We start from the raw sequence: 144,179 nt of genomic DNA on the forward strand, positions 1-144,179 counted from the left end.
CACAGAATCCTGGAACTCATATAAGGTCAACTCCCAGTATAGCAAAACGTGTAAACTGGTGTGGGTTGTGTGATGGATTGCCCAGACTCACTTTCAGAAATAAAATACTTATTTTCATCCCCCTTCAGTTCTTTGGAGCACTCCCAACAGATGTTCTTAGTTCTCAGATCTCTCCTGCATTTGCCTCACCTAAAGAAAATACCTTTGTTTAAGGTTATATTGCCTTCCTGAGGCAGCCCACAAACAATGACTATCTTAGATGAGTGTTCAAAGTGCCAGCCCCCTCACCCCAGTTCAGGACTGCTATGACTGGGCCATTCCAGTTTCAGCAATTCCTTGACACTGCCTAAGGTTTTTGTTAAGACTACATCACAACCTGACATCCCCCCACTACCCAATCCTGCTTCTTTTCCTTCTCTTTCAGAGATTTTTGCCTCAAGAATATTCCCTAATACATTTCTGTATGCTATTCAGACTTTGCTACCTGGGAAATCCAATCTGCAACAATAGGTAAAGGAATTTTTTAGTATCTTGAAATCCTTAGCAAAGTGAGGTTATTACGTGTCTTTTTATAATTAATAGCATTACCACATATTGGAAATGACAATGCAGTTCTTAACAGATCCCTTCCCATACAACATTTAGTTCAGCATGAATTTTCAACACTATCTTGTTTGAAACACTCTGATGATAATGTACTAACCAGCCAAGTGAGCATGTACTATAATTCTGTGTAACTGGTCATCATAACCAACAATGTGTCAAGCCCAAGATATTTAACAAGACAGTTCAGTAAAATTATTCATTGTTTTGTTAGCAACACAATTCTTTTGTTTCACTTCATATTATTTGAGTTTTATGGCCTTTAAAAACAAAAATAACAGTAAACATTCTATTAAAATTGTCTATTTGATAGGACTTGATATAAAATTGATGTTTTTTTAAAAAAATAATAACTATTGTCATAAAATTTTTTGTCAGTTGAAGAAAGAAAGCTTGGCATTCCCCCCTGAGGCATTTTCTTAGTTCTGAAAAAAGTAAAGAAAAATAAACCAGTGGATATTTAACACAATGTACAGGGTCAAATGTATATCAATAAATTACAAATAAGTTCCATAAATTTAACCTTATTACTCATAGAAGTGTATTTTATATTTTAGAGAAAAGTGCTTTTCTATTAGTGCTATGAATGAGACCATAATGATTTTAAGTAAAAATAACATTTCTCACCCTGAATAATTTTACATTAATATAATATTTACAAAACATATTTTTATAGAACACAAAATTAGAATGATCATTTTAAAACTTTCATATATATTTGGTTGGACTTAATTTTGAATTTACATTTACCTTTATACAATGGCACAATGTTTCCAGACAGATAAGTTCAATGAAGTAAAATCTAAATTATTTTCTTTATATTTTGATTATGAGAGATAATTATGTTCAGGTTGTATGTGTGAACAAATTGAATGAATTATTTGATTTTTTTTTAGACCACAGAATCTAGATTGTAAATATTAGTCTTTGATAATTAATTGCATTTGAACCTAATGTTGTTTTAGAGCCTCACAGAAATATGGTTAAAAACCTGAATATTTTGCTCTAGGGATCTTTTTCAAAACAGACAATAAGATATATTTCTTTATTATCTCTAGGTAAGCAGAAATTATCTCTCTTTACTCCAAAACACCCAGTAATATAAAATTAAAAGAATCAAAAAGGAATTAACCCAGAAAGCCAGAGAGCAGGAGTGGAGATAACAGAAGAATAGTAAGGTAAGAAAAAACCCCAAAATACAAACAAAACCTTGGAATATTAAAAGCAAGTTGCAGCAGACGCTCTTGATGACCCATAGTACAGCCTTCCAGCACACATCTAATTTCAGTTTCGGTTGTGGTGGTCAGTGTTTTGAGGGATCAGATTCACTTCATAGTATTAACTTCCCAACTCGAGTCTGCACCATGACTTCTACTTATGGATTTAGAGCCAACTCTAGTGCAGCATGAGTCTAACCCATTGCCAAGGACAGCCAGAAAATGCAAGGAGGAGAGAAATCCTCAAACAAAGGAATGAAAGTCATAAATGCTCTAGAATTTTCTGTTTTAGGTCAACAATCCTGGGTTGCATTTAATAGACATCTTATGGGTAATGACAAGTCAGCAGTAGTAATAGTAACATCACCTACAGCAGTGCCCTCAATAATGGAACTTTAGCTGCAAAGGAGACTGAAGTGCACCCATGATGGTCTCCTATGATAAATTCAAAATCCTTATGGAGAAGGAGAAATGCTAAAACTGTCCTTTCATAATATTTGTTTTGTATTTGGATTTTGCTTATTATATGTCTAGGTGTGGTTTTCTTTGAATTTGTAATTGAGAGGTTTGATGAGCTTCTTGAACCTGTAAATTTGTTTCATTAAATTGATCAAATTTGGAATTTTTTTTCAGCCATCATTTCTTCAAATATTTTTTCTAGCCCAATCTTTTTGTTATCACTTTCTGGAAAAATGAGATACAGTTTGCTATTAGACCTTTTGATAGTGTCCCACCTGTCACTGAGTTGTTCATTATTTTCATCCAAACAACTATAAAAATGGACAAAATATATGACATGATTATTTTCAGATGTTGGTAAACAGACAGTGAAGAGCATTGATGTTTGACAGGAGAGTACATAGACAGAACCTGATAACACTCTGATTTTCTGAGGGTACTTTTTAGACTGTAGTGCAAGGAGGTAAAGTTCAAGCAGATCGTAACACTCAGGATCAACCACTCAAAACACACCTTGGAATTTCAAGTTTCATAATAACACAGCCAAAAATTTTGAGGAATGGTACCAGAGAAGGTGAAACTGCTAAGAAGAGGATATCACAAGTCTGTGTATGGGTTCATCACAGATCCTTCGCTTCATGCTGGGCTAGGCACTCAAAGGGAAACTCCATGGGGCCACATCAAAAATCACTATTGTGTGGCTGGAAGCTGAACAGAGCTCTCAGAATTCAACAGGTCTGGGAAGTGTTGGTGTTCTGGCTCAAATAGAATACAGAGACTTCCCTGAGCACTTCAGATATTCAAATGAGACCTGATAAAAACCACACTTTAGGTGAAAGAAGCATGATTAGGAAAAACTCCAAAATAGACCTTATAAATAATAAACCAAGAAAAAGTGTCAAAGCAATCTGCCAGTAATTTAGCTGCTTGCCAAAACAAAGGTTAACATAATTTAAAAAAAGATAACATAATCCAGACTCCCTATGAGCTATCATCTACAATGTCTAGCATATTTTTAAAAAGCATTAGACTTACAGAGAAGCAAGAAGTGTGGACTATAATAAAGAGAAAAATCTGTCATAGAGACCACTAAACTACGCTGATCTTGAGTTAGTAGGAAAAGACTAAAAATAGCTATTCAAAATATAATCAAGGACTTAACTGAAAAGATAGACATAATCAGTGAACAAAAGGGAGAGAGTAAAAAAAAGTATATAAAATATGTGGAATAATAAAATTCATTTGATAAATGTATCAGCATAGTTAGTACTACAGAAAAGTCTTAGTATATTTAAAGACAAAATATAGATATCAACTAATCTGAAGAAAAAAGATGGAAAGAATGAAAAGTAAGAATATAGCCTCATCAACCTCTAAGACGATTTCAAGTAGTTAAACAGACATACGATTTGAGCCTCAGAGGGAGAGGGGAGAGAATGAGACAGAAATAATATATTTGAAGAAATAATGGCTGACAATTATCTCAGTTCATTGAACAACTGAAATCTACAAATCAAGCATTTAAGCAAACCCCAGGCAGGATAGATGAATGAAAACTACAACTCCACACATGTGGTCAAGGTAATGAAATGAGTCAATCAAGAAAAAAAAATGCATCACATACAAGCTAGTAGTAATGTGACTTGTTTCTCATCAGAAAAAATAGGGGATGAAAATTAACCTGAGAAAGTGGAATGGCTCTATTAATATCAGGTAATGTAGCCTTCAATTCAGTAAATACCATTATAAATGAAGAGGGGCATATCATAAAGATAAACAGGCAAATTCATTCAAAGATAGTAAATTCCCAAATGTATATATGTGCACATGTATTAGATGATTCAATATGCTTAATATGTCAGTTCTTCCCAAAATTAATCTTTAAATTGATGGCAAGTCAAATTGAATCTTCAGAAGGGTTTTTTTTTCCTGTATTTTTTCTTCAACCATCTTCTAACACTTATATGGAAATGAAACAAATTTCATATATATGTATATGTATATATATCTCTAAAGTTTTTGTTGAGAAGAAACATAGGATTTTTGAACATGGTTGTTTGCATGAGACTGCCCATTTTACTACATAACCATGTTAACAGTAAAAATTCTAACTATATATATATTACACAGGGCCCTGCCCTCAGAAGGGACCCTTGCTTGGTTTCATGCTCTTTGTCTTGAAATTCTTAATAATTTTTGAAAAAGAAGCTCTACAAATTATGTAGCTGATCTTGTGGATATGAAAGTCCTCCAACTCAGAGAACTGGTTTTTACTGTTAATACGGTTATGTAGCAAAATGGGAAGCCTCATGCAGACAACCATGTTCAAATATCCCGTTTCTTCCCAACAAAAATTTGATTATAATTGAATGTTACATACCTAATTTTTACCTAAGAAAATATGATGACATAGTTCAATGTTAGTTGATAGTCTTATACTAAATAATTTTAGATAAGTACTTGTTATTTTATTATATAGATGTAGTAGTATCTATTTTAATTAGTATTCTATCATGCAACATATACATTACAATGTTTTGCAATTAGAAACAACTCTGGAGGCCGAGACTCTCTTTTTCCTATAAATTGAATTGTTAGGTTAAATAGTAAAGAAAATTCATATAGTATCAATATAACCTCCTTTTCCTGTGACTTTAATATTGTTAAAATTTCTTTCAGTGATGAATGTTCAAAATATATGTGAAAGAGTTGTGTTGAAAAGGCATTTAACTGATATTTTTTTCTTAAAAATAAGTATTTAGGTCATACAAAATTTGCAAAGTAAAACAAAAGTGTGTGATTGTATGCATTTTGTTTCAGAACATGAAATAAATTTAATTAGTCTAATTAATCTTGGACTTAGCACCTTGAATTAACTGCTCCCAAAGGATCTGTTTTCCATTATGCTCGTTTTTTTTTTCCTATGCTTCATCTATAGGTAAACATTCACATCTCTTATTTGTAAGCACAGCTAGAAAAATTATGCTACTCTTTTATTCTTGAAAATTTAATTTTACCTATGGTTTATCTCTTATTGTTTCACTTTATAAAGACTGATAAGTGACTATCTTGAACATTTCCTAGGAATATATTATTGAGAGTAAGAAGTAGAGTTCATTGGATTAAAAGTTCTGAATTTTTATGACTCTCCAAATTTGTTGCTGCACAAAAGTTTAAGTAAATTGAAACATTTGATGCACCAATGTTGTCTAAGTTTATCAACATCACTACAAGATATTTTCACTTTATTCTTTTCTAAATAACCATATGCAAAGCAACTACTCAAAGGTATTTTAATTTGCTAAACAGTTAAATTGAACTCTTTGCCAAAATGTTGTGATGCATTCTATCACTTTTATGAAATAGTTATCATCTTCTATTTACTCACATTTTGATAATTTTTGTAGTGATTTTCTTTAATGAGAAACAAAGAGATCCTGATCTAAGGCATTAAAAATTAACTTGGAGGGGATCGATGACTATTAAAGAGGACTTTGGGGGGTTAAATCAATGCAATTTATTGACATATTGAACGTGAGGTGGAGAAGAAGGAGAAGTCTTGTGTGTTGTATGTTTATATGACTGGATGAATGACCACACATAAAAGAGCAATGACAATAAATACTTGTTTTGAGCATGTTAAATTGAACAAGCCTGGTGGATATTCATGTTATAAATACCCTAGAATATAAAGGACTACCACTCAATGAAAATGTCAAGAAAAAGAAATTTATATTTTTTTGTGAGCCATCAGAATAACCATGGAATATGGTTGTAACTAGGGAAAAGCATGTAGTATGAAAATATTTTAAAAAATGAAATAAACTACCCTAAAATGCACATAGATTGAACAGGAATTCCTTAGCTTTTAATTTCACCATAGTTATAAATTCTTTTTTCAAAACTCTTTTTCAAAGATTAGAAAATATTAAGCATAAGTTTAAAAATTCACCATGTTGGTCTTCCTAAAACTATATTTATCTATGACTTGGATTTTTAAAAAAATGTTGGCAACTATAACGTTGAATGTCTTCAAGTTGAAATTTCTCTTCTTTGAAAAAGACCCTATTGGCAATTTGTACCTTCAAATTTTCTGCTTCATGTTATGCCATATAAATTTACCAAAATTTAAAACACCAGGCATATGAACTGTTCTTCAGAGTCATGCCAGGATGAATAGGTACACAGGGCAGTATTTGTCAAATGTTTTTGTTATGAGGCTCATTTGGCACCTCTGGTTGGTTAAGCTACTCTTCCTTTTCTCATTGCTGCCATGTTTTCCCCTAATTATCTATGTGTTGAAATAGACTTCACCTAGATCAAGATCACACAGATAAGAGTTGTTACCTTTCTGGATTCTCAAGTCATCCTTTAAGTAGCTATTTCCATTCCAAATAATTTGTCTTCTTGTATTTACAGTTCATAAAATAAATGTTCTTATGTAACAGTGTTAATTCTAACACTTTCAAAGAGACAGTTAAATGACTTGTGTAAACTAGGTTGTAAAACTGACTGGTGTCAGGATGAAATGTCTTGTCCATGTGCAAGAGAAAACTTAAGACCTCCAAATTCAGGTTTCCCTTCTTTCACTTCTCGTTTCACAACATTTTGGAATCAATATTTGGTTTTAAAATATTTTAATAACAAAATAATTATAAGATATCTAGGGCCATTATAGTTACAAGAGATGTCATGATTTCTAAACCATTCACTTGTTCCATTTTAATACAGTAGAATGACAAGCTCATGATAAAAGTAAATATTTTTTGACAGGAGAAGAAATATAACCTGAGGGTGTCCTTGGTGGAATAAATATCATAAAGGACTTCCATCACGGCCGTTAAATGTGAAATGGCATTTTTAGCTACAGTGCTCAATAAAGGTTTTGTAAACCCTATAGTTTAAAAGCAAACCAAGTATCACCTAGTTCCATTTTTTTTCATATGTTTGAAGCTGACGTTTTATTACTAAAACAGAAACTTGACAATCTTTTTTTAAGTTATAATCCCTAACGATAGGGAAAATTTTTTATTAAAATAGTATTATCATTGAACATTTTCTCAATAGAAATTATAGTACCTTCGGTTAAATTCAATTTTATGGTAATATGATCAAAGTTTTAGTGAGTGAAAATTATATTACTATCTCTCATTTTGTGTTTAATTTCAACACTTGACTTTTGGTTAAATTCTAAACATGCTTATATTTCTTTATATATTAATTAATTTGATAAATATTTTGAGCAATTATTATTTATAGATTACTTTATAACCACCAATTATTTGTGAATTAGACATAACTATAGCACCATAATATTTGTGTTGTAGCATATGTACTTGTAATGAAAATATTTTCTTACTTTTTTGGGAAAGTAATAAGTAAAATTTTTAATATCTGTAACAGCCTTGAAATTGAACTTAATAAAAAGATGGTGTCATTCTTGTAAACTGACTTCTGACTAAAATATAGACTTTGTAAGTTGCAATTTAAAAACAAATAAAATATATATGTAATTTAAGCTTCGTGCTTGTCTAAGATTCTCAGGAAAATATGTGGTTTTTTTAATTTAAACACCTCTATCCACATTTTTATTTTTGTTTTAAGTTTTGTTTTTTCCATACTCAAGGTTGAGTTTCCCCTACAGAATTGTTCTCTCTCTTTTCTTTGCTGCTTTGCACTTTTCCCCTTGACTGTGTTATTCAACTTCAAATCTATCTATGCGTGCATGAATCCTATATCCATAACTACAACTCTAGCTTCTTATCCTCAAAAGGGTCATTTTACAGAGGCACCGTAGTCTCCCCTTATTTCATTCCAAATACCCCAGTGATGCCTGAAACCTTGGATAGTACCACATCCCATTTATACTATGGTTTTTCTTATACATACATACCTATGATAAAGATTAATTTATAAATTGGGGAGGGTAAAAGAGTATCCAAATTGCTAGCATCACTACTCTTGTGTTTTTGGGCCATTAATAAGAAAATAAAGATTACTTTAACACAAGCACTGTGATAGGGCAACTGTTGGTCTGATAACCCAGATGGCTACTAAGTGACTAATGGGCAGAATACAAAGGACAAAGGGATGAGTCACATCTGGGGGGGACAGAGTGGGGCGGCATGAGATTTCATCATGCTACTTAGAATGATATGCAATTTAAAACTTAGGAATTGTTTATTTCTGGAATTTTCCATTTAATATTTTCAGACCATAGTTGACCGCAGGTAACTGAAACAGTGGAAATTGAAACTGCAGAAAAGAGGGGACTACTGTATACTCAAAGTTTCCACTTGGAGGCCTCAAATTCATACAAAATTGAACTCATTTTCTTCTTTTCTGAAACTGCTCTTTCTGCTCATATGTTTCTTTTTTGATGGTGTTAATATCCTCCCAATCATCCAAGATTGAAGTTTTTAAAATAACTCCATTTCTTTTGTTCCCCATGCCTATATGTAGTCTACCTCTCCAGTGGGATTCAACCTATTCCTTCTTCTTGATTCTATATCTATTCAAATATAACAAGCATCCTCAGACTGTTGTGATATCACTTCACTGTTTTCTCAGCCTTCAAACTTTCCCAGTGACTCTAACACCCAGATGCAAAATAATCTCTATACAACACAGCTTGAATTCTGTTTTCTTTCCAATACTCATTTGATGACTTTTATTTCAGATAATGTGAAAACTCTATCTAGGTGTTTCACACTCTCAACCAAATATCTTTCTAGCTTTATTCCTTATTTCATCCAATCAAAATAAACTTGTGTCCCTCACATATGACTCAAGATTATGTGTGTGCTCTCACAGTAACCTTCAAAACCTTCCCAAATCCTCTGCATGCTTCAAAGCATGGGTCAAATACTGACTCACCTAAAAAGCCTACCCTAAAAATAGGAAAGTAACACTATTCTCTCCTGAGCCTTCATAACTCTTCTTCTGTTAACCCCTTATGACACATTACTTTTTCAACTCATAGTTACCCTATGAATTTCCCTTCAAAATGGTCTACTTGTTTTCATATGCTCTTCCTACCACAACTAATAAAACACACATTCAATACGCTTACAATAAATCTTTTTTGAATAAATTATAAATATTTACATCAAAAACTTAAATGATTAAATTACTTTATCAAAATTTACAAAGAACACTGTGCTTATTTAAAAAATAAAAATTAAAAAGGAAAATAGTATAATTACCAAGGGTTATATTTTGGTTGTGCATTGACAAGTTGTAAATTCCATTTTTACAGATTAGAAAAAGTCAAGGGTAGGGGATATTTTTCAAAAGAGACCAATGCATCTATCCTCAAAAGAAGAGGAAAAAAAGGAAATAATCACTCAATTTTTACTCACACTGAAGAAAAAAGTGAGCTTAGCCAAAAAAATATCTAATATTTGAAACAAATCTGTATTATTGATAGGAGCTTAGCATTCTTTTTTTAACAAGAGCTTTATTTCCCTCTCTCTCTCTCTCTCTCTTTTTTTTTTTTTATCTGCACAGGAAATGTTAGATCTTCCTCCACAGGATCACTGTTTAATTCTATACATACATGAAAACACTTTTTAAGAGCCCTGAATGTGATTAAAGCATGCTGCTTCTGGGACTCCTTGGAGCATTGTCTAACAGTCAGTGTTCAGAAGTTAGTTGGACCATTTGGAAGTCACCTGTGGAAATTCTATCATTTTGCAGTTTTTAAGTAGAGAGGTCTCAATCACACATGGATCCACTTCCAAAGAGTCAGGTTTCATGGGAACTTACCAATCTGATCTGTGAAAGTCACACAAACTACAGTTACACATCATGCAAGATATTAGCCCATTAATTAGATTTGGCTAATATCAATTGCTGTAATCAGCAGTGGCATGTAATCAATGATAATTTTATTTTTTAGATACTCTAATTATATCAAAGATAAATGGTAGTGAGTAAATGTTAAAGGGCAATTTTATTAGTGAACGCTGGTTCACAAAGATGAAATAGTTATGTCACATGGTTCAGCAACCATATTGATTGATCTCATTTATGATTATAAAATGCAAAGTGATCCTTAATCCTGTCCAGGAATTATATTGTATTTCTCCAGTTAAACTACTCTCTTTTTATCTGTGTAACAACTCAACAACTTGTCACCCTTCTTAACTCTTAGCTGAGTCCTTTTTTCCTCATTTCAAGGAGAAAATAGAAACTTCTACAAGCTCTCACAACCACACTCACCCATCTTTCAGCATACGAATCCATCTACTCTGCTTTCCTGCCTCTTACAAGACAAACAGTGCAGAGACGGTCTACCCTTCTGCTAAGGCCAACCTTTTTCTCAAATTTAATATATCTCCTCTTCTATTTTTCTATGCAAGATAATACTCAGGTCAGCTTCTTTTCTCTTTTCCACATCATATTTCTAGTGGATATTTGCCATTAGTATACAAAGGTGTCTTTGTCCTCTGTTCCTCTGACCAGAATAATCCTGCCACTCTGTCCCTAAATCCAGTGTATTTTTCTCTTACAGTTTAGTACTAGGTCCAGGAGTGCCTAATTTTCTGTGTTTTTTTTTAAAGATTCTGTAACTTCTTAGTTATTGGGATACTGACAACTAATTCAAAAGTATTTATTTTGAAATAGGCTTTGAGATTATTCTCACATGTAAACATTATTGCTACATATATTGCAAGTGGGAGATTGCCTGGATTTTGAGTAAAAAAAAAAAAAACCCATTTAAGAAAACTATTAACTACAAATGTCAAGGATACATTCACTTGCTTCAAGTATTTGTGGAGATGGATGTCCATAGATAGTGACTGACACAGAGCACAGTCAGTATTGGTTAAAAAGATAAAGGATTAGTGGGGCAGAGAAGGACAGCATCTCTACATAAAGGGGTACCATGCCATAATTGCCATGCATTTTGCTTTTCCGGTCTTGCCAGTTTGGAAAGAGCCAATAACCAATCTGGCTCTTATCTGTACTCTGATTGAAGAATTGAATTTGTTGCATACTGTTTAAATATTTTAAAGAGCAACACTACCATATCTGGGGAAACCTAGTTCCTAAATCAATAGTTGTCAGGAAATGCAATGACGGTTCAAATATGTCCCTATATGACAGAACCCCCATATTTCTAAAAACAAATGCACTTTTAAAGTAAATACTGGGCTTCCCTGGTGGCGCAGTGGTTGAGAGTCTGCCTGCCGATGCAGGGGACACGGGTTCGTGCCCCGGTCCGGGAAGATCCCACATGCTGCAGAGTGGCTGGGCCCGTGAGCCATGGCCGCTGGGCCTGCGCGTCTGGAGCCTGTGCTCCACAACGGGAGAGGCCACAACAGTGAGAGGCCCGCGTACTGCAAAAAAAAAAATAATAAATAAATAATAAAATAAATAAATAAAAATAAAGTAAATACTGCTTAAATATATTTAATACTAAGAACACAAGTGGCAAAGGAATAGTATCTAGTAAGGAGAGCATGTCAACTCGCATGTTAGCCATTGGAAAATTTGACTAATGCTAGTTATTTATGTTTCTTCTTCTTTCCCCTCCAGATGAATTATAACACAAAAGAGAGTTAACATGAACTTTTTGGCAAATGCCTTAAAATAGAAATCAGATACAAAAGTATATTGTGAGAAAGACCATTTTGCAAAAAGTAAATGGCCAAGGATCAGTTTTACACATTTAAATGCCTCACTCACATCAAGTATCTAAAACAATGGGGAGTACAGATTGAGAAGAGAAAACATTGAGTAGATTTCTTTGAAGAAAGCTGCTGTTGTGCTGTGACTCCGTGTAAAAATTTGAAGGGATCATGCATCAAAGTTCTATCAAAAAATGAATAACAAGCTGACAGTAGAAAAGCAGGCTGAAAAAATGACCACATTCCCCTTCAAGTATTTCAGACATTTCTCTGGAACTCGTGGTAGCAGGGGAGAAGAAGATATATGTAACTTTGAAAGAAATTAGAAGCTTGGACATTACAAAACTTAGATATTCTAAGTGTAGATTAGTAATCATGTTTGCAATTTAAGAGACCATAAGATTATGGATTATTAGTTAACAGAGGATCGTGGGGTTGATAGTTTCCATTCATTCAGAGGAAGAACAGTGGGAGACAAAATAGTTTACTTTTATTACTATTATCTATGATTCCTGATTTTCAACTGTGAGATTACAAAATCTCTATAAAGCTATCTGTCTTTTGACGATAGCCACATTTTTATCCAATTAACTAGGCAAAAGAGAAATTAAAGTTAATATATTTTTCCTAATAAGACTTGTTTGTTTTGTTTTATTTTTAGATTAGAATAGTATTTTACCTACAAACCTAAAATTTAATTTATCCCTCTTTCCACTGTTGCTGATTGATTATTTCATTTCTCAAGATATCAAACTATACTATAAAAACTAAGTTATTTTTAATCTCTAAAGAACTTAATTTTAAAATTCTTTTTAAAAGTTTATATTTCACTATAGTAATAATGGCCTTTCTTTTAAAAGAAACAAAATCCTAAACTCTCACTGTATAATTTTGTTTTCTGTATTGCATTTTAATCAAACAGGTATGGCATAAGGCTTACTATATCTGGCCTGGAACAAAGTAACAGATAACATAGTTGTGTCTACTTTATTTTACATGATTTTAAAGTGGCTAACAATGCTAAAGAAAAATAACAAATCAAAGGAAATGTTGGTATTTTCAATAAAGCCACGGATTCTGGTGTTGTATTCTTTTATATAGCAGGCATTTTCATGCAGTTCTTAATCTCATCTGAGGTCTTCTAAATACTAATATTGAGAAAATAAAGATGTATTGTAATAATCAGTATGGTGATTAAGAGGCCAGATGTTCTATCCTAGGTATTGTCTATGATCCATCATTTACCTGCTGTGTGACCTTGAACATGTTATATAACCTCTCTGTACCTCAATTACTCATTATTAACAGAAGAATAAGAAGAGAATCTGCCTCTTAACATCTTTTGTGATGATTAAATGAGCTCTCACCCATAACGTATTTAAAACAGAATGTTTGGCGTATTGTGAGCATTCAAAATCAGTTGTTGTTGCTAAGTTTTATATGTTTTTCCTCATTTAATTTGTATACAAACAGTATAAAGTTGGAGGAATTTTATCTCCCTTTTACTGATGAGAAAAAGGAGCTGCAAAAAAATCCGAATATCCTAACTAAAATCCTATTTAGTTGCAGGACTCAAAACAGACAATCTGACTCCAATGCCCTCATACACTATAGCACATAACATTCTACATAGTAACCAACACAGGAATTTAAACAAAAAAGTTAATGAAGAATTAAATTCCTACTTTTTTCATTGAATTAGACACATTTCTTTTAATAACATCACTAATTGACCATCTCCAGTTGTGCCTAATGTGTATGCTTTGTATACTTTTATTTCTACAGATTTTATTCTCCTAGTTTTCCATTTTCATTCTCTTCAAATATTGGTATCAAATGCTGCTTCCATATATAAAACACTGTTGTCATCAGGGCAAGGCTTGGCTTACAGCAAAAGTCCACTGAAGGCAAATGATTTTCTTCTTAAATAAGAGCTATGCTGCCACATATTTTAATTGTTGCATCTTTTTGCTCTAACTAGATTATGTTTAGATAATTCTCCCCAATTTGATGTGACAGATTTCTAAATTGGTCTCCACTCAAACCTGAAACTCTGCCAAGAAATTGTGAAGTGCAAAGAATAACTGACAACACATAGAGCCAAATACTACTGGTTTCAATAAAATAGTATTTGCAAATACATTGTAAGCAATTATCAGATATGTTTGTACTGCCGTTCTGTGATCCCCATTAATAATTTCCCTTAAACAGTACATACACTCAATTTACAAAAAAACGTTTCCTCCAAGGTGTCCTGTGGAAATGTGTTCCAAATGACATTCAGTCACAGGTGTCAAGAATGAATCCACACTGAGCTGTATGTGCAGACAGTAAATCATCTGCTAATGAGCTATCACATTTTTACTACCTAAATATTTCAGCAAATAGTACTTAACTGCAAAAAATATGAAAGAAAAAGCTAGTTTACTGCAAGATCAAAGGTCAAATATATGTATCATCACAGAAATTAACAGAGAATTAATGTTTTCACTTTTGGAATCCACTTTATATTTTTGTGTTGTTTCTAGCCAAGAAGAAGGAGCTTTTTTCTTTCATATATTGTTTTAAATGTATATCTATAATCACATGATCTTATTTATTCAAAGATGTCCATCTGGAAGGCACCAAACTGAGGAATCAAATACATATACTTATGCATGTGACTGGGTGCGTATTTATATACACGTGCATGTAAACAAACTTATGTTTATAAAGAGGGATATATAATAGATTTATAGGATATATATGTGTATTTATATATGATGTTTGGCTAAATTTACATATAAATATCGAAAGACATTTATGTATATACATATAGGTATATCTGTGAGTATATGCGTCTGTGTGTGTCTCTATGTGTATTGTTTTAGTATTTGGATATTTTGAAATTGTTGGATAATTTTTAGATAATTGTTAAGTTAGATATGCCCCTAATCCACATTCCATTAAGAGAATGAAAGGAACAAACTGATGTGCTATTTCAAATTTTATAGCACAGGGAGGAAGGGGTTATTTCTATTACTCCAAAAACAAGATACTATCTTTCAAGTTGCCACATTCAACAGATGAACTGCAGAATTCTTGAGGATTTAAATCTGTAAGTATCTTGCTGATTTTTCTTTCTCTATTAATAGTATTAAGATTAAATTAAATGTAGACTAAAATATAGTATAATTAAGGTAAAATATTTAGCTTCTTTTTCTTTCATGCTATTCATCTTTAATCTTTACCATTTAACTGGAGGATAATTATTTTTAGAGAGGATCTGAATTGTAAAAAATGATGTAGTTCTAAGAAATCTGTGGAACAATTTCCAAAAAGTTTGTCAGTATTGGAACAATGGTTTGTTACTATATGAAATGAATTGACAACATTTTCTTTCTCCTTGTAAGACAGAGTGAATTTAAATATAATTTTAAAGGGAAAGAAACACAATGAAGAAATCATGAAGAAATATTTACAAATGACAATGAAATTTAATGGCCTATCAGACTACTAGCTGATAGGATTGTTTTCTTTTTCTGAGAAACATGTAAAAATATTAATCAAAATACTTTGAATTTGGGGGAGTTCCAGTTCAAAACAGAGTTTGTGATGTCTTCTGATATAACTTAGAGTTTTGTATCTCCTTAATAAGGAATTGCATGATTGAGAGACCTTCAAGATGAAGGAGCAGTAATCTTGATGGACCAACTTCCACCCCACAAATACATCAGAAATACATCTACATGTGGAACAACTCTTACAGAACACCTACTGAACACTGGGAGAAGACCTCAGACCTCCCAAAAGGCAAGAAACCCCCCAAGTACCTGGGTAGGGCAAAAGAAAAAAGGAAAAACACAGACAAAAGAATAGGGACGGGACCTGAACCTCTGGGAGGGAGCTGTGAAGGAGGAAAAGTCTCCACACACTAGGAAGGCCCTTCACTTGTGGAGATGGGGGGTGGGGGGAAGCTTCAGAGTCACAGAGGAGAGCACAGCTACAGGGGTGCAGAGGGCAAAGCAGGGAGATTCCCGTACAGAGGATCAGTGCCAACCAGCACTCACCAGCCCAAAAGGCCTGTCTGTTCACCTGCCAGGGTGGCTGGAGGCTGGGAGCTTAGGCTTAGGCTTCGGATGTCAGATTCTAGGGAGAGGACGGAGATTGGCGGCGTGAACATAGCCTGAAGGGGTTAGTGTGCCACAGTAGCCGGGAAGGAGTCTGGGAAAAATTCTGGGCCCGCCTAAGAGGCAAGAGACCATTGTTTGGGGGTGCACAAGGAGAGGGAATCAGAGCACCACCTAAACTAGCTCTAGAGACGGGTGCGAGCCATGGCTATCGGAGCGGACCCTAGAGACGGGCATGAGACACTAAGGCTGCTGCTGCCTCCACCAAGAAGCCTGTGTGCAGGCACAGGTCACTCTCCACACCTCTCCTCCCGGGAGCCTGTGCAGCCCACCACTGCCAGGGTCCCGTGATCCAGGGACAACTTCCCGGGAGAACACACGGTGCACCTCAGGCTGTTGCAATGTCACGTTGGCCTCTGCCGTTGCAGGCTTGACCCACATTCCATACCCCTCCCTCCTCCAGCCTGAGTGAGTCAGAGCCCCCAAATCAGCTGCTACTTTAACCCCGTCCTTTCTGAGCCAAGAACAGATGCCCTCAGGCGACCTACATGAAGAGGCATGGCCTAATCCAAAGCTGAACCCCAGGAGCTGTGCGAGCAAAGAAGAGAAAGGAAATCCCTCCCAGCAGCCTCAGGAGCAGTGGATTAAATCCCCACAATCAACTGGATGTACCCTGCATCTGTGGAATACCTGAATAGACAGCAAATCATCCCAAAACTCAGGGGGTGGACATTGGGAACAACTGTAGACTTGGGGTTTGCTTTCTGCATCTAATTTGTTCCTGGTTTTATGTTAATCTTAGTTTAGTATTTAGAGCTTATTATTATTGGTAGATTTGCTTATTTGATTGCTCTCTTCCTTTAAAAAATATATATATTTTTTTCCTTTTTCTCTTTTTGTGAGTCTGTATGTGTATGGTTCTTTGTGTGATTTTGTCTGTATGGCTTTGCTTTTACCATTTGTTCTAGGGTTCTGTCTACCCATTTTTTTTTTTTTTTTAGTGCTTGTTATCATTGGTAGATTTGATTTTTGGTTTGGTTGCTCTCTTCTTTCTTTCTCTTTTCTTTCATTACTTTTTAATTTTTTAATTTTTAATTTTAATAACTTTATTTAATTTTATTTTTTTCTTTGTTTCTTTCTTTTTTTTTCTCACTTTTCCTCTGAGCCACATGGCTGACAGGGTACTGGTGCTCTGGCTGGGTGTCAGGTGTGAGCCACTAAGGTGGGAGAGCCAAGTTCAGGACACTGGTCCACAAGATACCTCCTGGTTCCAAATAATAGCAAACATCAATAGCTCTTTCAGAGATATCCATTTCAGTGCTAAGACCCAGCTCCACTCAATGACCAGCAAGCTAGAGTGCTAGACACCCTATGCCAAACAACCAGCAAGACAGGAACACCACCCCACCCATTAGCAGAGAGGCTGCCTAAAATCATAATTAGGTCACAGACACACCAAAACACACTACCAGACATGGTCCTGCCCACCAGAAAGACAAGATCCAGCCTCATCCACCAGAACACAGGCACAAGTCCCCTCCACCAGGAAGCCTACACAACCCACTGAACAAACCTTACCCACTGAGGGCAGACAACAAGAACAATGGGAAACACGAACCTGCAGCCTGCAAAAAGGAGACACCAAACACAGTAAGTTAAACAAAATGAAAGGACAAAGGAATACACAGCAGATGAAAGAGCAAGGTAAAAACCCACCAGACCAAACAAATGAAGAGTAAGTAGGCAGTCTACCTGAAAAAGAATTCAGAGTAATGATAGTAAAGATGATCCAAAATCTTGGAAATAGAATGGAGAAAATACAAGGAATGTTTAAAAAGGACCTAGAAGAACTAAAGGGAGAAGAAACAATGATGAACAACACAATAAATGAAATTAAAAATTCTCTAGATGGAATCAATAGCAGAATAACTGAGGCAGAAGAACGGATAAGTGATCTGGAGGATAATATATTGAAAATAGCTACTGCAGAACATAATGAAGAAAAAAGAATGAAAAGAATTGAAGACACTCTCAGAGAGCTCTGGGACAACATTAAACACACCAACATTCAAATTATAGGGGTCCCAGAAGAAGAAGAGAAAAAGAAAGGGACTGAGAAAATATTTGAAGAGATTATAGTGTAAAAATTTCCCTAATATGGGAAAGGATATAAGTCCAGCAAGCAAAGAGAGTCCCATACAGGTTAAATCCAAAAAGAAACATTCCAAGGCACATTTTAATCAAACTATGAAAAATTAAATACAAAGAAAAAATGGTAAAAGCAGCAAGGGAAAAACAACAAACAACATACAAGGGAATCCCCTTAAGGTTAATAGCTGATCTTTCAGCAGAAACTCTGCAAGCCAGAAGGGAGTGGCAAGACATATTTAAAGTGATGAAAGGGAAAAACCTACAACCAACCAAGGTTACTCTATCCAGCAAGGATCTCATTCAGATTAGATGGAGAAATTAAAACCTTTACAGACAAGCAAAAGCTGAGAGAATTCAGCACCACCAAAGGAGCTTTACATCAAATGGCAAAAGAACTTCTCTAGGCAGGAAACAGAAGAGAAGGAAAATACCTACAATAACAAACCCAAAACAATTAAGAAAATGGGAATAGGAACATATATATCAATAACTACGTTAAATGTAAATGGATTAAATGCTCCAACCAAAAGACATAGACTGACTGGATGGATGCAAAAACAAGCCCCATATATATGCTGTCTACAAGAGACCAACTTCAGACCTAGGGATACATAGAGACTGAAAGTGAGGGGATGGAAAAAGATATTCCATGCAAATGGAAATCAAGAGAAAGCTGGAGTATCAATTCTCATATGAATCAAAATAGACTTTAAAATAAAGACTATTGCAAGAGACAATGAAGGACACTACATAATGATCAAGAGATCAATCCAAGAAGAAGATATAACAATTGTAAATATTTATGCACCCAACATAGGAGCACTTCAATACATAAGGCAAATGCTAATAGCCATAAAAGGGGAAATCAACAGTAACACAATCATAGTAGAAGATTTTTTTTTTTTTGCAGTACGTGGGCGTCTCACTTATAAAGCTGTTTAATTTTTAAGGTATTAATAAATCTATGTAAGAAGAAGAATAATTATTATTCAATCATTTAGTAACTCAGCTACTTGTATGAAAAAATAATGGAAGTTGTAAATATCAGCTATTAAATATTACCTAGCACTTCTAAATATTTAGCTGTTCCATATAGAATCATTAAGCAGTTTAACTGCAAATACAACTCAAGCAACCATACCTGCTCTATTATAGTAACTGATTTAAAATAAGAAGGATTTTTAAAAATAGGAATTAAGTCACCTTTAGGTGACTGTATTTTGCTTCATTTTTGCTTGGTTAGTTGGTTGATTGTCTCTGAGATGGTAAGAGAGTGTTACTGAACATATATATACACAATATATTATATACATGTATTATTATATGTATATATTACATATCATATTTAATGTTAATGAAATGTTCTTGGTTATGAGAAGCATACTTCTTAACAAATTCCTCAATTAATTAGAAAATTTATGGAGAATTACTATATACTTTGGTATTTAAAATATATTACTAAAGCCTTCTAAATACCTGTAACATCATGAATAAGATATAACTTCTTGTTAAACTAAGAATAAAATGAAGCTTTTTATATTGACTTTTTAAAAGTGGTTTAAAATATGCCTAGGAAAGTAATCAGGGAATTTCATAGTAACACATCTTCTAGGATAAAAAAAAAGCAACAGAAGTTTAAAATAATTTGGTATGAGATGCAGTGGTTCAGATAGTAAGATCAGAAATGTAAAATCTTAAACTTTTCCAACAGGCTAAAATAAAGTACCATTGCAAATATGTCAACACTTTATTCAAGGACCTTTATATTCTTTTGAACAATTTAATCTTTTCATGTTTTTTGCAATCTACCCAAGGTCATGTAACAAAGTGTAGAGAATATAATAAAAAACAACACACTTCCTCTGAAGTTTGGGTTTAGCCAAATGGAGTAATCAGAAAAGGGTGAAATGGGACAATAATTGTCCACTATTACTCTTTTTAAACCAATCTGCCTTTGGAAAGTCTGCATGTAATGAGAAAAATTATGTTGAAGTAGGTGGAATTAACTGGTAGTGAAAATTTAAGAGTGCTATAATTAATTTTGAGAATTAATTTTGAGAATTTGAAACATCCAATTTTTGAAATTTTGTGAAATGCAAAAACTATTTTAAAATATAATCTTAAAGTAAATATATATTTATGGTAGAAAATTATAAAATAAAGAATAAAACCTACTATCCAAAATCCAACCTCTTATGCATACTGATTATTAAGATTTTGTGTAATTATATACTCTCAAAATATTTCTATACATCATCATGTACATTTCTTAATTAATTCATTAATTTTTGCTTTGTTAAGTCTTCGTTTCTGTGTGAGGGGTTTCTCTAGTTGTGGCGAGCAGGGGCCACTCTTCATCGCGGTGCGCGGGCCTCTCACTGTTGCGGCCTCTCTTGTTGTGGAGCACAGGCTCCAGATGCGCAGGCTCAGTAGTTGTGGCTCACGGGCCTAGTTGCTCCGTGGCATGTGGGATCCTCCCAGGCCAGGGCTCGAACCCATGTCCCCTGCATTAGCAGGCAGATTCTCAACCACTGCACCACCAGGGAAGCCCCTCATCATGCACATTTCTAAATATTTCTAAATATTCTATTTTTTACCAAAACAAAATAATGTATGTTATTTAGTAATGTTATTGAATGGATATATAATAATGTGTTTGAAAGAGTTACATGTTGCCATTGCCATACCTGTTTATATGCCATACAAATATGAATTTAAATAGCTTTTGGTAATGAGGGTAGATTAAATTTTTTCAAAGTTTCTCCAATTTTTTAATTTTTAGATTTAATTTTAGACCTCACTACTGATATTTTGTGGTAAGGGTTTTGTGAAGAGACTTTAGTAGCTGATAGATGGAAATACTAGTTAAGACTTCAGCAAATTTTATACAAGTATAATTATAAAATATCAGCTAAAAATAGATGAGAAGGAAATAAAATTATATGGACACTTATCCATTAAAACAGGCTCTTTATAGGTTCTAAAATAGAGAGAAATTAATGCAAAACACATGGTTATTTGGTTATACTTGATACATGATTATTTGTTTACATTTTTAACAGAGGGTTCCCAAAATTGGATATTTATTATAATCATGTTTGAAGCTTTAATAATTACTGGTGCCTGAGTGTCAACCTAGAAATTCTAATTTAATTCATCTGGAATATAGCCTGGATATCTGGATTTCTTAAATGTTTCCTAGTGTTTTTAATGTAAAGCCAGAGTTAAGAACCACTGATTTGCATCTCTAGGAGCATGAAGAAAATGAATTTTTAAGTCTTACATAAGTGTAAGGAAATATCCCTCATGTGTCAGGCATTAGAATAAAAGTATAGTTTCCATATAAATTCTTCCTTGTTTTCACTAGAATTTTTCAATTGTTAGACATTTAACATCTTATTTCTACTCTTCAGGTGAAATGTTTATTACAGGCTCTTTTTGGAACTCTCATATGTAATGGAGTGCAAGTGTCTAAATTCCAGTTTAATTTAAAATAATTCTGGCTTTAAACAGCCATTAGGATTTTAAATCCTAAATTTGGTTTCTCTTCAAAGATGCAAAAGATCAGTGGGGAAGTTAAAGATGCTTTCATGTTAGAAGAAGAAGCATCTGGAAACAGAATTTTCTCCATGTTAACATACACAAGTTGATCTATTGGATCTCTTTGACAGAGATGATTTCAGATTTTGATTTAGTAAATTTGGAACATTGTAACACCATCTAGCATATAGAAAATCTGGTATACATACACAGACACACATGTATACATACTCACTCACATACAGGCATATGTGTGTAAAAGACATTAGCAGAAAATACACCTTCACATTAACTAGGCAAATGTATGTCTAGAATTATTTTATTTATATCAGCAAGATATTTTTTATTCAAATAATACATTAACATAAACCTGATACTTTTGTGCAGAATTTTTTTCAATTATGGAAGGAATGATTTTCTCATAAACACTGAATGAAATAATCATATTCAAGAGGACTGAATTTAAAATTATTGCACCATATGTATAACTACCTCTAAAAAAGGTAATTTAAGTATCCAGTATTCAGATAAGCTAAAAATGATAGCTCAGTTGATAGCTCAGCTATCAAATTACTCTGTTTTAGTATTTCTATTAAAAATAAAATACACGTTTTCTGTGCATAAAAGTATAGTAAATCCCAAAGGATTTTATTCTCACTCTAAAATATACACTACAAGAGGGCCTTAAATATCATAAATAATAATAAGTTCTGTTTGTTGGCATATGTTTGGCAAAGAACGGTAGTAAAAGACTTTGAAGTTAGAATGTACGTTTTCAGAGAGCCTCTTTCACAGGTGTTGAAGCTGTATGGGCCTCAGATGTTCTTAAAGATCTGAGACAACAGAATTTCTCTCCAAACCATTAAAGTTTGAAGAGGAACTGAACAGATGTTCATTCTTTCATTTAATATTTCAGACATCTGCATAATGGCACTGCGTTGTTTTTTCACTTCTTTTTTAAAAATAATATTTAAAAACTAAACTTGGTTTAAGGTCACTTCTGATGACAGTTTGAACTGGTCTGACAGCTGTTTAAATGTTTCTGACATCTGCTAGGGAGGATGGAATTTCTCTCTTTCTTCTGCCTGAATTGATGTTACATTAAAAAAAACAAAAAACAAAAAAACAAAAAAAACCTTTGTTCTTTAACAAAATCAGTAAAAATGAAATAATTTATTGAAAGGTGGTATATCTGGGGTGTGCATACCTGTGTATATTCCTTGCCTCTATAATTTGTCACCCCTAAGCAAGAGACACATAATTCTCCCAGAACTGGTATAGTATAAATGTCTCATGTGTGATTAAAATTAAAAGGGCTTATTTCATTCGTACTTTATGAGCCTAAAACATTATTGCTTATAAAACTGAATTCCCAAATGTTCAATGTCACTTCCCCAAGAGATATAGCAGATGGTGAGCACAGGTATATTAAATGTAATCTGTGCAATAACCTTAAATACACGTGCAATTATTAGAGATTAGTCTGAATACCTGAATGGAAGACCTATGGGATGCCCAAGTCTGGTCTGGCTGGACTCTGCTTTTCCTCATGGCTTATGGGTTTTATTTAGGGAACTGATAGATCTCTGGAAATGCTTTCAAGTCCTCTGCATACCTGAGTTGGGAAATTGCCTCTGGGACACATTTTACAGACAGGAAAGAAAACCTCTGAATGTTCGAGGTTTTAACCTGATCTCAGGGAGTACTGGCATTGTGTTTTGTCTCAGAGTAATCAAAAATGAACTGTGGAAAAGCTAAATATGACAAAATGTGGTGTAGCTAAGAAATGCTTCTAGGTGTTTCTCTGGAGAACTTGGAGCTACTTTCTGAAAGTTCTGTGCATTGTTTAAATACAGAGCTTGAAAGGAGGACTACCATAAACAACCTAGTATTCACACTGGTGAGGCTAAAAGTAAATCACCTGGCTCCTAGGAGGCCAAGAACTCTATGGATAAATCTTAAGAGAAACTGGGCATCATTAGATACTATCACTGGGAAACTATCATAGTTGGAAAGCATGGGCTTATGTCACATTAAAATAGTTACTGGGATCTATTCTCATGCACAATAAAATAATTGCACAAATTAGCAGGTAAGGATAATGTAGGAAAGCTAACACTGTTTTATTATAACTATAGGCAAAACAGTTTATGTCTCATTGTCTCCATAATGGAGTATATAAATTTTCAAATTTCTTAATAAACTTATCTAAGATCTCATAGCTAGTAAGAAGCAAACAGGGGATTCAAGATCATATTTAGTTAATTCCAAATATTATTTTCTTTCTACTGTATCATATTAATTTCATCAATAACAATAACTCATTATTCAGCAGTCATTGCACTAATTGTTTTAATATTTTGGTCTTATAATAGGTTATTCATTGAATGAAATCTACTTGCCAGGTACTGTAAATAAAAAGTATCAAACCTTTTACGTGCTTAGAATTGTAAAGAACCGTAAAAATAATTTAGGCCAAATCACCCATTTTGTGGATGAACAAACTGAGGCTAAAGTCACCTATATAATTTGTTATAACTGGAGGGAAAATGTTAGTGTTTAGGGCTAATGACCTTTTCTTCAAAATGACAAACTGGTGGAATGTTCAAGAGCATAATAAAACTCCATAATAAGTCACTCAGATAGCGACTTTGGAACATATGTATATGTATAACTGATTGACTTTGTTATAAAGCAGAAATTAACACACTATTGTAAAGCAATTATACTCCAATAAAGATGTAAAAAATAAAACCCCAAAGCTTAATGATATCTATGATCCTGCAGATCTACTTTCTAATTCTGACACTAATACAAGAGATATAAAGAAATAAATTGTATAAAGCAAAAAAAAAAAAAAATACTATGTTGAAACTCTCAGTGTTTAGCAGGTTAGTGTTATTCCAGCAACCTCCTATTGAGAGGTGGTCACAGTGGTGACTGTCTTAAGTTCTCTAGTTCTTATTTTAAAGAGAATTTCTTTTAAATAACAGTGCCTTTTTGGTTTTATTTTTAAGAAAAATACACCATGATAGGATAATTAAAAATTTTTAAAGCTTTATTTTATTTATTCAACAATCATTTATTTAAGCACCTAAAATATGCCAGTTCCCAAGCTTAGAGTCAGGGGTAAAAAAAGAAAAGGAAGAAAAATAAATAAAAATAAAAATAAAAGAAAAGGAAGAAAGAAAAAGACGAAAGTCCTATTCTTAAGGTACATTCATGAATGTCACATGGGACAAAATTTTAAGGAAACAAAATTAAGTGAGATTGTTAACATTGGGTCAAATCAAAATTGATCTTTTCAAAACTCTGGTAATTTTTAGGTTATTTTAACAAGCATCATCAAGTTTAAATAAAAGGATAGATAATGAGGCTGGGCATGTGTGTGTTAAATATTGAGTCCAAACATACTTCATATTTTTTTTCCTGCTACGATTTTTAAATTTGACTTTTATATATGCATTATGAATCTCCAAGAAAGGGATAGTCCCTATAGCACTTATATGCAAGTTAGAAAGAAGTGCCCTGGCAGCTTGGTCTTGCAGGAGGTACATTTCTGACCCCTGGTTGCAGAGGCTGTGACTCTGCAAATGCTTGAACCCGAGCTCTAACCACTCCCACACGTCAGAAATTTGGTCTATCAGTTATGCCATTAGTAGTAGAAACAATCCAAATCTTTCCCACCTTAAATTGACGGAAAATTATTGGATTTGATGTTAGCCAAGGATAAGAATCAAGAAGTAGATTGGAAAAGAAAATGACCTTGGGACATAGTACACCTGATGCATGGTCAGGATAGATGTATTTGTCTGTTCCATTGAAAAAGTGCTTTTATGTATTATTAGGTGAGTTCATGGCCTTGTGAGAACGTGTGCGTTTATGTGAAGGGTGAGTCTCTCCTCTGCTGTGCTAAGATCTCTCCAAGGGATCTCTCACCTGCCCCTGCCCTTTAATGTATCATTATGTATCTATGACGTGAATTGTTTCTTTTTTTTTAACATCTTTATTGGAGTATAATGGCTTTACAATGGTGTGTTAGTTTCTGCTGTATAACAAAGTGAATCAGCTATACATCTACACATACACATATCACCATATCTCCTCCCTCCTGCGTCTCCCTCCCACCCTCCCTATTCCACCCCTCTAGGCGGTCACAAAGCACCGAGCTGATCTCCCTGTGCCATGCATCTGCTTCCCACTATCTATCTATTTTACATTTAATAGTGTATATATGAATTGTCTCTTTTAAATGGGACAATTTTGCATTGGACAACCTGTCCTGTATACCTGTACTATGCTGTTCTGAATATAGCAGAGTATTTCATAAATTTATTTGATGATAAAATTGTCCAATACATACGGAGGACAGATTGGTCATTGTCAGAGGAAGAGAATAAGGGGTGGGTGAAATGGGTAAAGATGGTCAAAAAGTACAAACTTCCAGTTATGAAATAAATGTCGTAGGGATGTAACATCCAACAAGGTGACTATAGTTAATAATACTGTATTGTATATTTGAATGATGCTAGGTCTTAATAATACTTTTGTATATTTGAATGTTGCTAGGAGAGTAGGTCTTAAAAATTGTCATACAGAGAAAAAAGTTGTAGTTATGTATGGTGATGGATGTTAGCTAATCTTATTGCTGTGATCATTTTGCAATACATATAAATATCAAATCATTTTGCTGTACACCTGAAACTAATATAACATTCCATGTCAATTATATCTCAATTAAAAAATATTGTCCTCCTTCCAGAAGTATTTTGGAAGACTTTTCTGTAAAGATCAGCAAATATTGGTAATATTAAATTATATTAAACAAGTATAATATTAAATTCAGTGAATTTTAAAATCACTTGACTTAATCTTAAAATGCTAATTAAATTAGCACAAATTATATCTCTAAAAGCCCACTAAAAGATACAAACATAAGAAATAAACAAAATCGTTACATAATACTCTGTAGACAACTAGATTACTATTAATATAATGTACAACTTACTATTGCAGAATTTAGTAGATATTTAGGTTAGAGAGAGAAGTGACAGTAGAATGATTTATTTTCAATTAGAACACAGTACACTTTTATATTACTTGGAGTACAAGAGAATTCTATATACACCAATAAAACTGACAACTTTCATATATCAGCAATGTATCTCTACATATTTCATGTTTCAATATTGACATATCTCATTTTGTTGGTAATTTTTGGAGTATTAATGTCATAAGAGATACTTTTAATTTTAGGAAAGAAAATTGTAACAAATATCATGGTATAAATGGATATAGTTCCTTTATTTCTTAATGAAAATGTTTTTTTAAAAAAAGAAGGCATAAATTACCAACATCAGGAAAAAAGAGGACATATCACCACTGCCTCCACAGATATTAAAGGGTGAGGAAGTACTACAAACTGTTGTATGCACATAATAGAAAAAACAGATAAAAGGGACTCATTTCTCAAAGATAGAAATTACCAAGCTCATACAGGAATAATATTTAACCTGAAGAGCCATATATGTATTTTAAAATATTACATTTACAGTTAAAGAACTTCCAAAAAGAAAACACCACTTCTACATGGCTGCACTGTTGAAATCTACCAAACACTTAAGGGAAAAGTAACACTCACTCTTCAAATATTCTTGCAGAAAATAGAAGAGCAAAACTTCTTTTAAGAAGCAAACTCATGTATTAGAATAAATATATTAGGATAACAAAAGTATTGAACAATATTTATCCTGAATATAGACACAAAGTTCTTCAAAAAAAATTAGCAACCCGGGCTTCCCTGGTGGTGCAGTGGTTGAGAGTCCACCTGCCGATGCAGGGGACACGGGTTCGTGCCCCGGTCCAGGAGGATCCCACATGCTGCAGAGCGGCTGGGCCTGTGAGCCATGGCCGCTGAGCCTGCGCGTCCGGAGCCTGTGCTCTGCAACGGGAGAGGCCACAGCAGTGAGAGTCCCGCGTACCACACACACAAAAAAAAAAATTAGCAAACTGAATCCAGCAACCTATACCTGGATCTACATCTATATCTGTCTCTGTATCTGTGTCTATATTTATATCTATATATATCATAAGCAAGCAATTTCTTTTTAAGTCAACATCCATTAATGATAAAAAATAACCTAGGAAAACAAAAGAGCTTCCTTTATTTGATAAAGATTATGTCTAAAAGGCAAAGAGCTAACATCATACTTAATGAGAATGATTCAATATTCTCTCTCTAAAATGGGAAATTAGCCAATAAATCTGTATCTATAGAGAGTATTATGTGTTTAGTCTTGTTATATCTGTTAGCATGGTGAAGTACATTAGTTTATTTTTTTATGTTGTTCAAATATTGCATTCTTGGAAAAACCTACTTGGTCATGGTGTGTGTGTGTGTGTGTGTGTGTGTGTTTGTGTGTGATGGATCTGATTTGCTAATACTTTATTGAGGATTTGTGCCTGTGTTCAGGAGGGGTATTGGTTTTGTTTGTATTTTTATTCTCTCACCACTCCTGTTGAATATTTTCTTGGAAGTCTTAACAATTTCACTAAGACAAGAAAATGAGATAAAATGTATTCAGATTAGAGAGGGAGAAATTAATATATCTTCATTCACAGATGACATAATTGTATACATAGAAATTCCCAAGGAATCTACAAAATAGCTCAAAGAAATAATGTGACATTAGCAAGTTTAGAAGATATAAGATCAAATATATAAAACTTAAATTTCTAATATAATAAGAATAAACATCAGTTAAAATTTTAAGAAGCAATATCATCTACAATAGCTCCCACAAATGTGAAATGCTTAGGTATAAATCTTATACAAGATGTGTGCAATCTGTATGCTGAAAACTAAGAAATGTCTATGAAAGAGATCAAAGAAGACATGAGTAAATAGGACGACATGTTGTGTTCATATTTAGGAGACTCAGTATAGTTAAGGAATTTACTTTTCTTCAAATAAATTTATAATTTAATGTAATCCTCATGAAAAATCCCAAAAGGATATTTTGTAAATATTGACAATTTGATTCTAAAACTTTTATGGAAAGTTAAAGGAACTTGAATATCCGAACAATTCTGAAAAAAAAAAAAAGTTGGTGAACTCACTTTTTCAGGCTTTAAGAAATAATATAATTCTATAACAGTCCAGACAGTATGATATTGATGAAAGGTAAAGCTGAACAAATAGAACAGAATAGAAGATCCAGAAATAAATAAACACATACATTTTTAATTGATTTATTGACCAATGTATGATGGTGATTCAATGGACAAAGAATACTCTTGTCAACAAATGAACCTGTAAGAACTGGGCAGCCATAGGCAAGAAAAAAACAAAACAAAACAAACCTACAACTTACAACTTGTATAAAAATAGCTCAAAATACTTTATTGGCCTTAAGATAAAACATACAGTTACAAATCTCTTAGAAGAAAGCATTGGAAAATATCTTTATAACTGTTGATTAGGCAGATTTCATGGATTTGACATCCAAAGCACAATCTATAAAAGAAAAGTCAGTAAACAAGACTTCATCAAAATGAAAAACTCTCTCTGTGAAGGCCACTGTTAAGAGGATAAAAAGGCAGGCTATATAGACTGGGGTGAAATATTTGCAAAATAAATATCAGTCAAAGAACTCTCAAAACACAATAACAAGAAAACCAGCAACCCAGTGTAAAAATGGGCAAAAGATTTGAATAGGCACTTCACCAAAGAAGATAAATAAGATGTAAATGAGCAAATGAAAAAAAATGCTCATCATTATTAGCCATTTAGTCATTAAGGAAATGCAAATTAATAAGCACAAAATAATATACCACTATACACCTATTAGAATGACTAAATTTTTTTTTAAAACAAAGATGCAGAACAAGAGAAGCACTCAGACATTGATGGTGACAGTGCAAAATGATATGGTTTCCCTGAAACAGGGTGTTGTAGTTTCTTTTAAACTTAAAAATACTTACTGAATCACCTGGGATTTGCATTTATTCTAGCTGTTTATGCTAAGGAAACGAAAACTATGTTCATATAAAAACCTAAACATAAATGTTTTAAAGCGGCATTATTGATAGTTACTAAAACCTGGAAATAATCTCAATGTCCATTAATAAATAAATGGATAAACAAACTGTGTTACAGCACTCAGTGTAGTATTCCCTAACCACAACATGAAAAATTCTCAAAGGCAATATGCTAAGTGGAAGAATCCAGACTCAAAAGGTGACATCCTCTATGATTCTATTTATTTGACATTCTAGAAAAGGCAAAAATGTGGGAACAGCATACAGAATTCTTTGGGGTGTTTGAAATATGTGTTAATTGCCTGTGGTTGTGGTTATTAGAAACCTTGCATGTATAAAATATAAATAACTGTACATCAAAAGGGTGATTTTCCTAGTATATAAGTTAATAATAATAGTAACCAGTAATATTTTATAATACACTGAGATGAAGCTAAAATAATATCAGTAGAGATTATTTTTAATAATTACATATACATCTTTGTTAAATACCTTTTATAAAACAAATTTTTCTGTATAGTTTATACAGTAATTATTCTGCTATGAGAGGATGTCAACCTAGATAAGTACTTGGTCTTTTTAAAATGTAGCTACAAACTAAGAATACGTTTCTCACCCTATCATGTTCTGAAATTCTGTCAAGTTTTATGATTCTTCAGAGAAAAAAATATTTGCGTCTGATATTGTAGAAAATATTTTGAAAACTGATGGTAATGGGTGAGACAGCAGATAATAGAAATCTTCTTCATCTAATGGTGGCCAAATCAATACCAAGTTGAGGTCACCACAGTCAGTAATAAAAGCTGATTCAGAAAGACAGCTACTTACCACCATAGATAGAATTCAGACAGTTGTGTTATGATTCTAGAGATGGCTGAGCCATTTATAGCAGTTATATTCACGCCTTTAAATGAGAAAAGTGAACTCCACAACCTGAGATTTAGAGCATTATGTGTGTGTGTGGGGGGGGGGTGAATTGCAGCACAGCAACTCTTGATTTAAAACTAAAAGGAAAACAGGGAAAACAACAGCATATATTTTAAATACATCTTTCCAACTTACCTAAACCTGTTATAGGTAAGAAGAACAAATTTACGTTCAAATTAGTATGTTTATTCTTTATATATTCACAGAAAGCTGCTTTAAATTAATTTACTACTACATTGAAAAGACATAATTAAACAATTGTTTCTTTTTTTTTTATTTTTTTTATTTTTATTTATTTTTTTTTTTTGCTGTACGCGGGCCTCTCACTGCTGTGGCCTCTCCCGTTGCGGAGCACAGGCTCCGGACACACAGGCTCCGCGGCCATGGCTCGCGGGCCCAGCCGCTGCGCGGCATGTGGGATCTTCCGGGATAGGGGCACGAACCCGTGTCCCCTGCATCGGCAGGCGGACTCTCAACCACTGCACCACCAGGGAAGCCCACAATTGTTTCTTTTATATTCATACATTCAAGTTCCATGAATTTAAATAATGGAAACATTTTAAATAATGTAAATTGTTTAATTAAAAAATAGCACAATTTCCCAAACTGCTAAATTACCCTAGATGAGGAGTTTGGTTTTAACATACACGCACTACTATATATAAAATAGGTAACTAATAATGACCTAGTGTATAGCACAGGGAACTATACTCAGATTCTTATAATAACGTATAATGGAAAAGAATCTGAAAAAGAATATACATATATATATATATATATATATATATATATATATATATATATATATACACACACACACACATGCACACACACAACCGAATCACTTTGCTGTACAATTGAAACTAACAGAACATTCTAAATTAACTACAGCTCAATTAAACCCTCCCCCCAAAAAACCTGAGACTAAAAAAATAGGAAGAATTTTTCTAATTTCGTCCTTGAAAAGCTTTGGTTACAAGTAATTTATTTAATTTGCAATTAGCAATGATTTTTCAATAATTATCATTTATATTGGGAACATTTGTGACATGAGGAGAATCTAATCTACTTATTGTTTCCATATGTAATGACTTATTAATGAATACTAAGTTTGACAACATTAAACTTGGTAGTGATTTAAAAAAAAAATGGCACAACTTTATTTTCTTCCCTTCCAGCTTGACAGTCTTCTGTAGTTTTGGTTACTTTTAGGGCACTAGTGTTATCTCATCATCTTCTCCATTTGGATGATATCCTTTTTCATCAAATTGTGACAGAATACTTTTTAAGAATTACTCCTCTCCATCCCCATCAAATTTGTATCAGATATGTAGTAATTGGATGTGAAAGTATTCTTCTGTATTTTATGAAATTCAAAATGCATAGGAGGATTGCTTAGGGGTTTTGTGTATCTAAATAATTTCCAAAGAAAGGTTATTAAGATGCATTATTTATCATTTTGCACTCTGAGTCCAAAACCACTCACTAAAATCAGAAATGAAAATAATTGGTTCTTAAACTCCTGAACATCTTTTATCAAAAATTTAGTTTATGCCTATAGAATACTGCTGTCACCAAAATATCACAAGAGAAATGACATCCTGTTCATCATGAGAGAATTAAAAAAATATCTTAAACAAGAATAACAGGGCTTCCCTGGTGGTGCAGTGGTTGAGAGTCTGGCTGCTGATGCAGGGGACAGGGGTTCGTGCCCCGGTCCAGGACGATCGCACATGCCATGGAGTGGCTGGGCCCGTGAGCCATGGCCTCTGAGCCTTCGCGTCTGGAGCCTGTGCTCCGCAATGGGAGAGGCCACAACAGTGAGAGGCCCACATACTGCAAAAAAAAAAGAAAAAAAAGAATAACAGTTCAAGTTAATAAATTTTTTAACCACTATGACACAAGATTTATGACTGATACTAGTATTTCCTTCAATATGCTAACCAAAGTTCCAAAGATGAAACAAAATTAGTTCATAAATTTAATGCATTTTCCCATAAGATTTGATATTTCTTTATAAGCATTCATTTCATCTTATATATTAGTTTATAAATATATTTAGAATATAAACCAGAATCTTATAAAATCACATAATTCCATTAGCTCTGAGAAGATGATCCAAATGAGAGACATAAGTGTGTATGTGTGTGTATCCTGTAATTCTGAATATTTATGTTTACCATATTTCAAATCCCATCCACCTAAAGTTTAGCCCTTATTCATAATTAAATGAGAGTTTAGCCCTTGTTCATAATTAAATGTAAATAATTTTTAGTTATCTTAGAGAATATTTAACCAGCATGTTGTGTTTGCTGTTTTTAATGTACTAGCCCTGACAAATTCTACCTTGTTTTCAATATGGACTAGTAATTGCTTATACATTAATATGAAACCAGCCACAAACTACAAGAAAAGATTTGCAAAAGACATATGTGATCAAGGACTGTTACCCAAAACATAAAAAGAAATCTCAACCATAAGAAATCAGCCAACCCCTTTTAAAAGCGGGCCAAATACTTTAAGAGACACCTCACCAAAATAGATATACAGATAGCAACAAGCATATGAAAAGATGTTCCACATCATCTGTCGTCAGGGAAATGCAAATGAAAACAACGCGATACCACCATACTCCTATGAGAATGACCAAAATCCGGAATACTGACAACACCGAAGGCTGAAGAGGATGTGGAACAACAGGAGCTCTCATCCATTGTTGGTGAGAATGCAAAAGGGCATGGCCACTTTAGAAGACAGTTTGATGGATCCTTATAAAACTAAACACTCTTACCTACAGTCCAGTAACTGCACTCCTTGGCACTTTCCCAAATTTACATGTACCACTCTGATGGAGTATATTCACAACAAAGAAGCTGTGCATGTGTGGGTACGTGGGCATATGAGAAACTTCTGTACCTTCCTCAATTTTGCTGTGAACCTAAAACTGCTCTAAATACTAAAGTATTAAAGAAAAAAAACCTGCTTATCTACAGAAGAGTAGAATCAAATTGAACAGCAGAGTATTCAAAAGAGGTATGGATCATGAACTGATCATATATTCCCTTTAGGACACCCAAAATATATTAATTGAAAACAAATAAAGGTTAGAATAGAATATTATCACCATATACATATATACTCATCTCTAAAGGATTTATTGTTTGAATATAATCCCATCTGTAATTTATCATAATATATTTATTAAATACATACTTTATTTTTAAATTAGCCATACATAAATTTTCCATTTTTTTAATTAGATTATTATGATAAATAGTATCTCACACATATATTCTTTCATCCTCCTTTTGTCCTTAGAAAAGTTTCCTATGAATAGATGAAACATATGGTCTACATATTTTTTAATTATCTGCACTTTTAAAGTTAATAATTGATTTTATTTATTGATGTACAGTATTATACAAGTTACAGGTGTACAACATAGTGATTCACAATTTTCAAAGGTTATAATCCATTTATATTTTTTATAAAATATTGGTTATATTCCTGTGTTGTACAATAGTTTGTACCTCTTAATCCCCTACCCCTATATGGCTTCTTCCCCCCTTACCTCTCCCCTCTAGTAACCACTAGTTGTTCTTTATATCTGTGAGTCTTCTTTTTTTGTTATGTTCACTAGTTTGTTGTATTTTTTAGATTCCACATACAAGTGATATCATACAGTATTTGTCTTTTTCCTCTGACTTATTTTATTAAGCGTAAGACCTTTGAAGTCCATCCATGTTGTTGCAAATGGCAAAATTTTATTCTTTTTATAGCTGAGTAGTATTCCATTTTACTTATATGTACCACACAACATTCATCTCTTTTTTTTTTTTTTTTTTTTTTGTGGTACGCGGGCCTCTCGCTGTTGTGGCCTCTCCCGTCGCGGAGCACAGGCTCCGGACGCGCAGGCTCAGCGGCCATGGTTCACAGGCCCAGCCACTCCGCGGCATGTGGGATCCTCCCGGACCGGGGCATGAACTCGTGTCCCCTGCATCGGCAGGCGGACTCTCAACCACTGCGCCACCAGGGAAGCCCAACATTCATCTCTTGATGGACATTTAGGTTGTTTCCATATCTTGGTTATTGTAAATAATGCTGCTATGAACACTGGGGTGCATATATTTTTGAAACCTACCTTCACTGACCAAGGTCAAGCTTGATTTAATTGTTCTTGCAAACTGCATACCATCCAAGCTTCATGTAGCTTAGACAATATATCACAAGATTCCTTCAATTGTCCCCCTATAAATATAACACTTCTGAGGTATGGGTTGCTGTAGTAATGGTTGCCTAAGTTGTTTTCAGGAACTTGGAGCTAGTTATTGCCCAACTGAAACTGGTCAAGACCACCAAACATTGCACTGGGCTTGCCTGAGTGCCAGATGGATGGATGACATTTTGATATCAGAGAGCCAAAAACTCCACCCTCCATCAACACAAATATTTGTGTTCCCCTCTCCCAACTCCCAAACATGGGCCCAAGCACTGTAGATTGTGTAGGCATTGCAGAGACCTTGCATTCTCCCTCTTCTACACTGAAAGGAACTCAGAGTAGAAAATAAGGTATTTCCATTTCTCCTAAAGCTGTAGAGAAACGAGTGTCATGATATGAGGACATGCCTCCCTCTTGTTTGCTTTTGGAGCAACTGTTAGAAGTTTGCATAAATATCTATAGCTAATTCAGTTTTATTTAATGAAGTATGTAAATAGTTTAATACTTCTTTATTTAACGAGAACATATATATCAAAACCAAGAAATAATCTTTATTGGTTGTTACTGATCCAAAATTGGAAAAGGAAAACTTCAATAGGCTGCTACAGATAACTTTAGAAATTACTGAAAGTAGTAAAAATACAATTGTACAAAAAGTTCAATTTCACAAAATTATGTTAATATGTGTCACCAGTTGCAAAAGTGGCCTCAATTTCTTTTTTTAAATGTTAAAAATTACTTAATTAGTAAAGCAAATATCTGAATTTAGAATTAAATAAGGAGGTGCCGATGGTGAAATTCATGAATTGAAATGATAATCAACACTTTGGGTGAAAATGGTTATTTTTTTGTTCTAATCTGTAAAATCATTATACTTCTACATGATAGTGACTTTTTCAATATTCATAATCATTTTTCCCTGGAAGATAGTACTAAAATATTAAACAAGTGAATTGTTTCTGTAAGCTTTTTGAATATCGATAGATGAAGAAATAGGAAATTCAAGTTGTCAAACTTCTAGATCTGAATAAGAGATTCCATAAGAAGCAAACTAGTTTTACAGTGATTTTTTTAAATAAAATAAAATTGTGCTCTGGCTGGCATCTGCTTTTTAAATGTTTAATAGTACTTATTCACTTTAAAAATAAATAATAATACAAATTAATATTAAAATGACCTATTATGCCTGATAATCACTCTGAATATTAAAAATAAGCATAAATTTAATGCATGCAAAAGGTAAGAGTAATCAACCAATCCATTAAGGTATGAAGTAGAAATGAATGTCACCCCATAGCTTTTTAACCTCACTAATATTGAATACTTCTCCCCAAATATATTATTGAAAGCATTTTCTTGCTTATCCTTCCAGAAAAATATTTTTAGCTACTGATATTATTCTTATAATATAGTTCCCATGCCTGCACTAAATATGTACAACCTCATTATTTTAAACATTTCCAGAGTAGTTTGTTGTATGAATGCAACAAAATTTAATAATTAGTCCTCTATTAATTAACAGTTGTTGGTTTTAGCCCACACCCCTACCTCAATACACATAGTATAAACAATAAAGATTCTCTTACATATTTATTGATGTACTTTTTCAAATATACTTGTGGCTTAGTGTTTAGCAGTGAAATTGTTGGGTAGAGGCTGTGTGTATTTTCCCTAAAAATCTGAACAATTTGGATTTCCATTTCCAGTGGGAGTTCTTATTTTCTCAGAATATGATTGAAAATTCATGTTAACAGATTTCTATACATCTGCTTTTTATATTATTAGAACTTATTTAGCCTATTGATCAGTCTATTAATACAATGAGAAGACTAACAAATATAAAAGATTTTTAAAATACATAACATTAACTAACTGGTGTTAGAAATTAAAGCAACCTGAATATTTTGTGGAATCTATGTGATCAACTTCTTGGTAGCTAGAGCTTTTCACAGGAATAAAAAATATATACTGTTTGGTGTGATCTAGGTCCTGTAAAAGATGACATTGTTGATGAAATCCTATGTTAGAATACATGGAAATTTAATCCAAAATATGGAAAATATATTAACAGCACTGTATTGTATAATTATTTTGTAATATAGCATTCTGAGTTTGCTGACTCACGTCTCCTTTTGAATTTTACTGATAGCTACTTATTCTATCCTTATTTTTAGCCAAATGACTTAAATGCTTAGAGACAATATGTTATATCCCTGAAATGTGGAATTTCATAAAAACATATTTTACTTACATTAAAGAGTAAATTTTAAATGTATATATACTACTGTTACAAAGCTATATTTGTCTTGTATTTTTCTGTTCTTTTCGATGTATTACATTGCCATTATTATATGCATACTACTTACCCTGCATAGAAACAACCTTCTCTTTTTAAGTATAAATGTACCAACACGATGGCATCTTAAAATCAACCACACTGGCCCTAGGTACTACATAATATATTATCCCAGTCATATATCATCAAAAGTTTCACAATTCTATTGCTTCAAAAGATAAAACAGTATTTGCTTTCAGAGCACTATTCTGATTTTTATAAACTCTGAGTATTTGTAATATTATAACAGGAATTTTAAAAATCAAAATAGCATCCTAAATATTTAAATACGCATATGGACTTTATTGGATATTCTCTTTAAATGTGGGGTACCAGAAGGGCTGCTGTAATAGAGAGTTAGACACAAGAGCTTACTGATGGATCTGACTGTGCCGATTCTGCGTAAGACTGGGCCCGCTGAGCAGCTCTTATGCCTCACACACACAGCCCAGCCGAGCTTCTAAATGATCACATCACCGTGCATGTGGTGAGCTCTGTGGATGCTTGGATATATCTGAACACTGTTACTCTGAGCTTGAAGAAGTAATTTTAAATGGATATTTTTGCTAAATTCCCATCCCATGAAACATTAAATAAGTGTTTGAAACAGGCTGCACTTACTTCAAATGTATGTATAATAAAGTATTTAAATCTACTTTAAAATTCCCAATTGATAAGCAAATAAAAATTATTTTTTAAAAGATGGATAACATGACTATATGAAATGGAATTTAAAATTATGTGAGGCAGAAATGAATACCTTTGAAACATATTTATCAATGAAGATGTAATTAAATATATGAGCTATTTTGTTTGGGAATACGTATGTGTTTGTGTGTACACATGTATACAGAGGCATATCCATATCCATTTATAAGCTGTTTTTAAAAATTATTTAATCTCTAAATTTTTAATCCCCGTCTTTAGCTAACCTTGTCTTAGTCATCATTAGTTTCCCGCCATTGCCCATAACAACAGGCAAAAAGACTCAGAGATTATAAACACTAGAAAGTCATGTCATAAACATCAATTCCCCTAATGAGCAGTTGAATCAAAAAATGAAATATAAGTGATATTGCTTTTAGGACTACAAACTAGGCAGCTTCTAGTTTTTCTTTCACAGTAGCATAGTTTTAAGACTTTTTAAAAACAAGATCAACAGAGCTAACAGATTTGAATTACAGCGTTCCAGTACTCTGATCTTCTCTTCATAGGCCGCAAGCATTCACTTGGTTCATCACACAAACACGATCATTTTAGATGTTCAGTCATGTGGTATGGTGAGCATAAACTTGAACAACTTCCTAAGAAGTCAAAAGCTATTTATGAATATATATTAAGTCATATTTTACATTTTATAAACAGCACAGAGCATTTTCTTTCACTGATTTTTTACAATAATTGTACTAAGTAAGCAAGGATTTTAGTGTATAGAAATTGAGACTAGGCAGAAGGGAACTAAAATTTACCGACAACTTTTTCTAAGTTGTTTTACTTACACTTTTCTAAGCGAACCTAATTTTGCTTATACCTTTTTTCACCTTTTTAGAATTGGTTAAATGGTTTGCTCATAGACTTAGAGTTACAAAAAAAAAAAAAAATAGAAAGATACTATTTCTAAATAAAAGGTAAAATCACATGAAAACCAAACCCACCATCACCTTAATACTGGTGAGAAATTAGTCTCTTTACATAATTTAAAAACTAGAACTAATATTAGAGATTTGGTATAACAATAATAATTATAACAATAACAACATTTAAAAGCTTGAATTTATTGAGTCTTTTCTATATTCCAAACATTTACCTTCCAGTCTTTTGTTTCAGAAAACATAAACATCTTAGAAGATTGTCCGAAGGTTAGTGAAAAGTGGGGTATTTGGGGGTGTGGGATAGGAAGGTAGGGGCTGAGTTTTCAATACAGATATGTTAGAAAGGGAAAGAAGGGAAAGTTTCCCTTACATGAGGAAGGAGACTGTTGGTTCTGTTTTGTGTACTAGACTTCCTTCAATCATTCAGGAGAGGTGAGAAATGACTTTGTGGTACACTCTGGAAGTTTGGACTCCATACCTGAACACTACTCTTTTCAAAAGGGTGCCTGGCTCTTCCATGATAATTCTTAACATAGAAACAATAGAACTGCAGTAACCACTATGGGTGGAAGATCAAAGGGGCTTTCTCTAACTGTGCTATGAAGACCTTTATACTAACCAGTGGGGTGGGAAAATCCAAGCAGCTCCCCAAATAGCAGATTAACTTCCTGTTAAATAAATAGTATGGAAGATTGGGGACAGATTTATTCCGATATTTTACAAGATCAATTAACATAGCAGTGCTTCTCATTTTTTCAGAGTAATATTAATTACTGATACATATGTATAGAGCAATTTAAAAATAAGAAAGCTATATATTGTGTATTTTATCTCCTTCAATATCACAAAAATCAATATCTTTTGATGAAGGGAGGATATGCCTTCCACTCCTCTGTTTACAACTAAATACACTGATACTTGGTGATGTGAAATGATACAAAGTCATCTTCTGCCTTTCTCTGATTCTATGGTGTGAAAAAGTGACAGAACCTCACTGATCCTTTGTACTGAAAGAATAAGAGTATTTTTGTTTGTGCATGTGGTTTATTTTTAATGATTTTTAGTACTGATATCAGTGTCTTGCATCTCTTATGTACTGTTCTATTTCTATACAATAAACACTGAGCACTTTTATATGATCTAAGCTAAACATTACAGACACAAAGATGAATAATTCATGATCTTATCTTCACTGTATATACTTTCAAAATTGACCTTTGTATTTCATTAAATTTCAGTTAGATTTGTAATTATAAGTAAGTTTGCTCACATCAAAGTGGAAAGCACATATATTAACAGAAACATAGGGTAAGTAAAACACTAATTGATAGAGTCATGTAAAGGTGGTAATAAGGATTAGAAGAACACTAGTTTCACCTCAAAGGAAATAATATGAATATAATAAAAGTCTTGATGCTAGGCATAAGAACTTAGTATATAACTTCAAAACTGCATCGTCTTTCAGAAAAAACAAGTTTTTAAAGGAATATAAAGCAAAGGAAGATAATATTGGGAATGTCTTTTTAATTGAATGAGGGGCATTTGATCCAAGAGTTTGAAAAATCCAAAATTTAAGTTAAATAAATAAAACCCGGGTTTCCCTGGTGGCCCAGTGGTTGGGAGTCCGCCTGCTGATGAAGGGGACACGGGTTCATGCCCCGGTCCGGGAAGATCCCACATGCCACGGAGTGGCTGGGTCCGTGAGCCATGGTCACTGAGCCTGCGCATCCAGAGCCTGTACACTGCAACCGGAGAGGCCACAACAGTGAGAGTCCCGCGTAATGCAAAAAAAGAAAAGAAAAAAAAATAATATTGGAGATTTGCAATAACAATGATAATAAGAATAACAACAATTTTAAAAAGCTTTTATTTATTGATCTTTTCTATATTCCAAACACTTACCTTCCTCTCTTTAGTTTCAGAAAAAAAAACTTAAACACCTTAGAATACTGTCCTAAGGGTAGTGAGAAGTTGGGTATTTCGTGTTGTGGAACATGAAGGTGTGGGCTGACTTTTCAATGCAGTGTGTTATAAAAATGAGCCTGGCTAAACTAAAAGCACACTAAGAAAAATACAGGCTTGTCCTCCATATTTTCGATCCAAGTGTGAATACCAAAATAACATGCTTTACACAAGAGCCTGTTGAATTTACACTTCCAAACTCTCAAGTCTGACTTACTCAAAGCTGCAGTTGGGATTCTGATCTCTCGGTAGGTGGACCATATATTTATGCCAATTTCTCTGACTCCTTCCTCTTTCTTAACCTGCTTTGAGTTTAACCAGGCTCATTTTTCACACAAGTGCCAAGCCGTCTCATATCTCATTAATCAAAACTATTTTCCGGTATATAGATTACACATCTTATTTTTGCTGTTATTTAATCTCTTACTTCTCTTAGTAACAAGAAACTTTTTACCAACTATCACCTTTGTCCTAAGATTGGTTTTCAGTACACACTGACAGCCTTAGCTGTTTAAGACATTCATTAGCAACTCTGGCTGCAGTTGACAGACAGGGGCAACTAGAGCTCAAGATTGTGATCCACTAGCCATGTGCGGATGTTTGGGAATCTGCATTTCTTTTTTAATCTTCATTGCGATTCCAGTACACAGTTAGGTTAAGGAAGTACTAGTTATTAATATTCCACAAGTAGCAACTTGGCAGCAATGTTCATTTGCAATTCAGTGGGATTTAACATGTTCATTACTTTGTCACTTTCACAAGAGACAATGCTATACCAAAGTGAAGTTAATTAACTTATTAGAGGTTATAAAATGCTATACTAGGTTTTATCATTGGCCAATCTAGTCCAGGCCTCTGACAGTGCAGTGGGCAATACAAATCATCACTGGGGAATTTTTGTTTAACTTAAAGCAGTTAATGATTCTTTCCTTTTCCCCTCTGGCCCAGTAGTTTGTGATTTTTCACAAAGACTGTGGGAAAGAGGGAGGACCTGCTGGGTCTATGATCACCGTTCTGGTGCTTCTCCTGGGTAGGGGTGGGGTCTTTCCCTGGGGAGGCCCTGCAGGGTCCTGCTTGGTTTCATTTCTAAACATAGGGTAGTGGTTACCTAATGGATGTTTCCTCTGAAAAAGATATAGTCAGATCAAAATATACCAAAAGGCAGTTGCAAGATATGTGTTACAGAGAATTCAGAGCCAGAACAAATAAACTGTAATATATGAGCATGTGTACATTTTTAAGTGAAGTTCAAAATGTCTAACAAATATATAAAACTTGTCTCTGTATGTAATTTCATTAATAAATTTTTACTTTTTAAAAATCATATTTAAAACTGTAAGCTCTATTTGTCTTTTTTTTTTCTTTTTTTGCTAATACCACACTCTTGATTACTTTAGCTTTACACTATGTCTTGAAGTCAGGTATTGTCAGTGTTCCAACTTTGTTTTCATTCAATATTGTGTTACTATTCTGAGTCTTTTTTCTCTCCATATAAACTTTAGAATCAGTTTGTCAATATAGATTAAATAAGTCACTGGGATTTTGATTAGGATTGCACTGAATCTATAGATGAACTTGGGAAGAACTGATATCTTGATAATATCGATTGCTTCTATCCAAGGACTGGAATATCTCTCCATTTATTTAGTTCTTCTTTGATTTCTTTCATTAGAGTTTTGTAATTTCACCCATATAGATCTTGTACATATTTGGTTAGATTTATAACTAAGTATTTAATTCTGTGAGGTGCTAAAATTAATGGCATTGTGTTTTTGTATGTGAAATTCTACTTGTTCATTGCTGGTAGATAGGGAAACGATTGACTCTTGAATATTAATGGTGCATTTTGCAAAAGTGTTATGGTCACTTATAAGTTCCCAGAGTTTTTTTGATTCTTTTGGATTTTCTACATAGATGATTGTGTAATCTGTGAACAAAAACAGTTTTATTTCTTCCTTTCTACTCAGTAAATTTTTAATTAGTTTTCTTGTTTTATACATTAGTTAAGCTTTCCAGTACAGAATTGAAAAGGAGTGGTGAGATAGATCATCCTTGCCTTGTTCCTGATCTTAGTAAGAAAGCTTTTCATTTTTCCCCATTAAATATGATGTTAGCTATAGGTATTTTTCTTTATCAAATTGAGGAAATTTCACTCTATTCCTATTTTATTGACAGTTTTTATCGTGAATGGGTATTGAATTTTTTCAAATGCTATTTCAGCATCTATTGATATTATTTCATTGATATTATCCTTCTTTAGTTTGTTGATGTGATGGATTACATTTATTTATTTTTAAGGTTGAATCAGTCTTGTAGTTTAAAATTTTTTATACATTGCTGGATATGATTTGTTAATATTTTAATGAGAACTTTGTGAATGTATATTGTTGAGAGATATTGGTCTCTAGTTGTCTTTCTTATAATATCTTTGTCTGGTCTTCACATTATCGTAATGCTGATCCTATAGAATGAGTTAGGAAGTATTTACACTGTCTAGTTTTATATTGGAAGTCACATTAATACTATGGAACATGCATTTTTGTTTACTCTATTTTGAACATTTAATGGAAGCAACGTGATTGTGGACATATTTTATAATTTAGTACCAACAAAGACTTTACAATGTTGATGTATTATTAACACTTCAGATAATTGGAAAGAAAGTGGTGAGAGTAAAAATATATTTTTGTTATTAAAATCTTAAGTATGGAGGCAAAAATATATAATGGAACAAGACACCTCTAAGCCAATATAACCTGTGAAAAGGTCATGAACAATGCTATGTAACATTTCTTTTTTCCTTGAATAGCAAAAATCACTAAAGACCAGGGATAAAAAGCAAAAAAAAAAAAAAAAAAAAAACAATGGAGAAAAGACAGTTTCTTTAAAAAGTGATACTGGGAAAATTGGACACCTTCATGTAAAAGAATGAAATTATAACATTTTCTTACACTATATACAAAAATAAACTCAAAGTGGAGTAAAGACCTAAGTGTAAGACCAAAATCCATGAAGCTCCTGGAGGAAAACATAAACAGAACACTCTTTGACATAAATTCTAACAATTTTTTTGGATCTGTCTCAAGGCAAAGGAAACAAAAGCAAAAATAAACAAATGAGACCTAATGAACCTTAAAAGTTTTTGCACAGCAAATGCAAGCATGGACAAAATGAAAAGACAACCTACTGAATGGGAGAAAATATTTTAAATGATATAAACTACAAGGGTTAGTATGCAAAATGTATAAACAGCTCATACAAGTCAATTTATTTTTTAAAAACCTGATTAAAAAATGGGCAGAAGACCTGAATATATATTTATCCAAAGAAGGCATACAGAGAGCCAACAGACACATGAAAAGATGCTCAACATTGCTAATCATCAGAAAAATGCATATCAAAACCATAATGAGATATCACCTCATTCTTATCAGAATGGCTATCAACAAAAAGACCACAATTAACAAATGTTGGTGAAGATGTGAAGCAAAGGGAACCTTAGTGTAGTGTCAGTGAGAATACAAATTGATGAACCCTCTATGGAAAACAGTATGGAATTTCCTCAGAAAAGGAAAAAATAGAACTAACTACAATATGATCCAACAATTCCATTCCTGAGTATATATCTGAAGAAAACAAAAATACTAATTCGAAAAGACACATACACCCCAATGTTCATAGCAGCATTATTTACAATAGCCAAAATGTGGAAATGAACTGTGTCCATCAACAGATGAATTAATTAAAGAAGATGTGACACACACACACACACACACACACACACATACACAATGGAATATTACTCAGCCATAAAATAATGAAATTCTGCTGTTTGCAGTAACATGGTTGGACCTAGACAGTATTATACCTAGTGAAATAAGTCAGACAGAGAAAGACTAATAGTGTATGTTATCACTTATATGTGGAATATAAAAAAATAAAACAAATAAATAAATATAAGAAAACAGAAGCAGAATCATAGGTATAGAGAAGAAACTAATGGTTACCAGGCTAGAGAGTGAAGGGGAGGAAGGAACAAGATAGGGGTAGGGGATTGAAAGGTTCAAACAATTATGTATAAAATAGATGAGCTACAAGGATATATCGTACAGCATAGGGAAATATAGCCATTACTTTAATATAACTTTAAATGAAATATAATCTATAAAAATATTGAATAACTCTGTTGTTCACCTGAAGCTAGTGTAATATTGTAAATCAACTATATGTCAATATAAATAAATAAAAAAATCATAATTGTTTCATTTGAAAGTCTTTATTAAATAATATCATTTAATCATTAATGCTGATAAAATTACATATTTTTCTTTATTCACTTAAGATATATATAACATATTTTAAATTGTAGCCTATACATATATGATATTGTATTTTTGAGGGCTTAATTCATTTATAAATTAGACAAGATTTCAAATATGTTAAAATTAGTAATCTTTGATATTCTTTATCAGTAAGATCATATATAAAATCTGATTATATTATGTGCCCCCTCAAATTTCCCTATACGTGCATATACTATATAATGTTTATGATAACTGTACTATATATGTGATACTAAGGGTTTATTTGCATTTGAATCAAAATGGAACTTTTATAAAGGAATTATTAGGTGTAAGAATTAATTATACTAGAATGAGATTAAATCATACATTGATGTAAACACTAAAAAGAATAAATAAAATTTATGCAGATGTTTCTAAACTCCTGTCTTTTGTGATTATACAAAATAATGAGTACTGTTTAAAATTAATGTAATTCCATACACAAGACTTAGACTGTTTTGAGCATATTGCCATCATTTTTCATGGTGTATAATTTGCAGATACACTTCAATAAAAATGATTTAATCGTTATTAAATGCACATTATGCAATGTTCATTTAAAGACAAGCTTTTACTAAACTTGTCTTGATTTTCAAACAAAATTTTATTCACAGTACATTAATTTCTATTATGTATTTTTGCACTTTGTCATTAACATACTTTCATTATTTAATAAACAAAACTAAATATGGTATTAGTTGTTTGGCTCTGTGCTTCAGTAACTTCACCAAATAGCTAGGAGACAAATGAATGTAGATGGCTATTGGTTTAATTATATTGAGTTATTATAGTGTGTTTAAATTCTTATTTATTTTTGAATGATATTGTATTTATATCTATAAATTGATTAATGGATTGTAATCTTAATCATGAAATAGTAGAATCTATAGCTGGCTAAATAATGTGTTTTCTTACAAATTACTTATAGTCCAGATTCCAGGAGAACTGGAGAATTTGTTTGCCAAGGAGTCTTTTTATCATTAGCTGTTCTCAGTACTGGTATAGATGTTGGAAATGTAGCTAGCTATTTCAAATTAGTTGCATCACAAAATGCGATTTCCAAATATACAGAATGTCTACAAAACTGTTCCAAGCTTGAAGTGATATATACACTCTGATATTACTTCAGTAACAATAGTTGAAAAAGTTAACTTCCATTGATACTTAACTGTTTGCCTAATGTTCACTCTGTTTTTTTTTTATTTTTTTAATTTTTATTTATTTTTTTATTTATTTTTACTCTGTTTTTGACTAATAGAAATTTCCTACATTGTATAGCAATTAAAATACTATGTTAATTCTAGGATTTTAAAGTGTGAAGTTATGCAAGTTATAACATCATTTGATAATGGATATTGAAACAATTTATATAACTAAAAATCTTCTGTTCTTTTCTATTGTCATTTCATACTGCATAAAATTTAAATATTACTTAGGAAATTATCTTTATGATCTCATTTTTGTTAAAAATGTAAACAGATATATTTAAGTTCTGATTTGTTTTGTTTTTATAATCCAGCAACTTATTTCTCTTGCAGTAAGTTATAGGAATGAATGGAAGATAAGTAGTTTTCATTCATATATGTATATATATAGTCTTATTCTGGTGGTGGGGAAAAGTAATACAGCTATTAATTGATTTATTAGTTAGAATGAAAATCTATTTATAATCTTATCATAACTTCTAATTGCTTTCTCATAGATTTCATAGTGTATTAGTGACATGTGAACTTTCTCATGTAGAAATTGAGATGTTAGTTGACTATATACACAGATATAGAGAGAAGTGAGCCTTTCATCCTTAGAGATCAATTTGGAAAAAAAGAAAGTGAGTCTGATGCTACTCAAATGTTTAAAAGTTATTTAAAAGACAGTAAATGAGTCACCAATAAGTAGTAATTAGCAGTGAAAAAATAACTATGAAAGTTAGACTTTACTATTTTTTTTTCATTTCAAAGACAAGATGATTTTGATCATATTACAATGAAGGGTCACATGATTAGAAGAGAGACTTTAGAAGCAATCATTACTTAAGTAGTCTTGGTTCCAGCCATGTTGGATTGCCTCAATACATGATTCTGATAATGTTTAAATGACAATTTTACTCATAAAAAAGCACACATCATATCACTTAACGTATTCATCCATGCATTTTTTATTGAGATATAATGGACATATGACATTGTATTAGTGTAAGGTGTGCCACATAATGATTTGACATATGTATATATTATGAAATGATTACCACAATAAGTTTAGTTAACATCCATCACCTCACATAGTTACAATTTTTACTTGTGATGAGAATTTTCTAGATCTACTGTCTTAACAACTTTCAAATATAAAATATAGTACAGTTAGTTATAGTAACCATGCTGTACATTATATCCCCAGGATTTATTTTATCTTATAACTGTAATTTTGTACTCTTTGATAAGCTTCACCTATTTTTCTCACCTCTGATCCCTTGCCTCTGACAACCACCAATCTGTTCTCTATATTTATGATTTTTTTTAGATTTTACATATGAAATCATACACAATGGGTCTTTACCTTTTTGACTTATTTCATTTAGCATAATGCCCTCAAGATATCCTTGTTGTAATGAACTATCATACATTTATATATATATACACACACATATATATATGTTGATATTTGAACAAACTAAATTACAGCTAATTTTTTTAGTTTTTTGAAATATAGCCAATTAACAATACTTTGATACAAAAATCGTGGTTGATCCCTTGATCTATGTATAGATAACTTTAAGATTTTTCTGTTATCTGCTAGTTTTGGAAACTCCCTTGCTCCTGTAGTATCATCAGACTCTTTGTCATTGGGTTTCTTTCTTCCCCCCAGCTTTATTGAGATATAATGGAGATATAAATCAAATCTTGTGTAAGTGTACAGTATGCAAAGTGTTTGATTTGATACCTTTACATATTGTGTAATAATTACTACCATGGTGTTAGCTAATATCTGCATCCTCTCATATAATTCCATTTCTTTTTCTTGTGTGGACATTTAAGATGTACTCTCTTAGCAGCATTTAAGTATATAATACAGTATTATTAGCTATAATCACTATGCTATACATTAGTTTCCCAGAACTTGTTTATCTTATAACTGGAAGCTTGTACTCTTTGACTAAATCTCCCATTTCCCCCACTCACAAGCCCCTGGAAACCACCATTCTAGTCTCTGTTTCAATGAGTTTGGATTCCACACATATTCCTGATATCATACGGTATTTGTCTTTGTCTGATCTATTTCACTGAGCTTAATGTCTTCAAGGACCATATATATTGTCAGAAATAGCAAAATGACCTTATTTTTCATGGCCAAATAATATTCCATTGTGTGTGTGTGTGTGTGTGTGTGTGTACATTGTCCATATATGGCACCTATATACCACTTATTGTTTATCCATTCATCCTTTGAAAGACAGAAAACTTAGGTGTTTTCATAATGCTACAGTGGACACAGGAATGCAGATATCTCTTCAAGATACTGTTTCCATTTCCTTTGGATTCATACTCAGAAGTAAGATTGCTGGACCATATGGTAGTTCTATTTTTATTTTTTTGAGGAACTTCCATACTATTTTCCATAGTGGTTACACTAATTTACATTCCCACTAAAAGAGCACATCCTCACCAACACTTGTTATCTCTTCTCTTCTTGATGATAGCAATTCTAAAAGATGTGAGGTGATATCTCATTGTGGTTTTGACTTGCATTTCCTTGATGTTTAGTGATGTTGAGCATCTTTTCATGTACCTGTTGGCCATCTGTATATCTTCACTGGAAGAATGTCAATTCTGTTCCTCTATCCAATTTTAATTAGATTTTTTTATATTGAAGTATATGATTTCTTTATAAACTTTGGATATTAAACCCTTATTAGATAAATGATTTGCAAATATTTTCTACCATTTTGCAGGTTGCCTTGTCATTATCTTGGTGGTTTCATTTGCTGCACAACCTTCATGAGCTTCTAATTCCCAGTCTCACCTTTGTTCTGTTCTCACACCAGTTCTTACACTTTTTTTCTTTGAATAGAGTGCTAAATGACTTTGCTCTGAGTAATTCCTTCAATGTTTTTAATGTTTATCCAGTTTCAGAACAACAGTAAATTCACTACAATAATTGAATACTCACCAAGAAGAAGTTGGATCATAGGGAGAAAAAAAGGTTTAATTTAGATTTTAATTTAGATAAGATATTGATAATTTTCCCAGGCTCTGGGTTACATGACCATTATTTTGAGAGGAAAGAAATCCTTCATTAATTTCCAAAGAGATAAACAAACATCACAGATATTCAAACTGCTTTCAAAAAAAAATTATATGCTCTTCTTTTCTAAAATTACCCCAGCTGAAGAATGCATTAACTCTGTACAATGTACAAAGCATAGAAATACAAGACCAGAACAAATGAAAATGTTTTTTGCAAATTTGCACACACCAGATTAGGTAATATAGAATACAATAGAGATCAAATATCAGATAATTTAATTGTATGGGAGGTAGTTGTAGCAATAAATAGGAAAAGAAAGAGATGCCCTTTAACTTAAAATCCTCAGGGCTTCCCTGGTGGCCCAGTGGTTGAGAGTCCGCCTGCCGAAGCAGGGGACACGGGTTCGTGCCCCAGTCCGGGAAGATCCCACATGCCGTGGAGTGGCTGGGACCATGAGCCATGGCCGCTGAGCCTGCGCGTCCAGAGCACAGAGGCCACAACAGTGAGAGGCCCGCGTACAGGGAAAAAAAAAAATCTTCAGTCAGGAAATCAAATAAGGAAGAGTATTCTTCCTCCTTTTCTTCCTTTCTACCTTTCCCTCTTCTCTCTCTCTCTCCCTCTCTTTCCACAGGACTATAAATTTTCTTCCTTTTTCTCCCACTCAAATTTATGTTAAGGATGAAAAGTCATTTTGAAAAAATTTGTAGACAGTTAAAAAGATTAGCATCTACTGAGTTTCCAATCTTCTCAGGGCTTTCCCCTTCTTATAATTATTTTAAGATATCCTCTATATTTTTTTCATTTTCCTTCCCCATCATATCTCCCAAATTATAAACACACCAAAACCTAAGTTGATAATTAGAATAGAAATGTATTAAACGTAGGAAGCTTGATATTACACAATTTGATGAATGTCTTGAGGAAAAATATATTAAAGCAAAAATTAATGCCTATATATTAATAATTCATAGAGTAATATTTCAATATGCATTTGTTTACTATTGTATATTAGTGCACTTATATATGGATATTAGATTTAAGAATGGGGAAATTACAAGTTGTCTTAGATTTAATTGATCTAATAGAGTAAATACACTTGAAAGTTCAAAGGCAGTTACAAGAATTAAGTTATCCAATATTTAATTAGAGGACAACTAGACAAACTGTGTGAACTGTTATAAATATCTATGGCTATTAAAATTACCACATTAATAAAACATTAATAAAATTTAACATACTATTTAGGGATACCACAAAAATAATAATTATCTTTTTCATGTCAAGAAATGTTTCTAGAACAACATTAAGTCTGTGGGACATAAGGAGTTATACCAGAAATCTATGACAACAGACCTATAATAGCAGATATATATAACAATGGATATAGTTGCTTAAACTAACACTACTGTACTCACTATAAAAGAGAAATTGGTAAGAATAAAGTTTATCTGAGAAAAATTACAAATATTCATAGCAGACAATATTTTAAATATTTGATTGGAGTCGTTGTAATGTGTCTCATTAAGACTAACTGGTATCTCTAATTTAGTCATTATTTAGTTTCCCTGTATAGCCTCTATGAATATTCCTTCTCCAATACATCTAAAGCTGGAAAACAGAAGCCTAACTAAACAGGACTTAAATTATTAAAAAAGAGAGTATGAAAAAACATTCAAATGAATAAGGAGCATCAAATAAGGTTCTTCCTGCCCCTTTCACTTTCAGTTTAGAAGAGAAAGACTTTTCTCTTGAAGACCAAGGGATGTGGAGAGAGGTACTGAGACATTGAGAAGGATCAGGGTTTGCTTGATAAGTGGCCTGAGCCAGACTCCTTACTAATCACATCTGTAATTTTTTTAACCATATGAAATAACATTTTCATAGGTTCTGGGGTTTAAGGCATGGACATATTTGCGGAGAGGCATTATTCTGACTACTATGCATGGCATTCAGAATGTGTCACAATAACTTAGCGTAATTTCTGGACTTTGTTTTCCTCCTTTGTATAATTTACTTCGCTGTCTAAACTTCGCAACAATCTGGGAATTCTCTCATGACTTCTAATATCCTCTATTCTCTGAATTGACTGAAAACTGTTGATAGTGCAACTCCCCTTTAAATCAAGGCCAAGTAGATGTCAGCTCTAAAACTACGTTAAATTATCTGTGGGCTCTACTTTCACTTGTGGCTTTAGTTCTAACCACCTACAAATTCCTAAAATTCCAGAGGAGACAGTTTAGAAAACAAACAATAATCATATGTAAAAGTTTTAAATATATAAAGATTTCAATATGAAGGCTTAATGCAACATTAGAGGGATAAAAGACGTAAAACATGCCTTTGGCTCCAAATAAAAGTAAGAAAACGAATCAGAAGACTGATAGCACTTTGTTTATATTTTTTAGTTATTTTATAGTTTAATCTGACAAAAGTAAGCCAGGATTATTTCTATTTAACTTGCTCTTTTTGTCAAAATTCTTAGTATTATGCACAGGTATATGATCAAAAATATCTCATGCCAAGAAAAGAAATAAAATTTTAAATGCAAAAAGGCTTCTACATTTGAAATTAAAATTAAGAGAATTATTACCTCTTCATGTTTCTTTCTAGCGACAACAAAAATAAGAAATAGAGTTGATGATGTTCAAAGAAAAGTAAAATGAAATTCAATCAAATATAAATAATAACAGTAAATCTCTCTTATATTTACAACCCTTTGACTTCTGCCCAAAGTACCCAGACTGCTTATGCATGGAATAAAATGTTTTATAACATGTTTAGTGTGGATATTGCTCTCATTTGACTAAAAACAAGAGCTGTAAACTTATCTCTTTCTTCTGTGAACTGACTACTCTGCAGGAAGTCATGTTATGCACTTGTAAACTATTTTTTAAAACTGTTTGTCACTTCTATGGTTTGAAAATAGGATTATTCTTGTCTTTCTTTTATATAATAGGGCTTCACATCTTCTTTTCCATCATATAAAATCTAGATTCCTGAGTACCAAGATACATTCTTATTTATACTCTTTCCTATGGTGTATTAAATTCTGCATTCCCACAATTGGGTTTAAGCTTAAAAATTCTGATTTCTCAATACCAACAGGATAGAGTCATTAAATTTAATCCCACTACCCCATCACAAGCACCAAATCCTGTCTCCATTTTCATCAACCTTTCAAGTTTCTAAACTCAAACCATAAATAACTTTTCACCTCTCTCTGATCATTTGGAAATTTTCAAAATTGTGTGCCTTTCTCCATAATATTTATTCTGCCCTAAGATACTTTTCTTCTAGCTTCCTATGTGAAATTTTTTGTAATATAATATTATCTTAACAGCCTTCTTAACCATGATTTCACATCATTCAAGGAAGCATGTAATAGTAGAAAAATGATGGGTTGGTTTTGGATTCAACTGAATTAGTTTGAGATCTAGTTTGATCCTGCTGTTCTGTAGCTATATGACTTTGGGAAGGTTATAAAACATACCCTAGGAATCATATCTTTTCATTATTATTATGATAAATATTAAGAATACATTATAAAGGGTTTTTATAAGTTTTTCTCAAGTAAGATTTACAACACTTGGCTCAATGTTTGACTTGATAACAGAGAAATATCTTTTTTTTTGTACTTTGTAGGAGTGGTTTTGGGAGTATAAAGAGATAAAACTTTGGACATCCTGGAACAGATGATACTCATAAAGGTTAGCTGCTTTTCTGCCTTAACATTACATAAATATAAATTGGAGTTTTTTTTTTTCACAGCTCATTACAAGTTTGTCTAGACTGCTATTTTCTATAATCAACATTCCTCTTCCCCTACTTAATGTCCTAGCAACAAGAGCAACACCACCACCTGCTCCTCTGTTCACTCAGACACCCTTCTTCATATGAGTTAACAAGCATCACACTAAGCCATAGATACATATTCTATATAAAATTGTAGGGAATAAAAAGAAGATGAAAATAAATTCATAGAGATGATGAAAGAGAAAAGGATAATAATTCCAATGATGATGAAGTACAAGAGAAACAGAGAGAACAGAGAGTGAGAGTACACTAGAGAGAGGATGTACTTGAGAGAGAGAGATCAAAATATAGGAAGCTACTTGAGACACACCTTAAATTGATCATGAATTCATGAGCATTTATTTTCTTATTCCATTTTTTCTGCACTCATTTAAATTCCCTCAAAACCTCAAATATTAGGTGTTATTTGTCCCTCTTGTGGGATAATCCAAAACTTTATCTTGAGTGGTCTGAACTTTGCTTGTCTTGTCTGTATAGGATTACAATCATTTAACCATTTTCACTGTGTCCCAGAGTACTACCAGGGCTCCATACATACTCCTTACTTTCCCAATCTGGGCAACATTATTTCATCTTCATATTAATACTAAAACTAATAGTAAGCATCATGTATCATATATTATGTACCAGGTACTTTTCAAAAAGCTTGGCAAATTTAACTATCAATATCTCACCAATTTTACAGGTGAGAAAATTGAGACCTAGATGCTGAGTAACTTTGCCCATGGTTATTTATCTGAAATTTGAGCCAATGCAATTTGACTCCAGAATTCATGCTATTAACCACTTCGTTTTGTTCTGCTTTGTCACCTGAGACTCGAACACAGTAGGCAACATTTTAACTCTTTGTTTTGTCTGCTGGTTCACTCCTATGTCCAAAATGGACAGATCTATACTGACAGTCCATTGTATCACCTTTTAGAAATATTTCCCAAAGAGAATAGTAACACCTTTTAGAGAGAAGATCTCAAAGTCACTGGGATGAAGAACAAGCTATTTTGTAAGAAAATCACTTTTACATACTTGTCCTTGGATCCTTAGACCTTGACTATGGAAGAAATAATACCTTATAAGTGTCACTGCTTCAGAATATACTGCATCATAAAGGCCCATCTTCCTATATCCCAAGAGGGTGGTCCCAGTCAACATGGAAAATGTCTTCAATAAGCCATTTTATCATTCTACTGGGCTAGCTGCTTAGAAGATGGACAGTAGGTGTATCATTACTATTATGCACCAGGCACACGTGTCAATGTAATTGAAGCCTGTGAATAAGAAGCAAAATATATGGGATAGCTTTAGTGTTAATATAAAACTTGGTAAAAACTTTTTTGGTGGCTGATCAAAGTATGTTGTCTAAGGAAATGATACTAGTATCCCAAAATGGTGTTATTCCAGTGATGGCAAATTGCTATTCCTTGCCATGATGAACACAGTTTGGAAAAATCCACCTTTCTCCTGGTGACTGTTTTTTCTTGGGTAGAGCACCATATTGGGAGCTCAGTGTTGGTTTCCACTGCTGGCAGATTGGGTAATTTTATGTATCAATTTATTTGTGTCTTTTGATTAAAAGGCATCCGTGGTTTTGAGTTCATGATAAACTTCATCATTGCCATTATGGCCACGTCGTTTCAGACGTGGTTGACAAGCATTTAGATTGCTCATTGATATCCATTAAATAAGTCATATTGTTTACTTGATGATGGAGAGCCTTACCAGCAGTGGGTGTCCTCAGTAAACATGATACAGGACACAAACTGTCTTAGATTCTCAGTCCACTTTGAGAATCCATTCTTACACTTTCCCTGTAACCAATATTGTTTCCTGATAAATTCATAACCTGAAAAAATGTTCAGCAAGGCTCTAACCTATTTCTTGTCTTTATCAGGGAAAACAGCTATCCTGGTGAACATACTCAGAGTATTTACTAGTAGAAAGATAACAGGGAGTTCTTATCTACTGGATGCATTTGGCAGACTATGCCTAATCTGTCTAGGAAACTTATAAATAAACCTGAAATTTTTGGATGTGGACAACATTACTTACTGGAGACTATCAGGTAAGTTTTCTAATGGGGGATATGATTGAATTATGTCACAACAGAAATTTTCTTTCTCTTTAAGCTATATTCCACATTCACTGCTTAAATATTATATGTAAATCCAAACGAAAATATGTCCCAAGCAAGAGAGAAGATACATGCAGTTGAATTGATGTTTTTGGACCTTTTCAAAAGATGAATGTTTGGTTTATGTTTTGCTCTTGCCTGTATTCTTTGAATTACTAGTAATTCAATATATATATATATATATATATATATATATATATATATATATATATATATATATGTAATTTAAAAGAAAATATGTCCAGTTCTTTCCCTCTGTGAGTGTGTCTGTGAGTGTGAAGAAATAAGTGGTGAAAATTTTTAACATGTCCTAGATAGAAAAAGAATGGAAAATATATATTTCACAGACACCAATAGCTAGAGTATCTGAGTTATTATCTAGTTCCACTTTGCTCTTTTTACAGATGATAAAACATAGTCTCAATAACTTATCTTGCCTCAAGTCACCCTACTAGTTAGTTGTTGATTTTAGATCAATATGCTGCTCAAATCTCAAGCCAGTGCTCATTTTCCCATAAGGCTGTTTTTTTTTTTTTTTTTTTTTTTTTTTCCGGCACGCGGGCCTCTCACTGTTGCAGCCTCTCCCATTGCGGAGCACAGGCTCCGGACGCGCAGGCTCAGCGGTCATGGCTCACGGGCCCAGCCGCCCCACAACATGTGGGATCTTCCCGGACCGGGGCACGAACCCGTGTTCCCTGCTTCGACAGGCGGACTCTCAACCGCTGCGCCACCAGGGAAGCCCCCCATATGGCTTTTTCTAATGTAATTTTTTTCTGAAAGAGGTCATAATAAGTAGACATCAAATGGAATGACATCTGGGGTGTAAAACAATCAGTATAGTTTGGAATCCAGATGTTCTTTAGATAACAAAACAAATAAAGGTTTGTGGCTCCAGAGTGTATGTTGCCTTCCTTGCTGTATTGTCATATCTTGGAATTAGGCTATTTTATACTTTATAATTTTTTCACACTCAAAAAAAATGTTATCAGACAAACTTTATGGAAAAGATGATCCAGTGGAAACAGGTAGACTGACACTTGTTGCTTTTCCTCAAAGTAGACGAAAATCCCTGGCAAATAATAAAATATTGAAATGTAATCACTGATGTAGTGGAGACCAAATTATGTGTTTGTAAACAACATAAACTACAACATATTTTTGGATTGATTAGAACACATCTCAAGAGTTTCTGTAGGAGATTAAAAAGGGCATTGGAATCTCTATAAATATGCAGTCCCCAGTTGTGTGGAATTTATTTCTGTTTCTTTCAGTTTAGAAATAGTTTATTAAACTGTGTAATTCATAAATAGATTTTTTCCCCTTAGTTCCACGTAAAAGGTTTTAGAGTTATCTGGTTCAGTTTATCTTTTACAAACTTTTTTTCAAGATTAATTTCACATTAATTAAGATTATAATTTATCTGTTTTTCAATCTGCATCTGCATCTCGATTGCATTTCTTAAGCAGGGTCTGGAATGACTGTGTTACTGAGTCCTTTGAGATATGGAGATTGGGGGTTCAATTTTAAATAACGTAAAAGTGCATTTCACATATATAGCATTAATTATTTAATTAGAACAATTCATGTCACTGTTCATTTTCCCCATTCATTACAAATAATTAACAGTTGGCTGTCTTGATTTATTATTACAATCCAAAATCATGCTTTCAAAATCCACATGGAAAGACTAATGCATGCTTCAACACAGTAGATATTAATCTGCAATTCCTTCTCATATATTTGCACCATAAATATTTCATGAAAGCACTTAAAGGAAGATAGGAACAATCCTTCTGTGTCCGGGGCAAGATTGCTCTTCTCAGATAATACCACTACGTACAGTATTTATTGGCTTTTATACAGATCAGGAAGGTTGCTGACAAAATGTTATTCTGACTGAATAACCTCAACTGCAACTGAATATATAATGACTGCTTGAGCACGTATGACAACATTCTTTGGAAAACACAATGTTGAAAACATTAGGAGAGTTTCATTTTTAAAGGGAAATGCCTATCTCGTTTTGCTTATATTTTCAGGTAATATACATATATTGAAAGTTAATGTATTGCTTATATTAAAAAGTGTACCTATCAGAATCTAAGGAGCCTATTTGTTTAGATTTATATTGAGATATTATATTTTTTACATAAGACTTTCTTTTCATCTGATTAACTTTATTTCATACTTATACTATATTAAGTATATTTACACTAGATATTTTAATAGAATTTATTTTCAGAGCAGTTTTAGGTTCACAGAAAAACTGAGTGAAAACAGAGACTTCTGCATGTAGCTCCTGCCCTCATATACGTAGAGCCTTCCCCACAATTAACATTCCCCACCAGAGTGGTACATTTGTGGCAGTTAATGACTCTACATTGATAACCATTATCACCCCAAAGTGCATAGTTTAACATTAGGATTCACACTTAGCGTTATATATCCCAGGGGTTTGGACAAATATTTATACAGTTTTAATCATAAGAATCAACACTGTGACTATATACGTATGCCTAAGTGAATGCCTTACACGTAGTAGCAATGCACGGTGATTATAATCTTTAATAGAGTAGTATTTCACACTGGTAAAGATTTGTTCAAATTTGCTAAGTGAAACATTTTGACTCTGTATTTTTATTAAACAATGTGGAAATAGAGATAAATCCAATGACCATATAAAAATTGCCTATATTTCTCATATAATATAAAGGGTAACTTTTAAATAATTGAGTTTTTCAAACTATTTCCATTTTTGTCATAATTAAGTTAACTAATCTTATTCTTTAACATTTTTCAAAGCACTTTTTTGTTTTGTCCAAGAAAATGGACTAAGTTCTGGAAAAATTACATGAAGTCTTGTACGTAAAGAAAAACTTAATGAAGATTTTGAAGGCAAAATAATCATACTCTTTTAGAGTATATTGCCACCATGAGTTGTAAAATGTTTTTGTATTATCTCAGTGGTGATCATTTTCCCCAGAGTCTCTCACATATACTAAAGATATTTCAAATTGAAGAAAACATCCCTGAATATATGTTGTTGTGATATAATAAACACAAGTTTAAAAATTATAGGTTAAATAGCCCACTTTGCAAAAGTTGTGATAGAAATGTATTTGAAATGTACAATAATCAAATTGTTTGGGTTTAATATATTATTGAAATAAAGTCTCTTATAAAAACTTAATTGAAGTTTTCTATAAAAACTTCAAAGATGAAATTTAGAAAAGAACTTTGGAAAGCAAAGTAACTTAGTACTATAATTATTGATCCCGATGCATTAAATAAAAACCCTGTTTTAGTCTCTTTTAAATTAAAAATTAAAAGGAGATTTACATTAAGCATAATATTAGCAAAAAAATATTCACATTGATGAAAGAAAATGTAAAGAATATGATAGTCAAAAGGACATTGTCCTGTTGGATTAAATTTAGTGAGAATCAGATGCCACCTCCCTCTCTGCAGGGCTTCCCTCTCCCAACTGGAATAAGAAGAGGTGTGGGAGGGGGAGGTGGCCTCTTGGTGAGTATTGTGTAGAGAAGCTCTCTCCTCACCTGCCTGTGTGTTGGGGGTTGTGGGTAGGAAGCATGTGTCCCTTTCCTGAATCCCAAGGAAGGGTTTCCAGGGTGCCCAAACTGTCTGCCCTACACTACATTTTGAGCCCAGGAACTTCTCTTCTGAGAGTTGCTGATGCTCTGAGATGTTGGAGAAAGGGGCAGGAGAACAAAGACAGCTCCAAGAGAAGGAGCACCAGGAAAGCCACCTGAGTCTCCTTTACCTGGCATGGCAAAACTGTACATTTTTCTGTCTTTTAGGTGATGGAGACATTTCTTGGACAGTCTTATTTAAAAATTTGAATTGAAATTTGGTAATTCACTGTTGGCCTTTCATCCTTCATCATTGACTTAAAAGTTGTTTTCTTTCTTATTTTAACCATATTCTCTTAAAGGTCAAACATTTCAAACAAAAGGACTGCTCTTAAAAGACTTCATGTGTGGTTGTGTAACTCTTACTGTGAAGACACAATGCCTTTAAAATATAAAATGAGGAAAATCGTACTGTATTCAGGAGTTCCAATGGGACAAAAATAATTTTTGGTCGTGTATAACAAAATAGTATTACTTGAGAGCTTGAATAACTTAGAGTAGATGCCTAAATAGATTTTATCATATCTTCTACTACCCAGGGTCCCTCCATGTAGAATATCTTGTCATCATTATGTTTTCCTCTAGTGCTGGGACAGTTAATGTTTGTTAAAAGGCTGATAGTTTTTATTAAAGTTATACTGAACTGAAAAAAATTAGTGAGAATAAAATCTTTAGCAGTTAAACAGCTTTTCAGAAATTGTTGAATGTCAAATGTCTCAAGACTCTCAAATTGCTGATTTCATACAAGGGTAAGTCAAATACAGAATAATATGTATGCTTCCATGATTCATTAGTTATTTGAAATTTATCTTTAAAAATAGAAAAAAAGTGCTTGTTTAGGTAAATACATGAGGCAAATGTTCAAACAAGTTTGTTCTATCAGGTATCTGTGGCTATGATTCCATAGTAAATACAAAATGAGGAATAATGAGAAGAAATATGACTATGTTTTTGGTTGAAAATCTTATTTTTCTAAACTACCCATTCATAGAATGAGTGTATAAAATTCTCACACTCGAGTTAACTTTCAGATGTGTTTTAGTTTTGTATTTTATACTCAGAAAAGTTTTGAAAATATAGAAGTACAATAGTATATATCACCTATCGTGCTGTGGTGTGGGTTTTTTTTGGTTGTTTCATTTTTCAATATCACATAATGATTAAGAGGTATTTCTACAAGAGCACAAAGGTTGCGCAGATACATTTCCCAGGCTGTGGTCTTGTTCCTTTCTCCAGCTGGCCCCTGTCCACCGGACATGGTCTCTGCCAGTCTTCCTGAAGTCAGTTCACACTCCAGGTGAAGTCTTGGGTGACATGTCTAAGGCAGCTCCAGGAAAGTTCTCTCCTGCATTGCCTACATCTGGTCTAAAGAAAACAACCCCCTTTTTCTCCCATTCTGGAGCCCCAATGTTTTTGTATTTGAAACTTCTTTCAATATAGCCCTCGGTCTCCTGCAGCCCTGGACATCTCAGGCTGAGTCCCACATTACTACTGATGCTGCCTAATGTTCAGGTGGACCTGATGGAGTCCTCTCTCATCTGACCTCAGGTATGGAGGAAGCACCTCTCTGGCCTCTCCCTAACATGGTGGAAGCTACCTCAGAACTGTCTTCAAAGGAACTCTCTCTCTTTCCTAATTTATTTCAGGTTGGCTCATTTGAAAAGCTAACTACATGTTCACTAAATCTGACAGAATTATTTTTTATAATATTGTAGCACATCCTGCATAGATATCCTAACTCTCACAATAGGATATCAAGGATATCATAATAGGATATCAAGTACTTGGCCCTATTTAATTGTTCTCAAACTTAGAAACATTCACAAAATTCTAGCAAAAAGCTGATGACACACATGGAACATCTTATTACAAAGTTCTAAATGCACCTTTTCTCCAAAATTACTATGATGACAGCATCGATTAAAGGAATCACTGAAATGAATAGACTGCACTATACACGTGAAAAACCATATTTAATAAATGTGTCTAATAAAACATATATCTTCCATTTAATTTAATTTACCTAACACTAAGTATTTTAAAATGTAAATTCTATTAATGTTTATGACCTGTAGTCAGGTTGCATTACTTAATCATTTAAAATTCCTTATGTAAATTTTTATATAAAATTTTCCATATGACATCAATCTAAGCAGTTTCCCTTTTTGAAATGTACTCTTCAAAATGATTTATTAATTAATTAGAAGATATCACAACACTCTCATGACATCAGATTCAGTAACTGAGTTCTAAAATATTTCCTCCCCTTAACAACCCTGTTTTTTTGGAGAAAGTGATTGCTAAAAGGCCTGTAAAAACAATTCTAATTAACAAGTGTAAGTATTTATTTTGAGAAAATCAGTGCCTAATATTAGCTATTTTAGAGGTAGTTATCATGCGGTCCCATCACTTTTATACTGTATAATGTTTGATGAATGACCAGAAAATGACATTGTGGTAACACTTTTGTGAAAGTAGACTTTTTAAAAATAATAATTTGCTCTCCAAAGAATTTGAGGAATAATTCAAAGTAATCAAAAATATTCTATGTATAAATTTCTTTTAATTTGTTTAAGTTGCTCAAATTTAGAAACTCAAAATGGTTCTGTAATTTCACTTATTCTTTAAAAATTAAACATTAAAATTTAGAGAATGAAATATCTGGGCAATCAATGTAGCGAGAGTGTAAATCTAAACCCCAAGTAATTTAAAGAAGTAAACAGTTTATATAAACCATGTTAAATTTTATTTCATATTCTGTCACATTTTTAACACAGAAAATTATACATATACACTTACTTGTATGTGTATATATATATATATAAACATATATTTATATTTTATGATTGCTAAAGCCTTATTAATAAACAAAGAAAATATATATTTCTTTAAATATTTCATGAATTAATGAAATTATAAACACCAAATCTAATCAAGGTTTATTTACTTCACAATCTGCTGCATTTCTACACTCCTTTGTGAAGAAAGGTAAAGATAATGAGTTTCATAGTGAAATGGGTATTCAATGGGGGACTAGCCTAGTCTGTCACTATTAGAAAAAGGGATTATATTTTGCAAATATATTGATTTTCACAACTGTTATCTCATGATATATGCAATCAGTCAACTCATGTTAACTCAGTCACTAGAGCATAAATTAAACATGAATTTAAACTTTGAGTTTAAAATAATAACTGGAAAATATTTAAAATACATATTATCCTATCTTATTTTCTTCAGTAATGAAATTATACACAAAACTAGTTTGGATAAGAACACAAACAAAAATAATAATAGAGACATAACCAATGATTTTAGTGAGGACATTCTATGCAAAGGCAAGGATTATGTTACAGTCATCTGGTTGATTATAAACCAGCCTTAACATTTAATATTAAATATTGGTACATCCCAAAATTGAGGCTGATAATATTTCCTGATAATCTAATTATTGTCATAGCAGTTCTTAAAATTATTTAAAAATCTTGTCACATAAAGTTTAATATTGCTATTGATGCCACGTTCCAATGAATTTTATTCAACCACTGTTTTTATGGTGCCACTTTTTTTTCAGTTCACACTTTAGTTTTTTCAGTTTTGGTCATTTGTCCCTCAGGAGACAGAGCGTTAGAAGTTTAGAAGTTGTTCTTCATTTTATTCTTTCCCTGAAGTGTTTTGGCTCTAGAAAGATTTTCCCAGTGGTCTTTGTTGAATAAGATGTATTTCTAAAGTTCATTAACAGTCCTTAATGTTTACTGTGATAAACATTTCATAATTGACAGCAGCATGGTTCAATTAATAGGTCTTATATATCTATTAATTGACCTTTTTCTTTACTTCATTTTAAAATTTCTTTTCCCTATAACATATATTCCCAGTTTATTCTCTTAATCATTGTTTTCTATCCTCAGAGTGGGTTTTTTTCCCTCTTCATAGTGATCTATGAATTAGACATACTTTTTTCTAGTAGATTCTGATAAATATATTTAAAACAAAGCTGAATATTTGCTGACTTCTGGTGATTTCTTTGATCCAGATGATGAACTAATTATTCAATGCTTTGCTTTTAGGCACAAAACTTAAAAAGTTAATTCATACTTTCAACAGATATTTAACAATGATATTCTCCATACCAGGTTTGTGGAGCTATAATGGAAAAAAATTCTTATTTGTCTTCAAGGAATAAAAAAAATTGGAAGATGAATTTTAATATATATATCTGAGGTTATCAAATTATATGTGTATAGTTTGCCCTTGTGATTAAATTTATAATTAGTAGTAAGTTACTTAATAATTGAAATATATATATATATTCAACAGGTTAATTCATTGGTCAATAAGTCTCCTCTTTTTTTTTTTCTCGGTACGCATGTCTCTCACCGTTGTGGCCTCTCCCGTTGCGGACCACAGGCTCCGGATGCACAGGCTCAGTGGCCATGGCTCATGGGCCCAGCCGCTCCGCGGCATGTGGTATCCTCCCAGACCGGGGCACAAACCCGTGTCCCCTGCATCGGCAGGCGGACTCTCAACCACTGTGCCACCAGGGAAGCCCTAGTCTCCTCTTTTTACTGTTGATAGTATTTCAAATTTTAAAATATTCATGCTTTGTTACTCAGAATGTTATTTATTTTTCTTTAAATGTACTAAGATTAAACCTTTTCAAATGTTTCTTCTAAAACTAAAGGCTTTAATTGTACAATTTTCTTATTCACTATTCCCTCACTTTTCCTGTGAAAAAAATAGAATAATTGGTGTAAAAAAATGATATTCTGGGACTGTAAAATATATAACAAATAAGTTTTCTGAATCCTTATGTTTAATCATAGACAAAGCAATTACTTCTTACCCCATGAGTAACAGCTTATGTTAATAGCTACTAACAGTTTATGCTTAATAGCTACCATACTCTTCATAGGTAGAAGAAAAGTCACTATGGCTTTCTATTGCAGAATTAAAGAAACAAGTAAAGAAATAAACAAACTTATTTTTGCCAATTTATTAATGACTGATAGTTCTGATATATTAGAAACACTAAAGAGCTTTTTTTTTTACAAATTAAATTATTTGAAATTTTAAAAATTATTGGAAAATCATAAAATTTGGACAAGATATATATAGAAATAAAATAACTTCATTTTTCTTAAAAATATCTTCATAGATTCATGAAGTGGAATTGGGGAAGACTAAATGGTTATCATCTCCTGGTTTCAAAGAAGTAAGTTTTGGAATACTCTCATACATAATGTTGTCCATGTTCTCTTTCTGCCCTTAGCCCCGCTTCAACTCAGAAAAAAAAAAAAAGAAACAAGAAAATCCTCCCTTGGTAGACACATTAAACATTTATCACCTTGACAAGAAAATTAAATAGTTTCTCTCTCTTTTTTTTTTTTTTTTGGTTTGTTCTTAAGTGGAAAAGGGGAGAAAACTCAGTATTTATCTCCAGTAATTTGCTGAGTAGAAAATATGTAAATAGTACTGATATATTTTACTTTTAAAATCCATGTACAGATATAAAATGGACAGAAATATACATATGTGCATAAATAATGTGCCTGCATCTGTTCCAAATAATGTATTTGGCATTTTTACCTTTATTATTTCAATATATAAGAGCCCAGGTAAGATAACAAGTCAAGGTCATGGCTTGAGCTGTGAGCTAACAAAGTAGTTTCCCTTAGTTTATCAGTCAGGAACTACTCTGTAGATAACACTGGGTTCACAACACAAATAAGAAGAATACTTATTTTAGCATCCAAATTCAAGGTGCATGCATTTAATGTTAATGATACTAAATGAATAATCTTACAATCATGGATTAAAATGTCAAGAAATTATGATATATAATGGTGTCCTGAATTAGTTAGTTCTTTCTTATTTTAAATAGGTATTGAGACTAACTCTACTGTCTCACTGTCACCATTTTCTCACCTAAAGAATGAGATAAGCCCCTTGACTGTTATCAAATGCAACTAAACGGAATTTGTTCTGCTTTGCATGAAACATAGTGATATTCCCTTAAATATTACAAAGGAGTACAGATGGTGAAACCTTAAAGGAGGCATCATGTTGAACTTTGGACACATCTTCAGAGCATTTTCCCCTAATTTACTTTCAGTTTATAGTAGGACAAACATGTATTTTGTGAATAAACATTTTTCTTATAGACTGAAAGAAAACCTATTTAATTAATAAGTATATTTAAATATTAATACAAATTTAATATACATGATCCTCCTATATTGCAGACTCCTTTCAGATATTCAGAGGCTCACAAGAGTCTATAATAAAATAATTTGCTTAAATACACCTGTTATTGGAAAGATTTTGTTTAGTGTCTTAATTTTTAAATCACCCAGTAGAAGTGAATTGAAGTCATAAGCCTGAAGCCTTTTCTTGAAGAACTTTTAAATAGTATTATCACAATATTAATTTGTCAGACTGAAAGATGGGTAAAATATTTTTGTGTGAGTGCAATTCATGAGCTTTCAGATTGCTTTCCTTAGGGTCAGACATTAATTGAACAATTATACAACTTTACCAACTGGCTTTAAAACAATGAGTGATATTATGATAACTCAGAGAGTTTGTGAGAAAGTAAAGCAGTTTATTCATCTATAATATTAAAATTATAATAAAGTGATTTTCTTAAACTGAATGAATTTCTTTGAAATGATTATAATTTAAAATATTTGGAAACCTCTGAATTTTGAGCCTTCCTTTTTAGTATTCTTCTAAATGTCAGGTCTTAATAAATCACTGTAACTGTGTATAGATAAACCTCTTGTTCTACAATTTTTCTTTAATTTTGTCTTATAATGAGGACACTTTTAAAAAATTTATAGTATGTGTAAGAATTTTTGAATTTTATGTGTTATAGTCAAATAATAATCTCAAAAGTATCTAAATAAACTAAATGTTTTATTCAAATATAGACTATATTAATTCTTACAAGAAGATAGCCTAATATTATATTGTTATGGAATGAGGTTCGTTTGCCAAATGCTGAGACACCAAAGTTTGCAGCAGAGAAAGGGTTTATTCAGGAGGCAGCCAAACTAGGAGACAGGGGAACAAGTCTCAAACCTGCCTCCCAAAGGCTCGGGGCTCAGGGTATTTATGGGATAAAGCTGACCTGTGGGGAGGGTGGGGAAATGTGACTAGAGACAAGAAAAAGGTGAGGTGATGTTCTGCACAGAGGCAAATAAGCTACCCATGAGTCTTCATCATGGGACGAATGCTCAGAAAATATCAGTGCTAGCATGATCTGACGGTGGAGTCTGGGGCCCTCTGAGGTCAAAAAGTCACCAAGTGGACGCTTGCATTTGCCCAGACGGAGGGTCAATGGTCTTAACCAGTTTTAACTAGCTCTAGCTCACGCTAGATACAGCTGACTTCAAGTACCCAAAAAGCAACTCAAGCAAACATCTTATTCTTTAGGCTACATGATGCTTAGAAGACATGCAAGTCTTCTGTAGCAGCAAAGTTAGCTTGAAGTAATGGGTCTAGCTGATGATTACCTTCTGTTTCAATATCACAAAAAATTCCTTTGCACATTTATCAAACAACTACTACTATATTCACTGGTTCTTTGCACATGTTTTTCACTTTTTCATCTCTGAAACAGAAGGCATGTAATAGTTGAATTAGTAGTGTATTTTTCTTTCTTTTTTTTTTTAGCAATGGTGTATCCATTCAATATTCCAGTAACTGTAGTGTCAGGAGAGTAGTATCCATTTACAGTGTAAGATGATGACATAATTTCTACCTTTCAATCTAGGAGGAGATACAGAAAAATTTTTTAACTAATTATAGTAAAATCATATGTGTATTTTACTAAGATATTTCTTCTCAGGATTTGGCTACACTATATAGTGAAAATGTTAAATCTTAACTCTTTATCTTGTTCCATAAAACACCAAATTTGCAGTCAGAAGTCTTTAAATTTTGAAAGAGATGTTATAAAGAATGGATGTTACTTATATTTGTTGTTCTTGAAAGCAGAACTATGACAACAATTCTAATTTATAAAGGAAAAGAATGTAATTCTAAGTCACAGAACAATCAGATAGTAGAATAGAATTTGTCATCAGCGAAATAACTTTCCAAAGAGGCTCAGCAATCACTAGCTAAATTTCAATAAGAGAACTAAGCATAGGGCTGGATGGACCCAAACTTTGTCCCTTTCAATTAGGAGTCATTTTCAACCCCACTAGATTCTCATCCTTTCTATAGTCTGTATCAAATATGTGCAGACTTCAAAGTGCAATGGTATGCAATCAATATTCTTGGGTACTTAGGTTTTAAAGTATTTTTATTGGGCCATTGGCAAATGAACCAGTGCTTTCTGATATTTCGGTTAGGTGTTTAACTTTCTGAACCCTTTTTTTATATGAAAAAATAATCCTTGGGACAACAAACTTCCTCCTTCTTTTATGATAATACTTTCGATGCTGCTGTAGTTACTTTGTCAACTTACGGTCTTTTCACAAATTATATATAGGAAGAGCTTTATGGTAACCTATTCAATTATCATGCTAGTCACTGGGGCTCAATTAGGATCTTATACTTTTGATCTCATTCACAAGAAAATATCCTTTGGATTCATCCTTCTAGGGTCTACCACATGCAGTTTTAAATAGGACATGATGTAGGGTAAGTGTACTATTCTTGTTTGTTTTAAATAAAGCAAAATAATAATATCAACACAATGAGAAAGTGAGTATTAAAGCAGAGGCAAGGAGAGAGAATCAGTGATAAAGAGGCCATAGCCAGACAGTAGTTGAAGACTAAAACATGGAAACGAGATATCTGTTAAAAATGTCAAAGCCTGTACTCTTGTAAATACATAAGTAAGAATAAAATTACATAATCAGTAACTTCCCAGAAATATACACATCAGCACTTACCTAAACCAAGTCCTACTTGCACTCCCTTACTTGGCAGAAATACAACAGGAAAATAAGTTAATTTTCTCTTGGTCAATCTTGTCTGGATCTGTTCAAAACTATTCATTTGATGCCACTTCTCAAATATTTTTTATTTTATTTTATTTAATTAATTTATTTTTTTGATTGTGTTGTGTCTTCATTGCTGCATGTGGGCTTTCTCTAGTTGTGGCCAGTGGGGCTATTCTTTGTTGCGGTGCACAGGCTTTTCATTGCAGTGGCTTCTCTTGTTGCTGAGCACCGGCTCTAGGTTCATGGGCTTCAGTAGCTGCAGCACGTGGGCTCAGTAATTGTGGCTTGTGGGCTCTAGAGTGCAGGCTCAGTAGTTGTGGTGCACGGGCCCAGCTGCTCCACAGCATGTGGGATCTTCCCGGACCAGGGATCAAATCCATGTCCCCTGCACTGGTAGGCGGATTCTTAACCACTGTGTCACCAGGGAAGTCCCTCAAATATTTTAACGAAAAATTTCCTTTAACTATTAATCCTTAAATAACATACAATAGTAACAATGTTTAGTTTATAAAACTATATACTACCTAAAATATTTTAAAATTATTATTTGTAGTTAATTTTTTCAAGGGATGTAAAAAAGAAAGTTTGTCACCAATGGTTTGAGGTTCAATGCGAAGTTTTATCAGAAAATCCTATAAGGATATATTTCTCCCCATCTTAGTGGTGTCCAGATGGGAAGTTATGTCAATGACAGTCATTTATTATGTGCTCATTTTGTGCTGAATAAGAATAAGGAGATGAGGTAGCATGAAAGGGAAGTATATTAAATATATAGACTCTAACTTCAGAGCACTTATGATCTGTTTGGAACATTAAATGGACACACAGAATCCCTTAAACTTAAATATTTTGATGAGAAAATTAATAAAAACATTATTTGTCATAGAAAACCACTTTTTCGAAGGAAAAGCCATTAACTATTAATTTTAAGGTTATAGTCTTTAGTTATAAAACCACTAAGGCCCTATGTATCAACATTAAAAGTCTTATCAGGAGATTTTTTGTACTCAGACCGAGTACAATTCCAATAAATTATTGTTTTAAAATAATTCCAGAGTACAATTCCAATTGAATGGATCAAAACCATGTATATAAATCTTTAATATTTTCTAATCCATATTAGGAGACAATAAATTTTACAAATGTTTGCACAAATATTAGTAATAATACATATGAATACAATATTATATTTTTCCTTATGGAAAGTCAGTATGCTTGTCATGTGACCTAGGAGAAATATCTGCTCTACTAAGTGATGCAATGTCAATGCACAATCCCCTCAGTCCAGGAAGCTGTGCAAGAAAATACACGTCATGTTTACCATAGAATTTCCAAGTTACTGGTGAAGGGGTTCAGAATGAGTCTACCACAAATGTGCCACTTTTGCATGAGGATTCTTTTGAACTAAAAGCATTTGATGTCCTGCAGTCTCAAAAGAAACTCTTGCCCCTCATTCAACTATCTAGAAACATTTAAATTGGGGGCTTTCCCAGAATGAGAGTTATTACCAGAGATAATTTTTATCTGAGTGGCACACGTATGACAGAGCAAACATCTAATAACAAAGCATCTGCTTTTCTTCTTACTTTTCTGGAAATAAGGCTCCTGTCCTTGGAAATCCTAGACCCCTATTCTATTTTTTAGCTCAGGATGGTGTATGTACCTCATTTTTACCCTTCTGTCTTTGAATATTTCATGTATGTCGGGGGTTCCTGAATGTATGAAATTAAATTTAAGTTTCTGCTGTTAATCTGTGTCATGTCAATGCAATTCTTAGACCAGCCAGAAGAACCTGGAAGGGTAGAGAAAAATTATTTTTCTCCCCAACACTGGATAGGGCACAAAATGTTTCTTTCCCTGTAGATGCCATCATTCTTAGCATATTAGCTTAACAAGCCTCCTGGAATATATACTATGTTTCAAGTGTCAGGGAAGTTCTGCTTACATATGAAGAAATCTCTAACATTATAAAGCAAGTCTATTAAATACTCATTTTTTGAACAAGTTCTTTTAAAACATTTTTCTCTTAATAAATTAAATTTTAATTTATTTCCCAAACATTTAAATAGGAACTGCCTATATACCAGGCCTAGGTTAAGTACTGTAGATACATATACACAAAGCATAAATATATTATAATGTTAACTCCCTTCAAAGAGTGGTCTGTTGAGAGAAATAAGTATAAAGAGATGAGTAGAAAAAATTAAAATTTCAAAACACTTATAAACAGTGTTTTATAAGAGCACCTAAACCCAGACTTGTGGAAAATATAAAGGAGTATTTTTTGAAAGAGATCAGGAAATAGTTTTAGGAATCATGTTTTCCCTACCGTTAGGTGCAAACTTGTATGTGGATGAAATTACCATTCACAGAGAGAGAGGGTAGCAAACATGTAAAATCCTGGGCTTTGGTGGGAGGCAAGCATTGATTTAAAACTTCTTGTCAACCCATTCTGCTCATAGATAGCCCTAAGATTTTCTCTACCACATGGCTCTTTCATGTACTCACAGTGGATTATCAGGATTGACATGCCAGGCAATCCATAGGGTGGCAAATGACTTATCTGGTGCTGTGCTGTAATATACTTGCCCAAGAAGGACAGTGAAAACTTAAATGAGAAGAAAGAGATCTTTCTGAGTTTCTTCCCAAGGGTCAACATGAAATTCAAAGGGAAAGTGAGCTTGCTCTTGTTGTAGTTGCTGTTATTTTTATTTTTATTTATTTTTATTTATTTATTTATTTATTTTTACTGTACGTGGACCTCTCACCGCTGTGGCCTCTCCCATTGCGGAGCACAGGCTCCGGACGCACCGGCTCAGCGGCCATGGCTCACGGGACCAGCCGCTACATGGCATGTGGGATCCTCCCGGACCAGGGCACGAACCCGTGTCCCCTGCATCGTCAGGCAGACTCCCAACCACTGCGTCACCAGGGAAGCCCTGTTGTTATGTTTTGATGTGGAGTGGGGCATGGAAATATAGAGAGAAAGTTTCATAAAGGTAAGTTCCCTAGTAGAAATCCATGAATTATTATTTGTTGTGACTGTTATAGTTTATTATGATTATTATTCTTAATACTATTATGTTTAGTAGGGAAGTATGCAGTTAAAATAAGAAACTACTCCATAAAGCTGCTTTGAATCATGAATAAATTTTCAGTTCCAATCTCCATGTGACCCAGTATATCCCAGTGCCTCCTCTTCCAGGTAGGTGTGTTTCGTGGCTATTTTTAATAGTTAGTGAAGTTTAGTCTTGTCAAAGAAATTCTTTTTTCCATTTTTCAATGTGTATCAGTAAAATAAATGTCCCCTCATCTTTTAGTAGTTGAGCAACCAAAAATGCCTAGTGAACATAGGAAAGGGCTTGATGAGAAGAATGAAGATAGAAATGATTCTTGAGACAATATAGAAGACATACGTAAATTGAGAAGATATAAATAAATTATTAGATAGTGCTATTTTAGTCTATGAATTTCTAGAAGTTCTAGAAAATTTGTTCTTAATTATTGAATGAAATTGTGATTTTGCTTATTTAATAGTAATTTGTATATATCTTTACAATCTCTAACAGAACTATAAATTTCATCAGAAGTGGAATCATGACTTGGTCACCTTCCTGTGTTAATGATATTCAATGTGAGGTCTTTCACAGTGTTTCAATGATTTTTTGGTGTTGTTGCTTAAATTTAAATCTCTGGAAAATTAAGTTATATGAAAATGAATGAAGTCACTGCTTATTTACAGAATACAGAACCAAACTGAAATGTGATTCTCATTCAGGATATAACCAAAGCAAAATTTTCAGGCTTTTTAAAACTAAAAGAGTAGGAACAAGAAAGTTTTTGTTAAGTATACATCATACATGTAATATCGAAGTGAGGTTAAGTCATATGAATTTAACATATATTTATGAAAAGTGTACAATATCTCAGACACCATTGCAGGCCATTACAATTGTAGTAACACTATTGTATTGTCCACTGGTTTGTCAGTCTTCAACTAACAAAAATAAAATTCATGCAGTAAGTGGAGGTTCTCCAGCTGCAGGTGCTGATGTGCTGATGCTCTAATAACATTCAGAATATTTAAATAATCTAGATTCATAGTTTTACATGAACATGTGGTTTTCATGTTTAAACACTAACCTTAAGTGATGGTTTTTCTTTTTATCTTTGTTATGTTTCTTCCCCTAAAAAAATAAAATAAAATCTGATTCTCTGAGTTTGCTTCATCGATTAGTTTTAGGAAAAAATGCGTTTTCTGGTTTTAGGGCAAAGCAGAAGACTCATTTGTTAAATTAAGCATTTGCCTAATGGATATAGAAGGGTCAGCAGGATTAAGGTCGTGGATCTTTTCTTGTTGTCAGATAATGTGTTAAATAAAATCACAGGGATGATAAACAAGGGTAATTGCAGAGAAAAAGCATTCCCTTAGGGTTCAATCCAAAAATCTTCTAAAATGTAAATTTTCAGAGTAAACACTCAAAATATTCTTTAAGGTAGATAATAAGGGCAAATAAGAGAATTATTTTCAGGGAATTAAAATATCCTATTTAACATTTTAAAGAAAATGATAAATATTATTTATGTTAGATTTCTGATCGATGAATACATTTAGAGTTGATTAGGAAAGTTATTTGTGGCAAAAGCCAATGTATTTTTATACAGAGAAAGTAATATCAGTCTTATTAAGACAAATCAAAATAGCATAGTAGATGCAGATATAAGAAAAGCCCAAATTAAAAGAACTTAATAAATTTAGAAAGGTAGAAGAAGAATTAAATTACTTCAATCAGATGGAAAACAAAGTTGAATTATTTTGTCTTTAAAAACACATAGCATAAGCATAGAAAGGAATCCTTAAAATCCTTGCATAAGAAACAGAAGAGATGATGAAGAGTAGGAACAAATAATGATACAAAAAATTGTTTTACTTAGAGAAAATTAAATCATTTTGATGGTAGCGGTAAATCAGAACATACAATGTTTTCTGGAAAACAATCATTTGACTAAGAAATTCTAGGTTCAATATCTAAAATTAAAATCATAAACAATAAATGAAGATAGACTAAGTTTAAAAAGAACAAATGAATATCTGAATTCTTATGCCTACTCATATTTGAATACTGACGATGAAATAAACCATTATTGAGAACACAAACATTACTTAATTTTATCAATTGAAAAAATTATATTAAAGTTGAATGGACATATTATGAAGACTGGAGGAAAGGTATGCATCCGAGTTTTGTCATATAGTTTCTGTTTCTAATCCTGAGGGAAAAGAGGCAAATAGTTACTGAATTAAGCTATATACCCAAAGGAGAGAGAAGGATTCAGAAAGCATTTGGTATTTATAATTTTTCAGAATGGTAGAAACTCCCACAGTGGACAGTGATAGTGGCAGCAATATTAAGTACAAAAATTTTTACATTCTATGAAAATATATTGATGTACAAACCAGAATTTTGCAACTAAAACTGGTATAATAGTTTCTTTTAGCATTCTTTAAGTTTTGTGTAGTGAATAAATATACATCATTCACAGAGCGGTAGTAACCAACTATGCAAAAGAGTTTATACAAGAAAAAGCAAAGTGGAAGCTTGTATGGTGACCTTACAAATTCTGAACTATTAAGCAAAGAATTTTTCAGAGCTGTTAAATGCAAATATATAAGTCAATTGTTATGCTATGGTCACTTATGGGATTTCTTTACAAACTTTCTTTTTGATGAAGTTTTATTATTAATTAATTTTTTTTTGAATGTGCCTCGAGGCTTACAGTATCTTAGTTCCCTGACTAGGGACTGAACCCATGGCCCCTGCAGTGGAAGCATGGAGTCCTAACCACTGGACCACCAGGGAAGTCCCAGAAACTTCTTTACAAAGAAGTGAACTTCTTTACAAAAAAGTAAACTTCCTTATGATTTTTTTTTAAATTTAGAATTAAATTCTGTTCTTTCATTTCATCTTAAAATTTAAAAATATCCATTGACTTCTAAGCTTTAAGTAATTTTGTTGATTGAATACAAAAGTATATGTAAAATTTTAATATAGATGTAATTTTTTTTACCACTTTAAAATTTATAGCTAAATCCAGAGGGCAACACTTTGTTAGTTTTCCTATGGAAACAAGTTTCTTCATCAGTTTATTTAGTTTTTAATAAAGGCTGATTTTTTGATGCATATCTTGTCCACATTTGGAATACATAACTCTGTGTCAAAATAATGACATTTTTATACAATACAATAGATATTTTAAATTTAAATTTTAGTGAACTAAGGAGATTAAATATCTGGGCACAAGTAGATAAAATTTTCCTCATAAAACTTTATAAAAAGATCTATTGTAAGAACATTTGCAGTATATCATCTGCCCTATATTTTGTTGTGATTTTTAAAATACTCATTTTTAAGATAAAATATTGTTTAATATAAAAGTTATTTATTATATAACATTATTTTGTTTCTTAATGCTTATATATCATAGAATGAATTATGGGAAAATATGAGGGGAAAAACCCTTCTGTAAGTTTTTTCCAAATTACCATTATAGTGTGTTTTTTTCCCTAATCTATTTTTTTAAATTACACCTGAATGTCCTTGGGTTCTTGAAGATCTTTAGCAATCACAGTTCATCATGGTGACAGCTTTTATCTTGTATTGATCATCAGATAATCTTGGCTGTGATGGCATATTGGCCTTCAGTAATGTTTATCCAATCATTTTTATAAATATTTAAAAAACAGAAAATTCATATATTCTGCACTTGCATTGAAGAGGTTGACATTATTTCTTTAATATTCTTATTATCTTAAAAACCCAAGGCCATTACATTAAATGTGTTCATATCCAAATATATCTTTTTCACTCTAAGTTTTTTCCCTAAAATGATCAGAAATCCCATTCACTTGTCAGTTTTCTTCATAACTAAATTAAGAACTTCCAAAATTGCAATTATCTACATTTTTAGTCCCTAAATTAGAGGAGTCTCTCTCCTATAGCTACCAACTAATTTCTCATCCATTTACTTCCTCTGGCATCTAAGGTGGTCTTATATTTGAAAAGTATTACATTATAGGAAAAGAAGCTAAATAGTAATAATTTCCTACCACATTAAAAATATAAGAATGTCAAGAATTCTATGTAGATCCAGTTTCCAAATAATGAGCAAGTGAAATGAATGATTACAGAATCTTTTATTTCTTTTATAATTTAATTCTCATTAATGAAAAAATTGGTTTCTGGTGACTATCATTTATCATGAAGTGAAATAATAAATAAAATAAATAAAATTCTGTCTTTTTTTGTAGTTTTAGGAGACCATGGAGAGTTAATTTCTTAGTGTAAATTTTAAAAATGAGAAGAGTGTCTTGAAAAGTTAATTATTATTGGATATAGAAGGCTTTCTATGCATGTTGTTCAGTATTTGCTTAATGAGTACATAAGTTAGTACATAATTAGTACAATCATTGAGCTAATATGCATTTTTTTAGTTAACGCACCCAATAACAGTAATGGTCTATATTATAAACTCAATTTTAAAATTTCTTTTTATTAAAAGAATTTAAAGAACACAACTTGTAAATGGCACACCTGAGGTTTCAACAAGCATTTGTCTGATTTTAAAAATCACAAAATCACAGTGTTATCCCACTATACCATACTGCCCTTGGAAATGAATTTTCCACTTGAATGCTGATAAGGCAACAAATTTGAATAGTCTCATTGGCTCGTTTTCTTTCTCTGACAGCTGAGTAGAGAGTTGATTCAGAAGGTCCAAGTTAGCTAAACAGAAAAACAAGGTGACATCAGCCATTGGGCTCCAGAGTCTCCCCTTCTCCAGCAAATCACTCCACAACCAGGCATTTTCATCATTACGTGGTCACAGAGATATTTCTGTCCCCTAACCTTATAGATAAGATGTACAGATCATTACTGGGGATGGGAAGTGGGATCTCTACCAAATTATTTACCATTTATGCCTAGCCTAGAATAATAAGCCTGGCTTATTTTATGAGCTAGCTCAATTTATGCCTAGCTGGAAATAATGAGATAATGACTTGTCCCTACAATTTCTCTGCTTGTATGTTTTTCCCCAATTGGATATTTCATCTTGTGGCATTAGAGATATATGTTTTGGACTCATTTGACTATCAAAATTTTAGGCACATGTCTCAAATATGTCTCAAATGCAATGTATGATAACATTCAATAAGAATGATAAAACTATGAGAACATATTTGCTTATATAGGTATCATACTCATAATTTATTATCTCATTTATTTTCCACATTTTTATGGCAGACTTCCTATGGCAATATAATGGTAAAATGCATCATTTCTGCTTTCACAAGTTTTGCAATCTAGTAAACATATAATGTGCACAAATAAGTAAAATAAATTCATCAACATAGTGGAGATAGAAGAAAATGGAAATTGGTATCATTGAAGGTTCATCTTAGGCAGGCTATTCTTCCTCCAAGATTTGTAGTTTTCAGAATGGCTAGGTAATAGAGAGTCCCTGAGATAACAGATCGTGAGGGAGAGAGCAAGATTGGAATAGACTAGAAATGGGAGGGATGACAACTTAATATTTTACATAACATGAAGTGACTCTGGACCACTTGAAAATGACTGGCATGACTGAATTGTACAGTTGCATAGGTAATAGAGTTGTCTGGAGATATTAGGATATCAATAATATTTGAAACCATGTTTATACAGGAAATTGTCCTGTTAGAGAAAAAGCACATGAATATTTCAGAGATAAACTAAGGAAAGTATTAAAAGAACTAACAAATATGACCTGACTATCTCCTGGATATCAAAATGGGAAAGTTTCAATAAGGAAAGAGTGGTTGGATATGTCAAGTTCCCCAGGGAGGTCAGTCAAGAGACAAACTGAAAAATACACGTTTTTAATCATGTGCTTTTTATATTCCACTTCTGCCATGTTTTTGGTGTTGTTTTTGTTTGTGTTTTTCATTAGGGTTTATAGAGCTATCAGGCCTAGTCAGGTGGTATTCAATGGACTGAAGAAGGGCGGGGTACCTATCGCCTCTTCTCATAGTTCATGGAGAGAATGAGCATGTATCAGAAACCACGAGGGAGGGAGATGCAAAAGGGAAGGGTTATGAGAACAGATGTATATGTATAACTGATTCACTTTGTTATAAAGCAGAAACTAATACACCATTGTGAAGCAATTATACTCCAATAAAGTTGTAAAAAAAAAAAAAAGAAAGAAACCACGAGCTGAGAGTAAACCAATATTAAGTCTGGGGACATCAGCGAAATAAGAAGGTGCCATGACAAGATTCTGATCTCTGAGTTAATATGATTCAGGGATATTTATGGAACCATCATAAGATTTTTTTTTCTTTAAAAACTGATAAATCAGCAAATAATAAGCATAAAAACAAGCAAAGCCTCTTTTAAAATTCATGGGGTGACAGATAGGAATCATAGCAGCTTTTTAATGAAATATTCACATCAGTTTGTGTCTGTGTGTTGGGTGAATGGGTAAGAAGTGTGATTCACTGAAAGAGAAAGAGAGTGAGAGAGAGAGCGATAAGGCTGAGGATGGGTGTTGTGGAGAGAGAGAGATTGATTTTAACCAGTAGGCTCATGCAGTGTTGGGGGCTGGTAAGTTTATATGGCAGGCCAGGAGGCTGGACACTCAGGCATAATTTCTGTTACAGTATTGAGGCAGAATTTCTTCTTCTTTGTGAAAACTCAGTTTTTGTTTTTAAGGCTGACTGAATGAAATACAGCCACTTGTTTGATGGTAATCTCCTTTAATTAAGTCAACTGATTCCAAATATTAATCACATCTATGAAATACCTTCATAGTATCATCTAGTGTTTGACCAAACGATTGGGGACCATAGCCCAGCCAAGCTGACACATGAGACTAACAATCACACTGGGTTTTTTGTTTTGCTGTTTCATAAATGAAGATCTTGAGCAAGATATGAGAATGTCTATGTGTTAATTATGTCATCAATAAAATAAATATGGAACGGTATCTTCCTCATGGGGGTACCTTAATTGTCTATATACTTAAGGACTTAAATACTTAGACCAGTGTAAACAATCTATGTTATCTATTATTCACATTTTACTGTTATATGATACAAATGAAACCATGTTTCCTAAACTAGAACACTGCCCCAAGGGGTGTCATTGTACATATCTCATTGAAACTGGCTAGGGCCAGAAGGGTAAGTAGTCGTAGTATAGTTTTTAAATACTTTTAATATTAATCAAGGAAAAGATAAGAATAACCATTTAATTCATGAAATATGAAAATTTATAGCAACACAAAACAAAGGAAAGCAGAAAAAACAAGTAAATATGAACAAAAGCAGGAATTAATGGGTTTGAAAAGAATAAATAAGAACTGATAAACCTAGGAGCTGCTTTTAAAAAAAAGGAATAAAATTGTAATGCATTCATTGTTATTAACGATTAAAAAAATGGAAAACAGGAATACACAAAAATAAAAATGAGAATGCTGTTGAAAATACAGAGGAGAGTGATAAAACATTAACCAAACCTATGCATAACTGTATGGTAATAACATATTCTAATATAATGAAATGGATGGTTTTCAAACAATACCTAATTTATCATAATTGTCAGAAAGAGAGAAACAAACAGAAACTGTCCAATAACCATAAGAGACACTAAAACACATTCAACATAAAAAAATTAGTATCAAAAATATGCTGAAGTTATGGTATTATCTCTTTAGAAGACTACTCATGGGGCTTCCCTGGTGGCGCAGTGGTTGAGAGTCCGCCTGCTGATGCAGAGTACACGGGTTCATGCCCTGGTCCGGGAAGATCCCACATGCCGTGGAGCGGCTGGTCCCGTGAGCCATGGCCGCTGAGCCTGCGCGTCCGGAGCCTGTGCTCCGCAAGGGGAGAGGCCACAACAGTGAGAGGCCCGTGTACAGAAAAAAAAAAAAAAAAAAAGACTACTCATAACTCCATTAAAATGTGATCCTTTATTTCCTTAATGATGAAAGAGATGTGCCTCACATGTAATCAATAAGTTAGCTGGCCCTGAGAACCAATGTGATTATGAATTTAAGTCAACAGAAAAAGGTTAAAGGTCTTGATGAGCAGAAGTGTTGTTTGATTTGTTTGCTTTACTTTCTATTGATTTGTGTCCCCAATATGCTATGTAGTTGAAAGCCATACTCATTGTTTTAGATGTTTACAGATATTACTCCATTTTGGTAATTGACAAGTGCTCTCAATAACTTTGTGGTTTGTTTAGTCATGAACTCCAATACACTGCTTTTTAGATCAAATTACTCTAATAGAGATTTTAGTAGCTCAACCATTACTTTTAATTCCCATTAGGGTTTGGAATTATGTCAACAAAGTTATCAAGTGTACTCAACAATAATATATAATCAATAAATTCAAGTAGATATCTGGTAAGCCTTTTCTTTATAAAGTATAAATTTTTATAACATTACATATGAAGTGTCTCTAAATTTCTCAAGTTAAAAGATATCTAAATGTTTGAATTTCAATTATTATTAACAAATATAACTGAATAACTTTTAAAATTTCTATAAAATATGGTCTTTAGAACTTTTGCAGAAAGGATGTATAAGGCAGTTAAAAGCTACTTCCTGTAAGAAATGGTGTTTGCCCACATATAAGAAATTATAGAAACTTTATAGATACTCATGTCAGACTCAGCCCACCTTATTATAGTAAAACATACATTTTATCAAGTGGACTTTAAATCAGCAAATCTGATAGAATCTACAAAAATGTTAGTGCTATATCCTGGTAATTTATTTTACAATGACAAGTCAACAATCTTCATTCTAATTGAAGCACATGTAAACAGCTTGTATTTTTACACTTTGGACTTTTGTTACACAGTGCCCAGATTGAAACCACTTTTTTAACGTCTGAATTTGCCTGTATCCATTGTATGGAGTTAAACAGGACATTGCCATTGATCACTCAAGAGCCCTTAGAAGGAACCAGTAATGCTAATATTGATTTTAGACTTCAAACCTCCAAAACTGTGAGATAATAAATTTATCTTGTTTTTTAAGCCACCAGTTAGTGGTACTTTTATTATGACAGCCCTAAGAAACTAATAACAGTCACTAAAGATGCTAATTTTGATTGGTTCATGTGAAGAGATTATGGGGAGGTGTGGTATGCACCATCTTCTCAAGAATATCTCCTTTACACACTCTTAGGTTAAAATTATTTTCTTTAAGGGAAAATTTCCCCCACCACTTTTAGTCACATATACTTGAAAACTCAGAAGCCACCCTGAACTATATGTTAGTTTCACACATTTTTTTTATTAGATGAATCCTTGTTTAAGAGTACATTGAAACATATAATGTATATAAAAATTAACTGAGATAACTCTTGGTTTCATAAGAACTTCTTGGAACCCTGATTAAGTATAAATATGTGATGAACACATATGTATTTACACACATATGTCTAATTTAAGTCTTCTAAATTATTAAGAAATTATGTCAAAACAATTACTAAAATTATTGGAGAATTCTAGAATTTAATAATGACAAATTCTCTGATTGAACTGAAATAATGTGATTATGTTCTTTGAATCTATGTAATACAGTCATGTTTCAAAATAGAGTTCATTTAATCTGTTTAGTTAATATGTTTATAGGGTCCATGTGTTGTTTCCTTATATTTATCAATGACTGGAGAAGTTTCTCTTCATCAGATACTTATGCATAAATTATTCATGGATTTTATTACTTCCTTTCATTATTAATGTGTGCTTATATTTTTAGCTGAAACACTAAATTATGCAAATATTACATTCCTGTGATTCAGCATATAAATTGATATGGAAAATGATTCGATGGAACTTTCTGCTTGATTATTTTTCTATGTTTATTGAACCTACTATTCTAAGGACTGTATTTGTAATTCACTTTTTTTGTTTGGGTAGATAAAAGATGTGACTATGTCTAGCCTCAATACTGGGATGTTTCTTTCTGTGACTTTTCAGAGATATGCAACAACATGTCAAGATCCTGCCATGTCATGAAAAACTACAGCCAAGTCAGCAAAGTGCTCTATTAGTTCAAGATAAATCCAGAGTATTAGGGGCAATTCAGGTCAATATGCCTCTCTGGCAACAACTGGAGTTTTCTGTCCAATGTGTCTATACTTGGGTATAGATATCCAAGCAACAGGGTGCGTTTTGAAATCTATGGCTCCATCACATTAAAAGCACTTCCAAATGAGGTAGTCCTGCCTCTTCAGTGTTCTAGCTTCTTCTTGACCCTCCAAACTAGGGAGTTGCAGTTTCTTGACTGTATTTCTGTATTAGTTCTTTAATGTATCACAACTTCCTTCTCAATGTGTACATCTTCAGTATGTCTAACAGGAATTTTTCAGATTTTGTGGTACCATATTCAGGCTTCTTCTGATGGATACCCTCAATATTGTTTTTTATATCCCTTTGGTCATTTGTGTGTGTGTGCACTTTTGTTTTCGAGATAAGTGGTGTTAAACACCTGTGTACAGATCACTCTCTTTTCAAATTATATAACTGGAATTTTCATCTCTGCATCTGAATAAACTCTTTGGGACTATAAGAAATACAACCATGTCCAATCATGGAGAAATATCTGACATAAATTAAAATGTGAAAGCCTATAAATTGTATTTACAAGTACAATATGCAGAGGGAAAAAATAGAAGCATATATTAACAGTGCTGTTAGAATAACAAAAATATTTTTTTCATTTCTTTCCAAACTTTCTGGATATTATTTGTTGATTTTTCTACAAAAACTGGAGTATAAAAAGTAAAATATGCTATTGCTACTAATAATATTTACTAAGTAATATATTAGGCATTTTATCTAAATTTTGAAAATGAAGCATATAAATAATTCATCAAGGTAGACATGACCTACTTTTCTTTAGATGAGGTCACTGAGATTTAGAGATATTAAGTGATACCTGAAATTTATGCAGCTGTTAATTGACAAAACCAGTATTCAAATTCAGAATTCTAGGATTTTATGTTTCTTTACCATTCCATAAAACAACAGTGCCACTCAAAAAGCCCAAGTCTCTACCTCCCATCAAGATATATGTGCAGATATAAGTGAAAAGAACTTGTTTTAAAGATACAACAGAGTAATGTATTTTTGCTTGTTTTTTTAATGATATTGCGTCTTGGTGACATGTGAAATTAGAAATATTTGGGGGTTTTTTAGTGACAAAACACATAGGAGCCAAAATATCAAGGTAATGCTGTTCTAATATTGATATTTACATAATATTGTTTTATTCTTATCCTTTTATCAAGCTGATATTAATGAAATTGATGTAATGAAAATACATAACTACTAATAGTTACTTGTATTTCAAGCACTTCAATAATAAATATTCTTGGGCCTCCCTGGTGGTTCAGTGGTTGAGAGTCCGCCTGCCGATGCAGGGGATACGGGTTCATGACCTGGTCCGGGAGGATCCCATATGCCGCGGAGCGGCTGGTCCCGTGAGCCATGGCCGCTGAGCCTGCGCGTCCGGAGCCTGTGCTCCGCAACGGGAGAGGCCACAACAGTGAGAGGCCCACATACCGCAAAAAAAAAAAAAAAAAAAAAAAAAAAAAAAAAAATAATAATAATAATAATAATAATAATAAATATTCTTTACCAAGAAACAGAAACCAGATAATACTTCCAAATTAAGTGAAAGTTACTGGCAATATGTGAAATAAATGTATTAAATATAATAATTATTAAAAAAATAAAAGAATTGTATAATTCTAAACAAAGTTAAGAAAGCCAGTCTGAACACATACTTGTAAAACATGCTTTTCATCTACTGAGCATTAAAGTAAAATCTAGGTAACTCTATAACAGGTCCGTGTACATTTGCTTTTGAATTATTATCTAATCAACTTGGTATTTTTTGATGCTAATTAGTTTGCACCAACATTTACCCAATCCGGCCTTAAACAAAACAGAAGGCTCATGAGGATGAAATACAAATTTTGCAAATGTTAGAGGAATAAAGCATCTGCAAGACATTTTACATAAGCATCGTAGAATATATCCCAAAAGGCATTGTTTGAAACTACAAAAAGGCTTGTTATTCATATCAAAATGAATAGCATATGGTACATTTCGGGGATCAAACCATATTGCATTCTAATTCCTCTCATATGTCCTAGACTTTCATATGAAATGGAAATATAGCTTTCATAGGTCAGTTGCTATTTTGGATCCCACATAATATTTCTATTTATAACATGATACATTTACTTCACATATCAAAGAGTTTAATTATCTTATGAAAGTTAGCATAAGATTGTCAATGAGATAGAGGTCAAGTCTTACAAATACCAGGATAAAGTCCCTTTCATTAAATTATACCTTCTCCTTTCTAAACAGAGGCTGCTCCATATAGGTATAAAGATAACCGTCTCCCAAAACTGTTGTGAACTTGTAACTGGTTAACTGTAAATAAACTAATTCCTAGTAAAAATTATTATATTTCATTTTATTACTTTATTAAAGCTCAGGCTCAGGCTCTATAATTCTCAAACTAAAAAAAAAAAGTCATTTTTACTAGCCAGAAAAAAACTTTTTGCTTGTATACACATAAGTAATCTCAAGATAGGATGACTTCTGTTACTAATATTTTTATTATTTTAACACAATGATACAGTACTAATATAGCATTTTAATATTTATTTCTAGTTAGAAAATAGAGCTCACAAGAGCCACCATTTAATGGGTACATCTACAATCATATAAATAGCTATTATATAACTATGTTAATTAAAATGGGGTTAAAGATATTTGTAAACAGAAGAAATCTAAATGAGTTGGGATTCACCTTAAAGCTTTTGATTCTGAAACCTCTAGGAGTTACTGTCTTGATTCTCAGGCACCTGGCTGGGAAGCAACAGCCAAATACAACAGTGAAGTCCTGCCCTATACAACTGGTCCATACTCTCTTTGAAGATAAGTGTCATTCTTCAAGGGCCCTGCTGCTATACCCTCAAAACTGAACCTTTCAAATTTCTCAGTGCACTTTGATTTTACAGATCACTGTAGCAAGTCAGTCCTAAGATCATTGACTCGCTCACTCAGGGACCCAATTAAAAATTCCAGAAAGGAAACCCTACTTTTGTCAGGTTTCTATTCTCAACCCTAAGTCTGTGCAAAGGAAAGAAAGGGTGAGGTCTTTAATAAACATACCAGCTTAGGTTCCTCCTGAGAGCTCTAGGACTCTGAGTATACAAGATTTTCTTAGAAGGGTCATGGGTGGGGCAAATTCTCTCAGAAGAGAGAAAATTCTTGCATCATAATTATATTTATATACTCTGAAGTTTCACCAAAAATTTTTGCAAAAACAAAAACATTTCACTGAGAAAGATATTTCAAGGCATAAAAAATATGGAGTGGGTAAAAGGGTGGGGGCCATATTTGTTCAGATTTAATAACCACTATGACTAATGACTGAAGATTTCAGTGACAATTACGTGGGCTATTTAGGCAAAAACTCCATTAACACTTGCATACACTTGAGGAGAAGAATAAGCATTAAGCCTCCACTTTAAATTAACAATTTCTTTATTTACAATTTAGGTAATTGGACATAGCTTCAACTTTATTATATTTGTTCATAAAGCTAGAGGTCACAAATGTGTGAATAACTATATATTGTTTAAAAAAAGATTGTCTTTAAACACTTTATGAAAACTGCTGACTTTAAGAAAAACAAAACTAATTAACATGTTTCATTTGTGGATATGCTTTATATTGTGAATGATGAAACTTTGAACACTTGTTGGATTCATTGTATTTACCTCCAATATGTTTTTTGAAATCTGAATTCTAATGTGTTAGTTATTTTCTTTCTCTCATACCTTAACTTTCACTTTTAAAATTTCATAGAGTGATGATCAAAATTGCCCATTTTTCATACCAAAATCTTCTGAACATATTTTCCTTAGCATTCATTGATAGGCTAAATAGGAGTTTTTAAAATACTATAGAAACAAAAATTGTTTACACTTTGCAACAGCAAAAAATAATTAGCATGAGAATAATAAAGTAAGTAAATTGTTCATGATTAATCTCAATTGTTTGTAATTATGAAACCTAAAAACAATGTTGTTGACTTGCAAAAATAATATCATGCTTAGAAATGTATAAGTTCACTCAGAGGATTTACATTTATTTCTCAATTCTTTTTTTAATTAATTTTTACTGAACTATATTTGCTTTACAATTCTGTGTTAGTTTCTACTGTACAGCAAAGTGAATCAGCTATACATACACATATATCCCCTCTTTTTTGGATTTCCTTCCTATTTAGGTCACTACAGAGCATTGAGTAGAGTTCATATTAAAAAGGCAGTAACATGAAAGTTATGTTCCTAATATTTTGATAGCGAGTCATGTATTTCCTTCTATATAAATAGATTATTTTTATTAAAAAAGTAATAAAAACATATAGGAAATAACTTTCAAATAAGTGCTTTCCGAGCATTTAAAATATCCTTCCATTCAACAACTATTTAGTGAGCGCCATGTGTATGTCAGTACAGAAGTGAAGGAAGCATATTTCTAACCTCATGCAGGTTACTTTCTAAATACATAATATAAATAACCAGGCAAATACATAGTATGTAATTCAGATGGTGGATATGAATATGGATATGGATAAAACTATATCCATTTGCTATGGATAAAAACAAGGCAATGAAAAGGGAAAGAAAGTGCCAAGAAATGAACTAAAACTTAAACAGGATGTTAGCTAAAGAATCATTGAGAAGGTGACATTTAAGCAAAGACCTAATGGAGGGTATGAGAAATGCAACTAATTGAAGGAATATAGTTCTAGAAAGAGGAAAAGACCAAGACCCTTGGACAGTAGAACATCCAGCATGGTCAAGAAACAGTAAGGAATAAGCTAGAAGAATATGGCTTGAAAAGAGTCTGGGTCACAAAAAATGAAAATGGAGTCAGATAGATCATAGTGGTGTTATGATAAGATTTGTAAGCCTATTTTAGAATTATTTATTGAACTTGATTTATTGAATAACATTATTTATTGAATAAAATAATATTCATTGAATGAAATGGGAATCCATTGGAGGATTCGGAGCAGAAGAGTGAAAAGATCTATCTTATGATTAGAGGGAATTATTCCAATTGTTTTATTAACAGTTAGCTGTAGGGGAGCAAAGACAGAAGGAGGGACATTACTGTTTTAAAAAGGTTCCCTTTTCTCCACATTCTTGCCAACACTTGTTATCCCTTGTCTTTTGATGATAGCCACTATGACAGGTATAAGGTGATATCTCACAGAAGAGGAAAAAAAAAGACAAAAAGAGTAAAAACAACTTATGTCAATTAGAGTCTGCATTAAGTGTTTAGTCGATGAAGATTAATATAGTTACTCTAAGAATGATCTGACTCAAATTGAAAAGAGGTGAGGTTAAATGGTAACAGCAAGCAGTTAGAGAAAGAACAAAAAAACACCAAAGTTAGCAGAAGGAAAGAAATCATAAACATCAGAACAGAAATAAATGAAAAAGAAATGAAGGAAACGATAGCAAAGATCAATAAAACTAAAAGCTGGTTCTTTGAGAAGATAAACAAAATTGATAAACCATTAGCCAGACTCATCAAGAAAAAAAAGAAGACTCAAATCAATAGAATTAGAAATGAGAAAGGAGATGTAACAACTGACATGGCAGAAATACAATGGATCATAAGAGATTACTACAAGCAGCTATATGCCAATAAAATGGACAACCTGGAAGAAGTGGACAAATCCTTAGAAATGCACAACCTTCCGAGACTGAACCAGGAAGAAATAGAAAATATGAACAGACCAATCACAAGCACTGAAATTGACACTGTGATTAAAAATATTCCAACAAACAAAAGCCCAGGACCAGATGGTTTCACAGGCAAATTCTATCAAACATGTAGAGAAGAGCTAACACCTATCCTTCTCAAAACTCTTCCAAAATATAGGAGAGGGAGGAACACTCCCAAACTCATTCTATGAGGCCACCATCACCCTGATACCAAAACCAGACAAAGATTTCACAAAGAAAGAAAACTACAGGCCAATATCACTGATGAACATAGATGCAAAAATCCTCAACAAAATACTAGCAAACATATTCCAGCAGCACATTAAAAGGATCATACACCATGATCAAGTTGGGTTTATCCCAGGAATGCAAGGATTCTTCAATATATGCAAATCAATCAATGTGATACACTATATTAACAAACTGAAGGAGAAGAAACATATGATCATCTCAGTAGAAGCAGATAAAACTTTTGACAAAATTCAACATCCATTAATGAAAAAAACCTCCAGAAAGTAGGCATAGAGGGAATTTTCCTCAACATAATAAAGTCCATATATGACAAACCCACAGCCAACATCGTCCTCAATGGTGAAAAACTGAAACCATTTCTACTAAGATCAGGAACAAGACAATGTTGCCCACTCTCACCACTATTATTCAACATAGTTTTCGAAGTTTTAGCCACAGCAACCAGAGAAGAAAAAGAAATAAAAAGAATCCAAAGCACAAAAGAAAAGTTAAGCTGTCACTGTTTGCAGATGACATGATACTATACATAGAGAATCCTAAAGATGCTACCAGAAAACTACTGGACCTAATCAAAGAATTTGGTAAAGTAGCAGTAAAAAAATTAATGCACAGAAATCTCTTGCATTCCTATACACTAATGATGAAAAATCTGAAAGTGAAATTAAGAAAACACTCCCATTTACCATTGCAGCATAAAGAATAAAATACGTAGGAATAAACCTACCTAAGGAGACAAAAGACCTGTATGCAGAAAATTATAAGACACTGATGAAAGAAATTAAAGATCATACAAATAGATGGAGAGATATATCCATGTTCTTGGATTGGAAGAATCAAAACATTGTGAAAATGAGTATACTACACAAAGCAATCTACAGATTCAGTACAATCCCAATCAAACTACCACTGACATTTTTCACAGGACTAGAACAAAAAATTTCAAAATTTGTATGGAAACACAAAAGACCCCGAATAGCCAAAACAATCTTGAGAAAGAAAAACGAAGCTGAAGGAATCAGGCTCCCTGACTTCAGACTATACTACAAAGCTACAGTAATCCAGACAGTATGGTACTGGCACAAAAACAGAAATATAGATCAATGGAACAGTCTAGAAAGCCCAGAGATAAACCCACGCACATATGGTTACCTTATCTTTGATAAAGGAGGAAAGAATATACAATGGAGAAAACAGAGCCTCTTCAATAAGTGGTGCTGGGAAAACTGAACAGCTACATGTAAAAGAATGAAATTAGAACACTCCTTAACACCATATACAAAAATAAACTCAAAATGGATTAAAGACCTAAATGTAAGGTCCGACACCATCAAACTCTTGGAGAAAAACATAGGCAGAACACTCTATGACATAAATCACAGCAAGATCCTTTTTGAACCACCTTCTAGAGAAAGGGAAATAAAAACAAAAATAAACAAATGGGACCTAATGAAACTTAAAAGCTTTTGCACAACAAAGGAAAACTTAAACAAGATGAAAAGACAACCCTCAGAATGGGAGAAAATATTTGCAAATGAAGCAACTGACAAATGATTAATCTCTAAAATTTGCAAGCAGCTCATGCAGCTCAATATCAAAAAAAAAAAAAAACAACCCAATCCAAAAATGGGCAGAAGACCTAAACTGACATTTCTCCAAAGAAGATATACAGATTGCCAACAAACATGTGAAAGAATGTTCAACATCATTAATCATTAGAGAAATGCAAATCAAAACTACAATGAGATATCATGTCACACTGGTCAGAATGGTCATCATCAAAAAATCTACAAACAATAAATGCTGAAGAGGGTGTGGAGAAAAGCGAACCCTCTTGCACTGTTGGTGAGAACGTAAATTGATACAGCCACTATGGAGAACAGTATGGAGGTTCCTTAAAAAACCAGAAACAGAACTACCATATGACCCAGCAATCTCACTATGGGGCATATACCCTGAGAAAACCATAATTCAAAAAGAGTCATGTACCACAATGTTCATTGCAGCTCTATTTACAGTAGCCAGGACATGGAAGCAACCTAAGTGTCTATCAACACATGAATGTATAAGGAATATGTGGCACATTTATACAATGGAATATTACTCAGCCATAAAAAGAAATAAAATTGAGTTATTTGTAGTGAGGTGGGTGGACGTAGAGTCTGTCATACAAGTGAAGTATGTCAGAAAGAGAAAAAACAAATACCGTACATTAACATATATCTATGTGGAATCTAAAAAAAAAAGGTCACGAAAAACCTAGAGGTAAGGCGGGAATAAAGACACAGACCTACTAGAGAATGGACTTGAGGATATGGGGAGGGGGAAGGGTATGCTGGGACAAAGTGAGAGAGTGGCCTAGACTTATATACACCACCAAACATAATATAGATAGCTAGTGGGAAGCAGCTGCATAGCACAGGGAGATCAGCTCGGTGCTTTGTGACCACCTAGAGGGGTGGGATAGGGAGGGTGGGAGGGAGGGAGATGCAAGAGGGAAGAGATATGGGGACATATATATATATATATATATATATATATATATACATATGTATGTATAACTGATTCACTTTGCTATAAAGCAGAAACTAACACACCATTGCAAAGCAATTGTAATCCAATAAAGATGTTAATAAAAAAAGGTAACTGCAAAACAGAAAAGGAGCTGAGAGGGAAAGAAAGTGAGAATGATCTTGTTTTGTTAAGAGCAGAATTTCCCACAGTGAAATATTATCTTGGAGAAAGCTGGAGCAGAGAGCAGTGCAAAATTCTTTACAATTTTCCTTTCCTATTAATAGAAGAGATAAGACAAATAGCTAGAAATGATACCTCTCAATCTCTGACAGTGCAATAATGGGTACAGAAAGAAACTGAAAAACCCCTTTTATGCTCTTTTTAAAAATGTGTTGCCTGTTCCTGTTCAATTCCTGTGTTGATGAAAGAGGTAAAAATCTGTGTGTATTTATCAAAGAGGAGAGTGCTAAGTAAGTGATCAGAGTGTAGTGGGTTGAACAGTGGCCCTTTAAAAAAGGCACATTCACACCCTAATCCCCAGAATCTGTGAATGTTACTTTATTTGGAAAAAACAGTTTTTGCACATATAATTAAGTTAAGAGTCTTGAGATGAAGACAGCATCCTGGATTATCCAGGTGGGCCCTATATTCAATAACAAATTTCTTATAACAGACCCACAGAAAAAGACAGAAGAGCAAGAGGCAAAGATTGGAGCAATGTAAACACAAGAGAAGGAATGCTGGCAGCCACCAGAAGCTGTAAGAGGTAAAAAACAGATTCTCCCTAGACCATCTGGAGAGAACGCAGCCCTGCCAAAACTTTGATTTCAGGCTTCTGGCTCAAGAACTATGAGAGAATAAAATTCTGTGTCTTAAGAAACAAGTTTTTGATAATTTGTTATGACAGCCCTGGGAAACTAACTTACAGGACCAAAGGTAGGATTTATTAACACTGACCTGAATGAGTTTAGCCTGTATTCTGGGCAAGATGACACTGACTGTAGAGGCAAGGGTGCATGTGGCCTCAAAAATGGGCTCTGTAAAACCAGTAGGGATTGTATGGAAGAAATGAGAACATTTAAAATGTGATATTTTCACCATTAATAAGCCATCTCATGCCTACTGTTTGCTAAATTGTTTTCTGTTTATTAAATTGATTTCATTCAGAAAACATGTATTGATTTGCTGTTAATGGTTCTAATGGTACTAGTGGTACTAACGGGTAAAGGACAAAATAGAAGACCAAGTAGCTACCCTACAGATATGTTGAAAGGGATGGATTTAAGCAAAGCAACATTACTAATAAATTGAGTAGTATAAAAAAGTTATTCAAAGATGATGTCATACCACAGAGAAAACTTATATGCATATATTGGGAAAACAAAGAATGAAATAGATTGAAGGATGTACAGGAGATGACCAGATATATAAAATGAGAAAAAAAGAGTGTTGATTGTTCAAAAGAAAGGTTGCTGTTCAACATACTATTAACAACATTTGTATTTAACACCTCCTAAGTCAAAGATATACCAAATGAAAATTTTTAAAATTGTGCAGCTCTAATGTGATAAGTAGGGTCATAAACCATTTATATCAACTGTAAGGTAGGTATTTTTGATTACCTATATTTTGTTAATCACTATAAATTATGGAGGATTTAGCAGAAGAAGTAAGCACAGGACAAAGTAAGCACAGGAGTTAAAATATTATGAGTGTCTCAAGATTTTGTAATTCAGTTATGGAGGTAAAACTACTATGGAAAACTATAGTGAGAATTCTTAAAGGTATGCCCACACCTCTCCACATAGAGGTACATACACATATCAAACCTCACATGCTAATTTTAAATGCTATTAATGTTAAGAGGAACATTAATGCTATTAATGTTTAAGGAAACTAAGGTAGGCTGCACGTTTCTGGTGTGATTTCAAGTAGCAAATGGGATCTGAGCTAGACATTAGACATCTCAGGGCATTGAAAGAAAATGGGGAGAAGAAAAATATCAGGAATATATTGTAAAAACTATCCCACAGCTGAATGGCATAGGAATTAAAATAGAAAATATTATAATGTCTAAACAGAATCAATGAAAAATTGTTCACCTTTAAAGAAATGTTTTAAATATGTCAAAATATATATTGGTATACCATTTAAAAAATGCAAATCTAAATATTCCAAAGACTTAAAAACAAAGAGAACAAAAATATATAATGAATCTAACAGAATGAGAATCACACTGTTAAAAAATTTCTTCAGCTAGTTATTGAAAGATGATGGGGAAACTGCTTCAGAATTTAAGGAAAATTATTTTGAACTGATAATTCTATTTCCAGTTACCTCCTTTTGATTTTAACTTCAGATTCTGCACCCCCAGTGGGACTAAGGAAGAAAACAAGGACAAAGACCTAAGGAAAGGGCAGTCCAACTCAGGACAGTAATAAATGGGAGTCCCATGAAATTATATAAATTGCAAATCTAGAGAAGTATGCATTATAATGAAGTAACTGAATGGAATTCACCAGGAAGGAGATCTCTAAGGGAAAAAAGAAAATCCCTAACTAAGTTCTGGGAACATTCCTTGCGTGTTACTGGGATTGTGACACTAGACCCATGCACGAGAGAAATCCAATGTTAGCACAGTATTTTTCTCAAAACTGATGTACTTACATAGCCATAGAATTCTAAAATTTAATAATTACTTTCAATGTGGAGAATCAATTTAAATCCTACAATTGAAAGTCAAATTGAAATCACAAAAGATTGAACTAGTGCTACAAAGAGAATAAAAATTGCTATCATCATGGAAGACATAAAAGACACAATTGGTAAGTCTGGGAACTGAAATTTGGGAAGAAAGGTAAATGGAAGGTAGGGAAGTCTAATATCTTTAACATATGAAATAGGAATAGAAATATTGTTGTGGGTAATGGAATATGAAATAGAAATACAAATATACTTTTTGAAATGTAGAGTTAACCCTTGAAGTGGTAGGAAGGGGTGAAAAATTATGTCAATTGTGTCCTTATCTATGAAAGGAGGAAGCAAAGAGAATGTAGCTCAAGTTGATAAAAAAAGAAAAAAAAAATCTGTTTAAGCATAATACTTTGAGAAGCATCCATGTATTAGTAAGAATACATGCCAAGATGCCATAAACATTTATAGTGGTTCAGATGAAATAGAGTTTATTTTTTCTCTTATAAGGTGAAAGGTAAGAAGTTCAAAACTAGGTAAGACATTTTATTCTGCAAAGTTTCCCAAGCACCCAGGTTCCTGGTCTTTTTTCTCATTCATCATGGGATGTTATCCAATCTATTTGATTAGAGCTGACTGGACAACACCACCCCTTCACACACCAACACATGGATGGAGAAAGAGAGAATGTGGAAGGCAGACAACTTCCTTTTTAAATAACATGACATGAGAATTTCACTCACTCCGGTGGATGGAAAATTAATCTCACGGTCATACCTGGCTGTGGGAGAGACTGGACAATGTAGTTTCCATCTGGGTAGCTGTATACCTGCTAAAACATGAGTGTTTCTATTACCATAAAAGCAAAGGAAAATGGATATTGGGAGCAATTAGTGTTATCCTCCACAATTCACCCTCCTGCCACTGACTGTCTAAATGCAGGCTTTTTACTTTAAATGCACCATACTCACCCCTTCAACAGGAGAAACTACAAGAGTTTTCTCTACTTACTTCATTTATCTCAAATTCAGGATCTCTAGCCTAGGCCATCACACAGGCAACATTTACCAAATATTTTGCTACAGTTCACTACCTGGCTGTTTCACCAATTTCGTTTTTTTTTTTTTTTTCTTTTTTTTACAACAATATCCCGCTTGTGATGCCAGCTGCCACAGTGTGAGACCAGGAAGCTGGAGAATGGTAGGAAAAGCCACATCTCTAAATACTTCCCTTAGTCTTATGCAGATTTAATCAGCAAGTTTATAATTTGAAAACAATACATCCCTTAGTCTCTCTGTATTTAAGGTGTCTGAGAAGTTTTGAGATCTTTAATTATTTCTAAGTCTTTACTGGTTTTCTCCTATGACAGACTTCTAAATTTTCCCCATTACCTATTCTTCCCTAATTCCATTTAGGGATAAGACTCTATGCAAAGCTAGAAACCTTCCTTCCCAAGCTGTCTTACTGACAGATATGGCCATGTGACTAAATTCAAGCCAATGGTATAGGAGCAGCTTCTGGTCACAAATTTTAAAAATTAAAATGACGGTCTTCTATTTGCTTTCTTTCTTCATTCCCAAGGAAAATAAATGTGGTGCTAGTGAGCCAGCTTCTATCAAGCAGGTGAGTAAGACACCCTGGAGGAAAGCAGAGAATGAAGACACCTGGGTGCCTGGGTAAATTCATTGAGTATAACCAGTTATGTTACCTGACTGTCCAACTACAGTTGGCTGTTCTGGTGGGAGAGAAATAATACTTCTTAAGTACAATTTAAGTGTCTGAAATGTGAGGTTTTTATATAATTAAAAAAATTAGCCTATATCATTTTAAATGCAGAAAATAGCATTTCATTTTTTAAAATTTTAAGACATTTTATTTAGGTAGAGATATAAGATCGTTAAATAACTACTATATAATATATAAAAAACAAAACTAACCGAACATTGTTTTACTCTGACAGCCAAGGATCAATGATTATGGCCATTAATTAACTCAGAGTTTTTACTAGAACCAATAAAATATTAGGGAGAGGATGGATGACGGTGGGAACTCTTGATTTTCATGATTGAACTGTACTGTAATTATTTGACATTTTTAAAGAATTATGTTGCATGTAGTACTTTGATTATATTGTAAAAATTAATCCACAAAACAATATATAACATTGAGAATGGTGAGGGAGAAATCGAAGGAGGGTGAGCAAAGACATAGCATCAGGATAAAAAAATGTAGTTCAGAAATAGTGTGGTAGGTATTTCTGACACAAAAATTAACATTGAAAACTTTGGATGGCATTTATAAGAAGAAATACAGAGATTCCTAACCTTTCTGAGGTTAGTAAAACAGAAGTGCTCCCTTTTTTCCAGCACCTACAGCACGGTTCCTTAACATTGTTAAATCTTGAAGAACTATGAGAGAAAGAAAAAGAAGAAATGGAAGCAAAATAAATCAAAGGAAAATATCTTCCAGCTTTTATGCTTTAGAGTTCTTACCTTAGTCACAAAGGAAAATTGACAGCACTCTATAGGCTGAGAACTGTGTGTTACATGAAGGCACACTTTTATGTGCCTGGGGGTATGTGATGTGTGTGTGTGCACACATGGTCAGAGAAGGAGGGGCATGGAAGCTTTTTCAAATGATATAAGTCCATGTTTGTTGGTTTTTTTCAGATAAGTTACTATTAACTAATTTCCTCTTATTTGTGTTAGACACAGTGTCTAGTTCTAGTTTTTAAGCAGTAACACAAAATTTCAAAATAGAATGACACACTAGACAAAATATATATGTTTTTGGCCTCATATTTCTCAGTTCTAATACAGCATGACATTCACGTACACAAATAATTACAGACGTACAGAACTAGGAGAGTATGCAGGGTCTGTCTACTTCATATATTCCTACACCATTGATTTAGGGATGAGAAAACTGAAACTCAAATTACATACCTTAATCAAGATCATAGGACTAATTTTTGTTGGATCTGTAAGTCATACCCACAAATCTAACTATTGGCGAGAATCATGAGAAGCAGGTGATGGAATTTTGATCACATACAGATAGACCATCTAACTGTCACACAAATGCAGACTCAATGAAAAGAACTTTAAAAACTTACTCATGAAAAACATTAGTTTAAAAATGATGACTGGGACTTCCCTGGTGATGCAGTGGTTAAGAATCCGCCTCACAATCCAGGGGACACGGGTTCAAGCCCTGGTCTAGGGAGATCCCACGAGCCACAGAGCAACTAAGCTCATGAGCCACAACTACTGAGAACATGCACAACTACGGAAGCCTGCGCACGCGCTTAGAGCCCATGCTCCGCAACAAGAGAAGCCACTGTGATGGGAAGCCCATGCACGGCAACGAAGAGTAGCTCCCGCTCACCGCAACTAGAGAAAGCCTGCGTGCAGCAACAAAGACCCAACACAGCCAAAAGTAAATAAATAAATAAATAAATAAATAAATGTATTTTTTTAAAAAAGATGACTATGTCATTCAAAATAGAAAGACATCTCAAGAAATGTCACATTCTTACTCCAACATGTGTGTTTACATTATGTAATTACTTTAAATGTACAATCCAAATTTAATATTTATTTTTATTGCTGAAATAAATCTCTTCAAAAATCTGTCATGGTGGCACTTACATTGAAATAAAGCAGTTTCTTGAGGCTGTAATGTTAACAGTTATAAATATTTTAATATATAATGTGAGCATGTTATTGTATTTAATAACTTTTTTAAAGTTGAGACATAAGTAGCATGTAAGAACTGTTTTTTTAACCACAAAAGTACATTATGTACGGTGAAAATAAATTCACAAATATATTTAAAATGATTTACATACATTTGATTAAATTTTATTCCTAGTATTAAAATGATTTATCATTTTTTTCTTCTATACAATACTCTCCTTCATTTTGAAGATGTCTCTGGAAAAGTATTCCTCATGTATCTTCTGTAATACCACAATATTGCTTAATTTACTCATTAGAAAGACCTGAAACCTGAATTTCAAACATATTTCTAGAAGTATGCATGATCACTTATGTTTCATCGTTAACCATGAAGATAGTAAACATTAGTTCTTCACTCTCTTAAAACGATCATTAAAGTCATCATTATGCAGCTTCTCTGTTGTCTCCTGATTATAAAACTGGCCATGCACCAAAGAGAACTGTGCCCTGGAATTAGTGATAAAGACCATGTGCACCCAGCAATGCTTCTACTTATGCAGCTGTTACTGCTCTGCCACCCAGCAAAAACCTTATGAAATTCTATGTTAGCTGCTTCACTGCCTTTTGATATCTGAGAAGCCATTCTTCCTTTAAGCCTATTATAAACAAGTGGGATAAAGAAAAAAATTATATATGAAATGCTGGTGGAGTGAAAGGAAAATTTTATTCCCCACTGTGCCATATAATCACTGTGCATGGTTTTCTGGATGTGGAGGGAATTGTTATTAAAAGTAAGGAAATGTGGAATTGTTACAAATTAGAATGAATTCTCCTTAGCAAAGCTTAACATCTTGACTAACTTTTATTTTATTTTTTAGGAATGAGAAGTGTGTCAGGTAAATTTTTATTAATACAAAAGACTTTATATAATATAGCTGAAAATGTGAAATGAAACTTGATTCCATGAATTTTGAAATACATAAATTTTAAAACATCAGTTTGTTTTTATTATCTGCTTCAAGAAGGAAACCTAATTGTTCACCTCTGGCAGCATGATAAATCATAGTTTTTGAAAACACTAAGCTAAAGTATTTTGACATTTTAGGACAGAGTAAATATTTTATGAACCAAAAAGGACCAATTCAATTTATTGCATTGGCTAATCCTAAGCAAACAATTTTTTTCAGTGGAAATACAGTATTCTGAAAAGAAAACTAAGAATATTGAAAGACATGATTAAAGTATAGATACGGTGACCATGACATTTAGGACATTTACTTGGCCAAAGTAAATGTCCTTAGACATTTACAAGATTTAGTGTTTGTAAAAGTAGCTGTGAAATTCTTATTACTGACTCAGCTAGATGTAATTGATAGAAAAGGAGGAGTTTTACTACTCCCTGGTGAGGAAATTACTTGATGGTGATAATAAGTCAATAATGAACTGCATCATGCTCTTTATACCTAACAAATGTCAGACTTCATACTAACAGAATCTAGAAAAGACATACCTGCATTCCATGAAAAAGTTAAATTATGAAAACAGCAATTTAAAAATACCACTTCCGGGCTTCCCTGGTGACGCAGTGGTTGAGAGTCTGCCTGCCGATGCAGGGGACACGGGTTCGTGCCCCGGTCCGGGAAGATCCCACATGCCACAGAGCGGCTGGGCTCGTGAGCCATGGCTGCTGAGCCTGCGTGTCCAGAGCCTGTGCTCCACAACGGGAGAGACCACAACAGTGAGAGGCCCACGTACCGCAAAAATAAAAAATAAAATAAAATAATAAAAAATAAAAATACCACTTCCTATTCCTCTTGAAGATTACTTCTCAGAGAATCAGTGACAATGGCCTGACCCTATATCATAATTACATATTAGAAACTACATGTAATTTACTGTAATACTGCCTCTATACTCATATAAGAGATCTAATTATAAGTACTTTATGTTCACAGTGAGTAAACAGATACATTTAAAAATAATTATTCATTATATTTTGAGCTATTGGCACAATTTTATCAACTTTTGTTTTCTTATAGAAATTGATGAAATGATTAGGAAGTATATTCAATTAAGAGCATGCACATTTGGAGAAGAAACCGTTTGATGGGTACCCCCATCAGGGACTGTACTTTGACTCAATCCTCCTCTCATATCAGATTCTAAACCATACAAGTTAGAAAATAAAATGAGCACCTCCATATTAACTTATTCACATAATTTTTCATTCCTAAACATATGCCTTAGACAGTCAATGCCCTACATATATGTTTATAAGGAAATGAGGCATGCAAATCTAGAGTTGCCCATACTGATGTCTCTGTAGAACTCATGGGAAAAAAATGTGAGAACTTGTGTCATTTTCTCAACTTTGTCTATTTTCTACATAAAAGTGCTTGCATGTTCAACCCCTCATTGAATTGATCTGAGTGCATTTTTATTCCTTCAGTATTGTTATATATTTACATAAAACTGGTTTCAGACAATTAAAATAGTATACAAAAGAAAGCTAATTTTATTTTATTATCTTCATTTAATATTTATTCCATCCCCAGTGCACTTAATTCCTTTCTATAAATTCTTTTTTTTCTGGTATCATATTCTTTTAGTCTGAATTTTTTTCTTTAATATTTCTTCATTGTCATTCTGCTGGTGGTGAATTCTCCCATTTTTGGTTTATCTGAGAAACCTGAGGACAGAATTCTGGATGGACATCATTTTGTTTCTGTTTTTCCTGCATCACTTTAAAGACGTTACTCCATTGTACTTTTGCTTGCATGGTTTCTTGCTGGCAAGAATGTGTACTCCTATAATTCTTATCTTTTTATCCCCTGCATCTGTCTTTTATTTCTCTTGTCACTTTTAGGATTTTTCTCTTTATTTTGTGTTCACCAGTCTGAATATAATAGGTCTAAGTGTTTGCTGTTCTGGTTTGTATGTATTCTGTTTGATGTTCTTGAGCTTCCTGATTTTTAAGTTTAATGTCTGTGATTAATTTTGGGAAATTCTCAAACATTATTTCTTCACATATTTTCTTCTGCCCCGTTCTCTCTTCTGATATTCCAAATACATAAGATATATATCTACCATATACCATTTGATACTGTCCCACAGGTCTTAGATGCCATTTTTTGTTTGTTTTTTAGTCTTCTTTTCTCTTTGCTGTTTAGTATGTGTAATTGCTATAGACGTATCTTCAAGGTCGCTGTTTCTTCAGCTGTCAGGTGTACCAGTGAGCTCACGGAAGGCATTATTCATCTCTGTTACAGTGTTGTACATTTGGAGCATTTCCATTTTATTCTTTCTCACATTTTCTATCTCTGTTGAAATAACCAACCTGCTTTTTCATATCGTTCACCTTCTCTAGTTGAACCTTTAACATATTACTCACAGTTACTCAAATCCCATGCCAGAGAGTTACAACCTCTCTGTCACTTAGGTTGGGATTTTTTTTCCCCTTTTTTAGAAAACACTCTAATATTTTGCTGAAACAAGATATCTCGTGTAGAACAGTAGAGACTGATATATTTTTTTTTCCTATTTGAAGATGGTCATGACTTTCTGTCTGTTTGTCACGAGGTTGGGCTTTATGTTAATCTAGTCAAGTCAGGCTGGTTTTAAAATATGTTGTGCAATGGTTACCCACAGTTTACCACAGGCTTCCAACTGCTCTAACTACCTCATGATTAGTGTGAAGGCTGGTTATGAGGGGTTACTCGATGACTGCCGGCTCACCAACATTGTTTTGGGTTGTGCTGTGCCTCAGAGGGATTCTGTGTGATGATTAATTTTATGTACCAACTTAGAAGTTAAGGGATGCCCAGATAGCTGGGAAAACATTATTTCTGGGAGGGTGTTTCCAGAAGTGATTAGCATTTCAATCAGTAGACTGATCAAAGAAGATCACCCTCACCAACAGAGTGGGCCTCAGGCAATCCATTGAGGGCCTGAATAGAACTAAAAAATAGAGAAAGGGTGAATTTGCTCTTTTTGCTTGAGCTAGGACATCCCTGTTCCCTTGTCCTTGGACATCAGCACTCCCGGTTCTTGGGTCTTCAGACTTTCACCAGAACTTACCCCATCCACACCCTTCCCCAGCCCCCAAGCCCCAATTCTCAAGCCTTTGGAGTGGACTGAATTATACCATTGGCGTTCTTGGTTCTCAGTTGTTTTGTTTTGTTTTTTTTTTTACAACTTTATTGGAGTATAATTGCTTTACAATGGTGTGTTAGTTTCTGCTTTATAACAAAGTGAATCAGTTATACATATACATATATTCCCATATCTTTTCCCTCTTGCATCTCCGTCCCTCCCACCCTCCCTATCCCACCCCTCCAGGCGGTCACAAAGAACCGAGCTGATCTCCCTGTGCTATGCGGCTGCTTCCCACTAGCTATCTACCTTACGTTTGGTACCGTATATTTCCATGTCTCTCACACTTTGTCACAGCTTACCCTTCCCCCTCCCTGTATCCACAAGTTCATTCTCAAGTAGGTCTGCGTCTTTATTCCTGTCTTACCCCTGGGATCTTCATGACATTTTTTTTCTTAAATTCCATATATATGTGTTAGCATACGGTATTTGTCTTTCTCTTTCTGACTTACTTCAGTTTTGCAGATGGCATATCATGGGACTTTTCAGCCTCCATAACTGTGTGAACCAATTTCTGTAATAAATCTCTTGTTATAGCTCTCTGTATATCCTATTTGTTCTGTTCCTCCAGAGAGCCCTGAGTAATACAGTTTGTCTACCAAATCTCACAGCAGCATTCCATGTTACTATTATCCTGTACTTGGTAGCCCAGGGTTGAGGGACAGGGGAGTGATATTCTCAGCTGCTCTGATTAGCCCTCTCCAAGTCACTGTGTCCCTAGATGTCTGGGGGTGTCTTTTGAATTTGTTCTGTTCCCCTACCAGCTGTAGTTCAGCTCCCAGAAGATATTCTTGAGCCTCCCTCAGAGGTAGAAGGCCCCTCCTTTTCCCATATATAATGGTTGTTCCCAGTGCTTCAGTGATGGCAGTTCGTGTTACTCTTCTCACAGACTAAAGCTTATTTTTTTTCCCCTCCACGTAGTTGATGCTGGAAAATGAGTCTTAGGCAGTGTTTTGCCCTTCCCACAACAGCTGCTGCCCTTTACCCCAGGCCATTTTTAGAAGGCAAATTTTCTCATGACTCACCCCCTTTTCTGTGTGCTTCTGTTGGGGTTCATGGAAAAAAAGGCCATCAAGAAGCTGGAATTCCAGCAAGAGCGAGGGACAGCAGCCCTTGGGCACTGGGAGCTGACGGGTAGTGCAGGGTGGGACGGGGGAGCACGGTCATGGCTAAGAGGCTTCTTCACCAGTGCTGGTTCATCCCCAAGGCAGCTACGCCAGCACCACTATCAGTGGTGCCACTGGTCTCAGTGTCTCTGCTTTGTGCTCAGGCCCCCGGACTCCTTCCTGGAGGGAGTGGCAAGAACAGGATGATACACACTTACAGCAGCCTCTAATTAAAAAAAAAAAAAAAAAGAAAGAAAAAAATTAAAAAGAAAGAAAAAAAGAAGGTGCAATTCCTTCCTATACCTGTGGTCATTCAGGGCTTCATGCTCTTCTGCCAGTCTGTTCTTGGCCATCACCAATTCATCAACTATTCTAGCTGATTCTTCTTACCCAGCATCCTGTATCCTTTGCCCTTCTAATATAGTGTTTGCTTCCTATACCTCCTCACAGGAGTCTATGTCTCTTTAGATTTTGGATTATTTGGTTGCTCTGAAATGTCAGGTTCTGATGGGTTTAAGTAAAGTCATGGACCTGACTGGAATTTTGTCTGGATTTTTTTTTCTTTTTGTGAGTGTGGAGTGATGCCCTTTCCAACTCTCTGTATTCCTGAGATGAAGCCAAAGTGAACGCAAACCATTTAAGGTCATTCTGCCTTTTAAAACATTTACAATTGTTCAAATATTTAAAATTGTTCTATTTTCACAAAAGCACTCTATGAAAGCATATTTACATACTAAAAATAAGTATCAGCACTAAAGAAAACAATTTCAAAAATGAGACATTGGGAGTTGTAATATTGCACCAGGTTCTTTAACGCCTTGGTCAGATATAAAATAATTATATTCCATCATACTTAAAGAAAGTAAAACCTTTCCAACTTTAAGAAATTAACATATTTGGCATAGTGCCAAGAGCACAAACTTTACATAGTATGTAAGGCTGGATATGCCGTGAAGAAATAGATCTTATGATATAGGTATACATACTAATATAGCCCAGAGATGATTGTTGTTAATACTCTGCATAAATCTCTGAAAGCCCCTTAAGATAGTGTAGATTATCCTATTAAATTTTAATAATGGGGTACAGAGAGGAATCTGGATAAGTGGGATCAAAAGAAATAAGAGAAAAATCATAAGCAGTGCACCCTATATTCGAATAGAGCATTCTAAATATCCAAACAGTATTTTCTCTACAGAATATTGATTTTCCTTTCCATCTACCCATTGCAGGGGTATCTTGTGCATAGAGGCAATTATCATTTAGATTGTTTTTAGTCTTTTGAGACCAAGGAGAATTATCTTAATGCAGAAATGGACACTTTATTTGCTCATAAATTGGTTTGCTTTACAGCCTTATCTTTCATTTTGACTCATTATATACATAAGTTTAAGTACATATTTCAATATTTTCCCCAGATCCTTTAATTCAAATTCCTAGAGGTGGTATATATTTCAAAGACTGACCTATTCTCAAGGAAAATACATTTCTTTTAGAAAAATTTGCTAATTTGTTGATTAGAGTGCCATGTTTTCTTTAAATATTATATCTTTAGGTTTTAGCACAGGCAAGCACATCTATATATTTTGATTTGATAAGCTTATTATTTTTAAAATTTATAATTATATAATTTTAACAAATGGAAAAATATATAAGAATTTAACTAACATACTAAATAAATGTAATGCATACTAAATAAATTTAAAATTAGATATGATATAAAAATCTAATGCTTATATACAGGTTTTAATGTTTTAGTTAAATATTACATATTTATATGCATACTATATTATATAATTTTTTAAATAATCCAATAAGATTAGTCAGTTAATGTCATCCCCATTTTACAGATGATGAAATTAAGGCATAGAAGATTCAAGGCCACTTAATTAACAAATGTTAGGGTCATGATTTGATTCCAGTCCATTTATCTCCACTGTCTATTTCGTTAATGACAAAGCTGTAAGGATTTTATGCCTTTTTGTTAAAAAAAAGGAAAGAAAAAAAGAAAAAATAGAATAATGCATATTAATGCATGCAGAATTTACACACACACACACAGAAGTTCACAAATAAGAGTCACACTAAAAATCAATTCTTAGTGAACTTAGAGGAAACTTCAAGTTTAATACCTCAGTTTAAATGTTCTTTACAATATCCCTTTTGAAGTCTCCACTTGCCAAGTACACTCTCAGCTTTATTATTTAAATCAGTGTTGGGGTGTGATTAAGATGCACTGTATTGATTAATGTCTTTTAAAACTTAGTCTTCAGTAAATATCATTTATCTTCAAGGACTCTTGAATCCTGGAGAGATCCAGGTATTTAGCCTTTGACACCTCATTTAGGTTGTCTTTAGATAAATAAATAGACATATACATTTTTACACAATAGCATTCAATTTTGACTTCACTAGATTTTATTTTAGGAGTAAAAATTTAAATTTCTTATTATCACTTGAAACATGTTCATTCAAAATAATAATTAACCATCATCTAAGTGAAGATTTCTAGGCTCAGTGAAGAACCTCATAACTCATAAGTCATTCATAGCGTCTGTCTTCAAGAATATTAAGTATAAAGGGAAGAGATAATTGCATTAGCAAATAAAATAGAACATAAAACAATGGTAGAAGAAATACAATAGGAGCATATATCTGAAGTATCTAACATATTTTTGAAAGGAAGGAATGTCCATCATTCTAGAAGAAACACTTGATGCAGCACCAAATCGTAAAAACATAGTACAAAATACATAAATAAAAAACAAACATGAGAATGACAATTATATATACATATGTTAAAATTAAAATTAGGAAGTGATTAATACATAAGGATTTTCCTGTGATTTAGGTCAACTGAACACATTTATTATCTAAAAAGTTTCCTTTACCTCTTTCTAACCATTTCCTCTTTCACTCCAGACCTTAGAACCTACAATCTGATATCTGTCCATGTAGTTTAAAAAATCATATGCCTGTAATCAGAGTATGTAGTCTTTACTTAGCATAATGTTTGGAATCATCTGTATCATCTCAGGTATAAGTAGTATGTTCCTTTTCATTACTGCATGGTATATTAAACATATGCACCCCATTTGTTTATCCATTTTCACAATGTGGATATTTGGGTCATTTCTAGTTTTGCTGTTATGCATAAGTCTCTTTTACAAATATACAGATCTGGGTATGTTTTACCCAGATCTCTCTGAGGTAAAGCACTTAGGCTGGAATAATTGGGTCTTATGGTACTTAATTTTATTTAAAAAAATGCTTAATTATTTTCCTCAGTGATGGTATCATTTAAAATTCTCATCAGCAGTGTAGGAGAGTTCTACTTTCTTTCCTTCCATAATTTGGTACTTCGAGCATTTTTGATCATTTTAAGTTCAGTCACTCTAATATGTCTATAGTGGTACCCCGTTGTGATTTAGATTTTAATTTTCCAAGTGACTTATGATGTTAAGAATCTTTTCATCAGCTTATTTGTTGTCTTTATATCATTTAAGGTAAATTGTCTCTTCAACACTTTTGTTGTATGTTTTCTAATTATGCACTGCATTTTGAGAGTCCTTTATATTCTCTAGATACTAGGCATTTATCATTTATGTGTTTTACGAATATTTCTTCCAGCCTGTTGCTTGTCTTTTCCTTGTTTTAATAGGCTGTCTCTCAAACAGCACGTTTTTAATTTCAATGAAGTCTAATGTGTCAATCATTTTATCTAATGGATTGCACATTTGATGTCTTATCTATGAAATCTTTGTATCTATGTCACAAAAAATTTTCCTGTTCTTTCTCATAGAAAATGTTACAGTTTCACTTTTACATTTTGGTCTCTAATTCATTTTGAGTTTTTTTTTTAATATATTTTGAGAGGTTGGGTTGAAGGTTATTGTTTTATATATGGATACCCATTTTTTTTCTCCACGCTATTTATTGCAAAGAATCTGCTTTTAACATTGAATGGCCTTGGCACCTATGTAAAACAAAAAATGACCATTTATGTGTGCATCCATATTTGAACTCCCTCTTCTGTTTCATTGATCTATATGTCTATCTTTATGTCAACACCACAGTGCTGTGTTTACTGCAGCTTTTAGATGGACTGTGGCTTTGTTTAGCAATCCTAAATCAGGTAGTGCAAGCCTTCCAAATATGTTCTTTTTCAAAATTGTTTGGCTACTCAAGGTCCTTTGCCCTTATATAAATTTTAGAACCACTTTGTTAATTTCTATCACCACAAATAAAAAAAGGAGCACATTCTGATTTTATTATGTTGTATGTCTAGATGAATTTGGGAAAAATGACACAAATGGATTTCTTAAGTCCACTAACATCGGATATGACTCAAATTTAGCATTTACGCTGGTTAGCATTCTCTGAGTTAATCTATGGTTTGATTTTTTTAAAAAACTAATTTTGGAATATTTCAGTCTTCAAGTATTTTCTCAGTATTATTCTTTCTTCTTCTTTTGAATTTGAAATCCATGTGTTTTACACAGCTCTTGGATGCTGTGTTTGATATTTTTTATTTTTCACTCTGTCTTCTCATTTTGAAAAATCTGAATACTTTATAATGGCCTATCTTGACGTTCCTTCTTCAGCTGTGCCATTGATTCTTTCTCATATTTTCCATGTCTCTGCAAAATTATGTACCTCTTTATGTATGCCACCTCCTACATTCCCTATGTCCTTTAACATGTTAATTATTTTAAAGACACTTTCTGATAGTTCCAACATCTACGTTATTCCCATGTCTTGTTTGCGTAGTTGCTTTATCGTTTGACAAAGTTTATTTTCTTGTTTTCTTTGTGTATTTGACACTTTTTTGCTGAAATGATGAACATCATTTGTAGGACAGTAGTAATTGAGACAAGCTGCTATTTAATCCTAGAAATGCTTCTTCTGTTTAGCACAGACTTCAAATTTTCATAGTGGTGAGCTAAAGCTGCCACATACTGAGGGTTTGGGATAAGGTCGCAAAAGGTGTTTTCCTCAGTGACTATTCCACACTCTCAGTTTTCAACCAACATGGCATCACTGCATTCCAGATGGGGCAATCACCACGCTCTTCACACTCTCTCCCTGTGGCCAAATTCTCTGTATTACTACACCCTCTAGGCTTGTGTTAAGCATGTGTGATGTGGTCTCAGGTGATGATGTCTCAGTTGGCCAGTTTCTGCCGAAATGTTAGGCATCCCCCTGCTTCTGGACCTCGGGAGAGTGCAGTTTCTCCGTGCTCTAAACATTACCTTGTGTCTGAGATTGCATTTGGAGGAGTGTTTTCTGCCCCTCTCCCATCAGTAGCTGATCTCAGATTGGTATTATTATAGGATCCAATGCCAATGAAGTTCCCTGGCTCTCTCCCAGTTATAGCTTCTTCTTCTATCCTTCCTCAACAATACGTTTTTGCCTATGGTTTAGAATACTTTCTGTCTTCCCTCGGGAGCTTAAGGATTTGATGTGAAGGAGAGGAAGAGAGCTAGCAAACTAAGACTTACCAGTTTGTCTGGTGACGGTTTCCTCTTCCTCCTATGCTCTTTAATAAGGAAAATAGTTTGTATGTTCTGTTTCTTCTTCTTCAAGGGACTTGTTTTTCTTCGGAATTCACGTTACTTGGTTTTCTTGTCCTCTTCTGGTTTCAGAAATTCAGGTGACTTGGTTGTTCTCTGGTCTCTGATGGACACATGTGAAGTTATAATTTTGTAATTTATTCAGTTTATTCTTAAAATTTGAGTGATCTTTGTAGCATTCTGCATCCATAGTGAAAGCAGGAAACTAGAGATCATTCTTGACATTTTTTATTTTGATTCTAGTTTTTGATTCCTTTGCCAAGTCTTTTGAATGGGTGATGCCACTGGGAAGGTTGTAGATCTCAAAATCCCAGGACCAGTTGATTTTCAGATACAGTCTTTCAGGATCTTCTGGACAATTATGCAGAATTCTTTTTCCCAGTACTGTAGGTAATGTTCTATAATGATTCTATATTAACACTTAGTCATAATCTGTTAACATGCCCTCATTTTTCAATGGATTTTTTTTCTAGAAAAAGAGCAACTGGGGACCATCTGTAATATGAGCACATTATAGAAGTTTTAATCTTGGCAAACATGAGTTCAGTATATTAGTAAATTTAATTTTAATTTAATAGTATTCAATTTGTCTTCTAGATAATCAAGCTTCACTCATGAAGATAATCTCATAAAAAAACAGCATAAACACAAAAATGTTTCTAGAAAAGGAAGGCAGAAGTACTTTAAACACAGTTTCACTCTTGCATGCTTCTAAATCTTTAAAACATGATCAAAATTATTTTGTATACATTAATTTAAAGGTATGAGTATTTCCTTAAATGATTAAAATAGGATAGCCTAAATTGCTATAGAATAGTATATTCTTTCACACATTTTTGGTAATGTATGCATTAAAACTGACAGCTTTATAAAAAATGATTACTTCATTTTAATTTATCCTAAGCTGCATTTTTTTGTAAATATATCCTGAAAGAAAATACATCCCACTTTTCTAATAGCATTTTTGGCCTTACTGTCTGCTCAGAGCATATCTGGAAAATAGCCTGATAGCCCAGGATCTATAATTCCTATAAGCCCTTCTAAATAGATTCAGGAGAGCTTGCTTACTTTGACACGAGAATTTAGCAACAGTCTTAACATTGGGACATCTTGACGTATTTGGGATGCAGAAGAAAAAGAAATACTCAAGTTTATGCATCTTTTATTTGAAAAGTGTGACTTCTTTGCCTCTTTGAGACAATGTTCAATTCAATTAAACAAAATTATTTTATTTCTAATTAAATATTTTAACCATAAACTGCAGTGATGTTGATTTAATCATTTCTATATTCTATGTAGAAAATGTGCATATCTTGTTTTATCTACTGCTTAATAAAGTACAACTGTAGTTTATTTGCCTCATTACTTTACAAAGGTAGAAAGCAAATTTCTTAAAATCTACATTTTCTTTTGCATAAATTGGTCAGAACTAAGACTTTGATAGTAAAATTACTTTGTGTGCCATTTATGAAATCTGGAGAAACTTGTTCATAGAAAGTTAAAATATGTATCAAAATTTACTTTGACTAAAGAACACATTCAATACAGTTATTTGCTTTCATTATGTTGTTCATCTCTGCATCATTTTTACATGTTTATAAATCAAACTTTTTTCTCTTTTATTTTTATACCAAATCAAAATCTCAAGAAAAGCTATTTTTATGTTTATAGGGCCATATTATTAAATCACTTTTAAATTTTATAAATCTAAAGCATTGAATACTTATGTTGTTTTTTGTTGTATTAGAACGTTTACTAAATCTCTTGAGTTAAAAAGAATTAGAATTTATACTTAGTGAGAATAATGAGTCCTTTCTAATGATGAAATATAATTTTAACAACTCTAAACCTCATTTAGTCTAGATGTTATAAAAATAGAGCGATTATAGAGGAAATCCCAAAATAGTAAAATAATAAAATATACATTGGACTACAGCAATATTAACATCTTGTTCAAAACCTTCTTGTTATCCCAAGACTAGTAATCAAATTCTTCACCGTGTTCTACTTCTCTAATGTAATTGCCCTCCTATTGTCTTATTCACTTTTGCCCTCTTGCTCTTCCTTGAAGAGTTCAAGCTCCTTCACTACTGTCACCCTTACTCATTCTGTTCCCTCTTCCTGAAATTTTCTTACCCCAGATTCTAAGTGATTCATCTCCTAAAGTACATTCTCATTCCCACCTCAATGTCTACCTTCTTACCTGCATTTTTAATTCAGTCATTGCAATTGACATGATCTTAGACTGTAATAAAACATTATTGATTGTTTCCTTCACTAGTTTGTAACTCCACAAGTGCAAGGACATTACTTCTTTAGTTCTATGCCTAGAATAGAGCCCATCACAGAGTAAGTGCTCAATAAATACTTTATTTATCACCTTATCATCCTCTTTTAACTATACTGAGGTGGGTAGATAATGCCTACCTTTCCCACTTTCCCACACTCTGCCAAAGATGTCCATGTCTTAATTTCTAGAATGCGACAGTATTTTATATTACATTGCAAATGGGACTTTTCAGATTTTCCAAAATTTTCTTGAATTATCAGGGTGGGCTCAATATAATCTCATGAGTCCTTAAAAGTGGAAGAGAGAGGCAGAAGTATCAAGCAGAGAGATACACAGGAAGAAGACCAGGAGATATTTTAAAGGTGAGAGGGGCTTGCTCCCTGTTGCTTACATTAAAAATGAAGACAGCCAAGAGCCAGGAATGCACACTGTCTCTAGAAACTGAGACTAACCCTCAGCCAAAAGCCCTCGAGCAAACGAAGACCTCAGTGCTCCCAACTGAATTCCACCAACAGCTTGAATGAGTCTGGAAGTGAATTTACCCTCAGAGGCTAACACTGCTGATAATTTCATTTCAAACTCATGAAACCTGAAGCAGAGATACCAGCCAAGCCCACCAAATTTCTGACCTACAGAACTCTAAGATAATAAATTTGTGTTATATTAAGCCACTAAATTTGTGGCAAATTGTTATGGTCGCAGTTAACAACAAATAGATCTGTGAAAATCATTATCATTCCCTTGTTCTTGGCTATTGTCATTATCATTTTTAAATTGTTACTATCTTATTTCTATTTAATATCTTTAAGTACATATTAAGGCAGAAAATTCCTTACATCTTTCCATTTTATTTATTAACATTTTTAACTAAACTTTTAACACATGTATAACACTTTTCCTATCTGTTGTAAATTACTTCTATCTTTGGTAAATTGAATGTAGTAACTATTTGTTTAAGTTCTTATAATTTTGATTTACCTTCCTAAATAGCATAAGAACATATTTTGAAAGAGATCAGATGTAAGGATGAATATTAAATGAATGAAGGGGTGGAAGATTGTCAGTTGGTAAGTGGGAGATAACAGTATATTCCATTTTGAATGTAGATGGATAGGAGGAATACATAATAAGTGATAAAAACAGGAAGCTTACACTAAAATTTTATTGGCTTCAAAAACAGAAACCATGGAAAAGAGAACATTTATTGAAAGGCATATCAAATTAAATCCTTTTTTTTTAATTTGCTCTTTTAATTTTAGTAGTAGAGAGAGATTTGAAATGGGAGTTCAGAGCCTGGATTTCAATGCCACATTATTCAGGTATAAGTTTTAGGTCATTTTGTTTCATAGGAAAAAGTCCATTCATAACTTTAACAAATCTGTTATTATTGTTTGCCTGAGGGTCTTCACATGTTAAAGCATGTTGTGTGCCAAATTAACACTTACTGTTGGCAAGGAAATTTTTATGTAGTAACTGAGAATAAGAAAATAGAAGTGTTGCTCTATTCATGCATATGTCTCATTGGGAAAACAATGTGTGATCAAGGAAAAGTTTTTGTTCTTGTTTTGTTTTGTTTTGTTTTGTTCGCTTGCTTGTTTTTGCCTTTATATAAGATAATTGGTATGTCTAAAACTTAGTCCAACCAGGATAATTACTCTTGTTTCATTATATGATGGCATTTTGACACTACTTTTATATTATGGGATTATGAATATATTCAGGAATTGTAATTCTTTTTCCATACAAATATTCTGGGTTATCAAGTATGCTTTCTAATGCCAATATTAAATAATATGAATAATAACTATAATAATTAAAGTAAACATAATAATGGTTTATAAAAAATAAACTCTATATACCACACATTATTCTAAATATTGTAACATATTGATCTGTTAATTCTCTCCCCAGCTGAGAAATATCATTATAATTCTTATCTTAATGATAAAGAAAATGAGATTTAGTGAGGTTGGGTAGCTTATTTAAACTCAAAGTTAAGTAGGAATAGAGTCTGAATTGGAAACCAAGCACTCTAATTATTGGGTAAGTTATTACACAGTGAGTAAACTAGTCCTGAGTGCTACACATTAAACCCTTTTCTAACATTTTCTTTTAGTTCAAGCTATCCGGCCATTTATCCACTCCAGTGGGCTAGAATAAAGGTGATTACCCAGAGGGGAAAAATCTGATATTCTGATGAAACACCAGGAAATTTCTTTTAATATTTCAAAGAGTGGTTCTTCAACTTGATTGATCATCAGATTTAGCAAGGACCAAGAAGCTTGCTAAAAATAAGAGGCTAAATTAATTAATTAATTTTAAAATAAGAAGCTCTGGCACTACTATGAAGCTCCAGAAGCAAAGTTCAGTCCTGCAAAAACAAGCTATCCATATTTTTAACAGATATTTTAGGAATAAATAGCAGAGATAAAATCTGCCAGTAGATGTCTTTATAATTCCCATGAAGGCTCTATCCTAAATGAACATCTGTTGTGCAATCTCATGAAATTAGCATAGAAATTAGAATTTTTCTCAATGAAATTATATCATTTCCATACTGATTTAAATGTTGCACCACTGGACGTTTTACCAATATTTCTTCGTATGATTATGTTGGGAATTATCTTGTAGACCTAAAGTATCATGTTCCATTATTCTAACAAATAAAATTACAGTATTTGGCCTTGAGACTGAAGCTTACTAAATGCTAGTGGAAAATATATCATCAATATAAGAAAGAAATATATCTATATTTCTTACATCTACAGAAAAAACAGATAAAATTGTAGATACAATTCTACATAATTTAAACATCCTTGCAAATGCTATTTCTAATAAAAGAGTTTTGTAGGATACAGAACTTTCAATATCGTAAAATGGTATTTAATCTCTAAAATCTCTGATTTTTAAAATGATTTATTTAAATTATGTATGACCTGTAATAATATATAAGCTAATAGCTCTGCTTTCTCTAGTATGTGTATATTTTAGTGTTTTCATATTGAATCATAAGAACTTTATTGTCATTCTTTCTTTTACGACATGCATGAAGATAATAAGCCTATTCTAGATTTCTTATTTAAACAAAATCTTGAAGGTGTTAGCTCTTTTAAACAAACATTCTCAATAACTTTATATTAGAGATTCTACTTTTGAAATATCCATTGACGTACTGTAGTGGAAGAATTTCTTATTTAACCTATCTTAGTAAACTAATAAATTATCCTGGCTACATCTTTTAAAACCTGCAAATTACCTGTATTTCAGGACCTGCTCTTGAAAAAATAAAACAGAACAAAACACGAAAACAAAAAGGATGGGCTTACTTCTGTGTCCATAGTAGTTTTATCAAACATTTCATGTCTGCACAATTTTTGACATTAAAAAGGCAAGAATACCTGAGGTTTGCACCTTTGTGAATGTGAGACCATGAAATGATTATTTCTGACAGGAGCTCCAGCTAGGGAAAGACAGTTTGACAGATACATAGAGATTTAACTATAGCACTGAGCAACTTCCAACAAATAAGTGATACCATTTTGGTTCTGTGTTAAAAAGGAGTACTATGGAAACTGAATTACCTATAATGAGCTAAATTCTATTAAGCAAAATGTTAAACAAACTTTTAAAATTAATATATGTTTTAAATATTTTTTCAGTATGGATTTTACAATGCTATGAAATTGCTGTTTTTTAACCATATGTTTTAAAATTAATCAAAACACAGAATCTCTACCTGTCCTAACCTTTACTTAATTTATATTTCTAATAATAATGTTAGATGAAACAGCCCAACTCACCCAGGCTAAAGAAATTAGAAATTAACATAAGGTAGGTCAATATAAAAGTATGAATACGTATGTTATTGTCATTTCTGATACTATGCTCTTCATTTTGTTCTGAATTTTGCTCATAGCTTTGAAAATGACAAGTGACAGAAAAAAAATCTGTCATAATAAATATTTTATTGAAAAATATGTTTTATAAATAAATATATGTTTACTGATTTTCCACAAGGTATCGACTATTGGCTTCTGTGTGTGTGCATGTAACAATAATTCTTGAACTTATTCTTCAATAAGTTGGTCTTATCTAAACAAGGTGAGAGAGTTCTCCAAACCACATCACATTTCTTAGCAAACACACACATCTCCACAAACATGAAACCAGCAGAAACCAATCTGGAGAAGCTAAATATTTTACAGAGAAAGAAAAAGTGTGAATGCCTTGTCAGTTTATTAGTTTTGACATTGGAAAGTTTAGACGGAAAACAAAGAGTTACTGTTTAAAGGCTTCATTAATGAGAAAATGTCCTTTTTAATCACATCACTACCAGTAACTCACCAGCCAGAAACTTCAGCATCATAGTTGGTTCATTTTATCTCTCCAGTTCTGCCAATAAACCAAGAAATTTTACAATTTAACATATTAAACCTTATGAAATCACTGATATTCAACTCTACTTTACCTAGCACACAGCAAATTCAAGGGTTCAAATCTCTCCAATCTTCATCCCATTACTGATGTCCTGGTGATTTGTATCAAAATCCATTCTCCCTTGTATTATTGAAATAGGATCCATCCTGATGGTCTCAATACAACTTCTCTGGTATTACAATATAGATTGGTATAATACATTCTCTCTTGGTTATGATCTGTATTGCACTCAGGTAGTCCCTTCAAAGGTAAAGATCAAACTCGCTGTCATGACCTACAAGATTATTAAAACAACTTTGTCCCTGATTGTTTCAACCTCATGTCCCTTACTCTTTCCCTCCATGTTAACTTCAGCGACTAGAACATTTCCCTTAGTTAATTACTATTCATTTTCCAAGTCTTAGTTTAGAAGTGATTTCCTCCAGGAAATCCCGTAACTCTGGCTTAGGTACACCATCCACCTTGTGATCTCTAATTCTTATTGCAGCAGGTATCACATTTGTGCTTAATGACTGTTAAGTTCTTCAGTATCTCCCCAGTGGTGATAATTTTATGAGGTGGCTAAAAAAAAAAACATTCACTGTTACAACCCATCACACATTGTTGACACATAATAGGCAGTCAGTAAACAGTAATCTTGTAATTCATGCTTTCATTTCCAATACAATCTTTTAAGAAAAGTTTAAAAATGTCGACACAAAGTAAATCCAAATATTTTGAAAACCCCCAAGGAATCCAATATATATTGTTATATGTACTGTAATTTCATCTTTAAGCAAATGTTTATTTATCATTTGCTATGTTACAGACTCTTTTCTCTACACTTGGGAGACAGAGTTGATTCTGACTGTGTTCTTACCTCATAGAACTTATATTTCAGTGGGGTGGAATGGGGAGGGGGAGTCAAAGAAACATTTTGGATCTGGGCTCTACAGCATCTTTATGTTAGTACATATGTTTATATGATATTAAATTTGACAATACTGATTCTATCTTCACACTCTTACCTAGTTATAGAGACTTTCCATTGAAAGGCAGAGGGGAGGAAGGGATTGGGAAGGTATACAGTGAGAGAAGAGACAAATAAAATTATTGTGGTTCCCTCGCTTATGTTTCTAGGATGTTCTAGGATTCTCTTGTAGTGACCTTCTAGTACTTTGAATCTCTAATCTTAGTTTTTCCTGATCTGATATTACCTATAGACAAACAACTTGGTCCTTCACTAACATAAATCACATGCCAAGAGTTTTGTGATCCCAAGTCAGTCCTACTGTTCATTACACATTCACTGAGAAGATCAGAGATTCTATTAGAATTTCAATTTTCTTCTCTGAATACAAAAGTGCCTGCTTGTAAATGATTTGGGGAGTAAAAATATGGGTACACATTCATTAAAACGTTACTCCTCAAAGGAAAAATATAGTTGGTGTGTTCTTTTTTTTTTTAATCTATAAAGGTTGGAAAATAAACAAAGTAAATAAATTTCAGTATACAATGAACATCTTACCCATCACATGGAAATGGTAAGAGGTAAAGTGTCACAAATTGTCAGCCTGTTATATAAAGGCGGCTCACAAATTGGTGTGTTTGTTGTCCATGTTGGTGCCCATCAGTGTGTAAAAAAAGTGATTGCCTAGATTTAAAAGGTAAGAGACTTTAAATTTAGAAATGTCTATTTTCATCATCCTTTGAGAAATAAGATCTGGCAATGCTAAGATCAATGTCTTATTGGCAACCATCAGCTGGCAACACATTATTCTCTGTTGACGGAGCATTTTCTCTCACCAGTTTTCCCCAATCTCCACAACTGCCCAATTTTATTATATGCAGTCTATTTAACTGATATAATCACTCTATGTTTAATAAGCAGTTATAATTGGCCCCATGTTCTACCCTTTAATGGCATTTTATTTATTTATTTTTTTTTGCGGTACGCGGGCCTCTCACTGTTGTGGCCTCTCCCGCTGCGGAGCACAGGCTCCAGAGGCGCAGGCTCAGCGGCCATGGCTCACGGACCCAGCCACTCCGCGGCATGTGGGATCCTCCCAGACGGGGGCACGAACCCGTGTCCACTGCATCGGCAGGTGGACTCTCAACCACTGCGCCACCAGGGAAGCCCAATGGCATTTTATACAATTATTCTTTTTCGAAGAACAAACTGCAAAAAATCACGCTAACAATCATTTTTAAGGGAATTAACCTGAAATTTATGCTTAACTCAAAATCCCTGGGGTATTTAATGTGCAGATTTTCTGGTATATTCTGAGAAAGAGAGATTAATTTGTTATGATTACATCCCAGGAAATTGGTAATTTTTCAGCTTCACTCAAATAAGTCCCTTTAAGCTAATGTGTTTGGTCAGATTTCTAGACTTAGTAAAATAATGATAATATCAAGGAGTTTTTCAAAATTATCTAAAATACTAAAAATGAGACAATTTCTTCTTCCATATACTTAAAATTACTATATGGAAGTAAATTTAACTTATGACAAATTAGTGCTGAAGCATTCATTGATTATTAATATTGTGAGAAATTGTTGCAGGATAATTCCTTGTTCCTAGTAAGTTTATATATTCATGGACTGAGCTTGATTTTTAACTAAAGCAAGAAAACAAGATTAAAATGCAGCTGATTTTTAGTCACTTGAGAAAGACATCAATTTCATTAATCAGTGTGATGCCTTAAATATTTTGGGGAGCCAGTTTTTACAGTGAAATATATAATTTCTTTCAATATGGTTTTCCTTAAGTTGGATTTAAATTAGTGGGAAATTAGAGAAGACGCTTTGGTGATGAGAATCTTTAACATAACTATCTTCTAAGTTCCACTGTTTTAACATGATTGTTGTCCTACATTTGTGTATACCTGGGATCTCACTTCATCATCATACTGGTAAATCCTTCACATCTTTGTTTTTGTAGGATCTCCTGTTTTCTGGCTCACATATTTTTTGTTGTTCCTGGCCTCCTCTCTCCTTTTGGTGGCTATAACCCCTATTAGCTTATTTTAAATGTTTCATACAAGATATTTTTTGTCATTGTTAACCATTTCTATAACTTATGTACAAATTCTGTCCTCATATTTAGTTGATAGGTATAGAAGTCTAGTTTAGAAACTATTTCTCTTCAGAACTGTGAAGATATGTTTTGAGTTTCTGATGTTTCTTTTGTGAATTTCAATGCTGGTGTTATTAATCCTCTGTGTACCACTTGTATTTTCTCTGAAATCTTACAGTGGCTTTGTTTCCACAGTTACAACGTTTCACAGCAATGAAACTTGGGCATATTTTTTTGTAGGTTGTGCTGGGTATTAACTGAACTCTTTCAGCTTGTAAAGTCAACATCCTTCAGTGTTAAAATTTTTTCTTCAATTATTTCAATGATGATATCTTTTTTTAACATGTTTATTGGAGTATAATTGGTTTATAATGTTGTGTTAGTTTCTGCTTTATAACAAAGTGAATCAGTTATACATACACATATGTTCCCATATCTCTTCCTTCTTGCATCTCCCTCTCTCCCACCCTCCCTATCCCACCCCTCTAGGTGGTCACAAACCACCGAGCTGATCTCCTTGTGCTATGAGGTTGCTTCCCACTAGCTATCTACTTTACGTTTGGTAGTGTATATTTTAATCAAGACTCTTTTTTTTTTTTCTAGAACTCATAGCTAGCTGCACGCTGTATCTTCTAGAAAATATTTCTGACTATTGTTTTTTCCCACTGTACTCCAGTTATTGTCTTTTAATTGAATGTTTGATGAGATATTTATCTTTATTTTCCACTTTTCTTTTGATTTTTTTGTCATTTCTATTACATATTTGTGTTTTCTGAGAATACTAATTTGTTAATTTGACCCTCTTTTTTGTAGTATTCTGTTGTTTCCTCATGGATATATTGCCTTATCTCTGGAAATATTATCCCTCAGAAAATATCATCATCATTTTCTACAAGATTCCAGTAGACACTTTCAATGTTTTATATGTTTAAAAAGATTAATTTCAAATATAAGAATAAAGGGACAGTAAATAATGATTTTTTAAAGGATAAAATAAAAGGATAATCAGGAAACGATAGTAAATTTTTAAAGAAATTTTAATAATAACTTAAACATTTAAATCTTTTCATGTCAATAAATTTTGGTATGCAAACATTATGAAGGATTAAAAAAGCTACTATTAACATTCTTTCAGAAAACTAGCTTAGACTAAGCTTTTGGCCCAAAATATTGTATCATCAGGTTCTTCCTTTTGAATTACTAACTGCATGAGAATACATTTTTCTTTTTTGTCTTTAGAAATATATTGTTCTCTTATTAATTTGTGAGGTTGGGAAAATGAAGTAAGATATCAAGTGACTAAGAGTCTGAGATTTCACTTTTATGATCAGTTTTATCATCATAATCAAAGTCTATTTAGTCTCATTGAATTCATCTTCTGATTTATCTAATAATTGTGCAATATAATCCTCTGTCAATTTTCTTCTCTTTTCTATCATAGGCCAAACATGAAAAATCTTACTTCTCTGTTTTATTTAAAGAAATCTAAAAGCACACTGCAGAGATGGGTTCCCTACTTTTCTCTTACACTTTGTGAGAAATGATGCAGTACCTTGTACAACGCCAAAACAAAACAAAAGAGAAAAATAAACAAAAAATCACTAAAGGAGAATAATTTATTTAACTGTTGCATCATTGTTCTATGTGATTCCAACATTCTTTTCTTTAAAAAAAATAATTTGAACCCTTATTTGGGAGTAATAGATGACTAATGAATAATTCACAGATTAATGAAATACTGAAATATTTTGTTATAAGAAAATGATTACTAAGGTTCTGAAATGTATCTTAGATTTATAAAAGTGTCAAATGGACCTATATGGTAATTGAAAGATAGAATGAGTTTTAAAAAATAATTTGTCTCCCTTTCTTTGAAGACCTCTAAGAGAGAATTAAAAGTTCTAATATATTAATTGTTCCATATAATAAGAAATACTGGGCTTCTCTGGTGATGCAGTGGTTGAGAATCTGCCTTCTAATGCAGGGGACACGGGTTTGAGCCCTGGTCTGGGAAGATCCCACATGCTCTGGAGCAACTAGGACCGTGAGCCACAACTACTGAGCCTGCGTGTCTGGAGCCTGTGCTCTGCAACAACAGAGGCCGTGGACAGTGAGATGCCCATGCACCACAATGAAGAGTGGCCCCCGCTCACCGCAAGCCCTCGCACAGAAACGAAGACACAACACAGCCAAAAATAAATAAATAAATAAATAAATTTATATATATATAAAGAAATACTCAAAGCATTAATTTTTCCAAATAGAACTGCCCAAACATAAAATTAACTTAAATTGATCTAAATTGTATACAAAAGTATTTGATATTTCCTTTGCTACAAATAGTCATTGTATCCTCCAAGTTAAAATTTTCTCTTTATTACATTTTTTCTCTTTCAAATTAGAGGGTTTTCATAGATAATCTTTGGTTGCCTGATCATAATTAAGAGTTACTGATTAAAAAGCTGTTTGGAAGCTCCATAGAAGGTATGGCTTACCAAATGTAGGATATGTTCCAGATTATCTAGATGGGTAGTTTCTTTGGAGAATATGTGTTGATAACATCTCTTTCCCAATCTTATGAGAATGGTTGGATTTTCCAAGAAAATACTCCCCCCATTTTACCTGGATGTCAACGTCCTATAATCCAGAATACTGGGATCTGAAGAGTAGAAGAGGGCTGCCATGGTCAGCATGTAGGTCATTAACTATGTTTTAAGCTCCAAAAATAAGCTTTATCTTTGCAATTTTGTGCTGCAATGAGAGATGATTTTTTTTTTTACCTATAGAATATTAAAAAGCACACCTAGAGAATCACTTTGCTTTAAAAAATAAATCTTATTTTAGTGACACTCCATTGATCCCTTACTTCTAGAGGTAATTCAACTCAAAATTGTTAAGAGTTGAAGGACTCTAAGATATAAGTTGCATGAGACTCTTTATTGTCTGATTAGAATTCATCATACTCTGGTCTGCTACTCAGTTACCATTTATCAATTTACTCTAAGCCCTCCAAAATTTAGTTGTTTTTTTTTTTTTCCTCTCTTTTGTTTGCCTCACCTTTATGGGCTTGTGATTTAAAAATCTAGTCAATGCTCTTTATTAAGTGTTTCAGAAGGAAGCAAAAATATATGTTTAATATGTCCTTTTTACCCAGATTTTCCCATTTTATTTTTGATATTGTCTAAGCTGAAAAATTAAAAATATATACATTTGAGGGTGCATGTATTATAGGGTTTGTAATTGCCTATAAATTATCATTTAAGAAAAGGTGAATGTGCACCTTTCCAATACTTCTCTAATTTTTGTAAACTTACGGTTATAATAGGAATATAATGCCACAAATACATTAGTATTGATTATAGTTATATTGAAGTGACACTAAGAGGGAATTCAGATTCATTTCCACTTCATTTATATTCCTCAAGGCCTAAAGAATGTGATCAATAATTTAAAAATATATGTTATGAGAATCGACATGACTTTATACATTTTGATTTTGAATTTCTGCTGCCATTATTTTATGTAAAGACAACATACAAAACTATATTTCAAGACAATATAAAATCATAGAATTAATGTTTCTTTATAGCTCCAAAATTCACACTTCTCTGAATTTTGCATTAATTTGCTTTTATTTAAATATAAAATTATTTTACTACCTAATTCAAGATTTTCTAGAAAAGTACATAAAAAATAGAAGTGTCCCAACCCAATCAACACACTTTTCCTCTAGAAAGTAATGTGTCCTCCGGTTTGCATACGTGTTCTACTTCAATGACTATTCAAACACTAGAATGGTTGAATTTGAGTTTTAAGACAAGGGGATTAATCTCCAAGTATTTAAAGTTTGAGAGTTCTTTTACTTTTTAATTTTTTTAAGTTGAATGGGTTTTAGTATTGTAAAGGAATTAAATGGCTTTTGAGAGTGATTTTTATATCAACATGCTTCAAAGCTTTTGTAGGTTTTAGGCAACAATTTTAAACATATTTTGTTCAAATAATGGATTTGTTTTATTCTCAGATAAGTCACCAGTAATCCCTTGCTTTGCAGCTTATAGCTGCTGTAGCCAAAGTTAATTAATTAGAAATATTAAAGCTTGGATTAACACTTGGACCTGATTCACAAATCATTTGCTTGAAAATATTTAAGTTGCCCAGTAATTTTTTTTAAACTTAAAGCCACGCTAGAGAAAAGCAAAATTTTTAAAGCTTTTGTAGTGTACTAGGTAAGCTATAAAAAAAAATAAAAAAGAGTTTTTTATCTGGCTTCCCACCAACCAAACTGTCTTAAGCCGTATTCACTTGCAACTATTTCTGGAAATTATTATCAAGGCGTTTTTCTATGTATGCCTTATTTTTTTTAGAATATAAAAAAATCAAATCATTTTCTAAATAACTGAAGAGCAAATGTACATGTTCAAATAGATGTGGCATTTTATACTGAAAAGTGACATATAGAACTCCTAAAGTATTTTAAAAGAGTTTTTATATAACCATGAAGAGTGAAATAAATACAGGCTAAAACTCGAAAGGATTCAATGAGCTGAAGTTGACATGTTAACACAATTTTTGAAGATAACTTTTCCTACAAATTAGAAACTCTGGGTTATTTTAAAGGTGAACCATAAGGGATGCTATACACACAATGGGAATATCCAAAACCTCATTGCCTATGTATAACCAAAGAAAATCAAAATGCAGATATACCTTCTAAGTTTATGCAGGTAGGAAAAAATCAATATGAGTGCTTCTTCAGAAAACTTTGTAAAATAAAGTTTTTATTTTTTATGCTAAAAAGGAAAATCAAGTTTCAAAATGTAATCCATCTTGTTTTGGGTCAAACAACAAAATCAAGAGTCCAGTAAAGCATTAGTCAACATTTTCTGTATGGACCAGATAGTAAATTTTTTAGGCTTTCAGGGTCATACTCAATTCTGACATTGCAGTGTAAAAGAAGCCACAGAAAAGTGTGTGAACAAATGTGTGGCTCCATTCCAATAAGACTTTTTTATGGTCACTGAAATTAGAATTTTATGCAATATTCACATGTCAAGATTCTTCTTGTTATGCTCTCAAACATTTAAAAATGTTGAAAGCAGGCTTAGCTCACATCCAATTAATGCAAGAGTTGGCAGACTAACTATGGTTCAAGTGGGCAGACTAACTATCTGTCCACATCTCCTCTAGTAGTATGTAGTAGTCTGCTTAATTCTGAATTAAAGAAGCACAGGGCTAATGAACGTTGCACAAAGTTTAGCTCAATGCACTTGACAATAAATATTTGCTAAAAGAATTCATGATTTAAATAGCACATTTCTCAAGGCCTATTTCTTCAATAGACATTATTTACATAGAAAAGAAATGATATTAAAATATATAGCTGTTTAATATCTAATCTATTTTATGACATTTATGCTGGAAAGTATAAATTTTAAATTTTTTACAATTCTAGAATTGAAGCTTTTATGTTAAAAGAATGCATTTACATTACTTTTTCCAGGGATGGAAAGCTATTTTAGCTAATTAACCTTCAAAGAAGAAATAAAAAGTTAATCTCTCTCTTCCTCCCCTTCTCTAATGATACAGACGTCAAGAAATTTGTTTACTGAAATTGAAAAGTTACCAAGGTACCAATATCTTGAGGAAACAAAATCCTAAAAATAAGAAGAGGCAGGAAAGTTTGTATGACATTCAGTACTACTTTCTCTTTAAATCATGTATGGATTCAAAAAAAAAAAAAAGACAGGAAGGAAGGAGGGAAGCTTCATGGAAACTGCTTCTGAGAGATTGAGGGTTGAACAGAATTTATGTCAGTATTTTAGGCTTGAGTGTGTAAATATTGGAGTTCTAAACTCACCAAGGGGTGGGGACACTGATACACACTAGATATCTACTTAGGACACCAGAGAAGTTGCCAGTATGGAAATAAGGGTGAACCGGGAAAATATAGCTGTCATTAAATTTGATGCCTTGTTTTAAATACGCTAACAGTCTAATGTGATCTCTCCTCCCTCTAGCTCTCTTCCCAGAAGGAAATCAAAATCCTAACTGAGAAAAAAATAACATTACTAATAGCCCCAAATTCTCTCTATTTTTTCTATACACAGTAGCTTGTATTTTTTTTTTTCGGTACTCGGGCCTCTCACTGTTGTGGCCTCTCCCATTGTGGAGCACCGGCTCCAGATGCACAGGCTCAGTGGCTATGACTCACAGGCCTAGCTGCTCCGTGGCATGTGAGATCTTCCCAGACCGGGGCATGAACCCATGTCCCGTGCATTGGCAGGTAGACTCTCAACCACTGCGCCACCAGGGAAGCCCAGTAGCTTGTATTTTATTATTAAACTGAACAAAATAATCAGACATACAGATTGATAAATTGACATGACTGGAAACGAAGAAAAAAAGAGTAAGTAATAGAAACAGCTGAAGATAGATTATGCTAGAACCACACATTAGAGTTTTCAGAGTAAAGATTTTAAAATAATTGTTATAAGTAATATATTAAAATGAGATGATGAGATAAAGATTTTCAGGAGATAATTGAAGAATTTTTAAAAAGTCAAATAAAATTTTCTTATCTGACAAATAGAACTGAAATTATGAGTTCAAAATATTTAACAATAGATCAACAAAATGGAAAAGAGGTGTAAAAATATTCTACAAGTAAGTATAGAGGTGGGAACACATAGAAACCACATAGGAGAGCATTATACGCATGACATATGACAGCTCACAATTCTGAGGACAGATATCCTAAATCAGTATCACTGGCTGAAATAAAGGTGTTAGCAGTGCAGGGAGGTATTACAGCCTCCCTGCAGAGGCCCTAGGAGATCATCTGTGTCTTGCTTTCTCCAGCTTCTGGTAGCTGCCAGCATTTGTTCATTTGTGGCCCCATCACTCTGCCTCTGTGGTCACATCAAAAGCGAATGTGCAAACTTATAAAATATTATTTCAGTATATGTTAAAATAGGGCATCCCTAATGAATTAACTGTACTTGAGGTATTTACTGACAAATTGTGAAACATTCTATTATCCAGAGGTCTCAGCCAGGTTAACAACTCAAATGGAATTTATGTGAATAATATAGAAAGAAATAAACTATGGTATTATGTGCATAACATCTATGTATTCAAAGTTTCACAGGTCTTCAAGACATTTCCTTTGACTCAAAACTTCCCATGAAATTTAGATAATATACAGAAAACTATGTAGAAAATAAGAGAAACAACATAGCTTCAAGAATAACCAGCCCAGAGATAAACCCACGAACATATGGTCACTAATCTATGACAAAGGAAGAAAGAATATACAATGGAAAATAGAGTCTCTTCAATAAGTGGTGCTGGGAAAACAGGACAGTTACATGTGAAAGAATGAAATTAGGACACTACCTAACACCATACACAAAAATGAACCCAAAATGGATTAAAGACCTAAATGTAAGGCTGAACACTATAAAGCTCTTAGAGGAAAACACAGGCAGGACACTCTTTGACAGATCTTTTTGATCCACCTCCTAGAGTAATGGAGACAAAAACAAAAATAAACAAATGGGACCTAATTAAACTTAAAAGCTTTTGCACAGCAAAGGAAATCATAAACAAAACAAAAAGACAACCCTCAGTATGGGAGAAAATATTTGCAATTGAAGCAACTGAAAAGAAATTAATTTCCAAAATATACAAACAGCTCATGCAGCTCAATATCAAAAAAAAAAACCTAATCAAAAAATGTGCAGATCTAAATAGACATTTCTCGAAAGAAGACATGCAGATGGCCAAAAAGCACATGAAAAGATGCTCAACAACAATAATTATTAGAGAATGCAAATCAAAACTACAATGAGCTATCACCTCACACCAGTCAGAATGGCCATCATCAAAAAATCTACAAACAATAAATGCTGAAGAGGGTGTGGAGAAAAGGGAACCATCCTACACTGTTGGTGGGAATGTAAATTGGTGCAGCCACCATGGAGAACAGTATGGAGGTTCCTGGAAAAACTAAAAATAAAACTACCATATGACCCAGCAATCCCACTACTGGGCATATACCTGGAGAAAACCATAATTTGAAAGAATACATGCACCCCAATGTTCATTGCAACACTATTTACAATAGCCAGGAAATGGAAGCAACCTAAATGTCCATCAACAGAGGAATGGATAAAGAAGATGTGGTACATATATCTAAAGGAATATTACTCAGCCATAAAAAAGAAAAAAATAATGCCATTTGCAGCAACATGGATGGACCTAGAGATTGTCATATTGAGTGAAGTAAGTCAGACAAAGACTAATATTATATGATATCGTTTATATGTGGAATCTAAAAAATGGGTACAAATGAACTTATTTACCAAACAGAAGTAGCGTCATGGATGTTGGAAGACAGGCTTATGGTTACCAGGGGATAAGGCAGGGGGAGGGATAAATTGGGAGATTGGGATTGACATACACACACTACTACATATAAAATAGATAACTAATAGGAACCTTCTGTGTAGCACAGAGAACTCTACTCAATACTGTGTAATGGCCTATATGGGAAAAGAATTGAAAAAAAAAAAAGAGTGGATATATGTATATGTATAACTGATTCACTGTGCTGTACACCTGAGGCTACAACAACATTGTAAATCAACTATACTCCAATAAATTTTTTAAAAAATTGATAGCTGGCATTATCAAACATTAATTGATAGCTGGATGACACTAAAGTAGGAAAGAAGAAATTCAGAAAGTGAAATCTGTTTATATCTAGATAGTAGAGAGAGAAGAATACCAAATATTTTAATAGTTTCTGACATTATCACTACACCAGTATTATAATGGTGATTATTGCTTGATAGAGTGTAGTTTGATGAGTCCAGAGTCCAAACTCAAATTTGCTTCTAAGGCACATTTTCTTTTTACTTCCAAAAAGGTACTACTACCTCTGATTCCTTATCTGTAAAGCGAGGATTATATTGGTACCTACCTCAAACGGTTGTCTAAATTATATAAAATATTAAATGTGAGTGCTCCTAAAGTGATCTCTATGCACATGACAAAAGTTACAATTTTTATTACTGTAGTAATATCTCAAAGAGTGATGCTGTGTATCACATAAGAATCAGCATAATATACTTCCCTTTCAATAAAGTGAATAATATAGTAGGAAATATATGTATATGTAAGAGAAATTTAGATATTTTTATCTTTTAAGAGTTAAATTTCAGGCTTCCCTGGTGACGCAGTGGTTGAGAGTCCACCTGCCGATGCAGGGGACATGAATTCGTGCCCCGGTTCAGGAAGATCCCACATGCCGTGGAGTGGCTGGGCCCGTGAGCCATGGCCGCTGAGCCTGCACATCCAGAGCCTGTTCTCCGCAACGGGAGAGGCCACAACAGTGAGAGGCCTGTGTACCACAAAAAAAAAAAAAAAAAAAGAGTTAAATTTCAATTATTCAGAGATATCCCATGTACAGAAAGCTTCATGCCTCAATCGATGTTAATAAAATATGTATCTTAAAAATATGTTTTGCACTATAGTCACCAAAAAGCTTTGCTTCAAGAGCCACCTTCCTTTCCTTAAACAGAAGAAAAAGTATCATTCAATAATGTAAAACCAGTTATATGAATTGCATGCAAAACCAACATGGATTTTAAATTTGAAATACTACAATATACCTTGATCTTCAACAAGGAAGTTTACATATTCAATAATAAATAGATACTTCCGTCTCATTTAGGTACAATTTGGATTTAAACTCAACCAATTTAGAACTCATGGGCTATCATCTTAATCTTTAAATGAAAATAGTATGATTCAGCTGACTACAGAACTGATAATTACAAATTTTTAGTGGAGTAAAAATTTCAACATATAAAGTATTTTTTTAATTATAAAATGTAAAACAACATAAAATGCGCTTTCTACTTTGTTTTACTTTTTTATTTTTATGCTAAAAAATTATAAATAATATCTTTTACATTACAAATGTTATCAACCTAATAAATCTAATCTAATATTTAATCCAATCACCTAGTATATGAATCTAATATTTACATGTTCATATATCAGGCCATGAGGTAAAATGCATGAATTAATATAAGAAAACATCTTACTTTGGGATTATACTTTAGACAAACAGCGTAAAATCAACAGCGTTCATTTCTTAGTATTACAATGACCATGAAATTATCAATTTTGCCTTATTTTATGTGTTAGGTTTATATCTCCTCATAGCATAAATATTTTGGAGGTTTTTACCTCCCTTGAGCTTTCACTTGCTTTATCTGTAATTCCAGCCAGAACGCTGCTGCCTTCTCTTTTTTACTGAAGATCAGATTAAATGAATCAAAACTTAGAAGAAGTAAGAGAGGGACTCATTGTTTCTGAATAAATGCTTGTTCACAATGTGAGGGATGGAAAAGAGTAAGAGTTTTTTAGAGTTGCTATGGTGTTGGAGCTCATCAAGAGTGGTGAAAAGACTACCTGATTTGTCATGATCTGTTCTGAGAGATGGCAGTAGTTTGCAATGAAGTTGATAAACACATTATCAGTTGAGGGAGTTCCAGAATTTCAATGGCTCCAAAAGCAACAAAAAGGATCCAGTAGTGTTTTGAATCATAGACTGTGCAAATAAAAGCAAAAGCAATGGCAAGATTTCACTGAATCTTCTCTGATCAATGCAAGAATCTTTTGTCATTAGGTATGTTTAGACAGTGACTCAATTGTAGATTTGGTTATCAACTATAATTTTTAAACTATGAATAGAAAAATAAAACATATACAACTGCACATGTACATATGTATACATACATATGCATGTATATATAGATAGATAGATAGATAGATATTTCTTATGGTTAAAACCAGAAAACCAGGCTATGCGGCTTCCCTTCTTTTGTATGGGGAGATAGACTATTTTCTCTGTATCCCAGAGATAGGTATTAAAAGATTTGTGGAAGTCTTCCCTGGTGGCGCAGTAGTTGAGAGTCCACCTGCCGATGCAGGGGACACGGGTTTGTGCCCCGGTCCGGGAGGATCCCACATGCCGTGGAGTGGCTGGGCCTGTGCCTGTGCGTCCGGAGCCTGTGCTCCACAACGGGACAGGCCGCGACAGTGAGAGGCCCTCGTACCGTAAAAAAAAAAAAAAAAAAAGATTTGTGGAATAGTAAAAGATGCAGAAAATGAAATGGTGATTTAGTTAACACTTTCTATAACTTTCAGTGGTATTCTTATGATTAGGGCCTGTATTTAGCCACTTAAATAGTCCCCAATAGAAATGCCCACATAGCTAGAAACAGGAAAAAGGGAAAACATTATCAAATCTTAAAGTGTGAACTAGCTTTCCTCCTAATAAGGAGTATAATCTTTATCTAGTAGATATAACTTCTGCTACTAATAACTAACAGACTATAAACATAGTCTTCAATAATTTTCATAAAATTTCTCTGTAAAGAGTGTGTACCTCACTATGTCTCGTTATCATACAACTGAGCATTGCAGGTTGCAGATTTGCTTATCAGACATAATATATTTTCTCTTTTGTATGCCATGGTAAAAATACACAATTGTAATTAAAATATTTGGATATATGATAAAATCCATATTCCTTTTTCATGTCATTGGTAATTCTTAATTTAATAGATTAATCTTTTTTTTGCATCTTTTCATAAAGAAGAACAATTGTTCTGGTTTTAAATTGTCAGGAACAGAGAATAAAATTACTCAAATAACCCTTACTCAACACTGGTTGAGAGTCAAGGGTGGACGTGGAAAGAATAAAATTCATAAGCATCCCTTGTGAGCCATTTACTCTTGAGACTCTTCAGGGATGGAATCATTAATTCAGGATTGTCTCTTTCAATTTCTGTTTCCATCAGGAGGCCATAAGGTTATATTCTCTCATAAAGCGATTTACATAATCATTCAAACTAAAGTTTCCAGGCTAAATTTTGGGGCACCCAGATAATCAGAAAAAAGTTCTAAAGAGATTAAGCAGGTGTCTGAATAGCTAAGTTGCTGATGACATCAGGAAATTAAAAATTATAATAAGGAAACAACTTCTTACCCTGTCTATCCTCCCACTTCCATTCAAATTTTAAAATCTACAGTTACTCCAAGAAGAAAATTGACTTTTTAATGCTGCATCATGTTAAAAGTGATGTGAAGGGCCTCCCTGGTGGCGCAGTGGTTGGGAGTCCGCCTGCCGATGCAGGGGACATGGGTTCGTGCCCTGGTCCGGGAGGATCCCACATGCTGCGGAGCGGCTGGGCCCGTGAGCCATGGCCGCTGAGCCTGCGCGTCCGGAGCCTGTGCTCCACAACGGGAGAGGCCACAACAGTGAGAGGCCCGCGTAACGCAAAAAAAAAAAAAAAAAAAAAAAAAAAGTGATGTGAAGTTTCAAAAGTCAATTACCTAAATTAGTAAGTGTAAGAATGAACTGTTCATTTAGAACTTAGTTAAATTCTAACAACACGATAGGTTTCCAATATATTTGTTCAATGAATAAACTATTTCACATTGGATATCAGACAATATAAAACAAAATTTACTTTGATTGTAGTACTAGAAGCATCATGTCAGACTCTTCAAAATATTAAGTGCATTCACTAATGTCAAGTTTGAATGTATTCAACATTTATTTTAAGTAATAGCATGTTTCACTTGATTGTTCGTATTATGGTTGTTAACTTTTGGTAACTACCAACTGTTCAGAATTTAAGTACATACCCTATGGTTTTCAGTTCTTGGCCATGTTGTCTTAATCTTTGTTTATATTTCCCTAAACCTGTTAAAGACATTGTTTTAAAGTCCATGTCTGAAAACTCCATTAATGGGATCATTTTGGGGTCTCTTTCTGTTATCCAGTGAGCATATCTAGTTCTCAGACTTTGATTTCTAATACCATTCCCCAGTAAAAAGAATGAAGACCTCTTGGAGAAATGATTGCTTCTGGAACTGGAGCAAGACATATACAAGTTGAGGCTGGAGTATCTTGTAGTGCCAGAAAGCAAAGAAATACCTGAAACTAATCAGCCAATGAAAAAACTTACATGAGAGTACATCAACGAGGCAGAAGAGCCAAAGGCCAAAGGTGTAACAATTTAAGTATGAAAATAAATAAATAACTATTGGATTATCACCCAAAGTGTAAAGTATCATATTGGCCAAAAAGTTCATTCAGGTTTTCAGTAAGATGTTACAGACAAACCCGAACGAACTTTTTGGCCAATCCAATAAATATCCTTAGTACATGCTGACATAAATAAGTGATTGAATGAATCAATAAATAAGGAAGAGGTGACAAATATCTTATACAGAAGAATTTCAAACTATGTAGACCCCATCCTAAATGCAGGAGAAAATAATATCTCACTTCTATAGTGTGCCCTGAACACAGTGACTTAACTTCCAAGGAATACAGTCCAGAAAAGGGAAAAATAATATATACTAACCAGGAGAGCCAATATCATTCCATTTGGATGTATTATTATACAAACTAAGTTCAAAGCAAGAACTACACTATTTTACTGGAGATACAGATTAGGACGTGCAATCATGAATTTGAAAATCTCAGTGGCAGAGTGTTTTCTTGACAGATTTTGCTTCATACACTGTGACTGGCATAATCTTTACTGACTTAAATTTGTTTGTATTAAAAAATCAAATGATAATTATTTGAAATAAGTCATAAAAACTCATGTCTTATTTCAGAACATGCCAGAAGCTAAAATAATTCAAAATTCACAAAGCCTCTCCACAATCAAAAAAAGGCACTAATGACTTGGAAGAAGAATTGAGAAATAGGAAAAGACCCTGCAAGAATTAGATTTTTTGCATCTTAAATAAAAGTTGAAAGTCTTAATAATTAAAATTCTGACTGGAAACCATGTGTCGCTGACATGATGCCTTCCTCAAGCAAACTTTGGTCATGTTCCCCTGAAGGGCCTTCTCAACTAAGCCTCTACGTTTGAACTTCTGTGTTCATCCTTTCATCCCCCAATTTTAATAAAAATCCTGCTAAGTCAACTTAGCAAGAATCCCCACTCTCCATATCTGATCAGATTTATCATTCTCTAGCCTTGGTATCAACTCACCTTGTTCTGCCTTCAGCATAAATCCTGTCAAGTCAGTGGAAACAGAATCCCCTCTTACCCCTGATGCTTCCTCTTAGTAATTTTCCATCCACTGACCACCACCCTGCTCCTTGGTTATAAATCCCATTTGGCCTTGCTGTATTTGAAAATGGCTGCAGTTCTAGGTGGATGTCTCTTTTCCCTATAGCAGTAGTCCTGAATAAATAGTACCATTTTTACTGTTTTAATTACTGTCTGGATATGTATTTTTCTTTGATACTACCGACAAAGAGAAAATTGATGTATTTGTGACTAAAAAAATAATAGTACAATTCCACTAATTATACCTGGAATAGATAACCCAAAGTTACAATCTGAGAAAGCAAAGAAACATCATATGGTTTGTCTTTTTTGTTGTTGTTGTATTTTCAAACATATATACAGACCGAAGAACTCGCTTCACTGAAGCAAAATATGAGTCTTGAAAATAAAATCTAGGTAAAAGCAGTTTTATACCAAACTTGAAGACATACCTTGTAAGAGGTCACTGAAGCCAAAAAAAAAAAAAAAAAAAAAAAGCAAGTAATTCTCCTAGAAGAGTTTCTCAATGAATGGACATAGACATCTGAATTTGAGTCACCTGTTTCAGTCATTTAAAAGAAGCATTTCTGAACTACATGCTAGTCAACTGATTCAGAATTGCTGAGGGCATTTCTTTTGTACCTGGGTTAAGAAGTACTTTTCAAGGGCCACCAAATTGTTAAGTTAAAAAAAAAAATACTCCACTAATTCAGTAACTGCTATTATAACACAGAGTTGGCCTTGAAATAGAGATTTTTGTAGAGAATAATAGCATGTTTGACTGAATATACTGATTAAATTCAGAGACCAATTCTTCATCTTTTTATTAGAAATTTTCTAAGTACAAAATTTAAGTGGAAATTTCCTGTAAGTCTGATAGAATGATCTATCCTTTATTTTAATACTTCATTTCTCTTTTTGTATCCTTCCCCCCCATATTAACTATCTAGTCATATTTCCATGCACTAATAATAGCAATTGAAGGCATTTAGGTTTTGAAGCCATAGCTGTAATTATATTACTTTTCCTATAAATAACATAGGGATTGATGGTTTTATGATGAAAATGAACCCAAGTGATTGAATATTTATAAATTGGAATCTTTTTGGAAGAGAATATGACAGCATCGAAAACATGTAATTACCAGAAATACCTACAGTGATTAAAATGTTAATTAATGACAGTTTCTTTTATTAGCATAAACAAAATCATACCACATATAGGGAAAATAAAATTCTCTTATAGTTTTTAAAACTCGAATTTATTCAATCATTGAAGAAAATTTACTTTCAAATCAAATATGCCAAGGGAGTGAAATAATCTTTTAAATTTACTTCCAGACATCAAGTACATAAAACTCATATATAATACTCATATATCAGATCTACCTAAATACACACAAATTAATATAAAACATTTTAAATTTCCTGAAAAGTTGACTCTTGTTCCTCTTCAATATAAAAGCCAAAATATTTTGGAATAATTCAACAGCAACATGCAACACCAACATTAAATTTATTCTAAGAATTTGCATGAAAATCAATCTTCTAGACTAGAAAATATTTTGTTCCAATTAATTCAATATACTAACTCAATACAATTTCCTATTTATTTTCATTGTTCCTTGAGTAATGTTTTTCTTTCTCTTTCTGTTTATTCAATCACAACTGAAGGCTTTAATCTATCAACCACTCAAGTGTTTCTTTAATGTATCTCAAAAATTAGGGGTTTTTATAGTTGAGAGTATAGGTTCCATTATTCTAATATTTTATTATATGGTTGTTTCTCTTTAGGTGAAAATATTTCTGATATAGTGAGACATTATTTTTACATTATAAACCCAAACTGTTATGGGCCATCTGGTACAAAACACTTATTATTTGAACCCCAATGTTCATAGCAGCACAATTTACAATTGCCAAGATATGGAAACAACTTAAGTGTCCATCAACAGATTAATGGATAAAGGAGATGTGGTATATATATATGTTATGAAATACTAGTCAACCACAAAAAATAACAAAATTTTGCCATTTGCAGCAACAAAAATGGATGTGGAGGGCATTATGCTAAGTGAAACAAGTCAGACAGAGAAAGACAAACACTGTGTGATATCACTAGATGTGGAATCTAAAAAATAAAACAAACTCGTGGATATAACAGAAAAGAAGCAGACTCACAGATATAGAGAACAAACTAGTGGTCCCCAGTGGGGAGGGGGGAAGGGCAATAAAGGGCTTGGAGAATGGGAGCTACAAACTATTTTTTGTAAGAGAGGCTCAAGGATGTATTGTACAACATGGGGAATATAGCCAATATTTTGTAATAACTGTAAATAGAAAGTAACCTTTCAAAATTGTATAAAACATTTTTTAAAATTCGTGGTTCAATACTGAAATATATTTAATGATACTAAATTTCTACTATTTGCTTTGTAGAAGAGATTTTTTGATACTTTCCCTCTGGAATCTCTTCTTATTACAATGTAGTCATTTCATGGATTGAGAATCATTATATGTATGTCTACATATCATTATAGTTCATACTGAATTGTCATATTCTGATATATAATTAGTCTATTTCAAAATCTAACATGCCCTTACTTTTCTTTTTTTTTTCCAGTTTATATACCAGGGTCCATCAGGTATATTAATTCCTGACACACATCCTCAAGCTCTTCACTTTCACCTAAAGCCCTACCAGAATTTTTACCTATAGCTCTCGACCTCTCTCTTCTCTTCTTTTTTCACTCACTGCAGCAATAATAGTCTCATTGCTGTAACTTAAATAAGCCAAAGACCTTTACAAACAATGTGCTTGTCCTTGATCTTCCTACTGCCTGGAAACCTATTTTCTAGTTTGTTCACTCATCTCCTTCAGATCTCTGATCACATGTCACCTTTAAAAGTGGCGATATTATTTAAAAATAATAACCCCATTCAAGCATTCTCTGTCCCCCCATCCACCTTATTTTTCTCCAGAGAAAAATTTACCAGCTGGCTTACTATTTATGCTTAATGTTATATGTTTATTATTTGTCCTCTTCTATGTGAATGTAAGTAGCTAGAATCAAAGTAGATTGTAGATTTACTTATTTTTGCTACTTGAAATATAACATATTGTTTGTACTCAAGAAAAAAAAAATTGTCAAATGGATTAACCAAGATTTCCATTTCATTCATTAACAGTTTTCCCCCATAGGAAACAGGAATACAAGATTACTAAAAAGTTGTTTTAGGCCAAAAAATAGTTTATTGAGTTCCTCTGGTTTTCAATGATTACACTACCCTTGTATTTCAATAATAAAAATATTTGAAATGTTATCTGAAACCACAGATGTATTATTTAGCTTCTTTGAGTCTGAGTCTTCTTACTCATACAATAAAAGAACTAGACATTCTTTCAATTTACATCCATCTTAAATATGGCTAAACAATATTATATTTTAAAATCTGGTACATTCCTTTGTAGAGCATATTTTATGAGTGACATGGATGAAAATCTTAATATTGAATAATATTAGCTTAGATTCCCCTTCTTCCAACGATTATTCCTTAATTTTCACAGCTTTGTTTTCTATGATAATATTACGTATCCTCTAAACCATTTTCTATTTACTTATTTCATTTTAGAATATGAGTACATTTTAGGAGTAGTAGACATCAATTGTGTTAGTTGTGTTACCACTAGTACATTTCACAGAGCACAAAACATAGCAGAAAATCAATAAGTATGTATTAGTAGCAGCTAACATTTATTAAGCCTTTTCTGTAATTCAGGTACCGTTCTGTTTCATATATATGAATTAATTTAATACTCATAAAATCCTGCAGGTTTATTGCTGAATTAATGACAAAAAAGGTTTGACAGGGGGTTTGATAAACTTTTCAATTTATGAAATTCACTGTTAAAACAAGGAATCTAACCTAAAGAAAAAAGTAGGAATATAGGATAAGAAGATTTTGTTTGTTTTAGTTTGTGTGAGGATATAGAAGTGGCTAAGGAAAAAGCAGTTTCCTCATGGAAGAGAACTAAGAGAACTTTAGGACAGTTATAATGGTTCCAGACAATTAAATACACATATAGAAAGTCTTAATTATTGCTCTAGAGTTAAATAAATCAAATTTGAGCTATTTAACAATTGTTATACATTTTCACAACAGTAAAACTCCTGGTAATTTAGTACAGTAAGTTCCCTATATATGAACTTTCAAGTTGCAAACTTTCAAAGATGCGAACGTGCCCAGAGAAAGCACGAAGAGAGACAAGAGGAAGAAGAAATAACTGAAGGACCGAAGAGTTTCACGACGCAGGAAATGGCAAGGGGATTCTCTTTATTTGAGGAGGCACCGTTAGTTTTTGAGGCACAGGACCTGAACGTAGAATGGTACACAAAGGCTGCAGCAGCCGTTCAGAATGCAATCCAGTGTTACCGTGTCATCTATGACGAGAAAAAAAGTAGCTACTACCCAGACACCACTGGATCATTTTTTCAAGAGGGTAGATAGAATTGAATCCAGCAAGGAACCAGAACCTGTGCCATCAACGTCAGGCGTGAGTGAAATTGCAGCTTGCCCTCCATCTCCTATTGCTCACGATCCTTCAGCTCTGCCATCTCCCACCTCCTCTCCCTCCTCCAGTCAGTAACTCTTCTTGCCTGTTCACTCAGTGCCAGTCCTTGTATGCCAGCTGTTGTACTCTACTACTGTACTTTCCAAGGTCCTGTACTATAAGATTAAAAATGTTTTCTTTATTTTTTGTTGTGTTTTTATGTATTATTTTGTAAAAAGTATTATAAACCTATTACCGTACAGTACTATATAGACAATTATGTGAGTTGGGCACCTAAGCTAACTTTGTTGGACTTACGAATGCGCTTTCAGAACGGAACTCGTTTGTATGCAGGAGGCTTACTGTAATCATTTGGATGTCATCATGAGCAGTAACAACTTGTAACTAAAATCTGTTGCAAAAGTGGCGGGTACCTTGCTAACCATTTGTATAATCTTCATAGCTGCTGCCTGGAGAGGTAACATTTACTTACTGAGGTCACATGATTTTACCCAGATGGGATTGGAAAGCTTACCCATGTGATTTCAAATTCTGTACTTTATTAACTATGTTTGTTCTTTTCAATTTTTAAGCAACAAATCACTTATTTATTTTGTTTGAACAAAATCTTGAAAGGAAACAAACAAGTAAAAGAGATAAACCTCATTTGCTCCTTTTGGAGCACCTCAATAACACCTCTGTCCCATGGAGACTGCTTAATAACTACTCTCTTAGCTATACTTCTTTTCATAAGAGCTCATCTTCCTAGGGTTTCGCTGGTGTCACAGTGGTTAAGAATCTGCCTGCCAATGCACGGGACACAGGTTCGAGTCCTGGTCCAGGAAGATCCCACATGCCACAAAGCAACTAAGCCCATGCGCCACAACTACTGAGCCCGTGAGTCACAACTACTGAGCCAGTACCTGGAGCCCGTGCTCCACAACAAGAGAAGCCACCGCAGTGAGAAGCCTGCACACACCAATGAAGAGGAGCCCCGTTCACTGCAACTAGGGATAGCCCTCGCCCAGCAACGAAAACCCAACGCAGCCAAAAATAAATAATAATAAAATTTAAAAAAGAGCTCATCTTCCTAAAAGACTCAAAAACATCCTCTTAGAAACTGAAAAGTTCTATGTGAACTTAAGTAAAAATGATTACTTTAAAGGATAAAAGGAGATACGATATTAAGTAAACAAAGACTTGATATGCATTAAGCTAAATATATTATGTGTACAGCATAGACAGAGTCAACTACACAATTGCTTCACTACTCCGGGCCCTGAATTCTGATCCTTTCCAGAAAGACATTCTCTGAAAATCACTCTAATGAATGTGCCTTGAGCTGGCTCCTGTCCACTGCTCACAAGAAGCACTGTGCACCTCTCTTCTTGGTCCTCCATTCAGTGGCATCACATTGGTAGAAAGAAATCAGTCACCCTGGGAGAAAGTACATTATGAAATTGGCAAATCCTACAAACCAGTGCTGTTTTACCCAGAGAGACAGTTAACATTTGCCAATGCACTCTGGTATGTTCTAAAAAAAAAAAAAAAAAGTAAAACAAGAGGTTGAGAAGCAGCAGCATAAAATGGTTGAACGTGTTATATTTCTTCATCTTGCTTTATTTCTTTTATAAATGTATTTATTTATTTATTTTTGTCTGCATTATGTCTTTTTTGCTGTGCACAGGCTTTCTTTAGTTGTGGCGAACAGGTGCTACTCTTCATTGCAGGCTTCTCATTTTGGTGGCTTCTCTTGTTGAGGAGCATGGGCTCTAGGTGAACAGGCTTCAGTAGTTGTGGCTCACAGGCTCAGTATTTGTGGTTCTCGGGCTTTGGAGTGCAGGATCGGTAGTTGTGGTGCATGTGGGATCTTCCTGGACCAGGGCTCAAACCTGTGTCCCCTTCATCGGCAGAGGATTCTTAACCACTGCACCACCAGGGAAGTCCCTCTTCATCTTGTTTTAGAATATCTCTCTTTAGAAACACCTCCTCCTTTTCATGTGAAAGAAACCCTGACGTTAGAAATTACCATTGCATAGACTTGTGAAAATGGACTAACTGGATTCGGTTTATTTATATAAATCCAAAAGTTTTTGGTTGTAAGAGCATGCTGTACTTTATAAACTGAAATGAAATGAGTGTTATATTTCATTTTCACTAACTTTTCAATATGATTGATGTAGACCCAATGTTGTTAATTTTACAGAATGAATTCATATCTAAATAGATATGCTTGTTAAGAAAGTGAAACAGTATCAAGGCAACTTAAATGAATGCCTGAAATAACACTGGACAACCTGAGTTATTGGTCTGCATGATGTTTGATTCTTTTATAGATTTGTTTAAAAGTTCAAATATTCAAGAGCAAAAATAGCCAACTACAACTTAAAGAGCAACTGATAAAAATAAGTATATGTTTTTGAGTATGAGTCATGGAATATGAACCTGTATATTTAAACTTCACTTTCTTTTATTTCAGCAAGCACCATTCAAATTTGAAGCTGTTTAACTTTCAGCAATACAATAAATTAATTCCTTATATTTAAATCTTGAATTCAGTAAATCTTGCAGATATGTCAGCCTTCTATTCATACTTTTAGGCTAAGATTTAGGTGGCAGGGTTAGAATTTAATATAATTATTACTTCATTGTCTCCACTCAACTTAGTAAAGTATCAATAAATTTTTACTTTCAATAAAAGCTAACAGAGTTTTTAGTACATGCCAAGTAGTCTTTTAAGTGTTTTTCATATATCATGTCATTTAATACAAAAGCCAAATAAAGCAAAATAGTTTCTCAGTTTTAATGACAGAGAGTTAACATAACATGCCCCTTTACATTTCTAGTAGCTGAGAGAACTAAGGTTTGAACCAAACTAATAGGATTATAATGCACTTTGTTTTAGCATTACTCTATACTGCTATCAACGGAAATAATCAATACATATCAATAATTGAAATAGAAAAGAGTTTTATTTGAGCCAAACTGAGGACTACAGCTTGGGAGACAGATTCAAGAAGCACCTGAATTGTGTTCAGACAAACTACAGAATGGGGAAGGTTTGTATAGTCAAAAATCGCAAGGTTACAGTTAGTTATACGCGTTATTTTCCAAGAATTATAATTGGAGCTGGCAAGAAATGTGTGCTTGTTAAGCAAGAATTGGTTGAGGTCCAAAATGATTACACAGTTATAAGGGGAGAACTTGAGCTGTAAGGTTGCACCTGGCAGCTGCTAGCAGATACTGTTTTGAGTGAGAAAAGCTGGTAGTATCCTTGAATTTGAGAAAATTCAAGTTCTCAGTAATGCAGGAACTTACCTGAAATCATATCCACATTGGCCACCCAGCTCCGTTTTGGATGCCTGAACCACAGTTACTCCATTTTTATTTTTAAATGCAATTTTTTCTTTAATGGTTAAAGCAGATGTACAATGCATGTTTAGCAGGCCATAAGAAAGTCTGTTCTAGTTAGCATAAAGTTCAAGACAAGTCATGTATAAGCCAGAATGACTTCCCCATACTTCAAAATGTGAAAATTTCTTCCATCACTGCTTATTAAATCATGTGGTAATTCAGATATTTAAAAGAAGATATGACAATTTAATAGCATATAGATAGATAATGTAAAACTATTCATTTACTATTAAATTAATTAAGAATAAATAAAAACTCTGCTAGTTAACATTAAATAATTTATTAGGAATAAATTTAAATTTGGTAATTAACATTAAATAATATATTTTTATGTGATTTTGAATTTTCTTTCTTATTTGCAATTTTTTTTAAATTTGGCTTTTTGGAACAGAACATACACATGGGGATCCCAAAATGTATGAAAAATTTCTTACTCTGAAGAACACTGTTTAGACTTGGGAAAGAGAATAGCATATTACTCAGAAGTATTACACCTGGAGCTGCTTATAGTACTGCCTGGATGGGACTTTAGATTTTTCACATGTTGGGAAGTACATAAGTGAGATTCATATAAACATAGATGTATTGAAACTTCTTATTTGAAAGGGAGAATGTAGATCAATGGCTTATTGCCCAAAGGATTTAAGGTAGCATCATTGTTTCTACAGCATGCTTTGTGTCCTTGCTTTTTTGTTTGGATGAATGTGTGTGACTGGTATGTTGTTATCACAGTTCAGAATGTTTATGTTTTTGCCCACATTCAACCAGGTCTTGTAGCTTGGAATTTTCCTCTCTGATTGCTTCTGTATGCCATGCATACAGTCTTCCAGACATCCAGGGAAGCATGTAATTTTATTTTTAAACATGGTTCCTTAGAAGTTGCCTCTGGATCAGTAGAGCTTATTGTTCAGCTGGTCAGATGTTTTGCTTAAGACCCTAGCGCCAGTGAGGTCTGTTTGTTGCTTTTTGTTGCTAGATATGTGTGCAGCTTGGGGAATGCTTTCAACTGGCCTCTGTCTTTCTCTGGCTGTTCTTGAGCAGGTTCAGTCTAGTGCTTACATAGAAGTCCCCAGCTCAAGGTTGAATGTAATCCCTGGAGGGTGCTCCATGGCTGTGTCTTCCCTGGTTGTCTCTGTTAGGCTTCCAGTTGCTCTGTTATCCTGCTTGTTGCTCTCAGTTTCATGAAGCCTCCAGTACCCTCTTAACTGCTCTCCACTAATGTCTTCATTCTTTTCAAAAATGTTCTTAGGCATGACATTCTTCAAGCTGTGTTCCATGTCAAGTCAATCTCCTCAAGTAGAGCAGTGGAACTTCTTGTCCTTGTGGCCTACTCTTCCGCATTGGGTAGATTATCTGCGCTATGGACAGACTAGGGCTTCTCCCAGAATGACACATATCCATGGTCTACCAGCAAGCTCTGGGCCAGGTGATAGCTCCAGGTCTCCTCAGCTTGCCCCTCTTTGAATTGAAGCTCTGCTCCATGACTGGGCTGGGGTTGAAACAGGGGCAGGAGAAATCACTGCCCAGTGCCTCAGACTGCTGTTCCTGATGCAGGGCTTCTTCTCTAGGTGTGCAGGTTTGGGTTGGGAAAGGGAGCCAGGTCTTTTCAGCTGTACATGTGTGGAATAGAGTTTCTCCAACATGGGCCTTTTTTGTGATGAGAAAACTTCCACCTGCTCTTACTGAAGTAAAACTAGCCTTAGACTGAGGTTTGGGGAGGAGGGGAAAGGAAGTCTTGGTCTTCTTGATCAGACTCACCTGGAGTAGAAAACAGGAGTGGTTTCCAAAACATGGAACTGTATGTGTGGGGGAAGGGAGCATTTAATCTTTGGCTTCACACTTACATAGGGATCGAGAAACACTAGATTTAAAACTTTCATGACCGAAGTCTCTGGTCTCACTGTGATCAGGACATATCATTTAATCTCTCCAGGCTTCAATTTTTGATTGGGAAAAAGAGAAAATTGGATATGATTAATTTCTAATGTTACAGATATCACTGTAAGTTCTTTTATAATTCATAATCCTAAAAAAATAGTTCTGTTTTATTTCAGATTTACTCATTCATTTATTTATTCATTTATTTAGCAAACAGATTTTGAGTTTCTGCTGTGGTCATAGCACAGGCTACAAACACATTTCAACAACTATTATAGGAAATTATCTTTGGTTTCTGGGTTATAATTTTAGATGTATACACTTAAACTGAAATTATACTGCTTAAATTGGTCAAATAGATCTTCAAAATAAAGAACAACAGCAGAATGATTTGGAATTGTCAGGGAGAAAAAATCAAACAGTTTGAATACTAAGAGTTACAGACATTTCACTGGAACCCTGAAAACTAAACATGTTAATTTATCAATTATTTATTCATTTGATTGAACTGCTAAATTATATTAAACTATAATTTACATGCTTAAAGTCTTTTCACAGTAGGAAATACTTGGGGATTTAGAAATCCATTATTATGCATAAATGCATATCAAGAAGATTTCAATTACACTGAAACTGACCCTCAATTCAAAGTATTCTAATAATATTTTGCAAATTGAATCCCCATATAAAACTCAGTAGTTTGTTGTTATCTGAGTTTGAATATATAGCTTTAGACACATCATATGTTCATTCTACTCTCCCATTGTATTTTGTTGCTGAATACTAAAAATACTTTTAACTGAAGGGGCAGATCTTACATACTTGCCTTTGTTTTGAAAGGCTCAAAAAAATATTTTTTAAGATTAATTCATATTTACATTTTATTTTAGAAAAACATTTCATACTTTAAATATCTTATTTACTTATAGTTAGAAGAGTAAATGGTTCATGATTAAAGAATAAACTGAAAAATTATAAACTTCTACAATAGAGTCAACTAATACATATGCTAGATACTATAGACATTAAATTAAGATACTGTCTGCTTCCATATGAGGCTTTCAATGTAGAAGTCAGTAATATAAACATAAATATATAAGTGCCCAATTGGAAATTTAAATTTTAAAAAGTTTTGAAAAAAAAAATAATTCTGTCTGGTCATTAGTTATTTATTCATTTAATTCAACAAATAGATACCAAGAGCCCATTTCATGCCAGTCACATTACCCAGGAGTCGAAGATGCCCTTAAAATCATGAATTTTTGTGAAGGAGAAAAAAAAAATAAACTATATTAAAGAGTAATATTTGATGATGCAGTGATATAAAAGGTGCTCATGCAACTTAGAAGATGTAACATTTGAACTCTATTTTAAAGGGTGACTTGGAAGATTCATCAACAGTAGACAAATTGAGATGTGTATTCAAAGCAAAAGGAACAGTGTTAACATTAGCAAAGGGCTGCATAAGCTATTTAGATGCTATTAAAAGAAAATTTGGCTTTATTCTGTAGAAAATTATGGATAATTTTCAGTAATTATCAAATGAATCATTTAAATTGGATAATAGAAAGCTCAGACAAGTTTTTTTTTTTAATAGCAAGCAAAAAAGGATTGTAAATTTTAGTCATTGACATAGCAATCTGTTGTATGCAATTTGCTTTGCTTTATTTGGCAAAGTCAACATGCAATGTCACTTTAATAACTCTTTAGAATAATAAAAAATGGTCTGTTTTATTTTCCATTTATTAACAGATAAAGAAAAAACCACATGTTATACTGTCAATTAATGTACAAAAAGTGTTTGACAAAATTCAACTCCCTTTCATTGTAAAAATACTCAATAAACTAGGAATAGAAGGAAATTACTTCAATATAATAAAGGTCATATATGAAAAACTACATATATTCAATGGTAAAAGCTAAATATTTTTCTCTAAGATCAGGAATAAGACAAGTATTTTCACTTTTACCACCTCTATTTAACATAGTACTAGAAGTCCTAACCAGAGCAATTAGGTAAGCAAAAGAAATAAAAACCATGAAAATTGGAAAGGAAGCAATCTGTTCACAGACAACATGGTCTTATATGTAGAAAATCTAAAAGAATCCACACAATGCATTAATGCACACACACACATACCTGTTAGAATTAATAAATTCAGCAAAGTTGCAGGATACAAAATTAGCACTCAAAAAATATTTGTGTTTCTATACACTAACATTGAATAATCCAAAAAGAAAATTAAACAATTCCACTTCTAATAGCATCAAATGTAAGGTAAAATACTTAGGAATATATATATATATATATATATATATATATATATATATATATATATATATATATATATATATATATATATATATATATATATATATATTCTGGGAATATACCCAAAAGGATTGAAAGCAGAGACTCAAACAGATATTTGTACATCCATGTTCATAGCAACATTACTCACAATAGCTAAAAGGGGGAAAGCAACCCAAGTGTCCACGGATGGATGGACAGATAGGCAAAATGTGGTGTGTAAATACAATGGAATATCATTCAGCATTAAAAAAAAAAAGATGGAAATTCTGACACATGTTACAACATGGATGAAACTTGAAGATATTATGCTAAGTGAAATAAGCCAGTCACAAAAGGACAAATACTGTATTATTCCACTTATGTGAGGTACCTAGATTAGTCAAATTTGTAAGGTCAAAAACTAGAATGGTGGTTGTCAGCAACTGGGGGAAGGAAGGTATGGGGAATTAGTGTTTAATGAGTACAGAGTTTCAGTTTAGGAAGAAGAAAAATTTCTGGAGATGGATGGTGGTGATGTTTGCCAGACAATGTGAATATACTTATTTCCACAGTACTGTACAGTTAAAAAGTATTAACATGGCAACTTTTATGTAATATTTTATAAATATTATTACTACAATATATAAAAAATTAACCATTAGTCTATGTACTTCTCTATATGTTCCAACAGATATATACATCTAGTTTACCAGCCAATCTCCATGACTACGTTCAATTTAAAAAGGTCACTTTTTTTTTTTTTTTTTTTTTGCGGTACACGGGCCTCTCACTGTTGTGGCCTCTCCCGTTGTGGATCACAGGTTCCGGACATGCAGGCTCAGCGGCCATGGCTCACGGGCCCAGCCACTCCACGGCATGTGGGATCTTCCCGGACCGGGGCACGAACCCGTGTCCCGTGAATTGGCAGGCAGACTCTCAACCACTGAGCCACCAGGGAAGCCCGAGGTCACATTTTATAGTACCCAATTTCTAAGTAATAAAGAGCTCTTGGATTTAATTGAATTCGTAGCACACTGATGAAAATAAAACCTCAATATTTTGTTCAAGATTCTATTCCAGGTAGTATTACCTCTGAGTTGGAACTTGACTAGTTATGAGTGTTCACCTTTATACAACTGTTACCTGGAAGCAAATCACACAGGCCAGAAAAGGAACTGTATTTATCATTAATCCCTCATTCCCAATACAAAAATATCATATTATGAAAACTTAAAGGCTCCTAAATATTTTTAGATTATATAAAAATTCCCCTTGTCTGAATTCTAAGTAGAAATATATTATCCTAAGCTTTGTGTTGAGGAGTTCATTTAG

The sequence above is a fragment of the Mesoplodon bidens genome (assembly GCF_964165515.1).
Source record: "Mesoplodon bidens genome assembly, chromosome: 1".
In the NCBI taxonomy this organism is placed as follows: domain Eukaryota; kingdom Metazoa; phylum Chordata; class Mammalia; order Artiodactyla; family Ziphiidae; genus Mesoplodon; species Mesoplodon bidens.